Consider the following 144,179-nt stretch of genomic DNA (forward strand, 5'->3'; position numbering starts at 1 on the left):
CTTACTGTCAACATAAAGAACAGTTCTATTAATCCCAATAATTCCCTAGTGCTACTCCTATATAAACCTAACCCTAAACTCCTTGCAACCACTGGTCTGTTTTCCAGTCCTATAATTTTACCTTTTCCAAATGTCATATCAAAGGATCATAGTTTATGTAACATGGCTTTGTGCAGTTCATTTAATATATTTGAGATTCATCCCTGATGTTGCATATATCAATTGTTTGCTATTTTTAATTGTGGTGTGCTAGTCTAAGGTTTGTTTATCCATTCCTGAGTGTAAGAACATTTGGGTGTTTCTAATATTGTTACTGCTTTCTTTTTTTTTTTTTTTTCAATCCACTTCTTCTATTGATTAGAGAGAGAGGGATGTTTATGTCTCCAATTATGGTTATAGCTTTATCTATTTTTTCCGTTTCATTTCTTTCATTTGCATCAGTTTTTCTTAATGGAAAAGGATTTTGAAATTCTTTTATTAAGTGTATATATATCTAAGAATGTTATTTCTTCCTGATCAATCACCCCTCTATCATAATATAATGTCTATCTTTATTTTTCATATTTCTTGTCCCGAAGTCTATTTTTCTGATATTAATATAGCCACTCCAGCTTTTTTTTCTCTTCTCTCTCACTCTTTCTTTAGTGTTTGCATAGTATGTTTTTCCATTTTTTCTATAGTTTTATTTTTATTTATTTATTTATTTTGAGGTACTGGGGGTCAGAGATTGAACCCAGGACCTCGTATGTGGGAAGCTGGCACTCAACCACTGAGCCACATAAGCTACCATAAGTTGGCTTTTTCATTCATTTTACCTGTTGTTTGTGAGGTGTTTTTTTTTTAAGGAGGCATGGGCAACAGAATTTGGGATCTTCCACATGGGAAATAAACACTTAACCATTTGAGCCATATCTGCTCCCCCATAGTTTTACTTTTAACCTATTTTTTTAATCTTTGCTTTTTAGCAGTTTAATTATTATATGACCACATGTGGTTTTCTATGAGTTTATTCTATTTTAAGTATTTACAGATTTATTTTTCACTAAATATGGGATGATTTTAGCCCTTATTACTTCCAATATTTTTCTCAACAGTCTTTTTCTCCTTGGCTTCTGCAGCTCCTGGGACATGACTCTTAACCCTCTATTGGTCCCAGAGGCACTACTCATTGTTTTTCCGTCTTTTTTCTTTCTGTTCTTCTAATTTCTATTGCTCTACATTCAATTTCACTGCCTCTTTACTCTGTACAGTTTGTTACTGAGGACATCAGTAATTTTCTAAAATTTCAGGTATTATATATTTCAGTTGTAAAAATTTCCCTTTGAAAATATGAAAACTTTAGTTTCTGTGTGTCTTCTGAGAACTTTCAACTTCCATTTCCTTTATGTGTGTTTACCTTTCTTTTGTGGAGCACTATTGTAATAGCTGCTTTAAATCATAGTCCGATAATTCTAACTTCTGGGTCATGTTGTGGTTGACACATGTTGATTGTCTGTTCTCTTCCTTGAATGTTGTGTAACATTAGATTTTAGATGGTATATAGTGTAAACTCTGGGTCCTGTTAAAATCTTCTGGAGAATGCTGATTTTTTTTGCTACTTTAACAGGATATCAACCTCTTTAGGTTCATACTGTAAGTTTTGTCTTACCTTATGTGGATAGTGGTTCTAGTATCACTACAGTTTTAACCCTTTGCTATGGCACTTTGTGTGTCTCCCACACATGCTCACTGAGGGATGAGCTTGGGGCCTGTACAGTTTTATACACAGAATTCAGGAATCCTCTTTTCTACTTCTATTCTTTCCAGGATTTTCTCCTACAGGGCCCCTTTTCTCAGTCCTTGGCTAGAATGATAGGGCAAAGTTGGGAGAGAAAGAGGAAGCAAACAATACACATGGACTTCTCTTTAAACTCTTCAGACCCCAAAGGCTCATTTCCCAGTTATCCTGGTCAGAGATGAGGTTTCTAATTGGAATTTTTGCCTCTCAGGCCACTGTCTTGATCTTATATGACATGGGCCTGTTCAAATCAAAGCCATGAGACCATATAGCAGAAAAAAAAAGGAAACTCATTCCCATCAGGATCACTTTTCCGAATTTTGGTCTCCCTCCTCAATCTACCTGATTTGTTACATTTCAGAGACCTCAGGTGGTTACTTTTAAAATGTATTCAGAGTCTTTAGTAGATAGGCTGTAGTTCATTTATCTCATCTTGATTTGAACTGGAAATCACTTCAAAACTTTAAAAATGGCTTTTTAAAAATACAGTGTTAACACCCATTTATTTCACAGATTGTGGGAAATGCATAGGTGCATAAAGGAAGTATGCAAATCATAATCCTACCACACAGAGATAATCATTATTCACATTAACATTTAGATGAATTGTCTTTCAGACATTTTGTTATAAAGAGAAATTTTGCATTTGTTTTGATTTACAATAATTTAGGTCATACTGAGCATGTTGTTTGGAAAACTGCTTTTTCACTTAATGCATCATAAGTACTTTCCAAAGTCATTTAATAGTCTCCCAAATTATGACTCTACAGGATTTTAATATTTCATCATATTTTATTTTCAGTCTTTTTTTGCTATTTTACATAACAATGTTACCAACATCCTTACAAATAACTCTACATACGTTTTCAGGAGTTTCATAAACCATCCTTCTATAAATAGAATTACTGGGTCACAAGGAATAGAATGCAGTGAGTTCTTTTATTGCTCCTATCAGCAGTGTATGAAGACCCTGTTTCCCAGCACTCTTGTCAGCTTTGGTTGTACCATTTATAACAGCTTTACCAATTGGAAAAGAAAAGAAAATGACATCTCATTTTGACACATTAAGGTAATTTGCACTTCACATATGTTGTGATTTTTTCCACTTTATTTATTTTTTAATTTTAAAATATACAGAGATTTTTAATATTTAGATAGTAAAACTACCAGATTTTTTCCTTTGCTGTGTTTTCCTTTGGTCTTATTTAGAATGATCTCTCACACTCCAAGGGTAGAAAAATATTCATCTAAATTTTCTTTTGACTCTTTGTGTTTAGTTTTTTATTTTTTTTTAATTTAGCACTTTTCTCTATTTACAGCTAATTTTAGTAAATATATGTTTAGTAATATTTATTAAGCTGTGTATTTTCTCCTTGTTTGAAATTCTTAATTTGTCAAGTTTTGAATACTTTTACATAGTTGTGTCCTTTTCTTAGTTTTTAATTCTATTATATCAATTTATCAATATTGTAACATGTGACACTTTTTAAATCATAGTTTTACTGAATCTGCAATATTTAGCAAATGAAAATACCAGATGCCCAGTTAAATTTGAGTTTCATATTCTCATGAGATATTTGGAACACACACTAAAAAGTTATATTTGTTTATATGAAACTCAAATTTAACTGGGCACCTGTATTTTATCTGACAATTCTCTATTAAAATCTGGCCATATAATTTGCCCTTAATCTTCTTTTTCATTTAAAAAAAGTCTAACTGAGGTTCCAGGATTTTGGCATCAGATTGGTCAGGCAAGTCGCAGCTGTCTTACAAAACAGGGCAGAAAGAGCAGAAGTTGTGCAGGAGACCTGTTTTGGGGATATGCAGACCAGGAGAGTGCCTCATGAATTGTTCAACCAGGGGCTGGGGACAGACCAAAGAATTAGTGAATTGGAGGATAGAGCATTTGAACTTGAAAAGACAGAAGAACAGAAAGAGAAAAGAATGGAAAAAAATTTTGAACAGGGTCGCAGGGAATTGAATGACAGTGTGAAATGCAGAAACATACATGTTATAAGTGTCCCAGAAAGAAAAGAAAATGGAAAAGGGGCAGAAAGAATAACTGAGGAAATGATGCAGAAATTTTCCTAACCCTTATGAAGTACTTGAATATCAATATTCAAGAAGGATAACAGATCTCAAACAGAATAAGTATAATAGATCCACTCCAAGATGCATACTAGTTTGAATATCAAATTTCAGAGAAAAATAATTGATTATAAAAGCAACAAGAGAATTGCAATGTGTGTGTAACAATTGTCGACCTCTCTTCAGAAGCCATGGAGGCGAGAAGACAGTGGTGTGATATATTTGAGGTACTGAAAGAGAAAAACTGCCAGCCAAGAATTCTTTATCTTGCAAAACTGTCTTCAGAAATGAAGGTGAGTTTTATGTCTTCACAGACAAAGAAAGATTGAGTTTGTCACCAGAAGACCAGATTTACAAGAGATACTAAAGGTAATCCATGCTTAGTGGCAATGCTCCAAAATGTGTTCATCAATTGCAGTGAATGTACTTCACTAATAAAGGATGTTGTTAATGTGGGATCATGTGGGAGGTATGGGGGGGCAGGGCATAGGGAGTCCCCTATATTTTTTATGTGACATTTGTATAATCTAAGTATCTTTAAAATTTTTTAAATAAAAAATGTTTTTAAAAAGATATTAAATGGTTTGCTGCAGCATGAAAGGAAAGACAAAGGCAAGAAGCTTGGAGAAGAATGTAGAAATGAAGATTATATGTAAGGGTAACTAAAAGGGTTAAAAAATAGATTATGGTAAGATATGATAACAGAAAGCCAAGGGATAAATTGATTAACTAAGTAATGCCTGTCAGTAAGAAAATTCAATGTTAACAGACTGAGCTTCTTGATCAAAAGACAGACTGAGAGAATGGATTAAAAAAATATGAGTGATCTATCTGTTGTCTACAAGAGACACAAGGACACAATCAGGCTGATATTTAAAGGTTGAAAAAAACATATTCCATACAAATAGTAACCATAAAGCACTGGAGTAGTGATAACTAATATCAGAGAAAATAATTTTTTTTAGGAAGTACCAGGGCTTGAACCTGAAACCTTATACATGGGAAGCAGGCACTCAACCACTGAACCATACCTGCTCCCAGACATAATAGATTTTAAATGCAAAACTGTTATAAGAGATAAAGAAGGTCACTATACATTAATAAAAGTGACAATTCACCAAGAAGAAAAAACAATAATAAATATTTACACACCTAATATAGGTGCCCCAAAATACATGAGGCACACAAAAGTAAAATTGCAGGCAGAAAGAGATGTCTCTTCTATAATAGCTAGAGACTTCAACATACCACCCTCAGCTTTGGATAGAACATTTGGATAGAGAATACATAAGGAAACTGAGGGCTTGAATAATATGACAAATGAACTAGACCTAACAGACATTTATAGAACGTTATATCCAAAACAGCAGGATATACATTCGTTTTAAGTGATCATGGATGTTTCTCCAGGATAGACCGTATGATGGGTTATAAGTCAGATCTCAAAGAATTTAAAAAGACTTCCATTGCTAGAGTCACAATAATTCTATAGTAGAATACCAGTAAGTCCACACTAGTCCATATTTTATTCCACAATCCTGAGGACCCTGGGTGGCCTCTGGAATTGCTGAAGGCAGGGAGAGGGAAAAGGAGGTGTGTTACGGGGCCACTTTCAGGACTTGGTGTTGTTTTGAACGATATTGCAGGGACAGAGGCAGGACATTATATATCCTGCCATAACCCAGTGAATGGACTGGGGGAGAGTATAAACTCTCAATGTGAACTATAATTCATGCTGTGTAGCAGTGCTCCAAAGTGTATTCACGAAATGCAAAGAATGTACCACACTAATGAAAGAAGTTGTTATGTGGGAAAAGAGGGGGTTGGGGCATATGGGAATCTCCTATATTTTTTAATGTAACATTTTGTGTACTCTATGTATCTTTTAAAAATAAATAAAAATATATTTTAAAATATATAATGATAATGAATTTTCAATACAATAAAATAAAAAGACTGAAATTTTATTAAGCACTTTTTTATCATAATGGGATGAACTGAAAATCAATAACAGGTGGAAAAACAGAAAATTCTAAACTATACGGAGGTTATTTTTTTTAATACATTCTAAATAATCAGTGGGTCAAAGAAGAAATTGCAAGAAAATCAGTAAATATCTTGAGACAAATGAAAATGAGAACACAACATATCAAATCTTATGGAGTACAGTAAAGGCACTGCTGAAAGGGTAATTTATAGCCCTCAATGCTTACATTAAAGAAGAAAAACGAGCTAAAATCAATGACCTTATGCACAACTGAAGGAATTAGAAAAAGAACAGCAAACTAATCCCAAAGCAAGCAGAAGGATTGAAATAAAGATTAGAGCATATAGCAGAAATGCCTTACAGGAAATATTAAAGGAAGTTCTTCAGTTGAAAAGCAAGTGACAGTATTTCAAATCCACATGAAAAATGTAGAGTGCCAGTAAAGATAATTATGTAGGCAATTATAAAGACATTATAACAACTTATTTCTTGCCTTAACTTCCCTTAGTACATTAAAAAGCAGCTACATTAAAAAAAAAAAGATTAGAGCATAAATAAATGAAATTGAGAACAAAAAAAAAAGAATCAACAAATCAAAATTTGGTTATTTGGAAAGCTAAACAAAAGTGACAAATCTTTAGCTAGAGTAACAAAGGAAGAGAGAAGATGTAAATAAATAAAATCAGAAATGAGAGAGGGCCAACTGAACCTATAAAAAATAAGAAAGATCATAAGAGGATCCTATGAACAACTGTACACCAACAAACTGGACAACATAGATAAATGGAAAAATTCCTAGAAACACATGAACACTCCATACTGACCCTAGAAGAAATAGAAGAGCTTAGCAAACTGGCCAAAAGGAAAGAGATTGAAATGTGCTATGGGGGCATTTTGGGGATTTTGAGTTGTCCTAAATGATATGGCAGGGTCAGATGCTGGACTTTATATATCCTGCCATAACCCACTGAATGTACTGAGGGAGCGTGCAAACTACAGGGTAAATTAAACTATTATATATGTAGTGCAGCAGTGCTCCAAAATGTATTCACCGAGTGTGATGAGTGTGCCACAATGATGGGGGAGGTTGTTGGTGTGGGAGGAGTGGGGTGGGGGGTGGGGAATATACGAGAACCTCGTATATATACATTTTTTAACTTTATTTTATTGAGGTATATCACTCATACATAAACATACATAAACAATAAATGTATAATAGTTGTGAACTTACAAAACAAATATATAACATCAAACAAACATATATAACATCTCACCCTACCATCAATAGCCTGCATTGTTTTTAAACCTTTTTAAATAATGATTAAAAAGCATTGTCAAAATATTACTACTAAACAAAGTATTTTCCCCTAACCAATCCGATTATTATCTTTACATCATTTATAAATGATACATGTATGTATATATGTATGTATGTATATATCATATATACATACATATATGTATGTATACATACATCAACAATTAATGTATAGTAAAAGTTGTGAACTCACAAAGCAAACATGCATAACATCATATAGGTGTCCCATACATCAACCCTCCACCAACACCTTGCATTGTCATGAGACGTTCATTACAAACTATGAAAGAACACTGTCAAAATCTTACTACTAGTCATAGTTCTTATCTTACATTTGGTGTGTTTTTCCTCCAGCCCACTCTATTATTATTTTTTAAATCTGTTTTTTTATGACAGAAGTCATAAACTTATAAAACAATCATGCACATGTGCAGAATTCCCAAACAACACCCCTCCATCAACACACCACAATGTGGTGTGTTATTTGCTACACAGAAAATAATATCAAAATCTGATTATTGCCATGTCTATAGCATACATTTGCCTCATTTTCCCATACTGCCTCAGTATCAACACAGTACATCTTTTGCATAGATGCAAGAATATTATATTATTACTACTAACCATAGTTCATAGGTCACTCCAGCTGTATTTTTCCCATGCTTCTCCACATTCCCAACACCCTGCAGTAGTGATATACACTTGTTCTAGCTCACAAAGGACACACTTGCATCTACCATCAACCACAATTCTCACCCACCTCTTGGTTTACTGTGCTCAACCATTGACTCAACCATTCTGTCAATTCGCATTTACATAACTAGACTACCATTTTCAGCAACATCTCCATTTATAAACTAGCTGTTAATCACTGTATGTTACCATCCACTGTATACATTTCCACAATTTTACAGTAAAGCTAATTAAAACTTTTATATACATTAAACATCAGTAGTCCACTCAGTCCTTCTCTTATCTCCTTTAAGAATCCACCACCTACCACCAGGTCTTGAAGATATTTTCCAATAATTTCTTCTAGAAATTTTATGATTCTTGCTTTCTTCCAGGCCTCTCTCTCCTGTCTATTATTTTCAGGCTCTAGTACACCCTTTAGTATTTCCTGAAATTCTGGTCTCTTGCTTGGAAATTCTCTCAGTTTCTGTTTATCTGTGAATATTCTAATTTAGCCATAATTTTTGAAAGACAGTCTTGCCGGATATAAGATTCTTGGCTGGAAGTTTTCTCTTGTAGTATCTTAAATATATCAGCCCACTGTGTTCTTGCCTCCATGTTTTCTGGTGAGAAATCAGCACTTAATCGTATTGCATATCCCTTACATGTTATGCATTGCTTTTCTCTTGCTGCTCTCAGAATTCTCTCTTTGTCTTTGGCCTTTGACATTCTGAAGAGTATGTGTCTTGGAGTTGGTTTATTTGGATTTTTTTTGGATGGGAGTATGTTGTGCTTCTTGGACAGGAATATCTATGTCCTTCAATAGGGCTGGGAAATTTTCTACCATTATTTCTTTAAATATTCCTTCTGCCCCTTTTCCCTTCTCTTCTCCTTCTGGGACACCCATGATACGTATGTTTGCATGCTTTTGCTGTCATGTAGTTCCCTGATACCTTGTTCAATTTTTTCCATTCTTTTCTTCATCTCTTCTTTTGTATGTTCACTTTCAGAGGCCATTTCTTCAAGCTCAGCAATCCTTTCTTCTGCCTCCTCAAATCTGCTCTTATATAATTCCAATGTTTTCATAATTTCATTTATTGCACCTTTCATTCCCATAAGATCTGCTATTTTTCTATGTATGCTTTCAAATTCTTCTTTGTGCTCATCCAATGTCTTCTTAATATCCTTAATCTCTTTAGCCATCTCATTGAATTTGAGATTTGTTTGAACATCTATGATTAGTTGTCTCAACTCCTTTATGTCATCTGGAGGCTTATCTTGTTCCTTTAACTGGACCATAAATTCCTGTTTCTTGGTATGGATTGTAATTTTTTGTTGGTGTCTTCGCATCTGGCTTGCTAGAGTATTTTTTCTGGGTGTGGTTTTCTCTTTACTTTAGGGCTTCCTATCATTTCTCCCTTGCTGGTTGGGCAGTAGGAGCCAAGCATATAGTTGGTTCTGTAAGCTGTGGAGGCTCAAACTGCCCTCAATTGCACCAGGGACCAATGAAGTTTCTTCCAACTTTCTCCTTTGCCTGGGGTAGGGACTTCGTCACAGCTATGTGGAATAATCCACATGCAGGTCTAGACTGTAGTTGCCCAGAGAGACTCATGAAGCTTCACATCCCTTTCTCCCCTACCTGGGCTAGGGATGGAACTGCAGGTGTGTACAGCAATCTATGAAGTGCAGGTCCAAGATGACCACAGTTGCCCTGGTAGACTTCTGATTTTCAGTCAATGCCAGCCAAGTTCTCTGCAGGTAATTGTATAGGCTGGTGCAGGTCTCCTCAGCCTCCTCCCTGCCAGAGGCAGGGCTGAAGCTTAGGCAGGCTGCAGGCTGATCTACATGAACGAAACTGTCAGTCCAGCTTCCCCTCAGGCTGGGGACGGAATCAGAATGGTGGCTACTGGCCTCTTTCTGACTTGGGCTGGTTCACACCCCAGCTGTTCCCATGGTTGTCTCTTAGCCAGCCGAATCTCCCAATCAGTTGCCGAAATCGGCAGCCAACTGTCTCCTCCTCCCTGTTTCTGGGAAATGGAGCTTCCAATTTCTGTCACAGAGCAGCCTCTGGGGTGGCTTATGCCACCAGAGTAAGACAATCACTGGCCTCTGCAGCTTGACTGGTAATTTCCTGGAGAGGCTGGTGTAGATCCCTGAAGCTTCCTCTCCTGCTGGAGGTGTCACTGGGGCCTAGGCTAGAGGGCAATGTGATCTGGATGGGAAGAAGCCGGTCCCCACCAGCACTGCGATTTTCAGACCTTCAGTCCACCCCGTTTCCCCTCATTCCAGGTGTGGAGTTAAGATGGCGGCTCCCAGCCTCTTTCTAACCTGAACAGGCTCAAACCTTAGCTGTTCTCAGCATCATACTGTAGCCCACTGAATTTCTTCATCATAGCTGAAATGGGTACCCAACTGTCTCTTCCTCCCCCATTTTGGGGAAGTAAAGCTTTCAATTTGAGCTGCGGAACAGCTCCCGAGGCGGCTTGTGCCTCCAGTGGAGGATGGACACCAGCCATCTTCTCTGCAGATGGGCAGTCTCCTCCTTCCACTCCCCCAAGTATATTGCATGATGCTCTTTTGGCCTCTTGGAGCCCCCAAACAGGTGCTTCAGCTAGCTCCAGAGAGCTCTGGGTGTTTACTAACTGTCCTGTAGCAGGAGCTGGCTCTAGAAGCTCCTTACTCTGCCACCATCTTGCTAGTTCTCTCTTGTATATTTTTTAATGTAACAATTTTTATGTGATGTATATATTTTCAAAAAATATAATTTACAAAAATGATGTGGTGGGGGGTGGGGAGTGGGTTATATAAGAAAAAAGGAAAAAAAAGGGAAGGAGGGAGGGAGGGAGGGAGGGAGGGAGGGAGGAAGGAAGGAAGGAAGGAAGGAAGGAAGGAAGGAAGGAAGGAAGGAAGGAAGGAAGGAAGGAAGGAAGGAAGGAAGGAAGGAAGGAAGGAAACTTCCTAAAAATGAAAAGCCTAGAACCAGATGGCTTCACAGGTGAATTCCATCAATCATTTAAAGAAGATACAACCCAGAGAGAACCAAAGTAGATACAATCCTAGGTGCTGGTTCTCCTGAAGGTTACGGAGATCCACAGGGTATATGGTCATGGCAGATGGATTTGGAGGGATATACAGAAACCTCATATTTTTTAATGTAACTTTTTTTTGTGATGTATATATCTTCAAAAAAATACCATTTACAAAAATGATGGGGTCAGGGGATGGGGAGTGGAGTATATGGGAACCTCTTATTTTTTTAATGTTTTTTAATGTAACATTCTTTGTGATCTATTAACTTTAATAAAAAGAGTGTAAAAAATATTTTAAAAATAAAGTGTATACCTATTGAAAATGATAAGTTTTTTAAAAATACAGAAGATACAATACCAATCTTGCTCAAACTCTTCCCAAAAATTGAACAGGAAGGAACACTATCACACTCATTTTAGGAAGCCAGTGTTACCCTAAATACCAAGCCAAACATATTATTATATTATTATATTTTATATTATATTATATTATATATTATATTATGAAAAAGAATTACAGACCAATTTCTCAATTCTATTTCTTAAAATAATATAGGGACTGTATAGCATAGTGAACTCGATGGTGGATGAGGACTGTGGTTAACAGTACAATGCAAGAATGTTCTGTGAACTAGAACAAATGTACATCACTATTGCAAGATGGTAAGCATATAGAGAAGCAGGGGGGAAAAGGTAATTAATGTAACCTTTGCACTATAATTAACAGCAATACGGTAATATTCTTACATCAATGCCAAGGATGTACTATATTAATAATATGGAAGTATGGAAAAGTATCCCAAAGTATGCTATATACCATAGTTAGTATTAATAGTGTGATGATATTATGTCATAATGTGTCACAAATGTTCCACAATACTCTAATGTGGTGGTGAAGGGATGTTGTAGGGAATTTCATACATGTACATAACTGTTTTGTAAGTTCACAACTTCTCCAGTAAAAATACATATTTAAAAAAAAAAACAAAATAAATGGAAGAGCATTCCAGGTTCATGGATTGGAAGACTAAATATTATTAACATGTCAATTCTACCCAAATTGATATACAGATTCAATGCAATGCCAATGAAAATTCCACTAGCATTTTTTAAAGAAATGGAAAACACAATTATCAAATTTATTTGGAAGGGTAAGAGGTCCCAAATAGCAAGAAACATCTTAAAAATGAAGAGTGAAGATATACAACTCTCACTTCTGGACTTTAAATCATATGACCTAACTACAGTGGTAAAAACAGCATGATACTAGCATAAAGACAGACACATAGACCAATGGAACCAAACTGGTTTTTCACAAACAGACCCTCATTGTGTATGGTGAAGTGATCTTTGATAAGGTGGTCAAACCACCCAGCTAGGGCAGAACAGCTTATTCAACAAATGGTTCTGGGAGAACTGGATAGCTATATCTAAAAGAAAGAAAGAGAACCTCTATCTTACACTTTATACAAAATTTAACTTTAAAATGGATCAAGGACCTAAATATAAAACCAACAACCATAAAACTCTGAGAAGAAAATGTAGAGAAACATCTTCAATATCTTGCGCTTGGTGGTGGTTTATTGGACCTTACACCCAAAGCACAAACACCAAGAAAAAAAATAGATATATTGGACCTCCTCAAAAAGTAAAATACTTTGAAGTTTCAAATGACTTGGTTAAGGTGAACAGAGAGCCTTTTCAATGGGAGAAATTTTTCAGAAGCCATATATCTGATAAGATTTATCTCCATGTTATATAAAGAAACCACAGGACTCAACCATAAAAAGGCAAGCAACCCAATTTAAGAATGGGCAAATGGGCAAATGACTTGAATAGAGGTTTTTCCGAAGATGAAATACAAATGACCAAAAAAACCACATGAATAGACACTAAACATCACTAGTGCATAGGAAAATGCAGACCAAAACTACAATGAGATATCACTTAACACTTTACAGAATGGTTATTATTTAAAAAATAGAAAACTACAAGTGCTGGAGAGGATGCAGAGAAATAGGAACACTCCTTCCGTGTTGATGGGCTTGTAAAATGGTGCAGCTTCTGTGGAAGACAGTTTGGTGGTGCCTCAGGAAGTTGAATATAGAACTGCTGTGTGATCCATCAATCCCATTACTAGGAATATATCCAGTGGAACTGAAAGCAAGGATGTGAACAGGTATCTGTGCACCTATGTTCATAGCAGCATTATTCACAATTGCTAAAAGATGGAAACAAGTTAAATGCCTGTCAACCGATGAATAGATCAACAAAACATGATGTTTACATATGATGGAATACTATTCAGCTGGAAGAAGAAATAAACTTGGGATGCATATGACTACATGGATGAACCTTGAAGGTTTTAAAGGGACAAATATTGTATGGTCTCAAGATATGAACTAAATATGAATAATAAACACATGGCGTTAAAATCTCGAGTATAGGTTACTAGGAGACAGGATGAAGGCTAACAAGTGGTACTGGTGTTTAATGTATGTAGAAGTTTTAATTGGCTTGACTGTAAAAGTATGGAAATCAATAGAGGTAATGTTACTACATTATAGTGAGTATAACTTACAGGGATTGTTTATAAATGTGATTGTGGCTGAAAGGGATAGTCTAGGGAGGTAAATGTCAAATGAAAGAAATCTAGAGAATAATCTAGGGACTAATGGTGAATCTGGTGGTGGATGAGGATTGTGATGGATGGTACAAACACAAGAATGTTCTATGAACTAGAACAAATGTATGTCACTATTACAAGGTGGTAAGAATATGCTGATGTAAAGGAATATACCATTAATATAACTTATGGACTACAGTTAAGAGCAATCTTGCATATTCTTGCATCCATGTGAGAAGGTACTAGAACAGTGTTAAGGGTCATTAATAGCAGGTATGGGATTTTTTCTTTTGGAATAAGGAAAACATTCAAAAATTTAATGAGGCAGTGACTACACAACTTTGTGATGAAAAAGCCACTGAGTGTACACTTTGGATGGATTGTACAATGTATGGGACTGTACGACACAGTGAACCATGTAGTAGAAGTTGGACTGTGGATAACAGTATAAATATAAGACTATAACAAATATACAAAACTAATAGATGGTTTTAAAAATAGGGGGTGTATGAAAATGTATACCAAATATAAGCTATAGACCATAGTTAGTAATCTTTTATGATGTCCTTTCATAATCTGTAACAAATGTTCCACAATAACACAAGATGTTGGTGGAGAGGTGAAGTATGGGAATTCTGTACATTAGGCATGAAATATTTGTAAATTCACAACTTCTCTCATAAAAAATGTATTGGAAGTAGATGTGGCTCATGCTCTTGAGCTCCTGCTTCCCACATTGGAAGATCTGGGTTCAGTTCCTAGGGCCTCCTAAAAAAACAAAAATGAACAAGAAGCAAACAAGCGGAAAAGCCACCTCTGGGAGGTGATCTGGCTCAGTGGTTGAGCACCAGCTCCCCACATATGAGGTTCCAGTTCCAATCCCTGGTCCTAGGTACCTCAAAGAAAAAAAAAAGTGTATATGAAATGGTAAAATAATACTTCAAGATGTAGAAATAAAATTTTCTAGGACTCATTGTTTTAAAAACACATGGTTTCTTTCCTATTTCTGTTCATGTCAAAAAGCAGGTAGTCTTTACACAGTCTCTGTAGCTTCAAGAAATTTCATTTCTACGTCAGTGTTTGGCCGTTGGGAAGAGTTCCCATTCTTTTGGAATACTGCTGCAATTTCTTCGAAGGACTTTCCTTTAATTTCTGGAACTTTAAAGAATGTAAACAAGGCAAAGAGCAGCACCATTCCAGCAAAGACGAGAAATAGATAAGGTCCACAGAAGTCCTGACAGAGAAAAAACAGTGTTCAATCAGCAGCTGTTTGACCCTATCTATGTTCAGTAAATTTGTACAATATATGGCTACTTACTGCGATGTATGGCAAAGACAGGGCTACGATGAAATTGCAGGTCCAGTTGCTGAATGCAGCTACTGCTAAAGCAGCAGGATGTGCTCCTTGACTGAAAATCTCAGCAACTATGAACCAGGGGATGGGGCCTGGCCCAATTTCAAAGAAACTGACAAAGAGGAAGATGGCCGTCATGGTCACATAGCTCATCCATGCAAACTTATCCTGAGGAGAAAAAAAGAAAGTTGGAACTTGGATAATTGGCTGGGTCTTCCTTTAGGTAATTAGCCTCCCACCAAGTTTAGAGGTGACCAGCTCTCTTCCTGATGTGTTTATGTACAATCGAGTATAATTATTCTAGTCTGAGTCATGCTTATATCTTTTGAGCACCATTAGAGCAAATCCCCTGGATGGAGACTTTATATGATGCTTAACCATTTTCCTGTGAAAAAGGTGAGGCAAGACTCCACTGGTCTTTGTTCTTGCCCATACCAGGTTTCTGGACTGGATGCATGACCATCCTGTGAAATAGCAGAGGAAGGCGCTGGGCTCAGGAGAGGTTCAGGTACTCGCCTGAGGTGAATCGGGCAGCCACGTGGCAGATCTGGGATTAGAACACGCTTGGGGCTGACCCCAGAGCTGGGCTTTAACCATGCTGTACACTGCCTCTCTGGGCAACAAGCACAAATTGTGCTGATGTCCAGTCTTCAAACCTGAGAAACAAGCTGCCCCCCCCTTAATTTACATAGCTCCTTTGTGTGATATGCCAGTTCTCTGACTTCATTTCATAAGTCAATTTCAAATACTTTTGACATACCAAGTACTTTAACCTTGACAGAGGTGCTGTCATCTGGTCACCAAAAACTCAGTGCAAATACCAAACTTACCAGTAGCACAAGTCCCAGTGACATGAAGATAGCACAGAAAAACATCCCACTCATTCCAATTAGAAACAGAAAACGTCTCCCTGCCTTCTCCAAAAGGAATACCTAGGGACGTTAAAAAAATATTTTCTTAGTTTTATACGTCACCAAATACTGACTTTAGACTTAAATAGTTCTTTTCTTCCAAAGAACCTGGAAGGAATCAGTTCTATGATTTCTTTTCACAGAGAGAGATCTAAGGAAGGTTAGTGACTCTTTCCCAGAGTTCTCCATAAACAGAGGTAATCAACAAATATCTGCTTAGCTGAGCCACATTGGTTGGATTAGGCTTTTCTAGAGATAGAACCGTAGCTGTACTGCCACTCTAGCGTTATCACCTTGGTTACAAAGTTCAGATGCTATACATCTTGGGTCACTCCCAATAGATTTCCTGTACATTTAAAATGTGAAGGTTCAGCATAAAAATGTCATAAATTTCTCTTCTGATAATTATCCTGTTATAATTAACTACAGAAACCTGAAACAATACAATTAGTTATTAGCTGTTTCCATCCAATATTCTGACTACTAACAAAGTCAATTCAAGACCATTCCCCTGCCATCATGCTTAATTTAATCCTTTTACCACAATCCTCAGGTTTGTGCTTTAATGGTGTGGCTAAATGTACCTGTTGCTGGATGTGAACTATTAGTTTGAATAGAGAGCCTTTAGCAAAGGATTAAAGACTTTCTTATCCTATTTCAGGGGCTATGTCATTGATTCGTTTGGGTCTCTGGACCTTTACATTAATGGATAAAATTTACACTTAGCTGAGACCAGAGTTTGTTGACAGATCTCTTGCTTGCTCAGGGTTGGTGAGTCACAAAAAGGATTACCTGTGACAGTTTCTCACTTTGCAGAGTAAATTGACTAGCTGCATCCATCTATCAGTATAGCAATGATACCCATAGCATTTTGAGCTTTGGCTCTGAAAAATATCTGGGAAACATTTATTTTCACCTACAGTGAAAGCGCCTTTCATCTCAGAGGTACATTCATACTTCAGAATCCATGAGAAACAAATACCAACATTTCATTGTTGAGAAAGAAGTGGGAAAAAACAAATTATACATTAAAATATCTCTGTACATTGTGACTTTCAATGTTGACTTGATGACTCTGTCAAGCTGCCAAGAAAACAGAAATATTTCTTCAGGATCAAGAGCTTTTAGTATGTATCAATTTCTTCAGTTTCTGAAAAATTACTTGCTATTCATTGTTCATTGGGAAGAGTTTTATTTCCATAATAAACTCTAAAACTACATGACTTGAAAATTGAGTTGGAGTCTCTCCTTCAAGCAGGCGAGATCAGCATTGTAGGGTGGGGGTGAGATTTGTTGCTTGTCAGTGTCTAGAGTTGTCTGCCCAACCATAACCCTAATCTTTGCCCCAGAGAGTATGTGTAACCTGGATTCTGGGTGACAAGATAGACTTTGGTGGATACTGCTTCTCCCCCAGGTCTATCTTGCATACAGTTTTCTTCATATTTCTTTCCATGTTTTTTCTCTGAAGATTACAGGATCTCTTCTACAGACCCATTAATTGGAAGAAAATATAGAATGGAGACCATAATTCAGCATGGAATTAGGCAAGTCTTTCTCTTTTCCTGAATTTTCATTTAGTTTGTTCCTTCCGGATTGGTGAAATATCAATATATTATCAAGATTTATTTCTATTTGCATACATTTATTAAGAAGGATATTCAGAATTTCTTAATGTTGTTTAACTTCGAAGAAGGTGACAGGGTAAATGAAGGACTGTCCTTGCATGTTTTGAACTTTAAAGCAACTGTTCAAAATCAAATGTAATTTTATGTTAAAAGAATAAAAATTTTTAAAACCACAGAACTGTTAAACACAAAGAATATACAATACTAATATAAACTATGGGCTATATTTACTAATATAACTATATTATTTCATTTATTTTAACAAAGGTAATACACTAAGGCAAAATCCTGGTAATAGGGAAAGTTGTGTATGTGAGGGAGGGATATGGGGAGGGGACTCTGTACATTCTGCATGATTTTTATGTAAAACAACTTCTCTAATAAAAAAGAAAGAGAAAAGCCACAAGTGTTATTTGTAGTCCTGAAAAGTTAGAGAATTGACTACGGCTGATTTTTTTAAAAGTTACTTCACCCCCTGCTTGAAAGTTGTCACAGAAGAAAAAGGATGTACTCTTAAAACATATATTTAAAATAATCAAAACACTGTTTTAAATAAAATAACTCCTCCTCCATACACAGGTAGAGTAGGGGGAGGGAGGCAAAAAGAAAATTCTGCAGGTGTCCCCTGCAGTTGTTTTCAAATATTGGGTTTTCCAATCTTGATGCTTTATATATCAAATCCTATTACAAAAAAAGTACTGTAATTACAATCTGCCTATCAGAAAAATATGTTGCATAGATGGCAGAATTTGTAAAAACTATTATCCCAGGAGGCAAAAGGATACAAATAGTCCCTTGAATTGTATCCCAAATAACAAGCCTTCATGCATTTAGAGTAGCCTTTTGGCTTGAAAAGAAATTGTCTCTAAAGGAATATCTGCAGAACCACTGGGATTCTGTTGTTATCTGTTTATCCTTCTCTTTCTAAGGTCCAGCTCTGTTTAATTTGGTTAGACAAACCTGCTTTTTGACTAGGAAACCAGGATGTAATTTACTGGCCACCCTAAAGGTGGTTAAAAGTCTGTGCAGAGAGGAGATGATGTAGCTCAAGTGGTTGAGTGCCTGCTTACCCTGTATGAGGTCTCGGGTTCAATCTCCAGTACCTTCTAAAAACAAACAAACAAACGAAAAAACTTATTCTAATTGGGGAACAGGTGTAGCAAAGTAGTTGAATGCCTGCTTAGGCCCTGAGCCTCAACAGACTTGCAATTCCTACCCTCTGGTTTATTGAACTTACCCCAGCTAGCTAAAAGGGAGGTAAAGAAGGTCAACCACCATACCAGGGAGCCAAGAGTGCCTACAACTGCAAGCAGGAGAATTACATCCATCATCCCTGTGGAATCTCAGCCCCCTCTTGATATAGAGGTGGAGTGGGCATAACCATCCCAGGATCCACAGAATGAAGGAATAAAGTATGGATTAGAGTGGACTTATTGATAGTCTATTAAGGAACTATTGTGATTAGTAATGGAAGAAAATGTAGCATTGATGTGAAGAAAGTGGCCACAGTAGCTGCTGAGGTTAGGGAGAGGGAAGAAGTGATATGATATGGGGGCATTTTCAGGACTTGGAGTTGTCCTGAGTTGTACTGCAGGGACAGTTGCTGGACATTGTATGTCCTGCCATGGCCCACTGGGTGGCCGGGGGAAAGTGTAAACTATAATGTAAACCATTATTCGTGTGGTGCAGCAGTGCTCAAAAATGTATTCACCAAATGCAATAACTGTCCCATGATAAAGAAAGAGGTTGTTGCAATGGAAGGAGTGGGGTGTGAGGAGTGGTGGGTTTATGGGGACCTCTTATTATTTTAATGTAACATTAAAAAAAATAATAAAGACAAAAAAACACTTCTGTGCAGAGAAGGAAAAACACCATTGTCCATTGTCCATTCACCTGTTGTTAAACACTAGGGCTGCTTCCACCTTTTGGCTATTGTGAATAATGCTGAAATAAACATTGATGTTCATTATCTTTCCAAGTCTTTCTCTTTTCCTGAATTTCCAAGTCCCTGCTTCAATTCTTTTGGGTAGTACCTAGGAGTAGGATTGCAGGTCACATGGCACTTCTGTATTTAACTTTCTGAGGAACCACCAAAATGTTTTCCATAGTGGCTACCATTTTACATTGAGATTAACATGTTTGAGGGTTCCTATATCTCTGAATCCTCAACAAAACTTATTTTAAATTTTTTTAAAAAACAATAGCCATACTAGTTGGCATGAATGTTATCTCATTGTAGTTTTAAAATGTGTATTTCTTTTTTTTTATTGGTTTATTTTTTGTTTTTGGCTTTATTTTGTACACTTAATAATTAAAAATATAAGCAATATTAAAAATAAGAAAACACAGTTGAATGAAAACATACATTTCTCAATTAAAGGTACTGGATACGTATAAATATTTTGAATCATACATATGTTACACAAATTATTTGCTTCATAATAATGCAATGATACAATATTTGTCCTTTTCTGTCAGGCATGCTTCCTCAACATAATGTCTTCCAGGTTCATGCATGTATTCAAATGATTTATGATTTACAGTTGCATAATATTCCATTATTTGAATATATCAGAGTTTGTTTCTCCATTCATTAATTGATGGGCACCTGAATTGTTTTCAACTTTGGGTAATTATAAATAATACTGCTGTGAACATTGGAGTATAGATGTCTGTTCACGTTACTACTTTCAGTTCTTCTGATAAAATACCCGGTAGTGGTATTGCAAGGTCATGTGGCTTGTCTATATTCAACTACTTTAGGAACTGCTAAACCATCGTGCACAGTGGCTGTACCATTCTGCATTCCCATCATCGTTAAAAAGGGTTCCTATCTCTTCACATTCTTTCCAACACTTGTAGTTCTCTATCTTTTTATTAAAGGCCATTCTGGTAGGTGTTTTCTTTAATGGCTAATGATGTTGATCATGTTTTCATATACTTATTGGCCATTTTAACATCTTTTTTGGAGAAATGTCTATCTAAATCTTTAATCTTTTCAAAAATTGAATTGTCTTTTTGTTGTTGAGTTGTAGTTCTTTGTATATTCTGGATATTAAACCTTAATCAGATATAAGGTTTCCAAATAGTTTCACCCATTCTGTAGGTTGTCTGTTTACTTTCTTGATAATGTCCTTGATGCACAAATTTTTTAATTTTGATGAAGTCCATTTTATCTATTTTTTCTATGTTCCCTATGTTTTTGGCATAAAATCAAAATATTTATTGCCTACTATAAGGTCCTGAAGGTATTTCCCTGTTTTTCTGTAAGAGATTTATAGTATTAGCTTTTATATTTAGGTTGTTGATACACTTAGAATTAATTTTTCTATGTGTTGAGAGATATGGGTCCACATTCTTTTTTTTTTTTTTTTTTTTTTGCCTCTGGATTTTCAGTTGTCCCAGCACCATTTATTGTAGAGACTATTCTTTTGCTCATTGAATGGACTTGGCATCCTGTTGAAAGTCAAATAGCCATAGATGTGTGTATTTATTTCTGGAGTCTTGATTCTATTTCATCAGTGTAATATCTATTTTATTACAGAACCACACTATTTTACTTTCTGTAGCTTTGTAGTAAGTTTTGAAATCACAAGTCCTCCAATTTGTTCTTTTTCAAGTTTCTTTTGTCTATGCAGAGCCTTTGCAATTCCATTTGAATTTGAGGACCAGGTTTTCCGATTCTACAAAAAAAGGGGGCAGGGGAGGAAGGGGCTGCTGGAGTTTTCATAGGGTTTGCATTGGATTCGTAGATTGCAGATTGCTTTAGGTAGTATTGGCATCTTAACCATATTAGATCTTCCAATGCATGAACGTGGGATGACTTTCCATTTATTCAGGTCTTCTTCAGTTTCTTTCAAGAATGGTTTATAGGCATCAGTGCATAAGTCATTTACTTCCTCGGTTAAATTTATTCTGGGATATTCTCTTATGTTGTAAATGAAATTGTTTTCTTATCTCCTTTTCAGATTGTTCATTACTGGTGTATAGAAATTGAACTGACATCTGTTAGTTTATCTTGTATCCTGCAACTGAGCTGAAATCATTTATTAGTTCTAGGAACTTTCTTATGGATTCTTTTTTTTAAATATTTTTCATTTACTTTTAAAACATATTTAGATTACATAAAAAAATACAAAGGATTCCCATATGCCCCACTCCTCACACCTCCTACTTTTCCCCACATTAACAACTTCTTTCATTAGTGTGGTATATTCATTGCAATTGATGAACATATTTTGGAGCACTGACACACAGCATGGATTACAATTTACATTGCAGTTTATACTGTCTCCCACTCCATTCTGTAAGTTATGGCAGGATATATAATGTCCTGTTTCTGTCTTTACAATGTCATTTGGGACAATTCCAAGTCCCTGAGAATGCCCCCATATTACACCCCTTTTTCCCTCTCCATGCCTTCAGCAACTCCAATGGACACTGTCTCCACATCAATGATATAATTTCTTCCATTGACAGAACCACAGTAAGTTATAGTAGGATACCAGTGAGTCTAGGATTTTATTCCCCAGTCCTGAGGATTCTGGGATGGTGATGTCCACTCCACCTCTAAGTGAGAGGGGGCTTTAATCCCATGTGGCTGATGGATGGGACTCTCTTGCTTGCAGTTGTATACTCTCTCAGTTTCTTGATGTGGTAGTTGTCTGACCTCACCTCCTTGCCAGTTGTCATGGGTGAGTCCATTGAACTGCATAGTACATATTGCAACTCTGCTGAGGCTCAGGCCCAGCTGGGACACAGATAGCCCAGAGATTCAAGTTTCTTGGTTACAAACTCCAGCACCAACGATAGGTTCAATAAAAGGGACAAAAGAGGCATGTGTAGATAAGTCACATCTGAGTCAAACTCTGTCACATTCAGGAGCACAAACTCAAAAGTAGGTCCCACTGGTAAGCACCAAACTCCAGAGCTATCTGCCATAAATGTAGGACCTGGGTGTTTTTGGAAACCTCAGGAGACCCACTATTTAGAGTAGTAACTACTTTGGCTATCTATGAGATCCTGCTGAGATGTGCATAAGCATTACCTCATTCATGACTTCCCAATTTTGAAGTCTCTTAGCCAGATGAATTCATTTGTCTTTACCATTTCCCCCTTTTACTCAAGGTCTTTTCCAAGTTGTATCACCAGCCAGTACTTGGTAGTAATCCCTCAGTGTCAGGAAGGTTCATCCCCAGGAATCATGTCCCACACTGGGAGGATGGTAATGCACTTACATGCTGAATTTGGCTTAGAGAGTGGCCACTGTTGAGCAACAAGAGGGTTCTCAGGAGGTAACGCTTAGGCACCATACAACACTAGGCAAAGTTACAATTTCAAGAGCAAAAGGTTCATAAGCATAGTTGTCAATATCAAGGGCCCATCAATCCTTCACTGGTCATTGCCCCTGTACTTGGGGGATTCTTATGGATTCTTTGAGATTTTCAATATAGAAAATCAAGTCATCTGTGAATAAGGATAATTAGACTTCATAGAAAGGACCTTGTTTATTTTCCTCTAGTTATTTCAGCAAAAAACACATTAAATTTGGAGAAAAAAAAAGTTTTCCCCAAGAACCATCAGGATAGAAAATCACTGGAATCATGGAATGAGAGGAACCTAGGTAGAAGAGCCAATATTGATAGAAACGACAAGCCATGGGCTGATTCCCAGGGACTTAAATATAGAGTGGAGGAGAAGAAACCCAGGGATTTCTGTGTCCCACAGTGAATTGTTAATTCAGAAGACAGTTACTAAATGGGATCCCAACAGATAGAGAGAAAGAATGTCCATCTTCTTAGTTATGCCTAATCATACATATCGTGATAATCGCAAAGAGGACCTCTTCCCCTGGCCCTCTTGGCTGTATATACCCACTGCACATGGACAAGTCATTGATTCCTCTTGACATCACAAGTTTAACCCCACCCCCACACACACCCCTCTCTGGACTGGGGGAAAATTAAAGTATTTACTTACAAAGAGAACAGTGAAAACTGTGTTGAAAATACCAACTCCAACTGTTGCATAATCAGGTTGGCTAATTCCAGCCGTCTGAAAAAGTCTGGTTGAATAGTAAAAGATCTGAAAAGTGAAAACAATTCAGCCTTAATCAAAGAACCTACTACATAGGGCTTTAAATAAAAAAAATATTTTAGTACCTAGAACGTCAAAGAGATTTTGTATACCCTCTCCTTCCAGGAAAGGAGAAACCATAATCTTCCTTTTATGTTCAACACTTTCTGATTACTTAAAAGTCTCTCCATATATTTAGCAGAAAACTCTACTGCTACATTTTCTTTCTTTTAAATTTTTAACTTTTTAAAAATTTTTGTTAAAGTCTAATATACATGTAAAAGAGCAAATATCAGAAGTGTAAATCTCAATTAATTTTCTTAAACTGAACACGACTGTGTAATCAGCACCAAGTGAAGAAATAATTTCCATCCCTACAGAAAGCCCTTACATGTCTTCTGACCCAGACGGTGGCACAAAATACATTCCTACTCCTAACCCCATAGATAATTTTGCTTAGTCTTATACTTTATACTGGTGAAACCCCATATGTTCTATTTTGTGTCTGGCTTCTTTTGTTGAACATTACTTTTGTGAGAGTCATCCATATCATTGTATTTATAGTTTGTTCAATATCATTGCTATACTGTCTTGTATGGTATTGATATAGCATAATTTATCTACCAATTCTATTTATGCACATTAGGGTAACTGCCATTGAGGGTGATTAAGAATAGTGTTGCTATGGACATTTAGAACAATTCTTTTGGTGAGTAAAAACATATTTATATCTAGGAACAAAATTGATGGGCCACAGTGTATGTATGTGTTCATGTTTGGTAGATACTCTCAAACAATTTTCCCAAGAACTTGTGTCAACTTCATGTTCTCACTAACATATGTAAGAGTTCTGGTGCTATCACATTTAATCCAGAGTTTTCCACTAGTCTCAATGGAGATAGAGAAACCTGGTTCACATGGTCCCTACTTGCCTGTTATTATTTTGTTATTTTAAAATAGAATTTTAGGTCATTCTGTCATTCTCTCATCCTCTGTCTTCCTTTCCCATATAACATATCCTGTTGCTGGCACCTTTTCCAGCAGACAGGGCTGGTACAGGAGGACTGCATAGAATACGTGTTCAGTGAGTAGTGGTTGAAAGCATGCACTGAATATCCCACCATTATTAGGCTGTCCATCAACCTCAGAGGGAACATTTCCTGGATGCCTCTCTAAGTCAGGCACTGTGCTGGAACAGGTAGAGAGTTTTGGAGGGACTAAATGTCATGCCATTAGATGTATGGGCAGAGTGGAGACAGAAGACACCATTTTGGGCTCTGAATCCCAAAGTTATAGAGAGTATTATGAAATGAAATTTCATAATGAATGAAAATTATCCCATTTAGGGGACAGAGGTCATGGCAGAGCAGTATCTGGATCGTAGAGTTTTGTGTCTCTTTTTTCTTCAAGTGATGGGACTTACTTCCTTTACCTCCCCCAAATCTTGGCCCATCTGTCATTCTCCCTCAGTGTGGATCTGCTTTTGGCAGAAGCCCAGTCCTATTTTTAATGTCAATGTAAAGGGATAAGTGTTATTCTTTATCTAGTTTCCTAACAATGCTTATGGTTTTTCCTGTTCCTAATAGTAGATACACTCTAGTCTATATAATACACGGGTTTCAATTCAAAACCTGAAAGCTAGCTACTTTATTTTTTAGTATGTTTTTCAATCATGCCTTAGCTACCCTTCCTCACCATCAGTTCACTCGGTTGTGTATTTCATGTGCTGCCTCTTCAAATGGTATGAAAATCTGTAGGATGGCGGAGACTGAGCTTTGCACCTGGCTAACTAGTAAATTGCCTTTAGGGTATAGGGAGGCATAGAATTCTTTTTGCCCTGGTTATCAGAAGTCCTAAATTTGATACTCAAGTTTAGAAGACCCTTATAATTTAGAGATTTTGGTATAATTATTCTCCTTTTCCCTCTTTTTATTCATATGACTCTTACCTCTTTTCCCCTTCATCTTAATATATATATAATACCATGAGTTTAGACAATTTTTAAAAGTTAAAGTTAGTTTTAGAAAGTAGTTAAGGTATATCAAAGAAAATTAATGCACACTCAAGACGTATTTTTTTAGTAAGACATGTGAGTTCAACATTTTAAAATATCTGTTAACTATTTAAACTTATACCCCTTACACTCTCTGCCTAATTTTACTTTGCTCTGAAGAGTTGGAGGGAGTTCTTAAACCTACTACATTGATTCCAGAGAATTGCTGAGCCATGTGGAGCATCAGTGCTACTAGAATGGGCTTTCGGTAGCTGGACTTTTTGAAGAGTTTAATTATGGAGTCGTCCTGCTCACGTGATGCTTCTTCCTTTTCTCTTCTCATCTCAGTGATGTCTTTGGTGATATCATCAGATCCTCTGAGTCTTCTCAAGCCTGTCCACCAAAATGATCACAGTCAATCTAATATAGCCTGTGCATAAATTCAAACTTATTTTATATCCAAATATGCCTAGAAAGCCAATTGAGAAGTATAAACTCCATGGGCTTTGGATATTCAGGAAGGATGCAAGCCAAATGTGTCAAGCTTATCTGGAATGTGGGGGGTTCATGCTAAAAGCTTACCTGGAATGTAGGGAGTATATGTTAACTCAAGCTTACCTGGAATGTGGGGGAATATATGTTAAGTTGAGCTTACCTGGAGGAAATAACCTATCTAATACTCAGATAAAACACTTGAAGAAACTAACAAAAAGTCCTTTTCAATACAAGCACCATTTAACTCCCCACTCTTATTTTCTCTGTATAAAAGAAACCCAAAAATTCTATTTGGACTCAGTTTTTATCAGGACAAGAGTCTGCTGAGTCCAGCTGGTTGAAATAAATCATCTTCCTTCTCAGAATTCTCACGTCCTGACCTTTGATACTGCATATACCCAACTTCTCTCTGGTACTACAAATCAACTCAGGTTAAAACAAAAGTAAATTTAGTTTTATTTTGTTAACAAAAGAGCTAGAGTTCCCTTGTCCCTTTTGATTACTTAATAACATGGGTGTTGGAAATTATTTTTTGTTCATTTTAACTGCTCTTTGATTAACATTTGTAAACAATATATGGTTTCATTTCATGACAAAGAACACTATGATTCTTAGTCCCTTAGAAGCATAAAGCTGGAAGTTCTTCTAGAAAACTCTGATTAAGTTCCAAATCTTCCATGTGGGCTTCTGGTTTGGGCTGGAGTGAATGCTTATGAGTGTGAAATGACAAGGAGCAAACACACTGAAGTGATTTTGCCTGCTCTTCATGTAACCACTACCTTCATTTGAAAGGTATTGCCTCGCTGGTCCCAGAAGCTCAGGTTGCAGGAGCAGCGGCAGCAGCCAGCAGCCAGGCCTCGTGAGGGACCTCGGAACCCCTTTTGCCGCAGCATGGCCTGGATGCCCCAGAGGGAGGTCAACTCGGCCAGAGCCCCGGGAAGGAGTAACCCAAAGGGAGGGCGGCGAAGCTAAACGCTCTCCTGTGAATGTGGAAGCGAAGCCAAAAAAGGCGCAGGAAAGGATAAACCTTCAGACAAAAAAGTGCAACGAAAAGGGAAAAGAAGCAAAGTGAAAACAAACTGAAGTGACTAATCAAGAAACTAAAGATTTACCTACAGAATACAGAGAAACTGAAGATGGTGGAATAGCAACCCCAAAGGTTTAGTAACGGGTCTCGGTCCAACTTCGGTTCCTGCCTCTGCAGCAGCAGCAGCGATCTCTGAGCAGAGTTCCCAGGGTACCAGGCCAAGATTCCGAATATCAAAATCTTCAGTGGCAGCTCCCACCAGGACTTATCCCAGAAAATTGCCGACCGCCTGGGCCTGGAGCTAGGCAAGGTGATGACTAAGAATTTCAACTAGGAAACCTGTGTGGAAATTGGAGGGAGTGTATGTGGAAAGGATGTCTACGTTGTTCAGAGTGGTTCTAGTGAAATCAGCGACAGTCATGAAGCTTTGGATTATGATTAATGCCTGCAAGATCGCTTCAGCCAGCGGTTACTGCAGTCATCCCATGCTTCCCTTATGCGCAGCAGGATAAGGATAAGAGCCAGCCCCCATCTCAGCCAAGCTTGTCGCAAATAAGTTATCTGTAGCAGGCGAGGATCATATCATCACCATGGACCTACATGCTTCTCCAATTCAGGGCTTTATTGATATCCCAGTGGACAATCTGCATGCAGAGCCAGCTGTCCTGAAGTGGAGAATATCTCTGAATGGAGGAACTACACCACTGTCTCACCAGATGCTGGTGGAGCCAAGAGAGTGGCCCCCATTGCAGACCAGTTGAATGTGGACTTTGCCTTGATTCACAAAGAAGGGAAAAAGGTCGATGAAGTGAATCGCGTGGTGCTGGTGGGAGATGTGAAGGATCGAGGGGCTAATCTTGTGGATGATATGGTTGACACATGTGGCACAATCTGTCATGCAGCTGACAAACTTCTGTCAGCTGGAGCCACTGGAGCTTTTGGTATCTTCACGCCTGGAATCTTTTATGGCCCAGCTGTTTCTCAAATGTCAGTGCATGTTTTGAAGCAGTAGTAGCCACCAATACCATACCTCAGCAGGATACGATGAAGCATTGCTCCAAAATCCAGGTGATCGACATCTCCATGATCCTTGCAAAAACCATCAGGAGAACTCACAATGGGGAATCTGTGTCCCTCCTGTTCAGTCATGTCCCTTTATAATAGAATAACTTCTGAGGCTTTTTAAAAATAAAATCAACCTCACCCCTTGTTTTCCTTTGCTTTTGATTTAAAAGTTAAGCAGAACATCTAGCTTGCTCCAGTGTAGCTTTCTACATCCCGCTTCAGGTTTATTAGAGTTTTTCCTAAATTGAGGAAAGACTGACTGAGCTTAATTGCTGGAATTTCCTACCCACATTGGCTCATTCTGACTACTTTAATTTTGTGAGCCTTGCAGCTTTAACTACAGCTCAGATGTAGCAAGATTTCATATTTTTGAGGGTGTCCTATAGGGGTGTTTGAATGTGCCTAGGGAAACTTAGATGACTTTGCATGTAAATGCTTCAGGGTTTTCTTTGGTCAGAACAATTAGCGACCTTGCCAGCCCTGTTCCCCCTCTTCCCAAAGTGTCACATCTCCAAGGTCTCTGCTAAATTACTGCTGGAGCCCTAGGGAACCCCAAACCTATAAGGTAGGGGCAGGCAGCTGTCAGTTTGAGCAGCCATTGGGTGGAGTCCTGAGGGGAGGCAGCGTGAAGCAGCAAACGCGTCTTGAAGGAAAAAGACTGATCACCATCACCTTGGGGTCGATGTATTCTGGATTCTCCTTTGTTCCTTTTCCTTTTGATTTGGCTTTACCTTCAGCCATCTTGACCTTGTCCCAGCCAAGTATCCTCTTGGGGCCAAATGATCGGGATACCATAGTCTTATGGAAAGATGTGTAATCTAACTAGATGGTCTTGCTGTAGCTTAATCTTAGCCTGCTGCCACCATGGTAGTAGATCTTGGGTGGTGGTGTGGTTAATGCCTTTCGATTAATTTAATATATTTCATTTTCTTCTTCCTTCCTTTCATCTGTTCAGCCTCTCAAATGACCTGAGATTTTTGTTAAAAAGCATGGTCTTATTGTCTCTTGTAAAGGAAACTAATAAAGTGCATTTAGGTAAAAAGAAAGAAAATAGAGAAACTAAAAACAAGGAGAGTCCAGACGCAGATGAAGGAGGAGAGAAAGAAGACCAGTCTGGTTAGTACGTACACCATGTCTTATCAGTTGTCCCTGTTTCTCCCTTCTTGTACAATCCAAAGGAATATTTTTATCAGCTATTTTGTAAATGAAAGATTTTTAGTAGCTCTAGAAGAAACATTTTTAAAAGGAGATTGGAATCCCACCTCATCCCATTTTTTTTAAGTGTAAATTTTTTCTAAAGAGGAAAATCATTTGCTGGTTGTTTATTTTGGGATAAAACCAGAAAATAGTGGGGTATTGAATTATGGGAGGCTTTGACTATCTAGGTTGTCAATTTAACATTCCACTGGGGGCTGGCAGTTTTTACACCCTATAACACAGCACACACTAAATGGTGATTTGGAATCACAGTCATGCATTCAGTGTGTTGAACATTTTAAATTACTTCTATTCCCATGTTTTTTAGTATACATATTTCTTAAAACCACTCTCTGATCTTGGCTCTCCCTGTTAGAACTCTGTAACATTTTTGGTTATGTTCATCCAGTTTTTCTAATAATTTTATGTGCTGTAAAAGATTAGAAATGTGACTATATAGTATGCATGATATTTGTGTGTGTGTATGGTATTGTAAATTGGTGGGAAGTAAAGATGTAACAGCTTACAAACATTTGAAGATTATGGTACTTGATAGCCTCTTAAGGAAAACTTGCCTCCAAATTTTAAGCTCAAAAGTCATCAGAACATCCTTAGAAAAACAATTACATGGCTTTTTAGGCTTTGAGTACATACATTAAGAATGTGAACAAACTGTTAGTAATGTCTGGCTGATCTTCAAAACAACCCATAAAACCTCAATTATAAAGAAAAAAAAGAAAGGCATTGCTACCAATTTCATGAACAACTATTCATGCACACTGTTTTGCATGCGCTGATAATTCCAAAGCAACAGGAAAAAGAAAAACAACCCTCATACTTACTATCCTTTGCTTTGACTTCCTGATCCACCTTGATATAAAGATATCTGGGGCTTTCTGGACAGAAGAAGAGCAGAAGAGACTGTAGGACAGTTGGCACAGCAGACAGGCCAAGCAGGACGTGCCACAGATCTTGATTGCCAAGGATAAAGTGGAGGCTAAAAATCTGAAACAGTAGGTAAGAAGCATATCAACTGCAAAACACTTTGGGCTTGCCTTTTGCAATAATTTGTTGAAGAAGCACTTAGGCTATTTAATTATATTTCCAAACAACTTTGGTTCAGTTACACACAAGGTGAAAACTATATTACTAGTGTGCCTAAACGTAACTAAATTAGATTTCTGTGTTTTGCAAACAATTCACTAATTAATGAAAACAATTTTACCAATTCCAACTGGGAAATTTAAGTTGGAACTCAACCAAACTTTTAAAAACATAGTTGATATTGAAAGAAAGCTATTTGATATCAAAAGAAACACACAGCTCTGTTCTCCAGGCAATGAGATGAAATAATGCTATATTAAAATCATGAATAACTTTAGACCTTTGTTTAAGAATTCTTTCTGTGAACTTAGAATGGGATTCACTCAAAGGACAATGACTCTGCTGAGAACCAGCCTTGTGGTCCCTACTCCGTGGCTCACAGACTGCCTCTGAAGAGCCCAGGGTTGAGTTCCATGGAGTCCCTGTGAGACCAGGGGCTAGGAGGGTGCAGGCCCCCAGCAGCTGAAGAGCTGCTCTGGCCATATGTATATATTAGATTTCCATTATGATTCTTAAAACAAAGGATATCCTGGCTGCCAAATATCTGAAATTTCCTATTCCCTGAAATCAGACTAGAATAATTTCATTCTAGAATAAATAGCTCCAGAACTTCAAGACTGGCTGGAGGCTCATCAGGTCACCTCCAGCACCCACTCCACAACTCCAAGGAGAAGAGTGCGGAGTAGTAATAACGTGGCTTTGAGATCAAAAGGCTGTGTCTCCACATCACTTTCACCACCACTGTGGACTTGGTTTTTCTTTTTGTGCTGATCTACAGTGAGAGCAGACAGAGAGGGAGGGGACAGATAAAGTAGGGGATGGGGTATTTTTACCTGACTAGTAAGAATGCCTGTGACGATGCCCAGCTGGTGGCAGGTGCCAAGAGTGCCCCTGAGAGAGGTGGGAGTAATTTCACTAATGTACATAGGAACCAGGCCTGAAATGAGCCCTGCATGAAACAAGAACATGAGTTAAAGCACTGCCAGCATCATCGCAGTAATAATGATTTGTTATAAATACAGTCAATATCCTGGCTGCATATCCCCCTTGAGAACAATGGAAAGAGGGTCTTTTGTCCCCAGTCACATAAATAATTTATGCAAAAAGTATCTTTTTTCCCTCTTGCCCATATTTTTTTAGAGAAGTTGAGAGTTTACAGAACAATCACGCAGAAAATACGGGATTCCCATATTCTACCTGCTTAGTATCTTGCACTGGTGTGGAGCATTTGCTACAATTAATGACAACACATTTTATAATTGTACTATTAAATATAGTGCATGGTTTAACTTAGAGTTCACTTTGTAGTACAAATCCATGGAGTCTTTTATAAATTTTTCTTCTATTATCTTACATACAATTTAGCATATCTTGTTATAACACATTCAGATAAGTATATTTTGCTGCTGTTAATTGCATTCACAAAGTTTGTGCTAACATCACTACCATCCCTTTCCAAAATATTTCCTTCATTCAAATAGAAACCATGTACATTTTATTCCTAACTTTCCATTCCCTAACCTCGCCCTCTCCCCTGGTAAACTATATTTTAGATTCTGACTCTATGAGCTTGCTTATTCTAATTATTTCATATCAATGATGGTACAATATTTATCCTTTTGTTTCAGGCTTATTTCACTCAATGTGATATCTTCAAGGTTCACCCATTTTATCACATGTATATGGATGTCATTCTTTTTTATGGCTCAATAATATTCCACTGTGTGTATATACCACATCTTATTTTACCATTCATCAGTTCACGGACACTTGGGTTGCTTCCATCTTTTGACAATTTTGAATAATACTACTATAAACATCACTGTACATATATCTTTTCAATCCCCTGCTTTCAATTCTTTGGGGGCATACACCTAGTAGTGAGATTGCTGGGTCATACAGTAGTTACATATTTGTTTAGTTTATTGAAGTATATCGCTCATACATAAACATACATAAACAATAAGTGTATAGTAATAATTGTAAACTTACAAAACAAACCAGCATAACATCATACAGGGTTCTCATATCTCACCTACCTCCAATACCTTGCATTACTGTGAAACATTTTTACGTAATGATGAAAAAACATCCTCAAAATTTTATTACTAACCAAAGTATCTTACATTTGGTGTGTGTTCCCCCCAAACCACCCTATTATTATTATTATATTATTTATACATAAGCCTATAGAAACAAAGTATGTACTAAAAGTTGTGAACTTACAAAGCAAGCAAGCATAACATCGAAAAGGGGTCACATACATCAACCCACCACCAACACAATGCATTGTTGTGAGACATTTGTTACAAATTATGAAAGAATATCATCAAAATCTTACTACTAACTCTAGTCCATATCTTACATTTGGTGTATTTTTAATCCAACCGACCCTGTTGTTATTATTTTAAATTTATTTTTATTATAGAAGTTATGAACTTACAAAACAATTATGCACATGTGCAGAATTCCCATACAACACTCCTCCATCAGCACACACTCTGTGGTGGAACATTTATTACAGATTATGATAATATCATCAGACGATTACCACTAACCATGGTGCATAGCATATATTTGACACACTTTTTCCATACTCCCACATTATCAACACAGTACATTTTTGGCATAGATGCATGAACATTATAGAATTGCTGTTAACCACAGTCCATAGGTCACTCCCTTTGTATTTTCCCCATGCTTCTTCACACTCCCACCACCCTGTAATAGTGATGTACATCAGCTCTAGCTCAAAAAGGACACTCTTGCATCTGTACCATCAAGCACAATTCTCATCCACCTCTTGGTTTACTGTGTTATTCATTCCCTAGATTATTCTCTAGCTTTCTTTCAACTGACATTTACATCTCTGGACTACCCTTTCCAGCCACATTCCCATTTATAAACTAGCTATAATGTGTTACCATCAATCCTATACATTTCTATACTTTTACAGTAAAGTTAATTAAAACTTCTACATATATTAGATGTTAGTAGTCCATCTCAATCCTCTTCTTATCTCCTTTAAGAATCCATCACTTCCCACCAAGTCTTGAAGATGTTTTCCTACATTTTCTTCTAGCAGCTTTATGGTTCTTGCTTTATATTTAGGTTTCTGATCCATTTTGAGTTGATTCTTGTATAGGGAAGAAAATAGGGGTCCTCTTTGTTTCTTTTGGCTATGGATATCCAATTTTCCCAGCACCATTTATTGAATGGAGTATTCTGCCCGAGGTGGGTGGATTTGACCAACTTGTCAAAAATCACTTGACCATAGATATAAGGGTCTGTTTCTGAACCATCAGTTCAGTTCCATTGGTCTAGGTTTCTATCTTTATACCAGTACCACACTGTTTTTACCACTGTAGCTATGTAATATGATTTAAAGTCTGGAGGTGATATTCCTCCAAATTCACTTTTCCTTTCTAAGTTGTTTCTGGCTATTCTGGACAACTTACCTTTCCAAATAAATTTGCTAATAGTGTTTTCCATTTATTTTTAAAATTTTAAAGTTTTATTGGGGTTGCATTGATTTTGTATATCAATTTGGGTAGAATTGACATCTTAATGATATTTACTCTTTCAATCCATGAGCATGGACTTTTCTACCAATTATTTAGGTCTTTTTTCCCAATTATTTAGGTCCTTTTTAAAATTTCTTGTAACAATGCCTTGTGGTTTTCTGAATACAAATGCTTCACATCCTTGGTTAAATTTATTCCTAAATATTTGATTCTTTCAGTTGCTATTGCAAATAGAATCTTTTTCTAGACTTCCTCTCTAAATTGCACATTGCTAATGTCTTTTAAAGTCTATTTCATCTGATATAAGTATGTTACTTCAACTTTTTCATTGTTGTTGTTACTGCGTGCATGGGATATCTTTCTGGCTTTCACTTTCAATCTTTTGGTATCCGTGTGTTTACTATGAGTCTCTTGCAGACCACATATAGATGGCTCATATTTTCTTATCCATTCTGCAGTCTATGTCTTTTGATTGGGGAGTTTAACCCATTAACATTCAATGATATTACTGTAAAGGTAGTCCTTATTTCACCCATTTTGACCTTTGGGTTTTATCTGTCTTATTTTATTCTCACCACTCTTTTAAGACTTTTAGTTACTTTTACTTATATAATCTTCATTTCTAGACTCTCTTCCAAGCCCCTCTCTCATGTCTTTTCTTTTCAGATTGTAGCACACCCTAGATATTTCCTGCAAGGCTGGTCTCTTTGTTATAAACTCTCTCAGATTCTGTTTATCTGTGACTGTTCTAAACTCACCCTCATTTTTTAAAGTCTTGCTGGATATAAGATTCTTGGTTGGAAGTTTTTCTCTTGCAATATCTTAAATATATCATACCATTCTCTTCTTGCCTCCACATTTTCTGATGAGAAATCAGCACGTAATCTTATTGGATATCCCTTATATATTATGCATTTCTTTTCTCTTGCTGGCTTCAGAATTCTCTTTTTGTCTTTGGCATTTGACATTTTGATTAGTATGTTTCTCGGAGTTAGTCTATTCAGATTTTTTGGATGGTAGTACATTGTGCTTCTTGGACATGGATATCTATATCCTTCAACAAAATTGGAAAATTTTCAATCATTATTTCTTGAAATATTCCTTCTGCACCTTTTTCAATCTCGTCTCCCTCTGGGACACCCATGACACATATGTTTGCACATCTCTTGCTGTCATTTAGTTCCCCGAGACCTATTCAATTTTTCCATTCTTTTCTTCATCTGTTATTTTGTATGCCCACTTTCCATTTATTTTTAAAATGTTGTTGGAAGATTTATTGGGATTGCATTCTATCTGTGTATCAATTTAGGTAGACTTGACATCTTAATCATATTTAGCCTTCTAATACATTAGCCATGTCTTCAAACTCAACGATCCTTTCTTCTGCCTCTTCAAATCTGCTTTTATATGATTCCAGTGTATTTTTTATTTCAATTAATGTGCCTTTCATTCCCATAAGATCTGCTCTTTTTCTATGTATGCTTTCAAATTAGTCTTTGTGCTCATCCAATATCTTCTTTTTTTTCCAAATTTTACTCAAATTATTCATTTTTTTAAAAGATATTACATTCAAAAAATATGAGGTCCCCATTCACCCCCACTGCCCCCACCCCACCACTCCCCCCATAGTAACACTCTCCCCATCATCATGTCACATCTATTGCATCTGGTGAGTACATCTCTGGGCATCGCTGCACCCCATGTCCCGTGTTCCACACCATAGCCCACACTTTCCATGTTCTATCCAGTGGGCCATGGGAGGACATACAACATCCGGCAATTGGCCCTGAAGCACCACCCAGGACAAATCCAAGTCCCAAGAATGCCTCCACATCTCTTCTCTTCCTCCCATTCCCCACACCCAGCAGCCACCATGGCCACTTTTTCCACATCAATGCCACATTTTCTCAATTATTAACCACAATAGTTGATGAATAGGATATCATTAAGTCCACTCTGATCCTTACTGTATTCCTCCTTCCTGTGGACCTTGACTTGGTTGTGTCCATTCCAGATCTATGTCAAGAGGGGGTTTAGATTCCACATGCATATTGGATGCAATCCTCCTGCTTTCAGTTGTAGGCACTCTAGGCTCCATGGTTTCCAATTTGAATGCCTTTTGTAACTGGTTCTTGCCTCAGTGCTCGAGCAAGTACTTCTAAGACAATGTTAAATAGAAGGGGAGACAGTGGGCATCCCTGTCTTGTTCCTGACTTTAGAGGGAAGGATTTTAGGATTTCTCCATTGTAAACAATGTTGGCTGTAGGTTTTTCATATATACTCTTTATCATGTTCAAAAAATTCCTTGTATTCCAATCTTTTGGAGTGTTTTTATCAAGAAAGGGTGCTGTATTTTGTCAAATGCTTTTTCTGCATCTATAGATATAATCGTGTGATTTTTTTCCTTCAATCTGTTTATATGGTGCATTCCATTGATTGATTTTCTTATGTTGAACCATCCTTGCATACCTGGAATGAATCCCCCTGGGTCGTGGTGTATAATTCATTTAATATGTTGTTGAATACGATTAGCAAGTATTTTGTTAAGTATTTTTGCGTCTAGGTTCATTAGAGAAATTGGTCTGTAACTTTCCTTTCTTGTGGTGTCTTTGTTTGGCTTTGGTACTAGGGTAATGTTGGCATCATAGAAGGAGTTAGACAATGTTCCTTCTGTTTCGATTTTTTGGAATAGTTTCAGCAGGATTGGTGTTAGTTCTTTCCGGAACGTTTTGTAGAATTCACCTGTGAAACTGTCTGGCCCTGGGCTCTTCTTAGTTGGGAGGTTTTTAATGACTGATTCTATCTCTTTACTTGTGATTGGTTTGTTGAGATCATCAATTTCTTCTTTTGTCAATATAGCCTGCTTATATGTTTCTAGGAATTTGTCCTTTTCCTCTGAATTGTCATTTTTGTTGAAATATAGTTTTTCAAAGTATCCTCTTATGATAGTCTTTATTTCTGTGGGGCCAGTTGTGATATCTCCTTTCTCATTTCTTATTTTGTGTATTTGCATCTTCCCTCTTTTTTTCTTGGTTAGTCTCGCTAAAGGTTTGTCAATTTTATTGATCTTCTCAAAAAACCAGCTCTTGGTCTTGTTTATCTTTTCAAGTGCTTTCTTATTTTCTACTTCATTTAGTTCTTCTCTTATCTTTGTTATTTCCTTCCTTCTTCTTCCTGTTAGATTACTTTGTTGTTTTTTTTCTAATTCCTCCAAATGTGCAGTTAGTTCTTCAATTTTTGCTCTTTCTTCTTTTTTGATGTATGTATTTATGGCTATAAATTTCCCTCTCAGTACTGCTTTTGCTGCATCCCATAATTTTGGTATGTTGTGTTATCATTATATTTGTTTCAAAGTAGTCATTGATTTCTTTTGAGATTTCCTCTTTGACCCACTGTTTTTCTAAGAATGTGCTGTTTAATTTCCAAATCTTGGTGTGAAATCTGGGCCTCTGGCCCTTGTAAATTTCCAGCTTCACCCCACTGTGGTCAGAGATATTATTTTGTATGATTTCAATCTTCTGAATTCATTAAGCCTTTCTTTGTGGCCTAGCATATGGTCTATCTTGGAGAATGATCCATTTGCACTTGAGAAAAATGTATATCCTGCTGTGTTTGGGTGTAATGATCTGTATATGTCTATTAGATCCACCTCTTCTACTATACTGTTCAAATATTTTGTTTCTTTAGTGATTCTCTTTTGAGATGTTCTGTCCAGAGTTGATAGTGGTGTATTAAAATCCCCCACTATAATTGTAGATGCATCTATTCTTTCACTTAGTTTTTCCAGCTTTTGCCTCATGTATTTAGAGGAGCCCTTGTTAGGAACATAAATATTTATGATTGTTCATTCTTCTTGAGAGATTGTCCCTTTCACTAATATGTAGTATCCTTCTTTGTCTCTCACAATTGTTTTGCATTTAAAGTCTATTTTGTCTGATATTAATATAGCTACTCCTGCCTTTTTTTGGTTATTGTTTGCTTGTAAGATTGTTTTCCAACCAATCACTTTCAGCCTCCATGAGTCTCTGGGTCTAAGATGTGTCTCTTGTAGACAGCATATAGATGGGTCATATTTCCTTATCCAATATCCCAGTCTGAATCTTTTGATAGGTGAGGTTAATCCATTGACACTCAGTGTTATTACTTTCAAGGAATTATTTATGTTAGCCATATTTTGATTGGACTTGTGTTTGTCATATTTTGTTTGTTTTTTTCCCTTCTCTTTTTGTCTTTTTTGTTGCTCTTACACTCTCCTCCAACTCTGCCTGTCCTGTTTTTTCCTTTCTTCCTGCAGAGTTCCCTTTAGAATTTCTTGAAGGGAAGTTTCTTGTTGGCATACTCTTTCAGTTTCTGTTTATCTGTGAGTATTTTGAACTCTCCATCATTTTTGAATGCTAGTTTAGCTGGATAGAGTATTCTTGATTGGAAAGTTTTTTTCTTTTAGTACCTTGACTATATGATACCACTGCCTTCTTGCTTCCATGGTTTCAGATGAGAAATCAGCACTTAATCTTATGGAGCTTCCCTTGTATGTGATAGTTTTCTTTTCTCTTGCTGCTTTTAGAATTTTCTCTTTGTCTTGAGTGGTGGATAATTTGACAAGTGTATGTCTTGGGGTGGGCCTGTTGGGGTTTATGATGATTGGGGTGCGCTGTGCTTCTTAGATATGTACATCTGTCTCTTTCAGTAGATTTGGGAATTTTTCAGCCATTATTTCCTGCAACACTCCTTCTGACCCCTTTCCCTTCTCTTCTTCTTCTGGCATGCCTATAATACATATGTTTGAGCATTTTGCATTGTCATTCAGGTCCCTAAGTCCTAGCTGGATTTTTTTCTATCTTTTTATTGATCAATTCTACTATCTGTTTGATTTCCGATGTACTGTCATCCACATCACTAATTCTCTGCTCTGCCTCTTCTAGTCGTAGATATTTGCTGCAAGTGTATTTTTGATTTCTTGAACTGCGGTGTTCATTCACATCATATCTGTTATCTTTTTGCCTATGTCTGCAATTTCCCCTCCAAGTGTTGTCTTCATGTTGTTAACCTCTTCCTTTACTTCATTAAATTTGTCAATGATATATGTTCTGAGATCTTTAATTACTTGTGCGAAGTTCTGCTACCCTTCCTGGTTTTTAGTTTTTTCATTGGATTCAGCCATGTTTTCCTGATTACTGGTTTGGTTTGTAGATTTTTGTTACTGTCTGGTCATCATTTTATCTTGATGGGTTTAATCAGTTCCTTAGCTTCTTTGTCTAGTCTTGGGGATTAATTAGCTGCTGTTTTTGTGTAAGGGTTATATCTTCTCTTTGTCACTTTGTTCTTCTTATTCTAATTTCTTATTGTTGGTTGAGTTCACTTTAAAGGAAAGTATTAGGGCCAGGGAAAGGAATTGTGTAAGCAAGGAAAAAGTGTAAAGTAGTATTGGTGATAAATGGTAACAGAGCAACAATATGAGATCTGGGAGGATGGATATTAGATTCATGTAAGTAGTGTAGAGTTATAGCAGTAGATAGAGTACCTATAATGAGGTAGTTGACTGAATATGGGAGTAATATGGTATGAATTTAAAAACTAGTATTTTCGTGAGAGAGCGAAAGAGAAAAGAAAGGCAATAGTTTCAAGAGTGGATAAAAGACATTAAACAAAACAAAGGTATTAGAAATTAAGAGTTAGACACTTTGGGGATCAAAGAAAGGGAGGTGGAATATAGGAGAGACAGTAGATGATGGAGGATATCAAGATGTAGGGGAAAGGGGATAGTGTTGGTAACTAAACTCAATTCACACAGAAATGAGGAAACGGAGGATGAGGAAACCCAACAAATGTGAGGTGGGCCCTGCAGCACCTATTGTATAATTAAGATAAAATAAAATAAGAAGAAAATGAGGGACTAGAGAGAAAAAAAAAAAGAGAGAAAAGAAAGAAAGAAAGAAAGAAAGAAAGAAAGAAAGAAAGAAAGAAAGAAAGAAAGAAAGAAAGAAAGAAAGAAAGAAAGAAAGAAAGAAAGAAAAAAGAAAGAAAGAAAGAAAAAGGGGGTAGGTAAAGGGAGGGGAACAAGTAGGGAAAAGAAAAAAGATATAAAACAACCACAACAGCAACAACAACAAAAAAACCCTAAATAACTGAAAAAAAAAAAGACTTTGGGGGATAAGCTGGGAGAAGAGACTAGGAGATAATGCAATGTTAGCAATCAGGACATTAAAAAATCAAAAAATCAAATAAAAATAAAAACAAAATTAAACAAAACAAAAAAGAAAAAACGCAAATGTTGAGGGCTAGGACATTCAAGGACCTCAGATGGACCTCAGGGCGTGATGGATTCAGGGATGGAAAGTCCGTGATATTGAAGACTCAAGAGGTATGAGTCTCTGGGGTGTGGGCCACCAGGATTTAGGGGACTCAGACCTGGCAACCTCAAATCTGGTTAACAGGGAGCCTGGGAGCACCGTAGTGCAACACAGCCTTCAGGGATCCCCACAGCTGGGTGCCAGCCCTATGGAAGAGGTCACATCCGCAAACTCTAACCTATGTGTCTGAACCCCACAATTCACTCACTCACTCGGGTCTCTTCTGTGGCTGTATCACCAATTCGACTTCAGGACACCTCCCACCCTGTAAGCCCCCGGAAAGGCCACCTGGGAGCGCCTCTACACTGCAGGCAATTTAATGACACAGATCAGTAGCCAGGCCCGGGGTTGGGGCTCCAGCCAGAAACACCGATAACAGAGTCCAAAACCAAAATTCCCGCGCTTCACAAAATATTCCCTAATCAGCTTCCAGACGTCTCCCACCCTGCAGGCCCTGAAACAGTCTCCTGGTGATGTCTCTTTATTGTGAACAATTTAAGGCTGCTGCAGATCTGCAGCCAGCCTTGGGGGGCGGGGCTCTAGGCGGAAGCACTATTATTTGTTCCTGCAATCAAAAATTCCCCGCCTCACAATAAAACTCCCATTTGTCTCCCCAAATCGGTCTGCGAAGGCCTCCTGCCCTGTTAGCCCCCCAATAACCCGCTCAGGGCTTAGGAATTCCCCAGTCCAGCAGAGCCTCCAGACATCCCCACCGCAGCGCCGGTGCTACGGCTCTGCCCACCCCAGGAGGGAGCGTCCCGCGTGCAACTCCCACCTTCGTGTAATAGAGTCTCAATTATATCTTATAGACGAATTTTCTCTGTTACCTTCCCACCAAATCGATGTCCAGACACCTCCTGCCCTGCAAAATCCCAAAACAGCCTGGTCCCAAAGAATTTGCTACGCTGCCCAGCTGCTTCTTTGCAGGAGAGAATATCAGGTGCGCTCACTCAGCCACCATCTTGTCCCGCCCCTCCCAATATTTTCTTAATATCCTTAATCTCTTTAGCCATCTCATTGAATTTATAAAGGAAATTTGTTTGAACATCTGTGATTAGTTGTCTCAGTTCCTTTATGTCATCTGGAGGTTTATCTTGTTCCCTTAACTGGGCCAAAGCTTCCTGTTTCTTGGTGTGGATTGTAATTTTTTGTTGGTGTCTTGGCATCTGGCTTACTAGATTATGTATTTTGGGCAGTTTCTCTCTTTAGGGTTTTCTTACCCTTGATGGTTGTGCAGTAGGAGACAAGGATATAGTTAGTGCTTTAAGCTGAGGAGGATTAAGCTGCCCACATTTCCCCAGTGTCCAATGAAGCTTCTCCCAACTTTTTCCTTTGTCAAGGGTAGGGACAGAGCCACAGCTCTGTGTAATAATCCAAGTCATGCAGGCCTAGAGTATAGTTGCCTAGAAAGACTGATGAAACTTCACACCCTTTCCTACCCTGCTTGGGGCAGAGATGGAACTGCAGTCATGGGTAGCAATCTATGCCATGCGGGACCAAAATGACCACAGTTGCCCTGGTAGATTTCCAACTCTTCAGTCTATGCCCGCCGATGTGCCTGCAGTTACCAGGAGAGTCTGCTACAGGTCCTACCAGCTTCCTCCCCACCAGAGGTGGGGCTGAAGCCTAGGCAAGGAGGCTAGGGCTGCAGTCCAATCTGTGTGGAAGGAAGCAGGTCCCACTGTCACTGTGATTTTTAATTTACCCTGCTTTCCCTCATGCCAGGGGCAGAATATAAAATGGCAGCTATTGGCCTCTTTCCAACTTGGACAGGTTCAAACTTCAGATGGCCTTAGAGTTACACTTTAGCCCACTGAATTTACTAATTAGTAACTGAAGTCGGTGACCAACAGTCTTCTTCCTCTGTTTTTGGAAGTGGGGCTTCCAAATCCAGGCACAGAATAGCTCCCAAGGGAGATTGTGCCACCAGTGGAGAATAGGCACTGGCCTCAAGCATGTGGAGTGCTCCACTTATGAATCTTCCCTTGAGACGTGCAGTCTCATCCTCCTGTTCTTTCAAGGATGTTTCTGGATGCTCTTCTGGTCTCCTGGAGCCCCCAAACAGGCACTTTAGATTGCTCTGGGTGATTACTAACTGTGCTTAGGATGAGCTGACCCTAGTAGCTCCTTACTCTGCCACCATCTTGCTGGTTGTCCCACAAAGAATATTTTTTATAAGACCCCAATTGAAGTTGTATTTAGAAATACAAATAGAAAGAAATCATTAGGCAAGTATTTGGCAATTCTTCATAGCCATATCTTAATTAGTTAATTAGTTAAAAGTCTCTGTTATTTAATTTAGTTCATAGTACCTTAGATCATCTTCAGAAAATACATCAAAAAATGCTTTGATAATATTCTTAATCTAGACTATTGAGATTAAAGGGAATTAGAACATAGGTTGATTAAACTTTTTACCTGATAGAAGTGGGAAATGATTTGTCCAAGGTCACAGGAAATAGAGCCTTGGCATGAGAACTACAGGCTCTATTTGAGTTTACACAATGTGGTGGTGCCTCAAGACCAGGGGGCAGTGGGGGTGTGGATAGATGGGGAGAGGTTAAGGAACTCAGGGAGTCTGGAGATCCCTTTCCATATCACTCCACCCCAGAGCAACCCAGCTTCTTATTCTTTCCATATATTAGGCTTCAGAATAGGTTTTATTTGAAGAAGGTCTTTTGCTGTTTAAAGGAATACAAAAAAAAAAAAAAATTCAGTAGGCAGTTCTGCCTTCTTTAGCTTTCTTAAATGCAGATGTAATCAGTCATGATGGAAATGGTGGAGTCTCAGCCATTTGCTGATTGCATAGAAAGGTCAGAGACTATCAATAAGTCCAGGGTAAATTCAATATTTGGCATTATTTAAAAGAATTTTAAAATAAGTTTTTTGGAGCCTTCCCCTTAGAGAGACTGCCTATCAAATGAAATTGATGGTCTTTACATAAAAGATTCTCTTGGGAAATGTTTTCAATATTTTAAAAATCTTCAAATTGTTCTCAATATCTCACATGAACCTTTACACTCATGCCTTGGCATCTATATTTCTGCTGAATTTCACATGGACTCTAACACATGGCCTGTTGAAATTAAACATGGAAAAAAACCAGCCTACATTTTTTGGTCCTCTTCTAGTATCTACTATCTTTGTGTACTACCCACTAATATACTTTAAGAACAATAGTGTGGAAAAGCTCATAGGTCTGAAGTTGCATGGGCCTGAAGCCAAATTTTGTATCATATAATTTTTAGCAATTTTAATGCTCAAAACCAAATATAATTTTAAAAGGTTGTACAAGAATACAAGTAACTTGGATATGCTAGTGATAGCCTGCTCCACAATATTTTTATTGTATTTATTTTTAAATTTGCCCCCAAAATTGCATGACTTTTTACATCATCCTTTTTTCAAATGGAAAGAAAAGAAAGAAGAATCATGATTTAGGCCTCTGTAATAGGTTTATTATCTACATTTTACAGGACATAAAACTGAGTTTAATTAATTAATTAATGTATCAAAGGCAGGACAGAAAGAGACAGTGGTAAGATTTATTCACTCTGAATTCAAAAGTCCTTTCTATTGTGTGTACTGATTTTTCACCTATTAAAGCTTCCTGACCTTCAATTATTTGTATTAACTCTCAAAATCAGAAGCGACATTCAATTAAGTTATTAACTTAAGGGTATTTTGGACTTGTGCTTCAACTGATCACTTATAGCACTTTTCTCTTCTATAAATAAGTGTTATAAATAATTTTTGCAAAATTTTGTGTTCTCACCTCTAACCCTACCCCCCCAAAAAGCCATACACACATGCGTGTGAAACCAGAGGTCACATCTATTTGTAAATAAGACTGCAGAAAATTGTGTGTGTGTGTTGAGTGTGTGTGTGCTTGTTGGGGGAGATTGGGCACTGAGCATGGCCCATGGATATTAGTACTTTGAAAGGCCACTACAATTTAGGACAATGGGTTAAAACCTCAACCCAGAGGTGATTCATTGCCTTGAGAAGTTTGAAAACCTGTTTCTACAAATGAATGATTCCTGCTATTCCGATGTGAAATTCACAGAGGAGTCATCTTCCCCCACTCTGAGCTCCTGGTCAGTAATTATCTATCTCCTTCTGCCTGATTCTCTCTCCCTACAGTCACCACGACTTTACCACTTCACCCAGCCACGTGTGAAATCAGACAGGGCTACGGAAGATGGACTGACAGATGGGTCTGTGGTGTCAAGAAAAAGAAGCTCAAGTAGCCTGGTTGTCCTGAAAGTCAGAGTTCTGGATGTACCAGTCTTCTACCACTCACTGCCAAACACAAGTCATGCCAGGGACAAGAACATAGCATCACAGTTCCCATTTACTGGTCCCTACACGCCCTGATCCAGACTTCGACTTTGTTCTCTTACCTTTGGCTTTTGTGACACCACCTTAGCTCAAAAAAATCCTTGCATGTTACCACATCTGCCTTTAGAATACTTTCAGACAAAAGTGTGTGTGTGTGTGTGTGAAAGAGAGAGAGAGAGAGAGAGACTTACCGCAATAGAGTCCTGATATGCCTCTTCCTGAAATGATAAGAATGTCAGATGGTCCAAATTTCAAAAGCCCCATCAAGAGTAGTTCAAGTAGCACAAGACAGTTAGTTACCCACAAAGCTTTGATTCTGAAATTTTAAAAAGCAAGGTTTATAAATTCAGCACCAAAATCTTGATAAATGGATTTTCTTTCAGAGCATGCTAAGATATTTAGCTAAGAGTGGTTATTTTAATTTTGCTGTAAAAGCTAGTTAGGGAACCTTAAACCAAGAGTCCTACTTTGGCTTAATTATGGGCAAAACATTAACAATAAGTAATATTGATGATGGGAGAATTTTGGTTGCACATGCCTACTTTTCAACATTCCAAATTCAATTGTGGCAATGACTAGAGTAACACTTCAGACACTATTTCAAACAGTTACATAATTAAATTTCTTACAAGTTGATTGTTTTAGATAATACTTAGTGAAAGCTAAATTAAATTCTGTAGTTATAATCTGTGATTCCTCACTTCTTTGTTTTTTTAATGATACAGGTTTTTAGTAGATATAGATAATGAAAGGCACTTTCAATGTTAATTTTCTTTTCTTATGAATTATTTGGTAGTAAATTAAAACATACTTTTATTTTCAGCCTTACCATAGAGAATTATTATTATTGTTATGTTATATGCCAGCATTTTTCCAGGATCTATGGATTAATGTCAACCAATGTGAGCTATATATTAAAGCAGACATTAGCAAGAAAAACATTCCCCAAGGATTATGGCTGTTAAGGTTAGCACCCCGCAGGCCTGTGTGGGGTGGACCTGTCCCCCAAAGGTTAAGGACGGCAAGATGGTCAACCCATTGCTCTGAGAGGGTTGAGCCTGATGCCAAATGTTAGGGGGAATGTTGTCTTCACATCTCTGTACTAGGGGGTTAAGACAATAACCCAAAGATTGGGTGAAGTGTGACAATCACCCCAGCAGTCTTGGAGGGAAATGTCTGGAGCTTCATGGACACCTAGATGCTTGATAAGGGTGGAACCAAAAAAAAAAAAAATGGCTGTTGTGCAAGCCAATGGAAAGGGTGGGTCCCATATGGCCCCAAGGAGAAGAAACCATCTTCTTAAGAATGACTCTAAGTCAAATGGAGGATACCCTGCAGGTTTACTGAACTGTAGAGGACCCATGACTCATATTTCCCTCCCAAATTCTCCTTATTGTAATGAAAATGTTTATCCTCTGTCTGTTCATTTGTGTATTGGTAACAGATCAATTGTTTTGTAAGTTTCAGAGGTCTATAGGAGACAGGACTTTGCCCCAACACAAACTGTATTTCTTTAAATTGATTGTAATATGATTTAGTATTTGCATTGTTACTGATTTAATGGTTTTTTTTAAAAATATTATAATGTCTTTTTGGAATTCAGAGGTGGAGTGTAGCAGCTTGATATGGTTATGAATTCCAAAAATCGATATTGGATTATGCTTGTAATCTGATCTGTACCTGGGCATGATTGAGTTATGATTAGGGTGTTGGCAAGGGCATGGCAAAGAACAGAGTTGAGGGTTTCTGATGTTGGAGTATTGATATTGGAGTTTGATGCTAAGACTTAAGCTGGAGCTCTGGGAAGCAAGCATGCAGAGGAAAGAAAAACCAGCCCCAGGAAGAAAGGAAATTTGAACCCAGAGAAAAGCAAGCCCCAGTAACAGAGGAACCCAGGAAGCCTGAACCCTCACAGACATTGGCAGCCATCTTGCTCCAAATAGACTTTGGTAAGGGAAGTAAGCTTCTACCCCAAATAAATACCCTTTATTAAAAAACAGCCAATTTCTGGCGTTTTGCATCAGCACCCCTTTGGCTGACTAATACAAAAGGTGTGGAAATGCTTATTTCATGAATAAATGAAAACACCTTGCTGTGGTCTTGTTGGGATTGAATCATGTTCCCCAAAAGTCAAGTTCGGTTCCCAACCTCTGGTTTTGTGGAGATGAACCCATTTGTAAATAGGACCATTTAAGATGTTATTAGCTATTACGTAATAGTAACACGAATTGGTATTCAGTTTGTGTGCAGACTGAATGAGAATGGACCTTAATCCAACATGGTTGAGCCCATGTTGGATTAAGCAAAGCAATTGGACACAGATTAGGAGCCACAGGGAGCAGCCAGAAGCTAAAGTTAATAGAACCCAGAGAAGAAAGAAGACTCCACCATGAGCATTGCCATGTGGTGGAAAAGCCAAGGAGCCCCAAAGTTTGTCACCCAGCCAGCAGATGCAAACCCAGGAGGATGAAAGCCGCCTGGCCTCTGAAACCACAGGACAATAAATTCCTGTTGTTATTCTAGCCCATTGTGTGGTATTTGTTTTAGCAGTTTGAAAACAAATGCAGTTCTATTTCAATGTTTCAACTTTGATGGGTGGACTTTTTCCAAGCAAGTATATTTCATACCAGATTTTTTTAATGGAGAATAAAATTATATAATCTTATACCACAATGATTGCCCAAAAACCGTGAGGTAGGCTGAATAACACCCTTCTAAGATTTCATACCCCAATTCACAGACTCTGTGAATATATTACTCATGTGGCAAAAGGGATTTTGCTGATATGATTAAGTTAAGGATAGTAGATAAAGAGACTAGCTAGATTGTCCAAGTGAACGCAATGGTATAAGCACAAGTGTCCTTTTAGGAGAGGGGCAGAGGGAGATACTACTGCACAAGAGGAGAAGGTGACATGATGACAGAAGCAGAGATTGGAGTGATGCATTTAGAAGATGGAAGGGACCACGAAACAAGTACAGGTGCCCACAAGAAACTAGAAAAAGGCAAGGAATGATGACAGGCATTCTCCTCTCAGAGCTTCCAGAAGGGTCCAGCCTTACTGACACCATAACAGTAGCCTGATTTTAACTTCTGACCTCCAGAACTATAAGACATTAACTTGTGATGTTCTGAGCCATTGAATTGTGGTCATTTGTTAAAGCAGCAATAAGAAACCAATACAAACCATTTGATGAAAATGAACTGTAAACAATTATCAACTACCTTAAGGCAGGAGAAATAGACTGCTTTAGAAGCCGGCGGGACCCAGATTAGATTAGAAAAGAGAGTTAAGGGATGTCTCTCCCTTTTGACTTCTGTAAAGTTCTTTTTCTGTATACAAGAATAGAAGGCAGGCAAATTCAGTAAATTATCCTAAGAAGTTGTTAGCAGCTAGCTAATACTCTGTTCTAATGGGGAAAGAGGGTTCAAAAGTCTAAAAGTCTTCAAAGAAAGAAATAGCCTGAAAAGGTTTTTTATGCCAGATAGCTCTAAAGTCCATCATCTTTACCCCCAAAACTCAATGCTGGAGCTCTTCATACAAATTAAAGGACTTCTCACTTCTGTTCAAACACAAGAAATGGCCAAGATAAGTAATCTAAAAATATATGCAAGTAGTTGAATCAAGGAGCAAGAAACTTACTTCTACCTAAACATATTTCTTTAAGTGTTGTTCATAATATTCATATTACCATAAGCTTCATCATCATGGTTATCATTGTCATCATCAGCATCCAAAAAAGCCCACATTTGTTGCTTGCTTGCTGTGTTCCAGGCATTGTGTTAAATACTTTGTTTGTTCTCATTTAATCCTCACAATAATGCCATATGTAGGTATTATTTTTTTTCTCACATTAGAGATGGGGGAAAATGTTTGAGAGACTCCAAGCAACTTGTTAATTTTCACAGAGTAAGTGACAGCACTACGATGTGTTCTGTGTAAAACCAATACTTAATGCCTTATTTTAATGAGTTCTATTAAATTTCTCCCATTTTTGATAGAAAAGGGTGCAACATGCATTCAAAGGCAAGCTACATATGCCTTCCTTGACTCATGGTAGTGTGGGTTGCCCAGACCATGGTCTGCCCCCAGCATACGTGGTTATTAAATGTTAAGTGCACAGCCCCTGTTAAAATTGACCTTGCAAACCCAAAATTATTAAATAGTGCCTATAGACACCTATCTACTACTGCATAAGTGCAAGCAAAACTTCCTTCAGCAATAATGGAAGGAATACATTTTTACTTATTTTTTAAAAATATATTTCACAAGCTTTATAATTTTACATTTTAATTGTACAATTCAATGTTTTTTACAATTTTTGCTCATTGTCTCAGCATTTTTCTTTATGAGGTCCAGAAACCAAACCCAGGATGTCCCATGTGAGACGTGGGCACTCAAATGCTTCAGCCACATCTGTTCCCTGCTCATTTGTTTTCGCTCCTTGTCTGCTCATGGTCTTTAGGAGGCACTGGGCACTGAACCCAGGACTACCCATGTGGGAGGTGGGCACTCAACTGCTTGAGCCACATCCACTCCCCTTTACTTATTTATTTTTGGCTAGTAGAGAAATTACCCTTGGCAATATAGAAAAATCACATTATCTTCCAGTGATTCTCCCCAGAAAAAAAAATAATTTAATGAGAGAGATTGAACTCTGTCTTAAATTTGAAGTTGAAATTATGAATTTTATGGCTGTTTTTCAAGGAGGATCATTTTTCTACTGACAACTGGAAGAAGCCAGTTGTCTATAGAGTTTACCATAGACCACTTGAGGAATGGTCATTTGGGATTATTTTGATTATTATTGATGCTAAATCTTAAGGCTTAAGAGAACCTGCATCCTGGTTCCAAATCTAGGACACTAAGGAAATATTCTAGTGTAAATTACTGCACCTGTCAGAATTTCACCTCTAAGTGAGGGAAAACAATATTTCACTTTTTCTTCAGGGATGGGAAGAAGTATTAAACATCAATAACTACTAAAAGAATTGATTTGTACATATTTTTAAATTTAATTTTGCTTAATTTAGATTTCTTTAGTAATAATCTAGAAAATTACCCGTTCACTGCTTATGCCTAATTGGTACAAATTGAAATGATGTTCATGATCTCTGTATTTTCGGAATTCTGATTTAAATCTGACTGACCACCAGTAGGCTGGTAAAAATGTAAGAAATTACCATTTTCATTTACAATAGAGGACAGTCCTTTCAAATAAGGATAAGAATAAAGTTTGGGTTATCATGCTGTCTTTTAATTAAGAAAACTTCTTATAGTCTTATATAAAAGCACTGGTAAGAAAGGAAGAAATTATCACAATTTTAATAAGTCGAGAGATAAAACTTATAATCTGTATGTTGAATTGCTAAGTGAATTGTAATCCAGAATTATTAAACTAGTTTCCAAGATATTAACATCTTTAAAGGTTTTCTGTTTTTCTAAAATTTCCATATTTGGTACATGCTATTTTTATAATTGAAAAAAAATGATAACACATAAAAGTTGAGCTCAATGACTAGAAAATAAATGTAAAGAAATAAATCATCATTTTATATTCTGATTTTATTTCTTCTCTATCTAGCGGGAAATCACAAAAGCAGTATGTCACATGATTAAATTAAATTTGAGGATAAAGAAGTTCCACTGATGCTTTTAATTCAAAACATCTAATAGACCAGAATTGAGAAATGGAGACACAGCTTGTTTCATCTGTCCTAGCAGCAACAGCTAGAAGCTCCATGCTAAGTACACTGAGCAATTGAGAGTTTGAGATATTGACATGACCATAGGACTTGCTGATCCAGACGCTAAATTCTAAATTGAAAATGACTACTGGATAGCTAAATGGATATTTTGGTAAAGCAAATAGCAGAGTCCCAAGTTAAAAATTCCAATTTTGTGTCTTCTGTAGAGTTCCTGACTTAACCATTTGTGCAGTGGTTGCTAACATATTTTATAAGGTACAAAGTCAGCGAATCAAAGCACTTATCTAGAAATACACACTAACCCACTTTTGCTATGCTCCCACTCCCGCCTCAGATAACTATTAAAAGATTGTTGCAACAGTTTTCTCCATTGACTTGGTCTAACATGGACCTGCATTATGGGGTCCTGAATTGGATAAAACAACTCTAAAAATATTCCACAAAAGGAAAAATCATTCTAAACAAACTCTGACAAAACCAATATACCAAAGTTTCTATGTTTGATGCTTATTTGTAAAATTTGCTTACCTTCCGATCTTGTCCCCAAGCCACCCACCAAAGAATGAGGTGATGATTCCTCCCATTGTAAAGGTGCATGCAGTCAGGGTCCAGCGCATGGTGATCAGGAGAACAGATGCCATACTCTCTTCCTCGGCCCAAAGCTTTGGGATTGGGTTAATTTGGTCTGGAATTGTGGGCAGGGCCTCTGTGCTGTTGACAGTAATGCTGTGGGTGGCCTTTTGTTCATCCAATGGAACATCCAACACATATCCATGAGATTCTATTATCTGAGGATATAAAATAAGGAAAATAATTCTAATATTTCAAACCTGCTAGCTGTTTTGTTTTTGTTTGTCTTTTCTTTAAAAAATGTATTTTGAGGTGTTTCAACAGGATCAAACTAATTATGTGTATTAGAGACATACAAACATGGGAAGATTTATTTACAACTGGCCATATCTTATAAAACAGTGGTCACAATTTCAGCGCCAACGGGAACCAGGCCAGAACAAGCAAGTGAAGGAGGCAAGGAGGACCTCGAAGGCTGGAGGGAAGAACTGGGGATTAAGAGGGAGTGACCAGGATTGTGGAGCAGAAGAGCATTAATGCCATCTAAAAACAGAAGGTGCAAATACGAGGCTCGTGTTGCATGATCTTTAATTTTTTACCAGTAGCCAGAAACTGGATTTTTATGTAAAATTCTCCAATTTTTACATGTTGGCAACTATTCAAATTGAAAATATTCTGCAGGTTAAAAAAGACACATGTTCACACTAGTGAAACTTCTGCACAGTTTGACTTAAATTGGTTATGTAAATATTTTAAAAGCACAAAAATGAAAAGAACAAAAAGATTGGGAAATTTAAGATGAGAACAAGAATAAAGTTGGTATACAAAATTCAGTTGTGCCTTATTCTTGCTCAAAGTGAGCCAAAAAATTCAGTACTGAATTTCCTAGCAATCAGTGCAAAGATGGGAAAAAAATCAGTGACATGAGTGATGAATTCCAAAGATTTAAATAGCTCAGTGGTCCTTCAGGTCCTTCCTCCTTCAGGTCTCAGAAAGTCCAGTGTGTAAAAGGAAGAACAATTTTGAAAACTAAATTTCATGGAGCTTTATTTTACAATGTGCTCATAGAGGCTCATATCATACCAAAGTATAATTGAGAGAAAGCATGTCCTTCAGGCCATCTTCCTACTGTGTCATTCCTGTCGGGGATGATTTGGTCACTACTCAGTGACAGCGACCTGGACTGGTACTGTCCCAAAGTATCTCTAGGCTGTGCAAAGTCATATGTGCTAAGGTCAGCTGAATGAGGGGGAGATTTTGACATCCTCTTATGATGAAGACATTCACCTCATTAGAAGGATGCCCTACAGGATAATATGCATAAAATAAACAAGGGCTAGAAGAAATTCTCCTAAGTGTTCTCAGCAGTTCTTCTTTGTGCTAGAATTATGGTTGATTTTTTCTTATAATTTATGCAATAGGCTTTTTTTTTTGTAATCGTAAAAAAGTGTTGGGAGAGATCAGGGAAAGATGGACAGGCAAAACCTGTCTGAAATTAATGGGCCTGGGCTTCAGGGGCCGGGGACTTTGAAGCACTGAGGAAGAGCAGGATGGTGAGTCTGAGAAGCTGCTGCAGGGACAGTGAGTGAATCGCCTCCACAGCAGGGACTGGTGCTGTTTCCCCACACTCAAGGGTTGCTTCGGGAACAGCCTTCTCTCCTGGAACAGAAGGGGGACATGGCTGAGTGTGTTTTCTGGTTGGCGAGTTTGGACTGCTGGATCCTGCTCTGAGTCATAGTTCGGACCTGCTGGGAAGAGGAATTCCACAGGCCATTGTCTCACTACTGCGCTGAAGCGGTTAAAAAATATATTCCCTCACTTTAGGGAAAGGCTTGCCGAAGAGCACCACCTGCCGGGAAGGCCATAGAAGTGCACCGAGAAAGAGAAGCTAGTTGTATTTGCTGTCGCTCCTAAGACCATTTGGAGCTGGTCTGTCTGTGCCTCATCCAAGGGTCCCTGGCCCTGTTTTGATCAGTTAAAAGGTGCATCTCTAATGACCTAGGATAACTTGAATCAAGAATCAAAGAAGTGTTGAAGCACAAATCTAATCTGCCATAACACCCTAGGCAAGGGAGAGAAACTGAGTATCAGATTAAACACATCAAGATAATCAGATGCCTAGATTCAGCAAAAAATAATAAGCCATGTTAAAAACAGGGAGATATGATCCATCAAGGGAACAAATCAAACAGACGAGACTCAGAATTTCAAACAAATATTCAACGATGTTCAAACAAATCTCTTAATTCAAGGAGATTAAGAAAAATAAGGCTAAAGAGACTGGAGATATAAGACACTGAGTGAACATAAAAAAGAATTGAAAGCATGCAAAGAAAAATAACAGAACTGAACTTATGGGACTGAAAGACATAGTAGATGTGATTAAAATACATTAGAGGCAAGACAATCAGCAAGACGGCAGCGGAGTAAGGAGCTCCTAGAGTCATCTCCTGCTACAGGGCAGTTAGTAAACACCCAGAGCTCTCTGGAGCTAGTGAAGCACTTGTTTGGGGGCTCCAGGAGACCAGAAGAGCATCCTGCCACATCCTTGAAGGAATGTAAGGAGGAGACAGCCTGTTTGCAGAAAACTTTTGTAATTAGAGCACTCCAAGCCACAGAGGCCAGGGTCCATCCTCCACTGGAGGCACAAGCCACCTCAGGAGCTGTTCTGTGTCTGGAATTGGAAGCTCCACTTCCCAAAAAATGGGGATGAAGTCTACCAGGACAACTGCAGTCATCTTGGACCCACACTGCATAAATTGCTGCCCAAACCTGCAGCTCCATCCCTGCCCCGGGTGGGGAAATAAAGCTTCATCACTCTCTCTGGACAACTATATTCTAGGCCTGCATGACTTGAATTATTCCACATAGCTGTGACTCTGTCCCTACTCCTGGCAAAGGAGAACATTGAGAGAAGCTTCATCAGTCCCTGGGGCAATCAAGACAGCTTGAGCCTCCACAGTTTATAGCACCAGCTACAACCTTGGCTCCTACTGCACAACCAGCAAGGGAGAAAGGGCAGGAAGCTCTAAACTAAAGAGAAAAACTATACCCAAAATAAGTACTCTAGTAAGCCAGATGTCAAGACACCAACAAACAATTACAATCCATACAAAGAAAAGGGAAGCTATGGCCCAGTAAAGGAACAAGATAATCCTCTGGAGACATAAAAGAGTTGAGGCAACTAATCACAGATGTTCAAACAAATTTTATCAATAAATTCAATGAAATAGCTAAAGATATTAAGGATGGATGCACACAAAGAAGAATTTGGAAGCATACATAGAAAGTTAGTGAACCTTATGGGAATGAATGGCATAATAAAAGAAATGAAAAATACACTGGAATCATATAAAACCAGAATAGACGGGGCAGTAGGAAGGATTGGTGCGTTTGAAGAAATGGCCTCTGAAACTGAACATACAAAAAAACAGACGAAAAGAAGAATGGGAAAAAATTGAACAAGTCTCAGGGAACTAAATGATAGCAAAAGATGTGCAAACATATATGTCATGGGTGTCCCAGAAGAAGAGAAGGGAAAAGGGGCAGAAGGAATATTTGAAGAAATAATGACTGAAAATTTCCCATGTCCAAGAAGCATAAAGTACTCCCATCTGAAAAAAATCCAAATAGACCAACACTGAGACACATACCAACCAGAATGTCAATTGCCAAACACAAAAAGAGAAATCTGAAAACAGCAAGAGAAAAGCAGCACATAATGTATAAGGGATACCCAGTAAAATTAAATGTGATTTCTCACCAGAAACCATGGAGGCAGGAAGATAGTGGTATTATATTTTTAAGATACTACAAGAGAAAAACTTCCAGCCAAGAATCTTATATCCAGCAATATTTTCTTTCAAAAATGAGGGCAAGATTAAAATATTCACAGATAAACAGAAACTGAGAAAACTTCTAACCAAGAGACAGGAGTTTCAGGAAATACTAAAGGAGTGTGCTAGAGCCTGAAAGAAAAGACAGGAGAGAAAGGCCTGGAAGAGAGTTGGGAAATGAAGAGTATATCAATAAAAGTAACTAAAAGTGTCAAAAGAGTGGTGAAAATAAAATATGGCAGATAAAACTCAGATAGTCAGGAATAAACTTAACCAATGATAAAATGCACTTGTATTCAGAAAATGGCAACTCAATGTTAAAAGAAACCAAAAAAGTCCTAAATAACTGGAAGAACATTCCATGCTCATGGATTGGAAGACTAAATATCATTAAGATATCATTGTTACTCAAATCGATATTCACTTTCAATGCAATCTCAATAGAAATTCCACCAGCATTTTTTATTTAATTTGAAGACACGAGTTTCAAATTCATTTGGAAGGCAAGGGGTCCCAAATAGCCAGAAACATCTTAAAAAGGAAAGCAAAACCTCATCTCCAAAATTTAAATCTTATTACTTAGTTAGAGCGATTAAAAAAAAAAAAATAGCATGGTTCTGGCATAAAGACAGGCATACAGACCAGTGAAACCTAACCAATGGATCAGAAACAGACCTTCACATATATGGTCAAGTGATTTTTGACTAGCCTGTCAAACCCACACAGCTAGGGCAGAACAGTCCATTCAACAAATGGTGTTGGAAGTTTTGGATCACAGAGTGGTTCAACAATGGCAGTGGAGGAACACTGGTATGGGATGTTATTGATAGGTGATATATGGTTGACAGGGAGTTATACAGGGCATATGTCCAAGGTGCATGGTAATGTTTGGATATATGCATAGTGGCAAAAATTAAAAACAACAGCTGGGGGGGTACTGGATTCCTGGCTGGGGGTGCTCTCTCGTGGTCCCTAGGGGAGCAGTGGCAGTCCCCCAAGTGCAACGGTAAGGACCATGGAGGAATGAGGGTCCAACAGTGAGCCCCTGAGACTAATGACTATGCTTGTGAGCCTATCTGCCTGAAATAAGAACAAGGCCTAGATCAGCACTGTGCCTGGGAGTTTCCTCCTGACAGCCTTCATGTTACTCAAATGTGGCCAGTCTGGAAGCCAAACTCAGCATGTAAATGCAATGCATTCCCCCTAGCGTGGGACATGACACCCGGGGATGAGCCTCCCTGGCACTGAGGGATCACTACCAAGTACCAGCTGATGATGCAACTACAAAATGACCTTGAATTAAAGGTTCAACGTGGACCAGCAGAATATCCCTGTCTACATATAATAACAGGAGTTTAAAATGCTGTTTGACCTAATGTAAGGGGGAAATGGAAAGGAGAAATGAGTTTATATGGCTATGAGTCTCTAAAAAAGAGTGGAGGTTGTCAGAAGGATTGCCCTTATGCACACCTGAGCAGAGTCTCAGAGACAGATAAAGTAGATACAACCCCAGGTATTGGTTCTTTTGAGGGCTAAAGAGACCCACAGGTTCTATGGTCATGGCAGATGGGGTTCACTGCCATGTCAGTTGGCCCTTCTTTGGAGCTGGTGTTTCTGCATGATGGAGCTGGACACAGATAGAATCTCTTTTCACAAGACTTTCATGCTACTTTACTGGAATTGTAGTTGGTGCTAGGGTTTAAGATACATCTAGGGGATTTGAATCTCTGCACTGACAATATGATAGCCAGGCCCTGAGCCTAAACAGAGTTCAACTCCTACACTCTGATTTATTGAACTTACCCCACTCAGCTAACATGGAATTGAAGAATGTCAACCACCACACCATGGAACCTAGAGTACCTACAACTGAAAGCAGGAGGATTGCATCCAGTATCCATGTGGAATCTAAGCCTCCTCTTGACATAGATGTGCAATGGACACAACCAATCCAATGTCCACAGAGAAAATGTGGCATTGGTGTGGGAAAAGTGGCCATGGTGGCTGCTGGGTGCAGGGAATGGGAGGAAGAGATAAGATGTGGAGGCGTTTTCAGGGCTTGGAGCTGCCCTGGGTGGTGCTTCAGGGACAATTACCGGACATTGTAGATCCTCCCAGGGCCTACTGGATGGAACGTGGGAGAGTATGGGCTATGATGTGGACCATTGACCATGAAGTGCAGCGATGCCCAGAGATGCACTTACCAAATGCAATGGATGTGTCATGATGATGGAAGAGAGTGTTGCTGTGGGGGGAGTGGTGGGGTGGGGGCGGTGGGGTTGAATGGGACCTCATATTTTTTTAATGTAATATTTTTTAAAAATGAATTTAAAAAAATTTTTTTAAAGGCAAATAAAAAAATTAAAAAATAAAAAAAAGAACTGGATATCCATAGACAAAAGAAGGAAAGAGGACCCCTATCTCACACCTTATCCATAAATTAACTCAAAATGGATCAAAAATCTAAAAATAAAAGCAAGAACCATAAAGCTTCCAGAAGAAATTGTAGGAAAATATCTTCAAGACCTGGTGATAGGTGGTGGATTCTTAAAGGAGGTAAGAGGAGGGCTGAGATGGAGTACTGATGTTTAATGTATGTAGAAGTTTTAATTAGCTTTACTGTAAAAGTGTGGAAATGTATAGAGTGGATGGTAACACATAGTGAGTAACAGCTAGTTTATAAATGGAGATGTGGCTGAAAATGGTAGTCTAGGTATGTGAATGCCAATTGACAGAATGCTAAAGAATAATCTAGGAACTGAATAGCACAGTAAACCAAGAAGTAGATGAGAACTGTGGTTGATTGTACAGATGCAAGGGTGTCCCTGATGAGCTACAGCAAATATACATCCCTACTGCAGGGTGGGATTGTGGAGATTGTACTATGTTGAAAATGGGGCAGTTGGAAAATGTGCACCACATGTACACTATGGATCTGGTAACAATCAGATGATATTATCTTATCTGTAAAAAATGTTCCACCCCAGTGTGGTGTGTTGATAGAGGAGTGTTTTTTGGGAATTCTGCAAATATGCATGATTGTTTTGTAAGTTTACAACTTCTGTCATAAAAAAAAATATATTTAAAAAATAATTATAGGATGGGTTGGGGAAAAAATACACCAAATGTAAGATAAACATTATAATTAGTAGTAAGATTTTGACAATATTCTTTCATAATTTGTAACCAATATCTCACAGGAATGCAAGGTATTCATGGAGGGTTGATGTATGGGACCCTTCTATGATATTATGCATGTTTCCTTTGTAAGTTCACAACTTTACTATACACTTATTGCTTATGTATGTTCATATACAAATGATATAAAGAAAATAATAATAATAGGTGGTTTGGGGGAAAATACTTTGGTTCTTAGTAAAATTTTGACAATGTTTTTTAATCATTAGTTAAAAATGTTTAACAACAATGCAAGGTATTGGTGGTAGGGTGAGTTATGAGAGTCCTGTATGATGTTATATATGTTCGTGTTGTAAGTTCACAATTATTATTATACACCTATTGTTTATATATGTTCGTATGAGTGATATACTTCAATAAATTTTTAAAAATACAGTAGAGGCATATGACAGCACACTTGAACAGGCAAAAGAAAGGATCAGTGACTTAGAAGACAGGGCATATGAAACTGAACAGGCAGAAGAACAGATAGACAAAGAATGGGGAAAAAATCAGCAGGGTCTCAGGGAATTGAATGCTGGCATGAAGCACATAAACATATGCATCATAAGTGTACCAGAAGGAGAAGAGAAGGGAAAAGGCACATAAAAAATATTTGAGGAAATAATGGCCAACAATTTCCTAATCCTTCTGAAAGATATAGATATCTGTGTTCAAGAACTGCAACATACTAAAATGAGAACAAATCCAAATAGACCTAATCCAAGAAATTTACTATTTAGAATGTCAAATGCCAAAAATAGAGAATCTGGAAGGCCGAAAGAGAAAAGCAATTTGTGTTATACAAGTGGGCAGAAATAAAATTAAGTGCCAATTTCTCAGCAGAGATCATGGAGGCAAGAAGACAGAGGTATGAGATATTTAAGGTACTGAAAGACAAAATGTGCCAGCTACAAATTCTTTGGCAAAACTGTCCTCCAAAAATGAGGGAGAGTTTAAAATATTCACAGATGAACAGAAACTGAGAGAGTTCCTTAATAATAGTCCTGCCCTGTAAAAGAGTTCTATACTCTGAAAGGAAAAGACAGGAGAGAGAGGCTTGGAGGAGAGTGTAGAAGTGAAGATTACCAGTAAGGGTAACCAAAACAGTAAAAAGAGAGACAAAAATAAGATATGATATATGAAAGCAAAAAGACAAAATGATTGAAGTAAATACTGCATTTACAGTAATAACATTGATAGCTAATGGATTAAACTCCCCAATCAAGAGATACAGACTAGCAGAATGGATTTAAAAAACCTAAACCACTTAAATGCTCTTTATCAGAGATTTACCTTAAACCCAAGAATACAAATAGGCTGAAATTGGAAGACTAGAAAAAGATATTGCATGCAAACAGGAACCACAAAAGAGCTGGGGTAGTTGTAGTAATATAGGATAAAACAGATTTTATGAAAAACAGTTACAGGAGAAAAAAATGGCATTATATATAAATAAAAGGGGCAATCCACCAAGAAAAAGAATAACAATCATAAATATTTATCCGCCAAACTAGGGTGCCCCAGAATATGAGGCAAACACTGGCAAAATCGAAGGGAGAAATACACATCTCTATAATAATAATTGGAGGCTTCAATACACCACTCTCATTAATAGAAAGAACATCTAGACAGAGGATCAATTAGGAAGCAGAGAACTTGAATATTATGATAACTGATCTAGATCTAACAGACTTACACAGAACATTGCATACAAAGCAGAAGGATATGCATTCTTCTCAAGTGCTGATGGATCATTCTCCAGGATAGACCACAGGTTGGCTCACAAAACAAGGCTCAATAAATTTGAAAAGATTGAAATCATACAATGTTCTTTCTCTGATCATAATGTAGTGAAGCTGGAAATTAATAACAGGCAGAGAACTAGAAATTTCACAAAATATGTAGAGATTTTTAAAAGCACACTTTTAAACAATCAGTGTGTCAAGGAAGAAATTGCAAAAGAAATCAATAAATATCTTGAAACAAATGAAAACAAGAATGCAGCCTATCAAAACTTACGGGATATAGCAAAGGCAGTGCTGAGAAGAAATTTATAACCCTGAATGCCTACATTGAAAAGGAAGAAAGAGGGAAGTGGATGTGACTCAAGCAGTTGAGTACCTCCATCCCACATGGGAGGTCCCAGTTTCAGTTCCTGGTGCCCCCTAAAAAGAAGATGAGCAGACGCAGAGAGCAGACAGTGAGCACAAACAATGGTGGAGGGGGGGGGGGGGTGGGATAAATAAATAAAATCTTAAAAAAAAAAAAGGAAGTATGAGCTCAAATCAAAGACCTAACTCCCACTCTAACTGCACACTTGGAGAAAATAGAAAAAAGGACAGCAAACTAATCCCAAAGCAAGCAGAAGGAAAGAAATTTTAAAATGTTATAGAGAAATAAATGAAATTGAGAACAACAAAAAAAACTATAAGGAGAATGAACAAAACCAAGAGATGGTTCTTTGAGAAGATCAATAAAATTAACAAACCTTAGCTAGCTTAACAGAGGAAGAGAGAAGATGCAAATAAGTAAAATCAGAAATGAGAGGGGTATATGGCTACTAACCCCACAAAAATGAAAAAGGATCATAAGATAATACTATGAAGAAATGTATGCCAACAAACTAGACAACTTAGATGAAATGGACAGTTTCCTAGAAACACACAAACAACCTCCATTTAGTCTAGAAGGATTAGAAGACCTCAGTAAACCAATTACAAGTAAAGAGATGAAACATTCATCAAAAACCTTCCAAAAAAGAAGTTGGCTTTACAGGTGAATTCTATAAATCATTCTTAGAAGAATTAACACCAAGCTTGCTCAAACTCCTCCAAAAATTGAAGAGGAGGACACACTACCTCCTTCTATGAAGCCAACACCATGCTAATACCGAAGTCAGGTAAAGATACTAGTAGAAAAGAAAATTCCAGACCAATCTCTCTAATGAATATAAGTGCAAATATCCTTCAAAAATACTTGCAAATTGATTCCAACAGAACATTAAAGGAAATATACACAATGATCAAGAAGATGTTATCCTGGGTATGCAAGGGTATTTAAACACAGGAAAACCAATTAATGTAATACACCCCCTTAGCAACCCAAAGGGGAAAAAGCACATGATCATCTTGATTGACACGTAACAGACATTTGATAAAATCCAGCATTCTTTCTTGATAAAAATGCTTTGAAGGATAGGTATGGAAGGAGACTTCCTCAAAATAATAAAAAGTATGTATCAAAAACCAACAGCTAACATTGTACTCGATGTTGAAAGGCTCAAAGCTTTCCCTCTAAGATCAAGAGCAAGACTAGGATGCTGTGCCAGTTTGAAGTTCTTTTATGAATTCCCATAAAGAAAAGATTATGTTTTAACTAATCCATCCTTTTGGATGAGAGGCCCATTTGATTGGACTACATCAGTGAAGCTCTCGGGTTGAATCTCTACCCTCTTGTTGGGTCAGATATAAACGGAGGCACACGTGAAAATGAAGCCACCATATAGATCATGTAATGTGAGAGAAAGGACTCCAGGTTTGCCCATAGCTGAGCTCAAGAAGAGAAGCCCATGAGAGATTCAAAGAGCTGAGACCCAGGGAGAAATGAGCCATATACATGATAGCTTTCAGCTAAACTCAGGAATAAAGCAGAGCAGGCAAAGCTGATAGAGGAGGGCCTGAAAGAGATTGGCCTTATTCTTGATTGACCACATCTGAACTCTGGAAGATGGTAGATTTTGGAGAGGAAGGCAGAGATCAGTGACTATTTATGCTTTGCCACATGGCCAGAAAACAGGATCAATAGCAACTGACTTTGGTGTAAAAGCACCTCTTATGGTGCCTTGATTTGGATATTTCATGGCCCTGAAAATGTAAACCTTTACCCTCAATAAATCTCCTTTATAAAAGCCAACCAATTTCTAGTATTTGCTTCGGTAGCCCTTTGGCAAACTAATACTGTTACCACTGTTATTCAACTAAGTCCTTTGGCAAATTAATAACTGTTACCACTGTTAATCAACATTGTGCTAGAAATTCTGGCTAGAGCATTTAAACAAGAAAAAAAAAATAAAAGACAACCAAATTGGAAAGGAAGAAGGAAAACTTTCAGTATTTGCAGATGACATGATCCTACATTTAGATAGTGCCTAAAAATCAATGACAAAGCTTCAAAAGCTAATAAATGAATTGAACAAAGTGGCAGGATACAAGATCAACACGCAAATTTCAGTAGTGTTTCTATACACTGGCAATGAACAATCTAAGGAGAAAATAAAGAAAATAATTCCACCTGAAATAGCAACTAAAAGAATTAATTATCTAGGAATAAATTTAACCAGGGATGTAAAGGACGTGTACTCAGAGAACTACAAAATATTGCTAAAAGAAATAAAGACCTAAATAAATGGAAGGACATTTTATGTTCATGAGTTGGGAGAATAAATATCATTAAGATGTCAAATTTACCCAAATTGATTTACAGACTCAATGTTATCCCAGTCAAAATTCCAGAAGCCTAATTTGTAAAAATAGAAAAGACAATTATCAAATTTATTTGGAAGGGTAATGGACCCTGAATAGCCAAAAACATTTTTTTTTAAGATTTATTTTTTTTTATTTCTCTCCCCTTCCCCCCTCACACCCCAGTTGTCTATTCTCTGTGTCTATTTTGCTGTGTGTACTTCTTTGTCCACTTCTGTTGTTGTCAGCAGCATGGGAATCTGTATTTCTTTTTGTTGCATCATCTTGTTGTGTCAGCTCTCTGTGTGTGCGGTGCCATCTTGGGCAGGCTGCACTTTCTTTTGCGCTGGGTGGCTATCCTTGCAGGGCACACTCCTTGTGCGTGAGGCTCCCCTATGCGGGGGACACCCCTGTGTGGCAGGGCACTCCTTGCATGCATCAGCACTGCACATGGATCAGCTCCACACAGGTCAAGTAGGCCCGGGGTTTGAACTGTGGACCTCCCATGTGGTAGACAGACACCCTAACCACTGGGCCAGGTCTGCTTCCCTCAAAAACATCCTGAAAAAGAAGAAAGTCGGAGTTCTCACACTACCTAAATTTTAAACTGCTATTGTGGTCATCATATTGGCATAATATTGTCATAAAGACAGACACACTGATCACTGGAATGAAATTGAGATTCCAGAAATCGATCCTCACATCTATGGTCAATTGATTTTTTTTATTTTAGGAGGTACTGGGGATTGAACCTGGGACCTCGTACATGCAAGGAGGGGCTCAACCACTGAGCTCCACTAGCTCCACTATGTCAATTAATTTTTGACAAAGCTATCAATTCCATTCAACTGGGACAGAATAGTCTTTCACAAATGGTGGTGAGAGAACTTAATTTCTATATTCAAAAGAGTGAAAGAAGATCCCTCTCTCACACCTTATATGAAACTTAACTAAAAATGTATCAAATACCTAACTACAAGAGCTGGAACCATTAAACTTCTAGAAGAAATTGGACAGAAGCACCTTAAACATCATGGAATAGGCAATGGTTTCTTAGGTTTATCACGTGACATACAAACAATGACAGAAAATATAGATAAATAGGGATTTCTCAAAACTGAATACTTTTGTGCTTCAAAGGACTTTGTCAAGAAGATGAAAAGGCAACCTATACAATTTGAGAAAATATTTGGTAGCCACATATCTGCCAATGGCTTAATATCCTGAATACATAATGAAATCATATAAATCAATAAAAGACAATCAAATTAAAACATGGGCAAAAGACTTGAATAGACATTTCTTCAAAGAAGAAATGCAAATTGCTAAAAAGCACATGAAAAGATGCTCAACAACACTAGGGAAATGCAAATTAAAACCACAGTGAGATATTGATTTTATATGTACTAGAATTGCCACTAATAAAAAAAAAAATCTAATTGTGTTGGAGAGGATGTGGAGAAATAGGAACACTGATTCACTACTGGAGATGATAATGGTACAGTTCCTCAGGAAGCTAAGTATAGAACTGCCACATGACCTGGCGATCCCACTGCTAGGTATATACTCAGAAGAACTGAAAGCAGGGATGTGAACAGACATTTGCATACTGATGTTCACAGCAGCAGTATTCACAGTTGCCAAAAGATGGAAACAACCTCGGTGTCCATCAAGAGATGAATGGATAAACAAAATGTAGTATAGACAATTGATGGAATATTATTCATCTGTAAGAATAAATGAAATCCTGACACAAGTGACAACATGAATGAACCTTGAGGACATTGTACTGAGTGAAATAAGTCAGACACAAGAGGGCAAATGTTGTATCTGACTAATACGAGCTAAGTATAATGAGCAAACTCATGGAATTAAAATGTGGAATATAGTTTACTGGGAGGTAGAATGATGACAGAGAATTAGGAGCTGATGCTTAATACGTGTCGAATTTTCAAGAAGGCTGATTATAAATTTTTCAAACTGGATAGAGGTAGTCGTAGTACATTATCATGAATGTAATTAACAAAGCTGAATTGTGCATGTGATTATGGTTGAAGGTGAAGTTTGGGGTCATGTATGTACCTAGAATGAAAGCTAGAGGATGGAATATGAGACTTCATAACACGTGAACAGTGTTGTGAAAAACGAATGTGGTTAATAGAACAAAGATAAGAATTTCTTACATGAACTAGAACAGTTGTACATCGAAGTTTACAAGATGTTATTAATACAGTGGTATATGGGAAATGCAAATTATGGAATATAATTATCAGTAATATATTTAATTTCTGTCATCAATTGAAACAAATTGCTAAGTGGTGATATTTGTAGATTATAAGGAGGATGGTTTTTTTTTTGAGCAGTGAATATGTTCTAAAATTGATTGTGTTGATGAATTCACAGCTCTGTGACTATACTGAGAACCATGATTGTAAACTTTGGATGGATTGTATGGTATGTAGGGAAAAAAACTTATTTTAAAATACCTTAAAATGATTCCAATGTCATTCAACTAATCAAAAATAAAGTGTCTGAATGACCATTCTTACATAATCATATTTAAGCAGCTCTTGAAACATGCAAAAGGAAGGGACCTAAGAAAGCACTGATCTGATGCGAGTGGGGGCATCTCTGTTTTCAACTGTGACTCTGGGCTTTGGATGAAAGGAACAGGGAGCCCTTAGCCTAGTTTTTCCTCTGGGACAGGAGAGGATAGTTTAGCTAAGGATGCGAAAACAACTTCCACCAAAAGAGAAGGGACTCTACCAATTCCAGTTCATGGTGAAGTTGAACCACACTTCAGGTAGCCTACACCATCAGGAAATATTCATCATCACCCACAGAAAAAAAGCACACAGTCCAGGTCTCCTGATCCTCCAGCTCTATTCTCCTCTCTTCTCAGCCATGGTAAGTTCTGCTACACTCATGATGAAAACAGAGGCAGAGGTTTTGGCCCAAAAAAGCAACCCTTTTCAGGTGAGGAACAGCACACATTTCACACATTCATACACTGCAGGATAGTACATCTTCCTTGGAGTCTAATGGTGTAAGAGAAGCAAGTGGAGCAATGACAGATTAATAAGAATGCACCCAAGTGCTCCTACCCTTATCCTTCCCTAACCACTTTATGAAGTCCCTTCTATTTGCCAGTCATTGTGTGTGGCACTGGTGATAGGAAAAGAAACAAGATACCAGTCCTGCCCTCAAGGATCTGATTGAATTAGAGCACAGGGGAATGAAATCCCCGTTCCCTTTGCTTGCAGATGTAGGAGCTGGGAAAAATCACATCCCTCTCCTGTCTATCCACTGGACATTGGAGGAGGGGGACAGAAAATAAAAATGAGAACAATTTTATAAATTATTTGATATATTTAAAAATAATAACCATCCAAATAGTTATCATGAAGAAAACCTAAACTTTGTTGGGTTTCTTGAATGTTATTCTTAAGTTTTGTATTATGTTGCTTTGAATTTCCTGTAGGAGACAGAAAAAAAAACTGATCTTTTTAGTGCTTAGTGCTCCCAAAGGTTTTCATCTGGCCTGGAAACAGGAATTGTAACATTGTGGAAAGGATAGAACTGGAGGCAGTGTATGTTAGAGCACTGGTGCATAGTAGGTAGGGGTCTAATAAATGTTTGTGCACTGAAGGAAATACATCTTTCTCTCACTTCCCCTTATTTCCTGGAGTTTTTCATCCATATGTGCTTGGAATCATTGAATATTTTGAATGCTGTAATGAACTCTTCTTTAAACATCCCAGATGTGTGGTATATTGTGACTGGAGTTTCCTGCGAGCTCAACAGATAGCAGAATCAGCTCAAGAATAACAATTCCCTTCTCCTCCTGTGAGAATTGTTGACTAAGAAGTCAAGGCCAAGTTATCAGCTCTGGAAACATGCACCTCGATACCTAACAGAAGGCCAAGATTACCTGGTGTCCCCCACATAAACTTTTACCCCTTCTCCAAAAAACAGGATGATATCTTTTTGTCACTGACAGCAGTTGCCAGAAAGAATTTCTGTGTTTCACTTGCCTGTTGAGATGTATTGATCACACCAATGTCATATCCACACTTGAAGGAACTCAGCACTGTGGTGAAAACAGTGAAAGCCAAGGTCCTGGTTATCTGTTGGGATTGGAACACAAGGCAGAGAATCACCCAGGCAATTTCAGTTGCCCATTATGTTTTGATCTGCACTTTGCACTTTTTACAGGTTTCACAAGCTGGTTCTGTATCCTCACTACTCATTTACAGCATGCCCTGTGCTTCCAGCAGGTGAGAGCCATCACATGAGTACTTGAGAGCCATCCATCATTTCCCCTACATTACTAATGCCGGAAAAAATTGTCAACAGCTTGTTCCAGAAATGTTCATAAACCATACAATTTATGGTTTAAATATAAGCACTCAAAATCAGGCCTGAGAACTAGAATTGATGCTGACCAACAGAAACTTCCAACATAAAAACAGTCAGTTATATCACTGGGAGAGGTTAACTGGGATTTCAGTTAACAAAGAGGCAGGAAGCTATCCCATGGGCAATGCTATGTTACAAAAATGCTTCAGTAGTTGGAAAATATGCACCAGCCACCATTTATACAACCTACGACAACACCTAGGGAAGGATGTGTTTCAGGATTTGCAACTAAAATTTTAGCAGGTTGAACCTACATTTCTGGGTTTAGGATATTAAATCTGCCCAAACCCAGTTCCATGTAGCTAGAGTAAAGCATTGTAGAAAAGGGCAGAACACTCATCCCCTTCAACTCAACAAAGACCCTTCTAACCAACCTAGAGAAATCCTATCATGCCTTCAGAGAGGCACATAAAAGGATATTCAGTGCAGCATATTCTTTTCCATTTAAAAGATTTTTATGGAATTTTATCTTTCATACACGAACATACATAAAAAATAAATGTATAGTAAAAGCTGTGTGAAATTACAAAACAAACATGCAAACAAGGCTCCCATACTTCACCCAACCAATACCATGCATTTTCTGAAACATTTGTTAGAAATTATGAAGGAGCATCATCAAAGTAGTACTACCAATTATAGCCCATATCTTGTATTTGGTGAATTTTACCCCAACCCACTCTATTTTGTTGTTATTGTTCATAAACCATGCAGTTTATCTAAAGTGTACAATCAATGACATTTTGTATTATAACAGAGTTGTTCATTCATTGCTTCAATCATTATTAGAGCATTTTCATTTCTCAAAAAAACAAAAACAAAAACAAAAAAGAAACCACTATCATACCCACTTTGTAGTAGTGCGACTAACTACAAATCACATGATATGTTTTCACATTTTCTTTCCATTTCCAAACATTTATAAACAAGATTTTTCCAATTCTGCACAGATTAAACCTCAGCTTTCCATTCTTTAACCACATTCTTTTTCTGGTGACATATTCTAGTTATTAACTTCATGAGTTTTCACATTATATTTAGATCCTAATAGAGAAATCTTACAATATTTGTCCTTTTGTGCCTTGCTTGCTTCACTCAACATAATGTCCTCCAGGTTCATCCATGTTGTCATCTGCTTCACGACTTCATTTCTTCTTACAGTTGAATAATATTCCATCATGTGTATATATTCCAGTTTGCTTATCCATTCACCATTTGATGGGCACCTGGATCAGTTCCATCTTTTGACAATTGTAAATAATGTCCCTACTGAACATTGGTCAACATTGCCTGTTCATGTACCAGCTCTCAGATCTTCTGTGTATATACCTAGTAGGTGTATTGCTGGGTCACCGAGAGATCTATATCTGACTTCTTTAGGAACTGCCAAACAAAATTCCACAGTGACTATACCATTCTACATTACCACTAACAGTAAATAAGCATTCTTATCTCTCTCCATGCCCTCCAACACTTGTAGTTTTATGTTTTATTAATAATGGCCATTCTAATAGGGTGAAATGTTATCTTATTGTAGGTTTAATTTGCATTTCCTTAATAGCCAGTGATGTTGAACATTTTTTCATGTGTTTTTTCACCATTTATATTTCTTCTTTAGAAAAGTGTATATTCAGGTCTTTTGCACATTTTTAAATTTGGTCATTTGTCTTTTTATTGTTGAGTTGTAGGAACTCTTTATATATCATGAAGATTAGAACCTTGATGTATGTGTGATTTCCAAATATTTTATCCCACTGAATAGGCTGAACTTTTTAACCCTATTCACAAAGTCCTTTGAGGTGCCAAAGTGTTTAAATTTGAGGAGGCCCCAGTTATCTATTTTTACTTTTGTTGCTCATGCTTTGGTAAAAGATGTAAGAGACCACCAACTACTACAAGGTCTTGAAGATGTTTCCCTATATTATCTTCTAGGAGTTTTATGGTCCTGGCTTTTATATTTAGGTCTTTCATTCATTTTGAGTTGATTCTTGTATAAGGAGAAGTTAGGGGCCCTCTTTCATTCTTCTGGATATTGATATCACGTTCTCCCAGCACTATTTGTTGAAGACTTTTTTGTCCCCGTTGGGTGAACTTGATGGGCTTATCAAAAATCAATTGATCTGAGAGGTACGGGTATATTTCTGAACTCTAAATTTTGATCCATTGATTAATGTGACTATCTTTATGCCAATAGCATACTGTTTTGACCAGTGAAACTTCATAATATACTTCAAGTTCAGGAAGCAAGAGTCCTCCAAGTTTGCTCTTCTTTTTAGGATACTTTTGGCCATTCAGTACCACTTTCCCTTCCAAATAAGTTTGGTAATTGACTTTTCTATTTCTGTAATACAGGCTGTGGGAATTTTAAAAAATATGTATGTTTATGACAGAAGTTGTAAACTTACAAAGCAATCATACACATGTGCAGAATATCCAAAAACACCCTTCTATCAAGACACCATACTGTGGTAGAACATTTGTTACAGATTATGAGATAATATCATCTGATTATTAGAACGTCCATAGTGTACATTTGGCACACATTTTCCATATTGACCTGTTATCACCTCAGTACATCTTTGGCTTAGGTGAAAGAATATTACATTACTCCTGCTAACCACAGTCCATAGGTCGACTGTTAGAATTTTTATTGGAGTTGCTTTGAATCTATAGATCAATTTGGAAAGAATTGACATTTTCATGATGTTTAGTCTTCCGATCCATAAACATGGAATGTCCTTCCATTTGTTTAGGTTGTATTTTATTTCTTTAGCAGTGTTTCATAGTTTTCTGAATTCAGATCCTTTATATTCTGGTTAAATTAATTTCTAGATATTTGAGTTTTTTTGTCGCTACTGTAAAGGGAATTTTTTCTTGATTTCCTCCTCAGCTTGCTCATTACTAATGTATGGGAACACTACTGATTTTTGCATGTTGATCTTGTATCCTACCACTTTGTTAAACTAATTTATTAGCTCTAATAGCTTTGTTGTAGATATTTCAGAATTTTCTAAATATAAGATGATGTTATAATGAGAATTTTACTTCCCCTTTTCCAATTTGGAGGACTTTTATTTCATTTTCTTGCCTAAATGCTCTAGCTAGGACTTCTAGCAAAATGTTGAATAACAGTGGTGACAGTAGGCATATTTGTCTTTTTCCTGATCTTAGAGGAAATGCTTTCAACTTCTCCCCATTGAGTACAATTTTGGCTGTGGCATTTTCATATAAACCCTTTATTATGTTGAGGAACTTTCCTTCTCTACCTATCTTTTGAAGTTCTTCTTTTTTCTCTCTGTTTTTTTTTTAATCAAGAAAGGATCCACAACCAGCAAGATGGCGGCAGAGTAAGGAGCTCCGAGAATCACCTTCTGCTACAGGGCAGTTAGTAATCACCCAGAGCTATCTAAAATACTTGTTTGGGGGCTCGAGGAGACCAGAAATGCAACATACAACATCCTTGAAAGAATGGAGGAGGACACTGCTCATCTGCAGAGAAAATTCATAAGTAGAGCACTCCATACCACAGAAGCCAGTGCCCATCCTCCCCAGGAGGCACAAGCAGACCTGGGAGCTATTCTGAGGCTGAAATTGGAAGCTCCACTTCCCCAAAAAGGGAGAGGAAGAGACTGTTGGACACCAACTTCAACTACTGATTAGTAAATTTTGTGGACTAAAGTATAATCCTAAGAACAGCTAAAGTTTGAACCTATCTAAGTCAGAAAGAGGTTGGTAGCCACCATCGTAACTCCATACCTGGCATGAGGGGAAGTGCGGTAGACTGAAAATCCCAATGCTGGTAGGGACTGGCCTCTTTCCATACAGATCAATTTGCAGTTCTAGCATAAGCCCCAGATCAGCCTCTGGGAGGGAGGAAACTTGGGGACTTGCACCAGCTTTTCCAGGAAACTACAGGCCATGCCATGGAGGCCAGCAATCATCCTACTTTGGCAGCACAGGTCACCCCAGGAGCTACTCTGTGGCAGGAATTAGAAGCTCCATTTCCCAAGAAGGGGGAGTAAGAGATGGTTGGCCACTGATTTCAGCTACTGATTAGTAAATTCAGCTGGCTAAAGTTTAACCCTAAGAACAGTTAAAGTTTGAACCTGTCCAAGTTGGAAAGAGGCCAGGGGCTGCCATTTTGACTCCTCGCCCAGCATGAGGGGAAGCCTGGCTGACTGAAAATCACAGTGAGAGTAGAGACCAGTTACTTTCACCCAGACTGGTTGCATCTCTTGCCTAGGTTTCAGCCCCACCTCTAGCAAGGAGAAAGCTGCTGGGCCTGCAACAACCTATCCAGGTAACTGAAGGTACATTTGACTGGCACAGACTGAATACTCAGAAGCCTACTGGGCCAACTGTGGTCATCTTGGACCCACACTGCATAGATTGCTGCCCACACCTGTAGCTCCATCGTACCCCTCTGCCCCCATTCAGGGGAGAAAGAGGCATGAAGCTTCATCCATCTCTCTGGGCAACTATAGTCTAGGCCTGCATGACTTGGATTATTCCACACAGCTTTGACTCTGTCCCTAACTCTGGCAAAGGAGAAAGTTGGGAGACACTTTTTTGGTCCCTGGGGCAATGAAGGCAGCTTGAGCCTCCACACCTTATAACACCAACTATATTCTTGGCTCCTACTACACAACTAGCAAGGGAGAAAGGGCAGGAAGCCCTAAACTGAAGAGAAAACTGCGCTCAGAATAAATACTCTAGTAAGCCAGATGCCAAGACACCAACAAAAAAATTACAATCCACACCAAGAAACAGGAAACTATGGCACAGTTAAAAAAACAAGATAAGCCTCTGGATGACATAAAGGAGTTGAGATAACTAATCATAGGTGCTGAAACAAAACTCCTTAATTAATTCAATGAGATGGCTAAAGAGATTAAAGATATTAAGAAGACATTGGGAGAAGTGGATGTGGCTCAAGTGGTAGAACCTCCACCTACTATATGGGAGGAACCAGTTCAATCTGGGGCATCTCCTGGTGAAAAAAAAAGAAAAAGAGACAGCATTCCCATGCGATGAGACAGTGCCCAGGTGAGTGCCTGTGTGGTGAGCCAGTGCCTGTGCAAGTGAGTCACATAGCAAGATGACGACACATCAAGAGAGACAAGGGGAGAGTCAAGGTGAAGCACAGCAGAAACCAGGAACTGAGGTGGCACAATTGACAGGGAAGGTCTCTCCACATCAGAGGTCTCCAGGATTGAATCCCAGTGAATCCTAGAGGAGAGAAAATGAGAAGAGAAGAAAACACAGACAGCAAAAACAGCTTCGTGGGAGAAGGCAAGGGGGAAAAATAATTCAGTGTGTTTTTTTTAAAAAAAGAAGACATTGAATGAGCAAAAGAAGAATTTGAAAGCATAAGTAGAAAAATAACAGATCTTATACGTATAAAATTTGCCATAAATGACTTTAAAAGTACACTGGACTCATAATAGCAGATTTGAGGGGGCAGAAGAAAGATTGGTGAACTTGAAGAAATGGCCTCTGAAAGTCAGCATACAAAAAACAAATGAAGAAAAAAATTGAACAAGGTCTCAGGGAACTAAAGGACAGCAATAGAAGTGCAAACATACATGTCGTGGGTGTCCCAGAAGGAGAAGCAAGGGATAGGGGCAGAAGGGATATTTGAAGAAATAATGGTAGAAAATTTCCCAATCCTATCGAAGAGCATAAGATATCCATGTCCAAGAAACACAGTGTACTCCCATCTGAAAAAATCCCAATAGTGGTCTATCTGAGGCACATATTAATCAGAATATCAAATGCCAAAGAAAAAGAGAGAATTCTGAGAGCAGTAGGAGAAAAGCAATGCATAACATATAAGGGATACCCAATAAAATTAAGTGATTTCTCACCAGAAACCATGGAGGCAGGAAGACAATGGTATGATTTATTTAAGATACTGCAAGAGAAACACTTCCAGCCAAGAATCTTATATCCAACATGACTGTCTTTCAAAATGAGAGTGAGTTTAGAATATTCAAAGAAAAACAAATCTGAGAGAGTTTGTAACCAAAAGACCTGCCTTAAAGAAAATAGTAAGGGTGCACTACAACCTGAAAAGAAAAGACAGGAGAGAGGCCTGGATGAGAGCCTAGAAATGAAGATTATATCAATAAAAGTAACTAAAAGTGTCAAAAGAGTGATGAAAATAAAATATGACAGATAAAATGCAAATATTCAGGAATAAACTTAACCAACAATGTAAGGCACTTATATTCAGAAAACTACAACTCAATGTCAAAAGAAATCAAAAAAGTCCTAAAAATTTGGACGAACATTCCACACTCATGGATTGGAAGATTAAATATCATTAAGATGTTGATTCTACTAAAATTGATATAGAGATTTAATGCATTCCCAATAAACATTCCACCAGCAATTTTTACATAAGTGGAAAACATGATTATCAAATTTGTTTGGAAAGGTAAGATATCCTGAATAGGGAGAAACATCTTAAAAAGGAAAAGCAAAGTTGGAGGATTCTCATTTCCAGACTTTAAATCTTATTACTTAACTACAGTGGTAAAAACAGCATGCTCGGCTGTGGACTTGGCCCAGTGGTTAGGGCGTCCGTCTACCACATGGGAGGTCCGCAGTTCAAACCTCGGGCTTCCTTGACCCATGTGGAGCTGGCCCATGTGCAGGGCTGATGCGCGCAAAGAGTGCCGTGCCACGCAGGGGTGTCCCCCACATAGGGGAGCCCCACGCTCAAGGAGTGCGCCCCATAAGGAGAGTCGCCCAGTGCAAAAGAAAGTGCAGCATGCCCAGGAATGATGCCATACACATGGAGAGCTGACACAACAAGATGACGCAACAAAAAGAAACACAGATTCCCGTGCCGCTGACGACAACAGAAGCGGACAAAGAAACAAGACGCAGCAAATAGACACCAAGAACAGACAACCGGGGAAAGGGGGGGGGGGGAATTAAATAAATAAATAAATCTTTAAAAAAATAATAATAATAAGCAAGTGGCTGAACCTTAAAATAAAACAAAATGTGGTATTTAATTTGTGGCTTGGAAGTCAGATAGGGTTTGTTTGGGGAAAAAAGAAAGAAAGCCTAGGTGAGTTACAGATAGGCCCCTAACTTTCCTGAGCCTCAGTTTCTTGGCCTATAAATTCTGTATTATAATAGTTAACAAACGGAATTAATGTAAAAGCTAAAGAAAATAAAATATGTAACACAACAATAAACAATAAAAGGACTATGAAACAAATACGTCTTTAGTTACATCATTATCATCTCATTATTGCTGGTGCCAAATAATGGTTACTACAGCTATTGATGTCTACCACTTCAACCTTTCACACATCACCAGTAATCATCACAATAACACTGTGAAGTACATGAAATTATCTTCATTTTTACAGGTGAGGAAACCAGGGCTCAGAAAGGATTAAGTGGTGTTCCCAATACCATACAGCTAGTAAACTGCAGATACTCTAGTGAAGCAGGCCAGTAAGACAAGGAATTAACAGATGGATCTGGAACCTGGCAGGGAGTCCATGTGGACATCAATAACCCCCAAGATGGCTGCTGGAAGACCCCCACCCCCAAGATTCTGCTATCCAGAACAAAGACTTCTTCTGGAAGCAAGGAAAAGCCCCAGATATTCCCCAGGTACTTTATTACTGGATCTTCACTGGGGGATTGATAGGTGGGGTAATCAATCAAAACAGCAAACAGCTGGAACCCCTCCCCTGTCATTAGCAAAGGGGGAGAATAATTAATAGTTTATAAAGCAGACCGCAAGGCCTGAACAATCTCTGAAGCATTCTCTCGCCTCTGGACCCATCCTGTCCTCAGCACACCGCTCTCAACATTTTTCCTCTGCCATGTGGCCACACAAATAAACCTGGGCACTTATAACTTATAATGGGGAATTGTAGCCTATAAATCAGCCCTCTTTATCCCTTTTTAGCCCCTTCCTCTCTACCTGGGGCCCCTACTCTGTTATTTTCTATTATTTTCTCCCATTTCTCTTCCCTCCCCACCTGAATTAATTACTGGCCTAACTCACCCAGCATGCTCTTGAAATTCATTTCCACAGCATAGCCAAGAAGCTAAATAAAATCCAGTAACACTAGTACTGGAGCCCAGAGTGGATGATCTTAAACCCCCACTGCTAAATACAAGAGCAGATTTTCAGCAGCCACTGATTAACCAGGTAGGGGAAGCTTATACCCTTCTTCTCTAAACCTGTGCCCAAAAAAAACCAAACCACAGATGATCTTGCAGCCAACTTTGGAAAAGACCAGTGGCAGAGTTTTCAAGCTTAAAGGGACCTTAGAGAGCTGTTCTTAGTACAATCCCTTCAATTTTCAGTTGAAGAAACTGAGGTTCCAACAGGCAAGTTGCCTCTCTCCATTACAAAGATATTATTTGACATGTCCAGAATGAGAACCCAGTTCCTGCCCCTCAGTCCTGTGCTTAGCCCACTCCTTTCACAGTCTGGGTAGATTCACAAAGCTGAGAAGTACTGCACTTCACGTCAGTTCTCATTCGTTGTGGGTTCCACTATTAGACAATTCCTTGTTTCTCTAGAAAAGTCCTACCACACAACCAACAATTTCTAAAGCAGCATAAGGGACTCATGATATTTGTAGATGACTATAACACTGATACAATAGCATTATCTAATATAGAGCCCATATTCAAAATTTCCCAACTCTCCCAACACTGTCCTTCCAGCTGTTTACTTCCTCCTTCCATGTTCCAGTTCAAGATCATTCATTGCATTTAGTTGTCAGGTCTTCTTAGTCTCCTTGAATCTAGAACAGTCCTTCTATCTCCTTTGTCTTTCATATATTGACATCTTTGAAGAATATAGATCATTGTCATAAGTTAGATTCAGGCTTATCTACCTTTTTTTTTTTTTTTTTTTTTTTTTTAATATATACACACCTTCAGTAGTATGGTCACCCAGAATCACTTAAGAAAAAGTTGTGGATTCTAGTCAGAAAACAGAGCAAATATCCTCAAAACCCAAACTGTTATCAGCCAAGTGACTATCAATTAGCTAGACAAAGAAAAGTAGCTTGGGTTTTTGGTGGCTACATATATAATTGTCTATTATATTCATTGGCATAAAGAATTTCCATATTCATTTTTTCAAAGCCAGTTTCAAACTTAACACAATTCTGCTTTACCTTATCTCCCATTGTTTAATGAGCTGGGGGTCCTCCTTTCATTCCAGGTCCTTCAGAGTGTGGCGCATGCAGCTGTCCAGCCCTAGCTTGTCTGAATCCAGCACTGCAGAACTAGTTAGTTACACATTAGAAAAGGAGGAGCAAGGTGAGAGAGGTGTGGGGCCAACCCCACCCCTTAAAGTCAAAGTCTAATCTTTCTAGCAGAGAAGCTAAATATGGATGAGAATCTAACTAATACGCACTTCACCTCAGCAACCAGTGGCTTCAATGCCTTTGTTCTCTCAGGAAAGAGAATGGGACCAGTTCCCTTAGGTGTCAGTTACAAACCAGAGGCTACTACATTTTAAGGCATTAGTCAAATGTGGCAGCAAGGGGGCCAGGCGAGAAGAGAAATCTTTGGGATTTTTATAGAAGATGAGTTATGTTGGGCTGCCATGCCTTTTTATGGCATGGGCAAAGAAAGGTGCAGGGAAAGCCCACTGTACACTGCTTCATAGAGAAGCACTGCTATGTGTGCTTCAGAGCCAGTGGAGAGTGCAGTTTGGAAGGCATGAGTGGCTACCTTCAAGAGCTTTGGGATATGATGGACTTTTGGGTTTGAAGTTCAACATTTTACTTGCATTGTGACCTTAGGCAAGCGGCTTACTGTGGTTTTTCTGTGCCTTAGTTTTTCCACCTCGATAAAAGGAAATAACAGAACATAATGATTGTTTCGTTGGGAAGATTAAATCAGATAATATGTGAAAGTTCTTAGTATAGTCATGAGATGAAAGTGTCCTACAAATGCTAGTTATTATTATTTTACTATTATTTTTGGTTCAGTGTATGTCAAGAGCCTCATATAACTTGAGCCTTTGCCTTTCTGTGTGGAGTCCCAGGTGAGATCAAAATTGATCCACTAAGGCTCAAATGGATCCAGTTCCCAGCAGAGGAAATGTAAGGGGCAGTAGAAAAAAGGAGTGGTACTTTGAAGAAACACAGCATGGAAGAGTGAAGGGATAGAGGAGACTCAGGTTTCATTTGCCTTTTCACCACTCTTCATTCCTATCACCTCTGCAAGGTGATGCACCTGAGATGTTTGCTTTGAGAAGGTAAATATTTCAATTTAAACCATAAACTTTTATTGAGCACAGCAAAGTCCAAGGGTCTGGGATACATGAGATATGTAAGAGAGTCTCTTCCTGCTAGGAGCTCATGATATATAAAGACAGATGTATGTTGGGAAACGGACTTTGCCCAGTAGTTAGGGCATCGGTCTACCACATGGGAGGCCCGCAGTTCAAACCCTGGGCCTCCTTGAGCCGTGTGCAGCTGGCCCATGCGCAGTGCTGATGCGCACAAGGAGTGCCCTGCCACACAGGGGTGTCCCCCGCGTAGGGGACCCCCACGTGCAAGGAGTGTGCCCCGTAAGGAGAGCCACCCAACGTGAAAGGAATTGCAGCCTGCCCGGGAATGGGGCCCACACATGGAGAGCCGACACAACAAGATAAGTCAACAAAAAGAGACACAGATTCCCGTGCCGCTAACAACCACAGAAGTGGGCAAAGAAACAAGACGCAGCAAACAAACAGAGAACAGATAACTGGGGTGGGGGGGAGGGGAGAGAAACAAATAAATAAATAAATCTTAAAAGAAAAAAAAAAAGGGAAACGGACTTGGCCCAGTGGTTAGGGCGTCCGTCTACCACATGGGAGGTCCGTGGTTCAAACCCCGGGCCTCCTTGACCGGTGTGGAGCTGGCCCATGCACAGTGCTGATGCGCGCAAGGAGTGCCCTGCCACGCAGGGGTGTCCCTCACGGAGGGGAGCCCCAGGCGCAAGGAGTGCATCCGTAAGGAGAGCCGCCCAGGGAGAAAGAAAGTGCAGCCTGCCCAGGAATGGTGCCGCCCACACTTCCCAAGCCGGTGACGACAACAGAGGCGGACAAAGAAACAAGATGCAGCAAATAGACACAGAAAACAGACAACCGGGGGAGGGGAGGGAATTAAATAAATAAATAAATCTTAAAAAAAAAAAAAGACAGATATATGTAAACACATACAGGCATACAGTGATTCCTCAGAGGAAACCCATAAATGAATGTTAACAGTCGCTATAGCTAGTCTTTTTTTTTTTATTGACTTTGTAATAATATTACATTAAAAATATATATATGAGGTCCCATTCAACCCCACCCCCCCATCCCACCTCTCCCCACCCCAGCAACACTCGTTCCCATCATCATGACACATCCATTGCATTTGGTAAGTACATCTTTGGGCACCTCTGCACCTCATGGTCAATGGTCCACATCATGGCCCATACTCTCCCCCATTCCATCCAGTGGGCCCTGTGAGGATTTACAATGTCCGGTGATTGCCCCTGAAGCACCATCCAGGGCAGCTCCATTGAGGTCTTGCTCAGTGCCAGGTGCTGCTGATGTAGGCTATGGGCGGAGGGCTGTTCATCTCTTCATAGATAAACTGAGCTGTGTATGTCCTGAGCTGTGTGTTTGGGACAGTGAGAATTGCAGCCCTGCCCTTGGTAACCATGACAACAACTCCAGTCCCTGAGAAACAGTTTAATAATGCAAACTCTATGAACTTTAAATATTCAGGGAAAATGTAGACCAAATGTGCTAAAAGCTTATCTAGAATGTATGAAGTCCATGCTAAAAGCTTACCTAGGATGTGGAAGATATATGTTAGTTCAAACTTATTGAGCACTGAAACAAAGAACAATTTGGCCCTTCCTCTGTATAAAAAGAACTGAAAAATCTTGTTCAGGGCTCGGATTTTGAATGAGAAGCTCTGAGCCCAGCCAGTCATAAATAAATTACTTTTTCCTTCCCTAAATTATTCCTGAGTCCTGGCCCTTCTATATACAAATAATTGAACCTCTCTCAATTTCTACAACATCACTACATGGAATATTCATCCACTCAAATCCTGAGGTACGCTATGTTGTAGAGCCAAGCATCGGGGATCAGCTTTTTTAAAATATATATGTATCTAATTTTATTGAAGTATATCATTCATATATGAACATAAATAAACTAATTGTATAGTAAAAGTTGTGAAGTTACAAAACAAACAGGGATATCATCTTATATCACCCCATCACCAACACTGCATTGTTGTGTGGGGAGCAGTTTTGAAAGCAGAGTTGAAAGTGCCCAAGTAGCCACATTGACTTTCTTGCATAGCTGTCTCACAAATTTCTGCTCACCTCTCATTTCTGGCAGGGGATGCACATGCCCAATTGTCACAGCAATCAGTATTCAAGAGAGGATTGCTTAGCAATCATTTTCCAAAGACATGGCATTCTGTGGGAAAGGGTGTTTCTACTGCTGTCATAAACACTACAGTGAATCTCTGCTATTTCACAACCTTGGGTTTTTTAAAAATATGTTTTTAATTTATTTTTAAAAGATACATAGATCACACAAAATATTACATTAAAAAATATAGGAGATTCCCATATGTTCCACTCCCCACACCCCCCACTTTTCCCACATCAACTTCATTCATTCGTGTGGTACATTCATTGCATTTGATGAATACATTTAGAAGCATTGCTACACAGCATGGATTATAGTTTATATTGTAGTTTATGCTCTCTCCCTGTCCATTCAGTGGCTTATGGCAAGATATATAATGTCCTGTATCTGTCCCTGCAGTATTATTCAGGACCATTCTGAATCCCAAAAATGCCCCCATATCAAACCACTTTTCCCTCTCCCTGCCTTCAACAACTCCAGTGGCCACTGTCACCACATCAATGATATAATTTCTTCCATTGCTAAAGTCACAATAATTCTATAGTAGAATACCAGCTAACCCACTCTAGTCCATATTTTATTCCCCAATCCTGAGGACCCTGGAATGGCAATGCTCTCTCCAACACTCAATTGGGCTTTGGTCCCACATGGGCTGATGGATGGGACTCTCCTACCTGCAGCTGTAGACTCTCGGTTCCTTGGTGTGGTGGTTGTCTATCTTCACCTCCCTGTCAGCTGCCCTGGGTAAGGCCAATGAACTGGAGAATAGATACTTCAACTCCACTGGAGCTCAAGACTCAGCTGGCATATGGACAGCCCAGAGACTCAAGTCTCCTGGGCATACACCAACCCCAGCAACAACCATAGCCTCAATAAAAGGGACAGAAGAGGCATGTGTAGAGAAGTCATATCTGAGTCCAACTCTGTCACACTCACAAGCACAAATTCCGAAGTAGGGCCCATGGGCAAAGCACCAAACTCTGGAGCCATCTGCAATGGCCATAGGACCTAGGTGTCTCTATAGCCCTCAGGAGCATCACTACCTGGGATAGTATCTACTTTAGCTGTCTATGAGATCTTGCTGAGATGTGCATAAGAATGACCCCTCTGATGACCTCCCAATGCATTTTGAAGTCTCTTAGCCATATAAACTCATTTGTCTTTACCATTTTCTCCTTTTATTCAAAGTCTTTTTCCAGTTGCATCATCAGTCAGTGCTTGGTAGCAATCTCTCAGCGCCAGGGACATTCATCCCTGGGAGTCATGTCCCAAACTGGGAGGAAGGTAATGCATTTATATGCTGAGTTTGGCTTGGAGAGTGGCCACTTTTGAGCAACATGGAGGCTCTCAGGAGGTAACTTTTTTTGTCTTTATTTGTTTTTTTTAATGTTACATTCAAAAAATATGAGGTCCCCATATACCGCCCACCCCCCTTACCCCACTCCTCCCCCCATAACAACAACCTCCTCCATCATCATGAGACATTCACTGCACTCAGTGAATACATCTCTGAGCACTGCTGCACCTCATGGTCAATGGTCCACGCCATAGCTCACACTCTCCCACAGTCCACTCAGTGGGCCATGGGAGGACATACAGTGTCCAGTAACTGTCCCTGCAGCACCACCCAGGACAACTCCAGCCCCCAAAAATGCCCCCACATCACATCTCTTCCTTCCACTCCCTAGCCCTGGCAGCCACCATGGCCACTTTCTCCACACCAATGCCACATTTTCTTCAATTACTACTAATCACAATAGTTCATGAATAGAATACCAGTAAGTCCACCCTAAACCATACTCTATTCCTCCATCCTGTGGACCTTAGAATGGTTGTGTCCACTTCACATCTATATCAAGAGTGGGATTAAATTCCACGTGGATGCTGGATGCAATTCTTCTACTTTCAGTTGTAGGCACTCTTGGCTCCCTGGTGTGGTGGTTGGCCTTCTTCATCTCCATGTTAGCTGAGTGGGGTAAGTCCAATAAACCAGAGGGTAGGAGTTGCAAGTCTGTTGAGGCTCAGAGCCTGGCTATCACATGGTCAGTCCAGAGATTCAGGTCCCCTAGGTATACATTAAATCCCAGCACCAGCTACAGTTCTGGTAAAAGTAACAGGAGAGGCTTGTGGACAAAGATCACATCTGAGTCCAGCTCCATCACACAGAAACACAAACTCCAAAGTTGGGGCAACTGACATGGCACTGAACTCCATCTGCCATGGCCATAGAACCTGTGGGTCTCTGTAGCCCTCAGTAGAACCAATACCTGGGGTTGTATCTACTTTATCTGTCTCTGGGACTCAGCTAAGGTGTGCATAAGGGCAACCCCTCTGATAACCTCCTGGCTCTTTTTGGAGACCCATAGCCATATAAACTCACTTATCCTTTCCATTTTCCCCTTTTATTCAGGTCAAAAAGCTTTTTTAACACCTGGTATTATACGCAGATGGAGATATTCTGCTGGTCCGAGTTGACCCTTTTATTCAAGGTCATTTTCTAGTTACATCGTCAGCTGCTACTTGGTAGTAATCCCTCAGTGCCAGGGAGGCTCATCCCCAGGAGTCATGTCCCACGCTGGGGGGAAGGCAACATATTTACATGCTGAGTTTGACTTTGAGACTGGCCACATTTGAGCAACATGGAGGCTCTCAGGAGGTAACTCTTAGGCACCCTGCAGCTCTAGGCCTTGTTTTTATTTCTGGTGCACAGGCTTACAGGCATAGTCATTAGTATCAAGGGCTCATTTTTGGGTCTTCCTTCTTTTTTGGTCTTTGCTGTTGCACTTGGGAGATTGTTGCTGTTTCAGGAGGTAACTCTTAAGCAGCCTACAACAGTAGGCCAAATTGAAATTTCAAGTGCATCAGGCTCAGAAGAATTGTCATCAGTATCAAGGGCCCATCATTGGAGCATCCTTCTTCACTGGTCATTGCCCCTGCACTTGGGGAATTGTTGCTATTCCATTGGGGAATGCCACAGAACTCCCTTGGGTGGAACCCAGCACTCCTTAGTTGTCGTGTGAATTTCTACCCACTATGTCAATATCCAATGAACATCCAAACATATATATAAATATATAATATATATAAGTATATATTATATATATATATTTTTATATAACCTATATGCATGCCCAGGTGAACTCCCTCCCTTGCTTCCCCCATCAATGACACCCCACACCAATGCAGTGGAATTTGCCTTAAGAGTGGCATGGAGCGGATGAGTCTTTAATTTCTGATGTTTGGTCCGAACCTGCTGCAGCGTGGCCATAGGGAGCAGTTCTCCTCTCCCACCTGTCCCTAACTAATGGGAGAGGGCGGGACTTTGAGGCACTGGAACCAGCTTCCCCGGTTTAGTTAAGTTTGCCCCGGTGCTGCTCTTGCTGATAAGTGGGTGATCTGTGCATTATTTAGGGATGGGCTGAAACTTTTTCTCCCCTAAGTGGAGGGGAGCTGACTGAACTGACTGATTTAGGCCTCGGAAAACTGATGTTCAATTTCAGCATCGCGCGAGAGTGTGCATCAGCGCCCACCCAAGGAACTGCAGGTCCTGCTTGCACGTAGGTATCTCGGCGTTTCCTGGCGGTGGGACTCTGCCAGGCCTTTCCCGCTTTGCTGCTGGGGTGGGGTGAGGGTGGGGGTGGGGGACCTCGGGAGGTGCGTCAGCGCCCAGATCGCCCAGAGACCAGCGCTGAACGTGATGGAACCACCTCTGTGCTTGTTCTTTTGGTTTCATACTTTAAACTCTTCAGGTCACATTCTGTTTATCATTGATTAATCTTTTTTTCTTTTCATTGCCTTTTTTTTTTAAAGATACATAAATCACAAAAAAATGTTACATCAAAAAATAGAAGAGGTTCCCATATACCCCACCCTGCCACTCCTCCCACATCAACAACTTCTTTCATTAGTGTGGCACATTCATTGCATTTGGTGAATACATTTTGGAGCATTGCTACACAGCGTGGATTTTAGTTTACACTATAGTTTACACTCTCCCCCAGTCCATTCATTAGTTAGTGGAGGCCAACAGCTCTAGTGGCCAGAGCTTCTCAGAGCAGAAAAGACTCCCTCCCCTGTTTTAAAAATTCATTTCTGTTGGAGAAAATACAGCACTTACTGGGACACGGAAACTGAAATGACGATAGACAAAGAAAGATTTACTGAGAAGCTCTCCCAACAGAGAGGGAGGGGGTCTGCAGAACAGACTTCAGCCCCGCCCCACCAGCGTGGTGGAGGTCTGAAGAGAGACTTCAGCCCCCTCCTGGATGGGGGGGAATTGAATTTATACAGAACTTTCCTAGGTGGAGAAATAATAGTTGGTAGGAGGGGGTTGAGGGTCCAAGTGAAGTGCAGGGATCAATAGGAAGCCCTAGAGATGAAAACTTTCCCTAATAGTGACTAGAAGATTGTGGGTTAGGGAGTCATGGTTTCCTGGAATGCTGCAGGAGCAGATGTTTCTTTGTTCTGTAGGAATTTTATCTCCCTCTGATATGTAGGTGGGGAAGTTTTCCATTTGCCTTTACTCCCGTCTCTATGTGGTTTCTTTATTTAACCTGTGGGGAAGTGCCATGCCCTTGGACATGTAGGCTTATGGGAGATGGGGTTAGCCTTTCCCCAGTGAATAAAAGGGGAAACTGAGCTACAGCTTGTTAATTATAGCAAACCTCTAACAATTTCCTTCACTAAAATGGGGGTGAGAGTAGGGCAGGATGGGGAACCTAGCCACCTCAGCACAACACATTCCTCTCTGACTGGGTCAGATGTGGGTAAAGTGCAAAAGCGTCCCTGAAGGACCAAGTCAAATGACATCAAACCGGCCTCACCCAAGAGTGCAAGAGAATATCAGTAGGTCCCAGCCCCTGAAGAAGGCCATTATATTTTAAGATTTTTGTGCCAAATTTACCCATTGCCCTCCTATAGCCTGCCAAAGAGAGATGGTGAATTCTTGACATTCCATTCTTTGCATCTACCTCTCTGGTCCAAGCTACCAGCATCTCTTAGTATCTCTCAATCTCTTAGCACACCATCAGTATGGCTGCATAGCCTCCTACTTGGCCCCCTTACTCCCCATGGGGCCTAGAGTCCCTTATTTATTTATTTATTTATTTATTTATTTATTTATTTAGGTCATAGCAGCGATTGCAGTGGGGAAATGCACAGGTGCTCAGCCATTGAGCTACATTGACACCCCATGGTACATTACCAGTGAAATACTAGGCAATTATATAAAGGTACCTATAAACAGACATGGAAAGAGCTCTAAGATGTATAAGTGAAAAGAAAAGAACAATGTATATTGTATAACACCTTTATGTAAGAAAAGGGGTAAGAATATATATATTTATACATATAAGTATATTATTTATATAATTATATTCATATTTGTCTAAATAAAAACTGTAAGGACATAATAAACAAGCAAAAGTGGTGAGTAGTAAGAGTAGTAAGAGGTGAGGAGGGAGGGAAGACTGGTTAAAGCAGTACTTCTCAATGCATATTTTACAATTATTTTGACTTTTAAACCATTTCAATGTATTATGTAGGTGTTTTTAATCAGGTCATGCTGTGCATATATTTTTTTAACTTAAAAAATTATTTTATATCAATATTACAAATTACTCAGTTAATGCAAGGTAATTACAGTAACAGTGAATCTACTTTGAATGCATTTATATCCCATAGAAGTATATATCTACATATCTTTTAAGATGTTCTATATGTCCTTTCTATCAGGACACCTGACTATATCCCATTTTTACCTTCTTCCCAGGGTGCATTAGTAAGTCAAAGGGATGCTGATGCAAAATACCAGAAACCTATTGGCTTTTATAAAGGGTATTTATTTGGGTAGGAGCTTACAGATACCAGGCCATAAAGCATAGGTTACTTCGCTCACCAAAGTCTATTTCCACATATTGGAGCAAGATGGCTGCCAAAGTCTGCCAGGGTTCAGACTTCCTGGGTTCCTCCCTTCTAGAGTCTTGCTTCTCTCTGGGTTCAAGGTTTCTTTCTTCCCAGGCCTTGTTTCTCTCAGGGCTCAGGGTTCCTCTCTTCCTGGAACTTGCTTCTCTTTCCTCTGTGTGCTTACTTCCCAGGGTTCCAGCTTAAGACTTTAGCATCAAACTCCAGCATCAAAACTTCAATATTAAAAACCCTCCAACTCTGTCCTTTGCCATGCCTTTTATCTGTCACCCTACTGACATGGCCCAATCAAAGTCCTAATCACAATTTAAGCATGCCCAGGTACAGACCAGTTTACAAACATAATCCAATATCTATTTTTGGAATTCATAACTATATCAAACTGCTACACAGGGTTATGTTAATTGACAGGTAAAACATAAATTATATACTTGCCTGGCCTCTTGTGTAAAGTTCTCCTTCTCCCTCTCCTTCTCCCTCTCCCCTTTACCTTCCCCTCCCTTTCCCCTTCCATCTTCTAGTTTCTACCTCAATGAGTTTGCTTATTATACTTAGTAAAATAACACAAATGCTCAGTAAAATAACACAAAATTTATCTCAATAAGAATTTCAACAGCCCTTTTTTTCAGAAATGGAAAAGCTAACTATCAAATTTGTTTGGAAGGGTAAGAGCCCCAGAATAGCTACAAACATCTTGAAAAAGAAGAATGAAGTTGGAGGGCTCACATCACCTATCTTTAATAAGAGAAAACTACAAGTGTTACAGTGAATGTAGAGAAATAGGGGCATTCATAAACTGCTGGTGGGAATGTAGAATGGTGCAGCTGCTGTGGAAGACAGTTTAGTAGTTCTTCAGGAAGCTAATTATAGAAATGCCATTTGACCCAGCAATCCTGCTACTGCTAGGTATATATCCAAAAGAACTGAAAGCAGGGACACAATCAGATGTATGCACACAAATGTTCATAGTGAAGTTATTCACAACTGCCAAAAGACAGAAGCCACCCAAGTGTCCATCAATTGATGAATGGATAAGAAAAATGTGGTATATGTCTATAATGATGGGATATTATGATATTATTCAGCTATAAGAAGGAATGAGCTACTGATGCATGCAACAACATGGATGAACCTTGAGTTCTTTATGTTGACTGAAATAATTATCTGTTTAATAAACAAAATACAAAATGGTTGCCTTATCCTTTCTTGAGGTGTGGGTAGAAGAAGGGTGTCAGAGACTGGTGTTGGGACATTCCTTCATTCAACATTCAATAAATGTATTACTGAGCATTTATATAGGTACCAGTTATAAGTGAACTGAACAGGTAGGGTTCCTGTACACACTGGGTTTACATTCTCTGAAAGAAACTAAGAGGGTACTGAGGAAGAGAACAACAAGGGCACCCACTTTAGAAATGGTGCTCAGGAAAGCATTCTCTGAAGAGAGACCTGTAGAAAGGGCAGACAGGATGGAGGGGCAAAGCTTGAGGAAGGAAAGATCTTGGGTTGAAGAACTAAAGAACTTTGCCTAAAGCAACAGGAGCAAGAGAAAGTGGCAAGAGATGGTATCAGAGGACAGGCATGGCCATGCAGAGCCTTGTAGTCCACAGGTAAGAGTTTGTACTTCATGTGACAGGCAATGGGAAGCCACTGGAAGGGTTTAAACATGGGACTGATATGATCTGTTATGTATGTTTTAAGATTACTCAAGGTAAGTGGGGGTGGTTTTGCATGTGGCCAACATGAAACAGGAGAGACACAATTGCAAGGCTGTCACAAGAGTTCACACTTGCTGTTGGTTATCAGAAATTATGGTGATAGCAGGAAGGGAGAAGCAGGCAGATTCAAAATATATTTTGGTGGTATGCCAGTATTTTCTCCCACTCTATAGTTTGTCTTTTCATTCTCTTAACAGGGCCTTTCACACAGCAAAGGATTTTAATTTTGTTGAGGTTCAGTTTATTAAGATTTCCTTTATGGATTGTATTTTTTGGTTTCAAATCTATAAGGAACTTTCTCCATAGCTCTAAATCCCAAAGGTTTCCTCCTATTTTTCCTAAAATGTTATAATTTTATGGTTTACATTTAGGTCTGTGATCCATTTTAAGTTCATTTTTGTACAAAAGTGTAAAGTTTAGGTTGAGGTTCATTTTGGATGTCCATATGCTGCAACATCATTTGTTCAAAAGGCTACCTTTCCTCCACTGAATTGACTTTGCACCTTTGTCAAAATGATATTGCAGGGACAGATATAAGGCATTATATATCCTGCCATATCCCACTGAATGGACTGGGGGAGAGTGTAAATTACAACTAAACTATAATCCATGCTGTGTAGTGTAGCAGTGCTCCAAAATGTATACACCAAATGCAATGAATGTGCCACACTGATAAAAGAAGTTGTTGATGTGGGTGGAGTGGGGTATATGGGAACCTCATATATTTTAATGTAACATTTTGTGTGATCTATGTATCTTTTAAAAAAGACAATAAAAATACATATTAAAAAAAATTTTTTAAGACAAAAAAAAAATCAGTTGTGGGGAGTGGATGTGGCCCAAGCAGTTGGGCACCCACCTCCTACATGAGAGGTCCCAAGTTCAGTCCTTGATGCTTCCTAAAGAAGATGAGACAACAATAAGACACAATGAGCGGACAATGAGCAGACATAATGAGCAGACACAACGAGCAAATAGATGAGGGAGCCATCTTGGGGGAGGGGGAAGGTCAAAAACTTTTTTAAAAATCAGTTGGGCATATTTGGATGTGTCTATTTCTGAGCTTTCTGTTCTGTTCCATTCCTCTATGTGTCTTTCTCTCTGCCAATACAATGCAGTCATGTTTATTATGGCTATATAATAAGTTTTAAAGTCAGGTAGACTGATCCCTCCTACTTTATTCTTCTTTCTCAAAACAGTTTTAGCTATTCTAGTTTCTTTGCATTTCCATATAAAATTTGGGATAATATTGTATATATCTACAAAAATATCTTGCTGGGATTTTGATAGAAATTGCATTAAACCTGTATATTAATTTGGAGAAAATTGACATCTTTACCATGTTGAATCTTCTAATCCATTAAATGCATTATTTTTCTTCATTTATTTAGATCTTCTTTCATTTCTTTCATCATTTAAAAATATAATATACTTTACTTTTAAAGAGGTTTTAGATAGTAAAAAAAGTTACACCAAAAGTATAAGGGATTCCCATATATCCCACTCTCTCCCCCATCCACATCTTCCCCTATTAGTAACATCTAACAATTATATGGTACATTTGTTACCATTGATTGCTACTTACCAAGGTCTATAGTTTACATTGAGGTTTACACTTAATTCCAATGCCCTAAAAATGCCCTATGTTCCCACCTATTATTCTCTCTCTCTCCCTTCAGAACCTTTTGTAACCACTATCTTTATATCAATGCTATATGTTCTTTCATTACTACAATATTAATAAGTTTACTTTGTTCATGGTTGCATTCCCCCCTTATGTTTCTTCATTCCTCAACCTTGAGGATTTGAGGATGGTAATGCCTGCTCTGCCTCAGATTGAGAGGGTGCTTAGATCTTATGGGGCAGATGAAAGGAATCTTTTTGCTTGCAGTTCTTGATACTCTCTGTTTTGGGATGGGGATTGTCCATCATCATCATTTTGCTAGTTATCCTGGGCAAATCTGATGAACTAGAGAGTAGGTGTTGTCTGCAACTCTTCTGCGATTCAGAGCTCAACCAGCATATGAGCAGACCAAAGATTTAAGTTTCTGAGGCATATATTTAACTGGTATAGTGCTCATTATGGACTCAAATAAAAGGTGTAAAAGAATCATGTGTAGGGAAATTATAAATGAGTCTGTTATATTGGGAAATAGGTTGCCACATATTCCAACGTTAGACTGACTGATGGAGTGCTGATTTCAAGGGACTGTATGCCTTGCCTATAGTTTCTGGCTGACCTTAGAACCCTCAGGAGCACCCCTTATTTGAGGCTTTGTTGACAGTGGCAGTTAGTGAGAGCTGCTTGAGACATGCATAAGTACAACCTCTGGAAAGAACTCCCAACTCACTTTGAAATTTCTTAGCCATAAAAACTCTTTTGTATTTGATGTTTCCCTCGGTTCCACCATGTTGTCAAGGGTTCCCCAATTGATTCCTCCTTACAGCGGAGTGATATTTCATGCTATTAACATCTTGTTAATCTATTCATTGGTTTACAGACACTTAGGTTGTTTACATCTTTTAGCAATTGTGAATAATGCCACTATGAACATCAGTGTGCAAATATCTGTTTGCATCCTTGCTTTCAGTTCTTCTGAATATATTCCTAGTAGCAGGATTGTGCCATCACATTTAAACATGATGAATCTAGATTTAGTTTCCTGAGGAACTGCCAGATCATCTTCCACAGAGGTTTCACATTTCACAATAGTGAAAGAGTGTTCCTACTTCTCCACAACTTCTCTCCAAAACTTAAAGTTTTCTACTCTTTTAATAATGCCCATTCTGTATGGTATATGGTATCTCATAGTACTTTTGATCTGAATTTCTCTAATAGCTAGTGAAGTTGAATATCTTTCATGTATCTTTTGGTCATTTGTATTTCCACTTTGGAAAAATGCCTGTTCAATTCTTTTGTTCATTTTTTAATAGGGTTGCTTGTCATTTTGTTGTTAAGTTGTGCAATCTCTTTATATAACATGGAGATCAATCTCTTATCAGATATATGGTTTCCAAAGATTTTTTCCCATTGAGTAGACTACCTTTTCACTTTCTTGGCAAAGTCTTTTGAAGAACAAAAATATTTAACTTTAAGGCAGTTCATTTATCGATTTTTTCTTTGTTTCATGTTCTTTGGGTGTAAAGTCCAATAAACCACCACCAAGCACAAGATCTTGAAGATGTTACCCTATATTTTAATTCTTTAATTGAAATATATCAGTCATACATGAACACACACAAGCAATAAGTGTATAGTAAAGATTGAAAACTTACAAAATAAACATTCATAGCATCACACAGGGGTCTCATACATCACTCCTCCACCAACTCTTTGCATAGGTGTGAAACATTTGTTACAAACTATGCAAGAGCATTGTCAAAATATTACTACCTTATCACACATTTGTTGTATTTTTCCCCAAACCCATACTATTTTTTTAATGTATTTTTGTTACAGATATTGTGAACTTGCAAAACAATCATATAGATGGGTAGATTTCCCATACAACTCCACACCCTGGTGAACAATTGCTACAGATTATGAGATAATATCATCAGACTATTACCACCGATCATGGTCCATAGCATACATTTGGCACACTTTTTCCATACACCTCTATAATCAACACAGTACAGCTTGGCATTGATGCAAGAATATTATAGTATTGCTGTTAATCCCAGTCTATAAGCCACGCCAGTCACAGTTTTCCCATGTTTCTCCATATTCCCATCACCCTGCAGTAGTAATGTACATCTTCTCTAGCTCACAGAAGGACTCTCTTGCATTTGTACCCTTAACCACAATTCTCAACCATCTCTGGGTTCACTGTGTGATTCAGTCCCTAGATTATTCTTTAGCTTACTTTCTATTGACATTTACTTCCCAGACTACCTTTTTCAGTCACAATCCCATTTATAAACCAGTTGTTACTCACTATAATGTGTTACCATCAACTCTATCCATCTCTACACTTTCACAGTCAAGTTAATTAAAACCTCTATGTACAGGAAACGGACTTTGGCCCAGTGGTTAGGGCGTCCGTCTACCATATGGGAGGTCCGCGGTTCAAACCCTGGGCCTCCTTGACCCGTGTGGAGCTGGCCATGCGCAGTGCTGATGCGTGCAAAGAGTGCCGTGCCACGCAAGGGTGTCCCCCGCGTGATAGCCCCACGCGCAAGGAGTGCGCCCGTGAGGAAAGCCGCCCAGCGTGAAAAGAAAGTGCAGCCTGCCCAGGAATGGCGCCGCCCACACTTCCCGTGCCGCTGACGACAACAGAAGCGGACAAAGAAACAAGAGCGGACAAAGAAACAAGACGCAGCAAATAGACACCAAGAACAGACAACCAGGGGAGGGGGGGGGGGGGGGATTAAATAAAATAATAAATCTTTAAAAAAAAAAAAATCACTTGAAAAAAAAAAAAACCTCTATGTACATAAAAGCATCCATTCTTCTTCTCATCCCTCCTCTTATCTCCTTATAACCTATACCCTAGGTTTTAATTCCATGTGTTTATTCTTTGTATTTAGTTCATATTAATGAGACCGTGCAATATTTGTCCTTTTGTGTCTGGCTTACTTCGCTTAGTATAATGTCTTCAAGACTCCTCCATGTTACCACATATGCCCCAGTTTCATTTCTTCTTATTGCAGCAGAGTATTCCATCATACATATATACCACATTTTATTGATCCATTCATTGGTGGATGAACACTTGGGTTGTTTCCATCTTTTGGCAATTGTGAACAAGGCCACTATGAACATTGGTGTGCAGATGTCTGTTAATGTCATATTTTTTGGTCCTTCTGGATATATTCCTAGTAGAGGAATTGCTGGATCATATCGCAGTTCTATATTTAGCTTCCTGAGGAACTGTCAAACTGTCTTCCACACAGGCTGCACCATTTTACACTACCACCAACAGTGAAGGAGTGTTCCTATTTCTCCACATCCTCTCCAGCACTTATTGTTATCTGTTTTTTTAATAATGGCCATTCTATGTGGTGTTAGGTGATATCTCATAAGATTTACTTTGCATTTCCCTAATAGGTAGTGGCCATAGAGGTGAGGGTCTGTTTCTGAACCATCAATTTGGTTCCATTGATCTATGTGTCTATTTTTATACCAATACCAAGCTGTTTTTACCACTGTAGCTAAGTAATATGATTTAAAGTCTGAAAGTGAGAGTCTTCCAAGTTCACTTTTCCTTTTTAATATGTTTCTGGCTATTTGGGGTCTCTTACCTTTCCAGATAAATTTGATGATTGCATTTTCCATTTGCTTAAAAAATACAGGTGGAATTTTTATTGGGATTGCTTTGAATCTGTATATCAATTTGAGTAGAATTGATATCTTAATGATATTTAGTCTTTTAATCCATGAGCATGGAATGTTTTTCCAATTATTCAGGTCTTTTTTGATTTCTTTTAGCAACGCATTACAGTTTTCTGAATACAAGTGCTTTGCATCCTTGTATTTATTTTATTTAGTTTATTCCTAAATATTTGATTCTTTTAGTTGCTATTATAAATGGAATTTTTTTCCTGGCTTCCTCCTCAGACAGTGCATTATTAGTGTATAGAAACACCATTGATTTTTGTGTATTGATCTTGTATCCTGATACTCTACTGAAATCATTTATTAGCTCTAGCAGCTTTATTGTAGATTTGGGGGGATTTTCTAGATATACAATCATATCATCTGTGAATAGTGAAAGTTTTAATTCTTCCTTTCCAATTTGAATGCCTTTTATTTCTTTTTCTTGCCTGACTGCTCTAGCTAGAACCTCTAGCTCTATATTGAACAACAGTGGTGACAGTGGGTATCCTTGTCTTGTCCCTGATCTCAACAGAAAAGCTTTTAGTTTTTCACCATTTGAGTACAATATTAGCTGTGGGTTTTTCATATATGAAATTGAGAAAATTTCCTTCATTTCTTATTTTTGTAGTATTTTTACCAAGAAAGGATACTGTATTTTGTCAAATGCCTTTTCTTCATCAATTGATAAGATCATGTGGTTTTTCTTCTTTGATTTATTAATGTGGTGTATTATGCTGATTGATTTTCTTGTGTTGAACCAGCCTTGCATGCCTGGTATAAAACCCACTTGATCATGATGGATAATTCTTTTAATGTGTTTTTGGATTTGATTAGCAAGTATTTTATTGAGGATTTTTGCATCTGTATTCATTAGAGAAATGGGTTGGAAATTACCTTTTTTTTTTTGTAATATCTTTATCTGGCTTTGGTATTAGGGTGATATTGACTTTATAGAATGTGTTTGATAGTGTTCCTTCTTGTTGAATTTTTTGGAAGAGCTTGAGTAAGACTGGTATTAAATCTTTTTTGAATGCTTGGTAGAACTCACCTGTGAAACCGTCTGGTCCTGGGCTTTTCATTTTGGGGAGCTGTTTGATGACTGTTTCAATTTCTTTCCTTGTGATTGGCTTGTTGAGGTCTTCTATTTATTCTAGTATCAGTGTAGGTTGTTTGTACATTCCTAGGAATTTTTCCATTTCATCTACATTGTCTAGTTTTTTAGCATAAAGCTGTTCATAGTATCCTTTTATGATCTCCCTTACTTCTGTGGGGTCAGTAGTAAGGTTCCCTTTTTCATTTTTTATTTCATTTATTTGCATCTTCTCTTTTTTTCTTAGTCAGTCTAGCTAAAGGTTTGTCAATTATGTTAATCTTCTTGAAGAACCAACTTTTGGTTTTGTTAATTTTCTGTAATGATTTTTGTTCTTAATTTCATTTATTTCTGCTCTGATCTTTATTTCATTCCTTTTACTTGCTTTAGGATTAGTTTGCTGTTCTTTTTTTAGTTCCTCCAGCTGTGTAGTTAAGTCATTGATTTTAGCTCTTTCTTCTTTTTTAATGTAAGCATTGGGGGCTATAAATTTTCCTCTCAACATTGCCTTTGCAGCATCCCACAGGTTCTGATATGTTGTATTCTCATTGTCATTTGTCTCGAGTTATTTATTTATTTCTCTTGAAATTTCTTCTTTGACCCACTGATTATTTAAAAGTGTGTTGTTTAATCTCCATATGTATGTGAATTTTCCCTTTATTTGCCACTTATCGATTTCCAGCTTTACTCCATTATGATCAGAGAAAGTGCTTTGAATAATTTCAATTTTGTTGAATTTCTTGAGATGTGCTTTGTGTCCCAACATATGGTCTATCCTGGAGAAAGATCAATGAGCACTTGAAAAGAATGTTATTTCCTGCTGTTTAGGGGTGCAATGTTCTGTATATGTCTATTAGGTTTAGTCCATTTATCATATTATTCAAACTCTCTGTTTCTTTATTGATCATCTGCCCAGATGTTCTTTCCAAAGCCGAGAGTGGTGTATTGAAGTCTCCAACTATTATTGTAGAGAATGTCTATTTCTCCCTTCAGGTTTGCCAGTGTTTGCCTCATGTATCTTGGGACATCCTGGTTAGATGCATATATATTTATGATTATTATTTCTTCCTGGTGAATCATCCCTTTTATTAATATGTAATGTCCTTCCTTGTCTCTAATAAAACAGGTTTGCTTTTATTTATTTATTATTTTAAAGATTTATTTTTATTTATTTAATTCCCCTCCCCTCCCCCAGTTGTCTGTTCTCTGTGTCTATTTGCTGCGTCTTGTTTCTTTGTCTGCTTCTGTTGTCGTCAGCGGCACGGAAAGTGTGGACGGCACCATTCCTGGGCAGGCTGCACTTTCTTTCATGCTGGGTGGCTCTCCTTACGGGTGTACTCCTTGCACGTGGGGCTCCCCTTCACGGGGGACACCCCTGCGTGGCACAGCACTCCTTGCGTGCATCAGCACTGCACATGGGCCAGCTCCACACGGGTCAAGGAGGCCCGGGGTTTGAACCGCGGACCTCCCATGTGGTAGAAGGATGCCCTAACCACTGGGCCAAAGTCCGTTTCCCCAGGTTTGCTTTTAAAGTCTGTGTCATCTGATATAAGTATAGCTACACCAGTTTTTTGTTTTGTTTTTTTGGTTACTGCATGCATGGAATATCTTTTTCCAACCTTTCACTTTCAATTAATTGGTATCCTTGGGTCTAAGGTTAGTCTCTTGCAGACAACATATAAATGGTTTATATTTTCTTATCCATTCTGCCAGTCTGTGTCTTTTGATTGGGGAGCTTAATCCATTAACATTCAATGTTATTACTGTAAAGGAAGTTCTTATTTCATCCATTTTGATCTTTGCATTTTGTCTGTCATTCTATTTGACAATTTTAGTTACTGTTACTGATACAGTTGTCATTTCTAGACTCTCTTCCAGGCCTCTCTCTCCTGCCTTTTTTTTCAGGTTGTAACACTTCCTTTAGTATTTCTTGCAAAGCTGGTCTTTTTGTTATAAACTCTCTCAGTTTCTGTTTATCTGTAAATATTCTAACCTCACCCTCATTTTTAAAAGATAATCTTGCTGGGTATAAAATCTTTGGCTAGCATTTTTTCTCCTGCAGTATCTTAAATATATCATACCACTGCCTTCTTGCCTCCATGGTTTCTGATGAGAAATCGGCACTTAATCTTATTAGGTATCCCTTATATGTGATGCATTGCTTTTCTCTTGCTGCTCTCAGAATTCTTTCTTGGTCTCTGGCATTTTACATTCTAATTAGTGTGTGTCTTGGAGTTGGTCTATTTGAATTTATTCAGGTGGGAGTACCTTGTGCTTCTTGGACATGTATAGCTATGTCCTTCAATAGGGTTGGGAAATTTTCTACCATTATTTCTTCAAATATTCTTTCTGCCCCTTTTCCCTTCTCTTCTCCTTCTGGGACACTCTTGACATGTATATTTGCATGTCTCTTACTTTCATTTAGTTCCCTGAGACCCTATTCAATTTTTTCCATTCTTTTCTTCATCTGTTCTTTCATTTGTTCACTTTCAGAGGCCATGTCTTCAAGCTCACTGATCCTTTCTTCTGCTTCCTCAAATCTGCTGTTATATGTCTCCAGTGTATTTTTTTTTCCTCTCCCCTCCTTCCACATTGTCTGCTCTGTGTCCATTCACTGTGTGCTCCTCTGCGACTGCTTCCATTCCTACCAGTAGCTCTGGGAATCAGTGTTTCTTTTTGTTGCGTCATCTTGCTGCACCAGCTCTCCATGTGCACAGTGCCATTCCTGGGCAGGCTGTTTTGTGCAGGGCAGCTCTCTCCACAGGGCACACTCCCTGAGCATGGGGCTCCCCTACACAGGAGACACCCCAGCATGGCACGGCACTCCCTGCGCACATCAGCACTGTGCATGAACCAGTGCCACATGGGTCAAGGAGGCCCGGGGTTTGAACCGTGGGCCCCCATATGGTAGGTGGACACCCCATCCATTGGGCCAAGTCTGCTTCCCTCCAGTGTATTTTTAATTTCATTTATTGCACCTTTCATTCCCATAAGGTCTGCTATTTTTCTATGTATGCTTTCAAATTCTTCTTTGTGCTCATCCAATGTCTTCTTAATATCCTTAATCTCTTTAGCCATCTCATTGAATTTATTAAGGAGATTTGCTTGAACATCTAAGATTAGTTGTCTCAACTCCTTTATGTCATCTGCAGGCTTATCTTATTCCTTTAATTGGGCCATCTCTTCCTGTTTCTTGGTATGGATTGTAATTTTTTGTTGGTGTTTCTGCATCTGGCTTGCTAGCTGTATTTATTCTGGGTGCAGTTTCTCCCTTTAGTTTAGGGATTTCTTATCTTTTCTCCCTTGTTGGTTGTGTAGCAAAAGCCAAGGATATAGTTGGTACTGTAAGCTATTGAAGCTGAAGCTGCCCACATTGCCCCAGGAATTGATGAGGTTTCTCCCACCTTTCTCTTCTGTTATGGGTAGGGACAGAGCTGTAGCTGTGTATAATAATCCCAGTTGGGCACAAGACTGTAGTCACCCAGAGACACTGGTGAAGCTTCACACCCATTCCTATCCTACCTTAGGCAGGGATGGAGCTATAGTTTTGGTCAGCAATCTATGCTGTGTGGGTCCAAAATGACCACAGTTCCCTAAGTAAACTGATGTATCACCAGACCCTCTTTCTACTGGGAGTGGGAATGGACCTTCTGGAATGCCCAACAATCTAATCTCTGTGGGCCAAATATGCCTTCAGTTGCCCTGAGAGGCTTAGGGAGTATTGTCCCTTCTGCCCTTTAGGGAATGGGAGCAGAACCACAAATGCTCAACAATTCAGTTCTGTAAGCTGAAAGTGCCCACCATTGCCTGAAAAGGCTGAGTAAGCACCAGCTCCTTTTTATCTTATTGGGTGGTGGAAGTGGATCTATGGTTGCTCAACAGTTCAGTCCCTTTAGGCCAAGAATACCAGCTGTTGCCTGGAGAGGTTGAGGAAACACCAACCCCCTTCTATCCTCTTAAGGCATGGGGTTGAATCCACAGAGACCCAGCTGTTCAGTCCCTTTTGGCTGAAAGTACCCACCATTTTCCAGAGAGGCTGTAGAGACACCAAAACCCTCCTATCCTTTTGGGGGTGGGGGTGGATTCATAGGCATCCAATAGTCCAGTCCATACAGGTTGAAGGTCTCCTGTTGCCCAAAAAGACTGTGGAAAGATCAGTCCCCTTCTTTCCTATTGGGGGGTGAGGGTGCATCTACAAGTACTCACCAGACCAGGCTGTGTGGTTCAAAAGAATTTGCAGTTACCCAAAGAGGCTGGGCAAACACAGTCTGTCTCTTGTCCTATTGGGGATGGAGGTGGAGCCACAGGTGCCCAACAGTCAGACTTGTGCAGCCCAAAACTGTCGCCCTGAGAGGCTGACGCAACACCAGCCCCCACTTATCCTCTGGGGGATAGAGGTGGAGATGGGCTCAAAGGCACTCAGTAAATCTGCATGGGCTGAAAACTCCTGCCATTGCCTGGAAAGGTTGGGAATACCCAGCTCCTCTCCTATTCTCTTGGGGTGTAGGGATGCAGCCCCAGGTGTCCGACTATTCAGTCTCTGCCAGCAGAGAGCCCTTGCACTTCCCTGGAGAGCCTGGCACAGGTCCCACCCTCTACCTCTCTGCTGGAGGTGGGGCTGGAGCCTAGGCTAGGGCTGCAGTCTGATGTTGGTGGAAAGAAGCCTATCCCTAACTTCACTGGATTTCAGTCTGCCAGGCTCCCCTTCATGCCAGGGGGCAGAGTCAACATGGCTGCTACTGGACTTTCCAGCGTTGGAAAAGTCTAAGATTATACTTGAGCCAGCTGCATCCACTAATCAGTAGCTGAGGTCAGTGGACATCTGTCTCTTCCTCCACCATTTATGGGAAATGGAGCTTTTAAATCCCGCCACAGAACATCTCCTGAGGTGGCTTGCACCCCTAGAGTAGGATGGGCACCAGCATCTGTAGCGTGGCTTGCAGCTTCCCAGAGAGGTAGTGCAGGTCCCCCCAGCTTCCTCACTGCCAGAGGTGGGACTACGGTTTAGGCTAGACCTGCAATCCAACCTGGGTGGGAAGAAGCCAGTCCTTATAAGCACTGATTTTCAGTCAGCACTGCTTCCCCTTGTGCCAGGGGTAGAGTCAGAATGGCGGCCACTGGCTTCCCTCTGACCTGGACAGGCTCAAAGTTTAGTTGTTCCTAGGATTCTACTTCAGCCTGCCAGATCAACTAATCAGTAGCTGAAGTCGGTGCCACACCATATTTCCCTCCCGTTTTTATTGAGGGAGATGGAACTTCAACCACAGAATAGTTCCCGAGGTGGCTTGCATGCCATGGGCACCAACCTGTGCAGCATACAGGGCTCTACTCATGATTCCTCTGTGCAGATAGGCAGTCTCCTCCTTCCACACTGTCAAGGATGGTGCAGGATACTCCTCTGGTCTCCCTGGTCCTCCAAAAAGTGCTTTAGGTAGCTCTGGGTGACCACCAACTGCCCTGTTTCAGGAGCTGACTCCAGGAGCTCCTCACTCTGACACCATCCTGGCTCCACCTGTCCCTATATTTTCTTTTAGTGGTTTTATGGTTCTAGCTTTTATATTTAGATCCTTGATCCATTTTGAATTTTTATAAAAGGTGTGAGATAAGGGTCCTCTTTCTTTATTTTAGATATGGATATCTATTTTGACCAGCACCATTTTTTGAATAGGCTATTCTGACCCAGCTCAGTGGGTTTCAGTCTTTGCCAAAAATCACTTGGGAAGCAGACGACCCAGTGGGTAGGGCATCTGTCTACCACATGGGAGGTCCACAGTTCAAACCCTGGGCCTTCTTGACCTGTGTGGAGCTGGCCCATGCACAGTGCTGATGTGCACAAGGAGTGCCCTGCCACACATGGGTGCCCCCCACATAGGGGTGCCCCACGCGCAAGGAGTGTGCCCCATAAGGAGAGCTGCCCATTGTGAAAGAAAGTGCAGCCTATCCAAGAATGGCGCTGCACACACAGAGAGCTGATGCAGCAAGATGACACAACAACAACAACAAAAAGAAACACAGATTTCCATGCCACTGACAAAAACAGAAGAGGACAAAAAGAAGAACATGCAACAAATGGACACAGAGAACAGACAGCAGGGGTGGGGGGAAGGGGAGAGAAATAAATTTTTTTTAAAATCACTTGACCATAGATGTGAGGGTCTATCTGTGAACTCTGTTTAATTCCATTGTTCAATCTGTATATCTTTATGCCACTACCATGCTGTTTTATCATTGTGCCTAAATAATATGCTCTAAAGTCTGAAAGTAAGAGTCCTCCAACTTCATTCTTCTTTTTTAAGGTATTTTTGGTCAGAGGAATTTGATCATTGGCTTTTCCAATTCTACAAAGAAGGATATTGGGATTTTTATCAAGATTGCATTAACTCTGTAGACCAGTTTGGATAGAATTGATATCTGAATGATATTTAGTCTTCCAACTCATGAACGTGGAATATTCCTCCATTTATTTAGATCACCACTTTCTTTTAGCAATATTTTATTGCTAAAATATTTTATAGTTTTCTGAATACATTTCCTTTATGTCCTCGGTTAAGTTTATTCCTAAATATTTGATTCTTTTAGTTGCTGTTGGAAATGGAATTTTTTCCCTGACTTCCTCCTCAGATTGCTCATTAATAGTGTATAGAATTGCTATTGACTTTTGTGCATTAATCTTGTACCCCATGACATTGCTGAAATTGTCTATATGTTCTAATTGTTTTGCTGTGGATTTTTTTTTTCTTAGTATTATATCATCAGTGAATAATGAAAGTTTTATTTCTTCCTTTCCTCTTTGTGTGGCTTTTATTTCTATTTCTTGCCAAATTGCTCTAGCTAGAATTTTTAGCACAACATTGAATAACATTGGGGAGAGTGGGCATCCTTGTCTTGTTCCTGATCTCAGTGGGAAAGCCTTCAGTCTTTCACCATTAAGTACAATGTCAGCTGTGGGTTTTTCATATATGCACTTTATCATATTGAGAAAGTTTCCCTTTTTTCCTGTCTTTTGGAGTGTTTTTATGAAGAAAGGATATTGTATTTTGTTACACGCCTTTTTTGCATCAATTGAAATGATTGTGTGATTTTTTTCTTCAATTTCTTAATGTGATGTATTACACAGATTGATTTCTTATGTTGATCCGCACTTGCATACCTGGTATAAAGACTTCTTGATCATCACGTATAATTTTTTATGTGTTTTTGAACTGGAATAGCAAGTATTTTGTAGAGGATTTTTGCATCCATATTCATTTAAAAAATTGGTCTGTAATTTTCTTTGTTTGTAATATCTTTACTTGGTATTAAGGTGATGTTAATGTAATAGAATGAGTGTTGTAGTATTCCTCCCTGTTTAAATTTTTGAAAGAGTTTGATTGGTTATAGATTTTCATTAAATGATTAGTAGAATTCACCTGTGAAGCCATTTGGTCCTGGACTTTTCATTTGAGGAGGTTTTTGATGACTATTTCAATTTCTTTACTTGTGATTGGTTTGTTGAGATCTTCTCTTTCTTCTACGGTCAGTGTGGTTTGTCCATGTGTTTACAGAAATTTGTCCATTTCATCAATGTTGTCTAATTTGTTGGCATACAGTGGTTCATTGTATCCTCTTATGACCTCTTTTATTCCTGCTGGGTTAGTGGAAATATACCTTTCTCATTTCTGATTTTATTTGCATCTTCTCTCTTTTTTTCTTTGTTAATCTAAGAGTTTATCAATTTTGTTGATCTCAAAGAAACAACTTTTAGTTCTGTTGATTTTCTCTATTGTTTTTTCCTCCCTTTCATTTATATCTGTTCTAATCTTTATTATTTATTTATTTCTGCTTGCTTTGGGATTGATTTACTGTTCTTTTTTAATTCCTCCAAGTGTGTATTTTAGTTCTTTCCTCTTTTATCCTCCTCATCCTCCTTCTCTTGGTAACATACTCTATCAGTTTCTGTTGTTTGTCTGTAAAGACTTTAAACCACGTTCATTTATGAAAGATAGTTTATCTGGATAAAAAGGTCTTAACTGGCAGTTTTTCTCTTTCAGTACCTTAAATATATCATACCACTGCCTCTCACCTCCATGGTTTCTGAAGAGAGATCAGCACTTTGTTTATTAAGACTCACTTGTAAGTAATACATTGCTTTTCTCTTGCTGCTCTCAGAATCCTCTGGCTTTGGCCTTTGACAATCTGAATAGTAGGGGTCTCAGAATAGGTCTATTGGGATTTATTCTTTTTGGGGTACTTTGTACTTCTTGAATATTGATATTCATGTCCTTCATAAAGGTTGGAAAATTTTCAATTAGTATATCCTCATATATTCTTTGTATTTCTTTTCCATTCTCTTCTCCTTCTGGTATATCTTAATGCGTAAGTGTGTGCATTTCACATTGTCATTCATTTCTCTGAGACCATGTTTAATTTCTTGCATTCTTGTCTCTGTCTCTTCTCTTATCTTTTCCATTTCAAATATCCTGTCTTTGAATTCACTTAGTCATTCAAACATTTTGAATCTGCTGTTTTATGCCTCTAATGCATTTTTAATATCATACATGTGTCTTTCATTCCCATAAGTTTTGTTACTTTTTTTTGAAGGCTTTCAAATTGTTCTTTTTGCTTTGGTTTGGTTTTTATTGTCTTTTTTAGAAAAGATAAATAAATCATATAAAATTTTACATTAAAAAACATAAGAGGGAAGTGGATTTAGCTCAATGGATAGAGCGTCTACCTACCATATGGGAGGTCCAGGGTTCAAACCCAGGGCCTCCTGACCCATGTGATGAGCTGGCCCACATGCAGTGCTGATGCATGCAAGGACTGCCATGCCACACAGGGGTGTCCCCCACATAGGGGAGCCCCATGTGCAAGGAGTGCACCCCATAAAGAGAGCTGCCCCACATAAAAAAGTGCAGCCCATCCAGGAGAGGTGCCCACACACATGGAGAGCTGACACAGCAAGATGACACAACAAAGAGAGACACAGATTCCCGGTGCCGCTGGCTGACAAGAATATAAGTGGACACAGAAGAACACGCAGCAAAAGGACACAAAGAGCAGACAACTGGGGGCCAGGGAAGGGGAGAGAAATAAATAAAAATTAATCTTAAGAAAAAAAGAGGTCCCTATATAACTCACTTCCCACCCTGCGCCAATCCTTCCACATCAACATTCCCTTTCATCAATAAAGCAAATTCATTGCATTTGGTGAATGTACTCTGGAGCACTGCCACACCACATGGACTATAGTTTACAATGTAATTCACACTCTCCTCCAGTCCATCCAGTGAGTTATGGCAAGATATACAATGTCCTGGCATGCGTCCCTGCAGTATCATTCAGGATAACTCCAAGTCCCGCAAATGCCCCATATCACACCTCTTCCTCCCTCTCCCTGCCCTCAGCAACTCCCATGACCACCATCTCTATATCAGTGATATAATTTCTTCCATTGCTAGAGTCGCAAAAGTTCTCTAATAGAATACCAGCAAGTCAACTCCAATCCATATTATATTCCTCCATCCTGTGGACCATGGAATGGTGATGTTCACTCCACCTCTAAATTGAGAAGGGGCTTCTTAGATCTCACATGGCTGATGGATGCTATTCTCCTGCTTCCAGTTGTAGACACTCTCAGTCCCCTTGGGTTGTGGTTGACCATTCTCACCATCCTGTCAATTGACCTGGGTAAGTCCAACGAACTGGAGAGTCGGTGGTACAACTCTGCTGAGGCTCAGAACCCAGCTGGCACATGGACAGTCCAGAAATTCAAGTCTCCTGATCAGACACAAACCTCAGCACCAATCACAGGTTCAATAAAAGTGACAGAAGAGGCATGTATAGAGAGGTCACATCTGAGTCCAACTCCATCACAATCAAGAGCACAAATTTCAAAGTAGGACCCACTGGCAAGGCAATGAACTCCAGAGCCATCTGTCATGACTGTAAAACCTATGTGTCTCCATAGCCCATAGGAACAAGTACCTGGGGTTGTATCTACCTTGGCTATCTCTGGGATCCGCTGAGACATGCATAAGTGCGAACCTCTGATGACCTCCTGACTGATTTTGAAGTCTCTTATCCATATAAACTCATTTGTCTTTACCATTTCCCCCTTTTATTCAAGGTCTTTTTCTAGTTGCATCATCACCTGGTGAGAGTAGTAATCCCTCAGTGCCAGGGAGGCTCATCCCCGGGAGTCATGTCTCATGCTGAGGGGAAGGTAATGCACTTACATGCTGAGTTTGGCTTAAAGAGTGGCCACATTTGAGCAACACGGAGGCTCTCAGGAGGTAACTCTTAGGTACCCTGCAGCTCTAGGCCTAGTTGAAATTTCAAGCACATAGGCTCATAAGCATGGTCGTCAGTATCAAGGGCTCAAATTGTTCTTTAAGCTTACACATTTTCACCTTAATATCCTTTATCTCTTTAGTCACATTTTCCTTCATCTCCTTAAATTGATTAAGGAGGTTTGTTTGAACATCATTTATTAGTTGTCTTAAATCCTGAGTCTCATCTATGTTCTTGGCTTGTTCCTTTGAGTGGACCATACTTTCCTGTTTCTTAGTGTGGGTTGTTATCTTTTTTATGCTACCCAGGCATCTGCTTATGTTGATGATTTTGCTCTATTGATCAATTTCTTTCTCTTGCCTAGTGATTTTATTTCACAGCTATTCTTTGATTTCTAGTTTAATTTTTTTCTAAAACTTTAATATTGCCCTGTAGTCAAATGTGTGTCAGGGAGCCACCCGTGGAGCCCAACCTGGTCTACTGTGCCTGGGAAAGACTCAGGAGAGTCCAGACTGTCCTCCTCCATTTTCCCAGCTGGCCAGCAAGTGACACTCCTCAACAAAACCCTCCCACAGAGATAAATCCTTCATTTTCCACCATCTCTTCTGAGCTAGCCAATTACAGTTGTTACATTTCTGAAGAGAAACCACAGTCAACCCTCTGCTACACCCTTCCTTTTTCCTGGGAGGCATTGGCCCTTTCCTCTCTCCATCAGCCGCTTGGTGGCAGGTTGTACTGAAGCTTTTCACCTTGGGTGGGGTGGGGTGCATTCCCAGCCATAGGGGTATCAACTCACAGTTTTCCCTTTGGTCTCTTTGTCTCTGTGTACCCAGTCCCTCATGAATGACGTGTGTGGCACTTTCCTGGTCTGCAGGGTCCCCCAAATTGCTCCCTCAGAGCAATTTCCCTACTTCTATGCCTTCTTTCCCAGTTTGCAAGAGAGCTGCACTCTGCCTGAGCTACTTGATGACATCGTGTATCATCTCTTAATCTGGTATTGTATTTTTAACTTCAGTGCCTATGTGTTCACTGCTAATATATAGAAGTACAATTGACTTTTGGGTGTTCAAAGAGTTTTTAGTTCTAGGAGTTTTTCATAAAATCCTTGAAATTTTCTATGCAGACAATCATGCCAGTTGAGAATAGGAACAGTGTTATTTGTCCTTTGCTGATCTTTATGCCTTTTATTCTGCCCCTCCAGCCCCCCCCCCTTTTTTTTTTTTTTTGCCTTCTGGCCCTGCTACAATCCTAGTAGTATGTTGACTAAGAGTGATGAGAGTGGACATCTTTGCCTTGTTTCCACTCTTGAGGGGAAGCATTAAGTCTTTCATAATTAAGTATAATATTACTCAATATTTTTGAGAGGAATTTCCCCTATCTAATCCTCTTTTTCTAAGATTTTTTCAAAAATCAAGAATGAGTGTTGATTTTTGCAAATCTTTCATGTATCAGCTGATATGATTGTGTGATTTTTCTACTTTATCTTATTAAATGGTGGATTATATTGATTTATTTCCAAACATTGAGCCAGCCTTCCATTCCTGGAATAAACCCCATTTGATCATGTTAGATAGTTCTTTTTTATAGATTGATTGATTCTATCTGCTAATTCATTGATAAAGATTTGTGTCTTTGTTTATGAGAGACTCTGCGTATGATCGCCTGTTGCTCCAGTTGTAGTATCATTGCTTGAGCAAATCCCATGGTACCTGGCATGTAACTAATGAACTGGCAAATGTTTTTTCTCCATACCTGTTAGTAAAGAGTTCACTTCCAGTTGTAAAGGCCAGCAGTACCCCTCTATTCTCTTATCCCAAGGTGTATATCAGCTTTCTAGCTCTATGTCATAATCTGATCCACAGAAGACCTGATCTTCTTTCCCTTCCACAAGACAGCACACTTGTCTACCACATTGATGACAATATACTGATTAGTCTTAATGAGCAAGAGGTAGCAACTACTCTAGACTTTTTGACATTTGCATATCAGAAGGTGGGAGACAAAGTTTTAAAAATTCACAGGACTTCCATTTCAGTGAAATTTCTAGATGCCCAGTGGCGTGAGTCATGTTGAGATATCCCTTCCAGGGAAATAAGTTGTTGCATCTGGCCCTTTGTACAACCAAAAAAGGAGACAAAACAAATGAGTAGGCAGTATATTCCTCATTTGAGTGTGCTGCTTTGGCCTATTTACTGAGTGACCCCAAAAGTGTTAGTTTTAAATGGGGACTGGAACAAGAGGAGGCTCTGCAACAGGTCCAAGCTGTTGTGCAAGCTACTTTACCACTTGGGCCATATAACAGGACAGATTCAATGGTGCTGGAAATGTTGGTGGCAAAAAGAAGCTATTTGGAGCCTCCAGCAGGTCCCTATAGGATAGTCACAGCACAGACCCTTGGGATTTTGGAGCAAAGGTCTGCCATACTCTGCAGAGAAATACTCCCCTTTTGAGAAACAGCTTTTTGTCTGCCACTGGGTTTTAGTAGAAACCAAACACTTAACCATGGGCCACCAAGTTACCAAGAGCCCTGCATTGGGTGTTTTATGATCCACCAAAACATAAAGCTGGGCATGCACAGCAGCACTTCATATTCAAATGGAAAGGGAATATACAAGATTGAGCTTGTGCAGGCCCTGAAGGGACAAGTACGTTATGTGAGGGAGTGGCCCAAATGCCCAAGGCCCCCCTTCCTGACATATTACCTTCTCTTTCCCAGCTCACATTTATGGCCCCTTGGGGAGTTCCCTACATTCAGGTGGCTGAGGAAGAGAAATCTCAGGCCTGGTTTACAGAAAGGTCTGCACAATATGCAGGTACTACCTTAAAGTATATAGCTGCAGCACAACAGCCCATTTCTGGGACATCCCTGAAGATCAGTAGGGAAAGGGGTTCCTTCCAGTGGGCAGAAGTTCAAGCAGTGCACCTGGTTGTTCATTTTTCTTGGAAAGAGAAATGGCTGGAGGTGCATTTATATATTTGTTCATGGGCTGTGACCAGTGGTGTGGCTGGTGGTTAGGTGGTCAAGTACTTGGAAGGAAAATGATTAGGAAATTGATAATAAAGAAGTCTGGAGGAAAGGTATGTTGACAGAATTTTCTGAATGGGCAAAAATTATAAAGATATTTGTATCCCATGTGAATGCTCACCTGTGGGTGACCTCAGCAGAGGAAAATTTTAATAATTAAGTGGATAGAATGACCCCTTCTATAGATATCAGTCAGCCTCTTTCCCCAGGCATCCTGCCATTGCCCAATGGTTTTATGAACAAAATGGTCATGGTAGTGGTGAAGGTTTGCAAGGGCTCACCAACATGAACTTCCACTTTCCAAGGCTGACCTGGCTACACCTGCTGTTCAGAACCCCATTTGCTAACAGCAGAGACAAACATTCAGTGCCCTATGTGGCAACATTTCCCAGGTTGATCAGCCAGCTACCTAGTGGCAGGTTGACATATTGGACTACTTTCATTATGGAAGGGGCAACATTTTGTTCTTACTGGAAAAGACACTGACTAAGGATATGCCTTCCCTGAATGCATGTTTTTGCTAAGACTACCACATATGGAGTTACAGAATGCCATATTTACCATTATGGTACTGCATATAGCACTGTTTCTGATCAAGTAATCTACTACACACAGAAAATGAAATGTGGGGATGGGCCCATGTTCATGGAATTCCCTGGGCTTATCATGTCCCCATTATCCTGAAGTCATTGTATTAATGGAATAATGGAGTAGCCCTTAAAGGCTCAATTACAATGCCAACTGGGCAGCAATACCTTCCAAGTCTGGGACACTGTTCTCCAGGAGGCTACATTATCTCTAAATCATTGGCCAATCTATAGTGCTGTTACTCCCATAGCCAAGAATCCCATGTCCAGGAATGAAGGGATGGAAATGGATGTGACACCACTCACTATTACCCTCAATGATCCACTAGAAAATTTTTTGCTTCCTGTCCCTGAAATCTTATACTTCTTTGAAGTATACCAAAAGGAGGTATCCTTCCATGAAGAGACACAACAATGAAGCCATTAACTAGAAGTTATGGCTGCCATCTGGCTACTTTGGATTTCTCATGCTGCTGAATCAACAGGCAAAGAAGGGAGTAACCGTACTGGCTGGATTATTGACTCTAATTATTAAGGGGAAATAGGACTGCTACCACACAGTGGAGGTAAAAAAAAAAAAAAAATGTATGCCTAGATTGCAGATCTCTTAGGGTATCTCTTAGTACTACCATAGCCTGTGATTAAAGTCAATGGAAGCTAGAGCATTCCATTCCAGGCAGGACTACTAATGGTCCAGACACTTCAGGAATGAATATTTGGGAACCCCCCAGGCAAAGAACCATGACCAGCTTAGGTGGTTGTTGGGGGAAAGGGACTATGGAATGGTTAGCAGAAGAAGGTAGTTATAAGTATGATCATGTGATCAATTGCTGATATAGGGACCATATTTATGAGTATTTCCTTTTTGTTAGGAATATGTTTGTGTATATACATTAAACAAATATCTTTGTTATCTTCCCTCTCTTATTTCCTTAGATAACATAAGTTGCATTAACTTTATGTAATAATATTTAAGTTACAGGATATCAAGTCTAAGAGTGAACACTACTCAATGTCTTAAATCCTCTTTTGTAAAAAGCATTAGTGTATTTCCAGTTGTATGCAGTGCAGCTGAATTCTGCTAGGTGAAAATATGAGTGTGTTATTACCTTTATTTAGAGGTTAAGATGGTTTAAGGTGTAATGGTCAATTTCATGTGTCAGCTTGGCTAGCATATGGTGTTCAGTTTATTTAAGCAAGCCCCAGCCCGATTGTTATATGATGGAATTTTCTATATAGATTTCAATCTTTTGTCAGTTGATTGCATCTATGTCTGATTGCATACACAATCATCAAAGGAGATTGTCTTAAGCAATGAGAGGATTCTTCTCATCTAATCAGTTAGAGGCCTTAAAGAAAGAACTGAGACTTTTAGCAGGCAGAAAGAAGAGTTTCAATCTCTACTTCAGCCAGCCAGCCAGCTTATGGAGAATTCAACTTCACTTTCATTGAGTTTCCAACTAGTGGCCTGAGCTATGGAATTCAGACCTTCCAATCCCCATAGCCGTTGTAGTCGATTTCTATATAAATCTCTTAATATATAGTTTTATACACACACACATATCCTGTCAGTGTTGTTTTACTCATACAGGTTTTTTTTTTCGCCTGTGCTTATGACATTTCTGTGATGCTGGCTTCTTCAACTCCAAATCTGTGATACATGACACAAAACATAAAACCCAGGGAATACCACACTGTATTATTCCTTGGGTCATACAGTCCCTGGTCAGGTTGCCTTTTTCTCCACCTTTCAGAGTTTTCTTATGTTTATTTTATATATTTTTCTAGGGTTTTTAGTTATATTTAGCAGGAGAAATAGGGAAAAGTATGGCTACCTAACCTTCTCAACAGCTGAAGACTCATTCTAAGACCATTTTAAAGACTCTTGGAGAAAGAAACCCAATTAATTACAAAGAAACATACAAACAAAAGATCAAATCAAACTAAACTAAAACAGAAGATTTTATGGCATTTAACCTAAGATTTCCCTGCTTCAAGTTTAAGTTTGCCCACTCTTTTTGATTTTCTTGATTTCTTGACAATAGAGGAGTTGGGAAGTTATTACTTTCTATCTTCTGTACCTTGGTCCTTAATGTATAACACTGAAGTATAGAGAAATCAAAATGGTTTAAGGAGCTAATATTGTGGGCTCAACGAGTCTCTCTCCAAGCTCCAAACAATTGATTAACTGCCTATCAATATCTTCATTTAAACGTCTAATAGATTCAGTCTCAATGTTGTCATCTGCGAACAGAAATCTTGATCTCCCCATTCTCTTCGTTCAAATCTGGCACTTCCTGCTAACGTGACTTTGGGCTTCAATAACCATTTCTGTAAAACTGATACAGTAAGCTTTATTTCTTGGTGTCTTTATAACCTTTAGAAAATATATAGAGGGAAGCAGACTTGGCCCAGTGGGTAGGGCATCTGTCTACCATATGGGAGGTCTGCGGTTCAAACCCTGGCCCTCCTTGACCAGTGTGGAGCTGGCCCACGTGCAGTGCTGATGCACGCAAGGAGTGCTGTGCCACGCAGGGGGCCCCCCCGCGTAGGAAAGCCCCATGTGCAAGGAGTGAGCCCCATAAGGAGAGCCGCCCAGTGCAAAAGAAAGTACAGCTTGTCCAGGCATGGTACCACACACATGGAGAGTTGATGCAGCAAGATGACATAACAAAAAGAAACACAGATTCCCATGCCGCAGACAACAACAGAAGCGGACAAAAACAAGAACACGCAGCAAAAGGACATGGAGAACATACATCTGGAGGGGGGGGAGGGGGAAAGAAGGGGAGAGAAATAAATAAAATAATAAAAAAAAGAAAATATATAGAGAGAGCAAGTATTGTTTGTTCAATAATGGTAGTGATTATTATTGTTATAGATGCATCTGGATCTTTTCCTCAAGTTTAAAATTTCATCATGCACTACCTCATCTTCATATCACTCATTCTAATGATCTGCTTGTATTGACACCTATATACTTTGCCCTGCTGCTGCACTGGAAGACTCTCCTTGCTCCTCTCCAAGGCTAACACCTACACTTCCGGTCCCTCTTACCGTCTCAAGGACTTCATTCCTGCGGTTATCTACTTTCTTTCCTGCATCATCAATTTCTCCGTCTCTACAGAATCTTTTTTTTTTTTTTTCATTGTAAAAGATGCATTAACATTAACTCCTGGGGAGAAAAACTCTATTAATTACTAGATGCTGTTGTATTTCTGTTTCTCTTCACAGTAAAACCAATTCAAAGAATCGTTAACACTATTTTCACTACTCTCCATCCTTTTTTTCCTTAATCCACTCCAATTAGGCAGTTGTTTCTCATTAGCCTCTGAAATAACTCTTTATGAGTTTCCCAACAACCTACATCTCACCAAGACTCAGGGATAATTCGGTCTGTTTGAATGCCTTCTTTCTCTGCAATTTATTCTGTCTGTTTGAATGCCTTCTTTCTCTGCACTTTATTCTGTGAGGCCACCAATCTCATACCAAAGCCAGATAAAGACGCTGCAAGAAAAGATTATTACAGACCAACTTTTCTTCTGAGTATAGATGCAATATCTTCAGCATGATACTGGCAAATTGAATCCAACAGTTCATTGAAAGAATTATACACCATGTTCAAGTGGGTTTTATTCCAGATATGCAAGGGTGGTTCAACATAAGAAAGTCAATTTATGTAATACAACTTGTTAACAAAACTAAGGGAAAAATAAATCATCATCTAAATTGAGGCATAAAAGGTATTTGACAAAATCTAGCATCCTTTCTGATAAAAAAAAAACTTAGAAAAATAAGAACAGAAGGAAATTTCCTCAACATGATAAAGGGCAATATAAAAAACACACATATGACATCATACTTAATGGTGAAGGACCAAAAGTTTTCCCTCTAACATCTGGACAAGATCTGTGGCCACTGTGAGCACTGTGAGTACTGTTACTCAACATTTTACTGGAAGTTCTAACCAAAGTAGTTAGGCAAGAAAAAGAAATAAAAGGCATCCAAACTGGAAAAGAAGTAAACTTTCACTATTTGTAGATGACATGATCCTATATATAGATAGCCTTGGAAAAGCTATAACAAAGCTACTAGAGTTAATAAATTCAGGAAAGTGTCAGGGTACAAGATCAATACCTAAAAATCAGTAGTGTTTCTATACACTACTAATGAGCAATCGGAGGAGAAAACAAAAGAAAAATTCCATTTTCAATAGCAACTGAAAGAATAAAATATCTGGGACTAAATTTAACTAGGGATGTAAAGGACGTTACATGGATTGGAAGACTAAATATGTTAAGATGACAATTCTACCCAAAATGATTTACAGAATCTTTAGTATCTTGTCTTAGACTTTATCCCCAAAGCACATGTAAAAAAGAAAAAAATAGATAAATGGAGCCTCACTAAAATTTTAAAACTTTGTATATAAAGGACTTTAACACAAAAGTTAAAAGAGAATCTACTCAATGAAAGAAAATATGTGGAAACCATATATCTGATAAGGGTTTAAAATTCAGAATATATAAAGAATTCCTACAACTCAACAATAAAAAACACAAATAACTGAATTTAAAATTGGGCAAAAGACTCTGTGGCAGATTGAGATTATTTTATGACTCACCAAAAAAGAAAGGTTATGTTTGTAAACTAATTTGTTCCTTTGGGTGTTATACCTTTTGATTGTATTAAATTCAGTTGAGGGACCTTTGATTAGGTTACATGTTAAGATTGCTGTAGGACTTTTTATTGGACTACATCAGTGAGGCAGGACTCAGGTTGAGTCCCTGCCAACTTGCTGGTTCTGATATAAACAGACACTCACTCAGACACAGGAAGAGAGAGCTCTGCCTTTTTTTTCCTTTTTTTTCCTTTTTTTTTTTTTTGGTACCAGCTCTGGGGGTTGAACCCTGGACATCCTAGTGGGAAGCCAGTATTCAGCCACTGGGCTACACCAGCTCCCAGCTCTGCCATTTTTTATCCTGCCATGTGATGAGGCTCAAACAGCTGAGAACCTGTGGAGAGATTAGTCATTTTCCTGATAGTTTACAGGTGGCATTGGAAAGGAAGCAGAACAGCCAAGACTGATACAGGAGGCCTGGAAAGAGAAAAGCCCTGTGCTAGGAGAGAGAGGACTACAGGATCACATAAAAATGAAGCCTCAAGAGGCTGGGCCCAGGAAGCTCTAGAGGAAAGGGTGAGCCAGGAGGGGAAAACTGAAACCTGGGCAGAGATCGGCAGTCACCTTGCTTCATTACATGGCAATACACCAGGATCAACAGTAGCTGACTTTGGTGAGAAAGCATCTCTGCTGATGCCTTGGTTCGGACTTTTCATGGCCTTGAAACTATACCTTAAATAAATCTCTTTTATTTACCTTAAATAAATCTCTTTTATAAAAGCCAACAGATTTCTGGTACTTGCATTGGCAACCCTTTGGCCAACTAAAACAGATTTCAATAGACATTTCTCCAAAGAGGATATACAAATGGCTAGAGAGCACATAAAAAGATGCTCAACATCACTAGCTATTTGGTAAATGAAAATCAAAACCACAATGAGATATCATTGCACACCTACTAGATGGCCACTATTAAAAAAAGAAAATTACAAGTGTTGGAAAGGATGCAGAGAAATAGGAACCCTCATTCACTACTGGTGGGAATGTAAAAGGTACCGCTGCTGTGGAAGACAGTTTGGCAGTTCCTCAAAAAGCTAAATACAGACTTATACTATGACATGGCAATCCCTCTACTAGGTATATACCCCAAATAATTGGAAGCAGGGACTCAAAAACAGATACTTGCACACTGATGTTCATAGCAGCATTATTCAAAATTGCCTAAAAATGGAAACAACCCAAGTGCCCATCAGTCAATGAATGTGGTATATACATACAATGGAAAATTATTCAGCCATAAAAAGGAATGAAGTCCTGTTACATGAGACATCGTGGATGAATGTTGAAAACATGAAGAGTGAAATAAGCCAGACACAAAAGGATAAATATTGTATGATATCACTGATTTGAAATAATTAGAATAAGAATTAAAATCTAAAATATAGGTTACTAGGAGCTGGGTTGGAGGTAGGGAAGGGGGAGCCAATGCTTAACTGGCACAGAATTTCCATTTGGATTTGGTTATAAAGTTTTGGAAACGGATGGTGGTGATGGTAGCACAATATTTTGAGTGTAATTAACATCACCGAATTATATAGGTGAATGTGTTTCGAAGGGGAAATTTTAGATCATATATATGTCATTAGATTAAAAATTATAGGATAAAACTAGAACTGTACAACACAGGGAACTGTATTGTAAAAAATGGGCTATAGTTAATAGTAAAATTATAAAAGTGTTCTTTCATGAATTATAACAAATATACCCTACTAATGCAAGATGCTAATAATAGGATGGTTTATAGAAAAAAAATACATACCCCAGTTTAAAGTATGGACTATAGTTAATAGTACAATTGTAATATTTTTTTATCAGTTGTTACAAAGGTACCACACTAATTCAAAGTGTTAATAATAGGAAGGAATATGGGAACATTATGATTTTTACAGGATTTTTTGGTAAACCTACAGCTTCTCTAATTAAAAAATTTTAAAGTCAGAGAAAGAAGAGCAAAGTAAACCCAAAATAAGTAGAGGGAAGGAAATAATATAGGAATAGAAATAAATAAAACCAGAAAATAGACAAACAATAGAGAAATTTACTGAAGCCTAAAGTTGGTTCTTTGGAAAGATAAAATTAGTAGACCCCTTTCTAAATGATGAAGAAAAAGAGACCACAAATTACCAGTATTGGAATATATGAGAAATTATCACTACAGTCCCTTAAAAATTATAAGGATAGTATATTAGTCAGCCAAAGGAGTGCTGATGCAAAGTACCAGAAATCTGTTGGCTTTTATAAAAGGTATTTATTTGGGGTAGAAGCTTACAGTCACAAGGCCATAAAGCACAAATTACCTCCCTCACCAAGTCTGTTGCCACATGTTGGAGCAAGATGGCTTCCAGTCTCTGGGAGGGTTAAGCCTTCCTCTTCCTCCTAAGGCTTCCATTCTCAGCTGTAGGTTAGGGGGCTCATCTCTCTCCCAGGGCTTATTTCTCTCCTGGCTCAGCTGCTCTGCTCTCTCCACAAGGCCAGCTGTAAACTGTCAGACAAATAGCTTGTCTCTCTTCCCAGGGCCTTTGCAGTGACTAATGAGAGTTCTTTATTTCCTCACATACCTGCTTCTCTGTGTATTTACTTCCCGGGGCTCCAGCATCAAAACTTAAGCTCTCTCTTCTGCTGGGTCATTTTCTCTGTGAGTCTCCACCCACCAAGGGGGCAGGGACGCAACATCCTACTGTCATGGCCGAATGAAAGCCTTAATCATAATTTAATCAAGTAAAGTGAAACCTCTGAATCTAATACATTCAGAGGAACAGATCTGCTTAAAAAACACAATCAAATATCTATTTTAGGAATTCATAACAATGCCAAACTACAATAGATAGTAAGGGAATATTTTTTCACTACTTCATGGCAATGAATTTGACAACTAAATATAAATGGAAAAATTAATTGCAAAGGAAAACTTACACAAACTAACTCAAGATGAACTAGCCCTCCCCTCCAAAAAAAGAACTAAAAATAAAATAATTTTTTAAAAAGATGAACAAGCCCTGTATCTATGAAGGAAATTGAATTAGTTATCAAAAACTCCCAGCCCAGATTGTTTCACTGTTACATTCATCAGACACTTAAGGAAGATATAAAATCAACCTTCCACAAGCCTAGAGGAGGAATAAATACTTCCCAAGTCATTTTATGAGGATAGCAAAAACCTAACACAACAGCTGAAAGTTAAAAATCAATGTCCCATCAACATAGACTCAAAAATGCTTAACAAAACATTAGCAACTCAAATCCAGGAATATATTAAAAAGCATTATATATCTTGACAAGTAGATTTTATTCCAGAAATATAATATTGGTTGAACATTTGGAAATCAATTGCTGTAACTCACTACATTAACAAAAAAGGAGAAAAACCATATGATCATTTCAATAGATGCAGAAAAGCATTTGACAAAAATACAACACTCATTTTTTTTATTAAAAACTCTCAGAAACTAAGAATACAGGGAATCCCCTAATCTGAGAAATGGTATCTACAAAAATCACACAACTAACAATCGTGCTTAATGGTGCTATATTGAATGTTTTCCCTAAAATCAGGATCCAGGCAAATATACCCACTCTCACCCATTACTACTGTTAATTCTATCCAAGAGTCTTCCCATTACAATAAGCCAAGAAAAATAAGTAAAAGGCATGGAGCAGGAAGCAAACTTGTCTCTTTTGCAAGTGTCATGATTGTTTTTATAAAAATATTAAAGAATCTACAAAATAACTATTGAAGGTTCAGGAAATGATGTTAATGTCTGAATATCCATTGTATTTTTATATGTTATACCTAACCTCATGGAAAATAAAATTAAAAGTTAATCCCACTTAAAATAGTGTCAAAAGCACACAAAATACTTAGGAATAAATTTAATAAAGGCGTGCAAGAGATTTGCATTGATAACTAAAAAATGCTGCTGAGAGAAACCAAAGAATATCTTTATATGAAAATATATATCATGTTCAGAAAACTCAGTATTTTTAAAATGTCATTTCTTCCCAAACTGGTTATAGATTCAACACAATCCCAATCACAGTCTCATCACATATTTTGTAGAATTGTGAAGCTTGTTCTAAAATTTATTTGGAAATGCAAAGGATTTAGAATGTCCAAAGCATCTTGAAAAAGAGCAAAGTTGGAAGACTACTACCTAACTTCAAAACTACTATAGAAATACAGAGTGAAAACACTATGGTACTGGCATTAGGTTTGACAAATAGATCTGTAGACCAGATGGAGAAAAGCAGACCCACAGTTTTACAGTCTTTATATTTACAACAAAGAACCAAAGCAATTTCACAGGGAAAGGAAAGTCTTTTCAACAAATGAGGCTGGAATAACTGGGCTTCTATGTAGAAAAAAAAATTGAACATTAACCCCTAATACAACATATATTGAAGGTTAATTTTAGAAAAATCATAGACACATATAAAAAATAAAATTATAAAACTTCTAGAAGAAAACATAAGACTTTGTGACTTGTGATAGGCAAAGGTTTGTTGGTCATTTTTGAGTAGGACACAGAAAAGCAGTAATCAAAAAGAAAATATATTGAACTTCATCATAATTTAAAACTTCTGCTCATCATAAGATACTATTAAGAAAATAAATAGTATAGCAACAGAATGGGAGGAAATATTCCTGAAAAAGGTATCTGATAATCAATAGTATTCAGATTATAAATACCATATAAAGAACTCCTACAATTCAATAATAAGAAAGATAAACAACCCAACAAAAACTGGCAAAAGTTTTCAATAGGCACTTCACAAAGGAAGATAGGCAAATGATAGTAAGCAAAGGAGAAACTAACATCTGGGTGTCAGATGTGCTCTTTCTACTGGGATGTCATTGCTTTTATGTCCTTTTAATGGACAAAGGTAAGGAATATTTTTTTTTCTTAAATCATGAGGTCATATTGATATTTCCAATTCAAATGTGATATTACAGCATTTTTCCTTACATGGTCTAATTTTATGTTTCTCTTTTCTCTTACAGTGAAAATCTTGATGCCTGATTTCATGGAAATATTTACTTACTTGCTTTATTCTCCTATGTACAAAATATAGTTTCACAATTATAATACCTATATGATTCCTAATAATAGTAAATTTGACTTTTTTTTGCAATTCTTTTTGTTTGTAGAATATATCTCACTAAGATTATGCAAAGTATTTTTTCAAAATCTACTTGAATCAATTAGTTTCTCTTTGGTTGATTGATATGTTCATTTGTTTCAGTTTATATTTAATAATAAATGTCAAAGGAATATAGAAATGGAAAATTATTTTGCAGTTCCCAATGTAATAATTGTTTTAAGTAAAGATCTTCAAAATATGCTAAAGTTTTTTGGGTGAAAATTTGTTGGAGAATAAAACATTCACTTTTTCTCAAAGTAACATCTTGGTCATGACTTATTTATAATATAGGAAATTTTGCTGTCACCATCATAACCAAACTTACCAACACCAATAGGGGATCGGTGTGATATTGAGTGTCTCCTGAAGTGAAGCAATGAAAAGCACGTAAAGTCACCTATGTAATGGTCTTACCAAAATATTTAACATGAATCTGATCAGGGAGTAACAAGATAACTGGCTTGGATGCTTCAAAAGTGTCAATGTCAGGAAGTGGATGTGGCTCAACCAGTTGGGGGCGAGCCTACCACATGGGATGTCCTGGTTTGGATCCAGTGCCTCCTTAAAGAAGACTCGCAGATACTGCCTCCCACAGCAACTGAGCTAGACTCCATCCCCGCCACAACAAGCAGAGACCACAAGCCAGCAGATGCCACAGCCCACTGGGAGCAGGTGTGGCCCAGTCCGTTGGGCACTCCCTTCTCATGTGGGATGTCTTAGGTTTGGTTTCTGGTGCCTCCTGGAGAAGGTGAGCAACAGACAAGTGAACCATCTGGGGGAAGCAAGGACTAGATAAAGAAAAACTTTTAAAAAATAAATAAAATAAAATAAAAAAGGTGTCACTGTCATGGGAGGTAAAAAAAAGAAAAACGTGAGACTTGTTCTAGATTAAAAGAAGCCTCAGAGAAATAACAAACAAATGAAAAGCAAAAGTTTTGTTTATATACTGGATTTTTATATATATATATATATATATATATATATATATATATATATATATATATATATATTTGTGACAATTAAAGAAACTTGAATATACATAGCATTTTAGTAATGTAAATTATTGTCAAGTTTTTAAGTGAGGTGATAGTATTATGGTTATTTAGGAGAATATCCTTTTTCTTAGGAAGGTCATGCGGAGAATTTTGGAGGTGAAGTGTTTTAGCGATGGCAATTTACTCTCAAATGGATCAGCCTAGATACACATATAAAGATAAAGAGATGAATAAAATGTAGCAGAACATTAACCATGGTAAACAGAGCTGAAGGACTTAGGGGTGTTCACCATGATAATCTTTTAACTCCTTTGCGTATATGGAATTTTGACAAAGTAAAAAGTTGGAAGGAAAAAAGTTGAAGTATAGGACTGTTGGGGCCTATTTAAGTTTTTGTCACAAGGTGGTGCTAGTGCTTTTCAAATAAAGCTAAATTAACAGGCAAACACTACATTTTGACAATGGAAAATTGGGGTGAAGTGAACAAAGCCTGTTAAGTCAGGCTTTTAAATTTGTACTAATTCCACTTGCTTACTTTATTACTTTCTACAAAGCTTGGAGCATTCCAACTTAATGTCTCAGTCTGCCTCTCCCTTTCCAGGACCTCATTTCCTTTTCACAAAGACTACCGTGATAATTCCTTATACCAGATGCCACTTTGATCCTCACTGATGATGGAATGACCTTCCTGCACATTTCTCTCTCCTTTTCAGAAACCTTCATCAGCTTCTAATTCCCTCCAAGTAGTTTCCACAACTTAGCAAGGTGTTTGAAGTTTGATACTAGTCTAATTCCCGCATTACCCTACATTAACCAATGCAGGAGATACTTCCATTGCTGACTAATTTGTTGTTGCTGTTGTTTTTTTTAATAAATGTCACATATTTTCTTGCCCTTGGGTAAGAAAAGGGCCTTCCTTCCACTAGCAGTCAAAATATGACCTTATCATCAAAGCACAGATTAAATTCCATTCCTTCATGAAATCTTTTCCAATGCCTACTCAGAAATATTATTCTTTCCACTGCACTTTGTAATTTTCTTATTGAACTTATCACATTTTATATTAACTAAGAGTGATGTATTAACACAAATTATAAGCTCCTTCAAGGTAGGCAGCATTTTAAATCTTTATAGTCTCCATAGTGTATTTAATACTATGAGGCTTTCACTCAAGGTCAATGGAATTGAATTTCAGGATTATTCAGAGCTAGTTTGCAGTAGTGGTAAATTGTTGACTAATAACCTCCATTTGTCAGCCTTACTCTGGCATTTCATTTCACAGACATGCAATAAGGGGCCACCACAGTGAGAAGTCAGCAGCTGGGTGAAAGATATCCATGGTTTCGCAACCCTCGCTTCCCCTGAAATACATCAATGGGAGGTAAAATTCTCATTTAATCTGATACTATGTATCAAAATCCTTAAACTTTTGTATATCATTTGATACATTTATTCTACATCTAGGAATTTATTATAAGAACATCAGGAATGCTCAAAGATTTTTTTAAAGAATGTTTGGCAGGACATGTATATAAATATTAAAAATTGGAAGCAGCCTAAATGTCCAATACTGGTAAAAATAATCTGATACAGCCATACAATGAATTACTATAGCACCATTAAGGATGGTACTACAGAATAATATTTAATGGCATAGAAAGAAGTCCCCAATGTATTATAATAGCCAAAAAAGTAAACAGTTATAGTGACTTTATAATTCTTTTTAATAGAAGTTAAAAATTTATGCATAGAGAAAAGACTGAAATGATGGCAGAGATTTTCTAGGGTTGGAGAGAATTTTAAATTTTACTTGTTGCTATCTATAACAATTTGATATTATTTATGAATCCCAAATATAGATATTGGATTATGTTTGTAAATTGGTCTGTTCCTCCAGGCATATTAGATTGTATTAGGGTCAGAGGTTTCTCTTTTACTTGATTAAATTTTGATCAAGGCTTTGATTTGGCCATGTTGTAGAACCAAGGGGCAGGGACTCACAGAGGAAATGGCACAGCAGAGGAGAGAGTTGAAGTTTTGATGCTGGAATCCCAAGAAGTAAATATACAGAGAAGCAGGTATGTGACAAAAGAGAAAAGTCATGGCAGAGGCCCCGGGAAGAGAATAGTCTAAAGCTAACCTTGTGAAGAGAGCAGAGCACCTGAGCCTGGAAAGAAACCAGTCCCAGGGAGAGAGATGAGACTGATCCCAGCCTTCAACTGAGAAAGGAAGAAGTTGGGACCACACAGCCTAAAGGGGAAGAGGAAGGCTAAACCCTAGCAGAGACCAGGAGCCATCTTGCTCCAACACATGGCAACAGACTTTGGTGACAAGAGTAATTTACTCCTTACGGCCTTGTGACTGTAAGCTTCTACTCCAAATAAAGACCATTTATAAAAGCCAAAATTGATAAAATTGAAGTTTATCATTCATACATGAACATACATAAACAATGAGTATATAGCAGAAGTGTGAACTTACAAAACAAACATACATGTCATGATACAGGAGTCCCATACATTATCCCACCACCAGCACCTTGAATTGTTTTGAAACAATTGTTAAAAACTATAAAAAAGCATCATCAAAATACTGCTATTAACTGCAGCCAATATCTTATATTTGGTGTACTTTTTCCCCAGTCCACTCAGTTATTAACACCGTTTATTAGTATTATATACTTGTCATAATTCATGAGAGAACGTTCTCATATTCTGTTAACCACAGTTCATCTTCTACCACAGGATTCATTGTGCTATACGATCCCATGCTTTGTATGATCCACTTAAAGTGTACACTCAGTGGCTCTCATTTTCATCAGAGTTGTGTTGTCATCACCTCAGTCAATTTTAGAATATTTTTATTACTCCAAATGGAAATACCATGCCCCTTATAACCCCTATTTTTGACCCTTAGAATTGATATATCTTCTTTGCCATTGCCACAGAAATATTACAATATTACTGTTAATATTAAATTAATAAGGAATCTTGAGTTAATAATAATAATAATAATGTAAATCCATAAATTACACTAGTTGTAATTTTCCTGTGCATCACCAGATTCTTAACACTTTGTAAAAGAACATTCTTATACTAGGGACTGTATAACATAGTAATTTCGGTGGTGGCTAATTTTTTTCAAATTTTAACTATGATCTATATTAAGAAAACAATAAAAGTACTATAATTTTGCCAAGTTTTCTGCCACTTTAAAACAAGGTTCACCTTTCTTCCAGTTTGTAATGATACATTCATCAGTTCTTTCTAAGTCTTCATCAGAAGTAATTGTAGGGTACATATTCCCACCAACAGTCTCTACAAAACAATGTAGGCCTTTTCTATCACGCATTTCAGAGTTCTTCCAGAATTTCCCCTTACCCACTTTAAAAGCCCTTTTTAACATTTTTGGTATTTGCATATGGGCTTCTCACTTCCCTAGTACCAATTTCTGTTTTCGTTTTCTGAAGGCTGCCTAGACAATATACCAGAAATGGGTTGGCTTTTACAATGGAGATTTATTAACTTATAAGCTTACAATTTTAAGGCTGGGAAAAATATCCAAGTAAAGGCATCAGGAAAGGCATCAGGACTGCAGGCAGTCCTGGACTTCTCTGCCACAAGGGAAAGCACAAGATGGCATCTGCTGGTCTCTTTCTTCTCCAGCTTCCTTTGCTTTCACCTTCTGGCTGCTCCTTCTGTGACTTTCTCTCTCCCAGATTCTGTTGATTTCAGCTTCTTGCTCTCATGGCTTCCTCTCTAAGCTCCTGGATCTTTTCTCTCTGAACCCACCCATTTATTAAGTTCTCCAGCAAAAGAACCAAGACTCACCCTGGGTCATGCCCAATGGAAGCAATCCAATCAAAGACCTTAACTGACATGAGCCAGTCAAGAGGTCCCACTCCCAGCTGGCTATAACCCACTAAAATGGATTACTTTAAGAACTTAATTTTCTGGGGTCCACATCATCCTCAAACTACAATGTATTGACATCATAATTACTGTTTTTTTTATTCCCTCCTTCCCCCGCCCTGTCTTGTGGCTTGCTTGCTATCTGCTCTCTGTGTCCATTTGCTGCGTGCTCTTCTGTGTTATTACTTGTCTCTCTTTTTGTTGCATCACCTTGCTGAATCAGCTCTCTGCGGCACTCAAGCCAGTGGCTCTCTACGGCATGGGGGCGAGCCTGCCTTCACAAGGAGGCCTCAGGACATGAACACAGGGCTTCCCATATGGTAGATGGGAGCCCAACTGATTGAGTCACAGCCACTTCCCCATAATGACTTTTAATTGAAGAAAAAATATATGTGTAAAGAAAAGACAAGAAAGTGCTGGCAGAGATTTTCTAGGGTTGGCAATTCTTTTAAATTTTCCTTCTTGCTATCTATTTTTTAAAAGTTTTTGCTGTGATCTATATTAAGAAAATGATAAGAGTAATACTTTTGTAAAAATAAATTATACACTTACTCTTATTCTAGAGTGCCCATAAAATTCTAAATAACATGTATGGAGGAACTTCAGGGGCTAACACTGGACTTTGGGTCTTCCATGGAAGCAGGGGACACGAAAGGCCAAAGAATAACACAAGGGAAGATAATATTAGAGGTCAGAGAAGGTGAGGAATTCCAGGAACAGAAATGAAGGTTAAGGAGTGCAGTTACCATACTCAGGAAAAGGAAGTGGCAGGAATACACAAAGAGTCACAGGAATTAAGTAGGGACTAGGATTGCAATGTAGTAAAAAGATAGATACACCTAAAATCTAGGTCCAGTAAATCATGTCCTCAGGATCACCTGCTTACTAAACAATAATACTAGAAAACATCATTTATATTTTCGAGAACCAGAAAATATCCTGAAGGTATTTTCAGTCTTATCTTACAGGTGAGAAAAGTAACGCTCAGAAAAATATGTACAACCTCGTTTATATTTTCTGAGGTCTTACATATGTAGGGAAGTGCTTCTTAGCCTTGACATTATTGACATTTTGAACCATATTCTTCTTTGTCATAAGGGGCTCTCCCATTGGAAGAGACACATTGATATGGGATAAGAAGTGGCAATGTCAATTTTGTAGAGAAAGAGGGACTTGCCCAGTGGGAAGGGAAGCAGGTGAGAAGCTTTCTGTTAATCAGAAACTAAGATATTTTATTTTACATAAAATTGCCCTACATACTGTTTAACCAAGGAGTGTTTTCCCATGATAGGGGGCTCTAGAGGACTACAATACCTACTTGGGAGGCATAGGCCCCAAGTTTATGCAAGTCAAGTCAGGCCACCTGCAAGTAGAGCATCTCATGTGAGTGATTTTCAGTTCAACCTTTGTCAGACGAGGGACTCCCTGCTTATGCAGAGACTAGTCCCCAGAATGGGTGACTCTGAGGGGACCCTAATACTTACAAAAGGGTGAGTCATTGTCCCTGACTTGGAGAAGGAATGAAAAGTGTTCTGACTCTGATGCTGGTGAAGGTATTTGGGGATAAGGAGAACTCAAAATATCTCTTCAAATCATGATGCCATACTAGATTTCCCAAATTTTGGTGTGTGTGTTGTTTGTATGATCACATTAATTTTTATGAAAGAGGATTGTCATTTATTACTTTTACAATTCACCTAAAATTTACTCCAAAATGGAGATACAAATTTAACTTAATGCTCATTAAAATTCCTTGAGGATTTCTTGTTTGAAATGCAATTTAAACATTTTCCTTTTTTAAAAAGGATTAGGAAAAATATAAACAAGATTAACAAAAAAAGAAAAAAGAATTCACTTGCAGTACTACCAGCCAGAGACCAAGTATTAATACTTTGCTGTATATCCTTTCAGACATCTTCATTCAATGGTTCTGAACCCTTCCTGCACATTAGATTCATCTGAGGAGCTTTTAAAATATAACCGTGACCGGTCTCATCCCAGAACACTTAAACCAGAATCTCTGGGGGAGGTGGGGAGTGTTTTGGTAGAGCCAATTGTTTTGTTTTGTTTTTTAACAAATCAATTTTATTGATACATATTAATAAAGCATACAATTCATCCAAAGTATAAAATCAATGGTATTTGCCGTAATCACATAGTTGTGCATTCATCACTTGCAATCATTATTAAGCATTTTCATTATTCCAGTCGTAATAATAATAAACAAAAAGTAGACAAACAAACAAGATCTCTCTATCCTTCCCCTGCTGTACATAAGCTACTATTTCTGGCTAATTTTGCACAACTATTTATTTATTCATTAAACAGTTTCATTGAGATATATTCACATACCATACAATTTATCTGAAGTGTGTACTTAATGGTTTCAAGTATAATCACAATGTTTGCATTCATTACCACAAAAAAATTTTAAAACAATTTCATTACTCCAAAAAGAAAAAGTCCACACCCCTTAGCAGTCCTTCCTCAACCCTACATAACCACCATTCTAATTTCATTTTTATAAATTGATTTATATTTATGTTTTATATAAATGAATCATACAATATGCAGTGCTTTGTGTCTGGTTTTTCACTTAGCATAGTGGGATTTTTCATTTGATTAACATCTTGTAGTATTAACATACACTTGTTTAGTTTCAAAGAAAGATGGTCTTATATATGCAATTTTACCCATATTCATATTTCACATGGCTTTACTATGCTACACAGTCACATGTTATATTTTTTAGCTTTCCTTTTAATAACATATGTGACCTTAGACTGTTCCTTTAAACCACTTTCATACCCACATAACTGTACTGTTAGTTACAAACACTATGCTAGGCTTTCACCTTTGCTATTCATTTCCAAGATTAACACACATCATTTTTACCAATTCTGCACAAGTAACTCTCAGCTTTCCATTTTCTAACCTGATTCTATTTTCTGGTGACATATATTCAAGTTATTCATTCCATGAGATTACACAATATATTAACTTCACAGTAGTGCAATCATACAGAATGTGTCCTTTTGTGTCTGGCCTGCTTCACTCAGCATAATGTCATCCAGGTTTATCCACGTTGTCATATGTTTCATGACTTCTTTTCTTCTTACAGCTGCATAATATTCCATTGTGTGAATACACCTGTTTGTTTATCCATTCACCCATTGATAGACACCTGGGTTGTCTCCAACTTTTGGCAATCATGAATAATGCAGCATTGAACATTGGTGTGCAGATGTCTGTTCATGTCACTGCTTTCAGTTCTTCTAGGTATATATCCAGTAGTCATATTGCTGGGTCACATGGCAAATCTATATTGAATTTCTTTAGGAACTGCCAAACAGTCCTCTACCATTCTACATTCACACCATAACTAAATAAGTGTTCCTATCCTCTGTATCCTCTCCAACCCTTGTAGCTCTCTTTTTTAAAGATTTATTTTTTACTTATTTCTCTCTCTTACCCTCCCCCCCAGTCATCTGCTCTCTGTCCATTTGCTATGTGTTCTTCTGTGACAGCTTCTATTCTTATCAGTAGCACCAGGAATTTGTGTTTCTTTTTGTTGCATCATCTTGTGTGCGCGGCACCATTCCAGCACCATTCCTGGGCAGGCTGCACTTTCTTTCACGCTGTGCGGCTCTCCTTACAGGGCACACTCCTTCTGCGTGGGGCTCCCCTACACCGGGGACACCCCTGCGTGACAGGGCACTCCTTACGCACATCAGCACTGTGCATGGGCCAGCTCCACACGGGTTAAGGAGGCCCGGGGTTTGAACCGCAGAACTCCCATGTGGTAGGCAGTTGCCCTATCCATTGGGCCAAGCCCGCTTCCCTCTCTGTCTTTTTAATAGTGACCATTCTAATAGTGTGAAATGATATCTCACCGTAGCTTAGATTTGCATTTCCCTAATTGCTAGTGAAGTTGAACATCTTTTCATGTATTTTTTGGCCATCTGTATTTCTTTTTAGACAAATGTCTATTCAAGTCTTTTGCCCATTTTTAATTGGGTCATTTATCTTTTTTATGGTTGCATTGTAACATCTCTTTATATATCATTGATATTAAATCCTTACCAGATGGTGACTTTCAAATATTTTTTCCCATTGAGTTGGCTGCCTTTTCACCCTTTTGACAAAGTCCTGTGAGGTGCAAAAGTGTTTATTTTGAGGAGGTCCCATTTATCTATTTTTTGTTTTGTTTCTCTGCTTTGGGTGTAAAGTCTAATAAACTACCACCTTCCACAAGGTCTTTAAGATGTTCCCCTACATTTTCTTCTCATAGTTTTATGACCCTGTATTTTGTATGTATTTAGGTCTCTGATTTATTTTGAGTTGATTCTTGTATAGGGAGAGAGATAGGGGTCCTCTTTCATTCTTTTGGTTATGGATATCCAGTTCTCCCAGCACCATTGATTGAAAAGACTGTTTTGTCCCATTAACATGCCATTGGTAGGTTTGTTGAAAACCAGTTGGCCATAGAGGCGAGGGTTTATTTCTGGACTCTCAATTCTATCCCCTTGAGAGATGTGTCTATCTTTATGCCAGTACCATGCTGTTTTGACCACCATAGCTTTATATGTTTCAAGATCAAGCAGTGTATTTTCTACCATATTGCTCTTCTTTTTTAGAATGTTCTTGCCTATTAGGGTGCACTTTTCCCTTACAAATGAATTTGGTAATTGTCTTTTCTATTTCTGTGAAGTAAGCTGTTGGAATTTTGTTTGGTATTACATTGAATCCATACATCAATTTGGGTAGGATTGACATCTTCATGATATTTAGTCTGCCAAATCATGAACACAGAATGTCTTTCCATTTGTTTAGATCTTCACTGATTTCCTTTAGCACTGTTTTGTAGTTGTCTGCATATAAATCCTATACTTTGGTTAAACTGAGTCTTAGGAATTTGAGTCTTTTTTTGCTATTGTAAATTGATTTTTCTCCTTGATTTCCTTCTCGGATTGATCAATACTAGTGTAAAGAAACAATACTGATTTTTGCATTTTGATTTTGTATCTGCCACTTTGCTAAATTCATTTATGAGCTCAAGTAACTTTGTCATAGACATTTCAAAATTTTCTAAAAAAAGAATCATGTCATCTGCAAAGAGCAAGAGTTTCACTTTCATTTTTCCTTTTTGGATGCTTTTTTTTCTTGTCTGATTGCTCTAACTAGAACTTCTAGACAATGTTGAATAACAGCAGTGATAGCGGGCATCCTTGTTTTTCTCCCATCTTAGAGGGAAAGCTTTTGGCTCTCCCCACTGAGTATGATGTTGACTGTGGGTTTTTCATATATGCCTTTTATCGTATTGAGGAATTTTCCTTCTATTCTTATCTTTCAAAGTTTTTTTTTTTTTATCCTGAAAGGATGCTGGATTTTGTTGAATGCCTGTTCTACATTGATTGAGATGATCTATGATTTTTTCCTTTCAATTTGTTAATGTGGCCTATTATGTTAATTGGTTTTCTTATGTTGAACCACCCTTGCATTCCAGGAATAAATCCCAGTTGGTCATGATGTGTAAGTCTTTTGATATGCTTTTGGATTCAATTTGCAAGTATTTTTTTTGAGAATTTTTGCGTCTATGTTCATTAGAGAGATTGATCTGTAATTTTATTTTGATTTATTATCTTTATCTGGTGTTGGTATCAGGGTGATGTTGACTTCATAAAATGTGTTCGGTAATTTTCCCTCCTCTTCAATCTTTTAGAAGAGTTTCAACAGGATAGGTATTAATTCTTTTTGGAAATGTTTGATAGAGTTCCTTTGTGAAGCCATCTGTTCCTAAACTTTTCTTTGTTTAAAAAGATGACTGATTCAATCTCGTTAAATGTGATTAGTTTGTTCAGTTCTTATATTTCTTGTAACATCAATTTCAATTGTTTGTGCATTTTTAGGAATCTGTTCATTTCATCTAAGTTGTCTAGGTAGTTGGCATATAGTTTCTTATAATATCCTCTTATGATCCTTTTTATATCTGTGGGGTCAGTCATAACTTCATTCCCTTCATTTCTGTATTTATTTGTATCTTCTCTCTTTTTTTCTTAGTCTAGCTAAGGGTTTGTCAATTTTATTCATCTTCTCAAAGAACCAGCTTTTGGTTTTATTGATTTTCTCTTTTTTTTTTTTTGCTCAGTTTCATTTACTTCTGCTCTAATCTTTATTATTTCTTTCATTCTGCTTGCTTTGGGAGGAGTGGTTTGCTCCTTTTTACTAGTTTCTCCAGTTGTTCAGTTAGATTTTTGAGTTTAGCTTTCTCTTTCTTTTTAATATAGGTGGTTAAGGCTATAAATTACACTCGCAGGACTGCCTTTACTGTATCCCATAAGTTTTGGTAAAATGTGTTCTTTTTCATTTGTCTCAATACATTTACTGATTTCACTTACAATTTCTTCTTTGACCCACTGATTATTATGAGTGTGCTGTTCAACCTCCACACATTTGTGAATTTACCTCTTTCCTGCCTATTATTGATTTCTAGTTTGATTCCATTATGATCTGAGAAGGTGCTTTGTATAATTTCATTCTTTTTATGTTTATTGAGACCTGTATTGTAGCCTAACATGTAGTCTATTCTGGAGAAAGATCTATGAGCACTTGAAAAGAATGTGTAACCCACTGAGTTTGGATGCAACATTCTGTATATGTCTGTTAGGTCTAACTTGTTTATTATATTGTTCAAGTTCTCTGTTTCCTTGTTGATGTTCTGCCTAGTTATTCTATCTAATGATGTGAGCAGCGTTTCGAATTATCCCAACGATTATTGCATAGATGTCTATTTCTCCGTTCAGTTTTGCCAGAATTTGCCTCATGTATTTTGGGGCACACAGATGTGGAGGCAGTGGCCACTGGAGGGTCTGAGCACAAGGAGAGGGAAAAACAGGTGCAATATGGGGACATTTTCGGGATTTGGGAATTGTCCTGAATGACATTGCAATGACAGATATAGGCCGTTATATATCTTCCCATAAGTACAGAACTGTGTGGGAGAGAATATAAACTATAATTTAAGCTTTAATCCATGCTTAGTGGCAATGCTCCAAAATGCATTTATCATTTGCAATGAATGTTCCACACTAATGAAGGATGTTATTTAAGTAGGGAAATGTGGGTGGTATGGGGAGCAGGGCATATGAGAATCCCTTTATTTTTTTATGTAACATTTATGTAATCTAAGTATCTTTAAAAATATAAAAAGTATGTATTAATTAAAAAACATTTTTTAAAAAGGTGGAAGTAAATAATGCATTAAACAGTAATATCATTGAATATGAATGGATTAAACTCCCAAATAAAAAGATATAGGTTGACAGAATGGAAAAAAAACCATGAGCCATCCATATGTTGCCTACAGGAAACTCACCTTAGACCCAGGGATACAAACTTGCTGAAAGTGAAAGATGGGGAAAAGATAGTCCACAAAAACAATAACCAAAAAAGAGCAGGAGTTGCTACACTACTATTGGACAAAACAGACTTTAAATGGAGAAAAGTTATAAGAGATACAGAAGGCTATTATATATTAATAAAAGGAACAATCCACCTGGATTGAGGTCTTGACACTCTGGTTTGTTCTCCCCTATTAGGAACTGCCCATGCCCTCGAATGACTCCCAGCCCTCTGTTTAAGAACATGTTGGGGGAAGAGGACTTGGCCCAGTGGTTAGGGCATCTGTCTGCCACATGGGAGGTCTGCAGTTCAAACCCTGGGCCTCCTTGACCTGTGTGGAGCTGGCCCATGTGCAGTGCTGATGCATGCGAGGAGTGCCGTGCCATGCAAGGGTGTCCCCTGCGTAGGAAAGTCCCATGTGCAAGGAGTGTGCCCCATATGGAGAGCTGCCCAGCGTGAAAGAAAGTTCAGCCTGCCCAGAAATGGCACCACACATGCGGAGAGCTGACACAACAAGATGGCACAACAAAAAAAAGGAAACAGATTCCTGTGCCACTGACAAAAACAGAAGCGGACAAAGAAGAACACACAGCAAATAGACACAGAGGACAGACAACTGGGGTGAGAAATAAATAAAATAAATCTTAAAAAAAAAAAAGCCGTATTGATCCTCCCCAGGATGGAAGTCCAACTCCTTCCCACTCATTATGTGGGTCTCCACAATGGCTAGACCATTCTACATTCCCACCAGCAATGGATGAGAGTTCCCATTCCTCCATATCTTCTCCAACACTTGCAGTCCTTGGTTTTTTTAATAGCCACCAGTCTAATGGGTGTAAGATGGTATCTCATTGTGGTTTTGACTAGCTAGTGATGATGAGGATCTTTTCAGTGCTTTTTAGCCATTTGTATTTCTTCCTTGGAGAAGTGTCTTTCCAGGTCACATGCCCATTTTTTAATGGGTTGTTTTTATTTTTATTTTCAAGGTGTAGGACTTCTCTGTATATTATGGATATTAGGCTCCTATCAGATATATGATTACCAAATATTTTCTCCCATTGGGTAGGCTGCATTTTTACTTTCTTAACAACCTCCTTTGAGGTGCAAAAGTTTTTAATTTTGAGGAGATTCCATTTATCTATTTTTTTTCCTTTGCCACTTATGCTTTGGATGTAAAGTCCATGAAACCATTTTCTATTACAAGGTCCTGTAGATGCTTCCTTACATTATCTTCCAAAGTCTTTATGCTTTGGCTCTTATATATTTAGAACTTTGATCCATCTTGAGTTGATTTTTGTATAAGGTGTGAAATGGTGTTCCTCTCTCATTCTTTTGGATATGGATATCCAGTTCTCCAGGCACCATTAGTTGAAGAGGCCATTCTCTCCCAGTTGAGTGGGCTTGGTTGCCTTGTTGAATATCATATGACTGTATATGCAAGGATCTATATCAGAACTCTCAACTCAGTTCAGTTGGTCAGTATGTCTATCCTCTTGCCAAACCATGCAGTTCTGACCACTGTAGCTTTGTAGTATCTTTTAAAAGGCAGGTAATGTGGTTCCTCGATTTCATTTTTCTTTTTCAATATGTCTTTGGCTATTCAGACCTCTTGCTTTTCCAAATAAATTTCATAGTTAGTTTTTCTAATTCAGTAAAAAAAATTGCTATGTTCATTTTTATATGGATTGCCTTAAATCTGTAGATAAGTTTGGGTAGTATATAAGTCAGCCAAAGTAGTGCTGATGCAAAATACCAGAAATTAGTTGGTTTTATAAAGGATATTTATTTGGGGTAGGAGCTTAGGGATACCAGGCCATAAAGGATAGATTACTTCCTTCACCAAAGTCTATTTTCACATGTTGGAGCAAGATGGCTGCCAATGTCTGCAAGGGTTCAGGCTTCCTGGGTTCCTCCCTTCCAGGGTCTTGCTTCTTTCTGGGTTCAGGGTTCCTATCTTCCTGGGGCTGACTTCTTCCTGGGTTTAGGGTTCCTCTCTTCCTGGGGTCGGCTTCTCTTTCCACTGTGAGCTTACCTCCTGGGGCTCCAGCTTAAGGCTTCAGCATCAAATTCCATCATGAAAATTCCAACATCAAAAAACCCTCAATGCTGTCCTTTGCCATGACTTTTATCTGTGCCCTAATGACATGGCCCAAAGCCCTAGTCATAACTTAAAATGCCCAGGTACAGACCAGGTTACAAACATAATCTAATATCTATTTTTGGAACTCATAACCATATCAAACTGCTACACTCCACCCTCTGAATTCCAAAAAGCTTACAATATTTGAAAAAAAATTAAATCAATAACAATGCAAGTACTAAATCATATCACAGTCAATTTAAAGAAATACAGTTTGTCTTGGGGCAAAGTCCTGTCTGCTATAGACCTCTGAAACCAGCAAAACAATTCGATCTGTTTCCAATACACAAATGGACAGACAAAGGATAAACATTTTCATTACAATAAGAAGAAATTGGGAGGGAAACATAAATCACAGGTCACTGGTTCAGTAAACCTGCAGGGCATCTTCCACTTGATTTCAGTCTGAGAGTCAGTCTTAAGATGATGATTTATTCTCTTTGGGGCCATACAGAGACCAACCCTCTCTGCTGGCTTGCCAAATGGCCATTTTCTTAGTTCCACCTCATCAAGCATCTGGGTGTCAACTGAGCTCCAGACCTCTCCCTCCAGGAGTGTTGGGGTGATTACCACACCATACCCAATCTTTGGGTTAGAGTCTTAAGCCCCCTTGTGCAGTAATTAGAAGACAACATTCCCCCTAACCTTTGGTATACAGGCTCAACCCTCTCAGAGCAATGAGTTGACCACCCAGTCTTCCCTAACTTTTGGGGGACAGGTTCACCTGGGGGGCGTTGACCTTAACCACCCTAATCTTTGGGGAATGTGCCCCCATCCTCTCTGTACCCTGGGGTAGCAAAACTCTATGAGAACATTGGACAGGAACATCCACCATCTTCAACTGCTGGGACAAACTCACCCTCCCTGTACACATGGGTAGGGTTCCTCTCTTGGCCCAAGATGATGTCCTTATTCCAGATCTCAGCTTTCATGGTTTTCCTCTTAAGCTGTTTCTCCTTCAATCTCTCCTTTCCATGTCCTTTTTATTCCAGGCTGGCAGTGGTTTTGTTCATACAGCTCTCTTAAAAATCTTGTTGGTTTAGCATGCAGGAAGCAGGGAGCCAAGCCATCAGACAGTAAGACTTTCCACAAGTATTTCCTAGATAACTGCATCTTCAATCTTGATTTACCAATTACAAGTTTAGTTAAGTCCTCCAATGGGGCACTTTCATCTGGGAGCTTGATTTCCAGAGGCTTGGAATTTCCAGAATCAGTTTCTGTTTCCTTTGTGCCCAACAGTTCAGTCTTCTGCTAATCTTTCTCATCTAGCATTTTGCTATAAGCTGCAAGGAGAACAAGCTGCATTCTTTAGGTTTACTTTGGAAAGCTAAATGCCCACACCCACCATTTTCAAATTCTTCCTTCCATAAAACACCAGGATTTAATCTTGCTAATTTTTCTGTGACTTTAATGCATGGATCACCATTCCTCCAGTTTCCAATAATAGTTTCATCATTTACTTCTAAGGCATCATAAAAAGTCTCTTTAGCATCCATACTGCTATCAACAGTCTCTTCAACATGATGTAGGCCTTTTCCACCAAGCATCTCACAATTCCTCCAAAAAATACCCCTAACCCATTTGTAAAACCTTTCCAGCATTTTGATAATTGCAAAAGTACTTCCCTACTCCTCAGTACAAAATTCTGTATTAGTCAGCCAAAGTAGTCCTGATGCAAAATACCAGATATTGGTTGGTATTTTTTTAAAAAAAAGATTTATTTTATTTATTTCTCTCCCCTCCCCCCTCCCCACTGCAGTTGTCTGTTCTCTGTGTCCATTGGCTGCGCGTTCTTGTTTTTGTCCGCTTCTGTTGTTGTCAGTGGTAAAGGAATCTCTGTTTCTTTTTTTGTTGCATCATCTTGCTGCATCAGCTCTCTGTATGTACGGCTCAATTCCTGGGCAGGCTGCACTTTCTTTCACGCTGGGTAGCTCTCCTTACAGGGCACACTTCTTGCGTGTGGGGCTCCCCTACATGGGGGACACCCCTGAGTGGCACAGCACTCCTTGTGTTCATCAGCTCTGCACATGGGCCAGCTCCACACAGGTCAAGGAGGCCCAGGGTTTGAACCGTGGACCTTCCATGCGGTAGATGGACGCCCTAACCACTGGGCCAAGTCTGCTTCCCTGGTTGGTTTTTAAAAAGGGTATTCATTTGGGGTAGGAGCTTACAGATACCAGGCCATAAAGCAAAAGTTACTTCTTTCACCAAAGTCTATTTTCATGTGTTGGAGCAAGATGGCTGCCGACGTCTGCAAGGGTTCAGGCTTCCTGGGTTCATCCCTCCCAGGGTCTTGCTTCTCTCTGGGTTCAGGGTTCCTCTCTTCCCAGGGTTTGCATCTTCCTGGCCTCAGCATTCCTTTCTTCCTGGGGTTTGCTTCTCTTTCCTCTGTGAGTTTATTTCCCAGGGTTCCAGCTTAAGGCTTTAGCATCAAACTCCAACATCAAGACTCCAATATTAAACCCCATGCCTTTTATCTATGCCCTAATGACGTGGCCCAATCAAAGCCCCAGTCATAACTTAATCAAGCCCAGGTTCAGACCAGATTACAAACATAATTCAATATCTATTTTTGGAATTCATAACCACATCAAACTACTACAGCTAGTATAGATATTTTAATGATGTTTGGTTTTCCTATCCCTGAACAGGGAATATTCTTCCATTTATTTAAGTCTTCTTTGATTTCCTTCAACAGTGTTGTGTCATTTTCTGTATATAAGTCATTTACATCTTTAATTTATTCCTAGATATTTCTTTTAGTGACTATTGTAAATGGTATGTTTTCTTAATTTCCTGCTCAGATTGCTCACTATTGGTGTACAGAAATGCTACTGACTTTTCCACATTGATCTGTAACCTGCGACTTTACCAAACTCATTTATAAGTTAAAGAAGCTTTGTTATAGATTTCTCAGGGCTTTCTCTGTATAGGATTATGCTGTCTGCCAATAGTGAAATTTTCACTTCTTCCTTTCCAATTTGGATGCCTTTTATATCTTTTTTTCTAAGACAATGTTAAATAGGAGTGGTGATAGTGGGCATCCTTGTCTTGTTCCCATTATTAGATAGAAAGCTTTTAGAATTTCACCATTTTATATGATGTTAGCTTTGGGTTTTTCATATATACCTTTTATCATGTTCAGAAAGTTTCCTTCTATTCCTATCTTTTGCAGTGTTTTTATCAGGAAAAGGTGCTGTATTTTGTTGAGCTTTTTCTGCATCTATAAAGATGATCATGTGTTTTTTTCTTTTGATCTGTTTATGTGGTATAGTACATTGATTGTTATTCTTACGTTGAAACATCCTTGCATACTGGAGATGAAACCCACTTGGTCATGGTGTATAATTCATTTGATGTGTTGCTGAATACGATTAGCACATATTTTGTTGAGGATTTTAACATCTAAGTTCATTAGAGAGATTGATTTGTAGTTTTCTTTCTTGTGGCATCTTTCTTTGGCTTTGGTATTAAGGTAATGTTGGCATCATAGATGAATTAGACAACATTTGTCCTACTTCTATTTTTTAAAAGAGTTTAAATAGGATTGGTGTTAGTTTTTCCTGAATGTTTGGTAGAATTATACTGTGAAGCCACCTGGTCCTGGGCTCTTCTTAGTTGGGAGGTTTTGATAATTGATTCTATCTCATTACTTGTGATTGGTCTGTTGAATTCATCAATTTCTTTCTTTTTTTTTTTTGTCAATGTTGGCTGCTTGTGTGTTTCTAGGAATTTACCCATTTCCTCTAAATTATCCTTCTTGTTGGCATATAATTTTTCAAAGTATCCTCTTATGATCCTTTTTATTTCTGTGAGGTCAGTGGTGATATCCCCTTCCTCATTTCTTATTTTGTGTATTTGCATCTTTTTTTATTCTTTGTTAGTCTAATTAAGGGCTTGTCAATTTTATTGATCTTCTCAAAGAACCAGCTTTTGGGTTCTTTAATTTTTTCTAGTGCTTTCTTATTTTCTATTTCATCTAGTTCTGCTCTAATCTTTATTATTTCCTTCTTTCTACTTCCTTAGGGGTTAGTTTGTTGTTCTTTTTCTAATTTCTCCAGGTGTGCAGTTAGATCTTTGGTTTTAGCTATTTCTTCTTTTTTGATATATGCATTTACGGCTATGAATTTTCCTCTCAGAACAGCTTTTGCTGCATTCCATAGGTTTTGATATGTTGTGTAACCATTTTCATTAATTTCAAGTAGTTACTGTTTTCTCTTGATATTCCCTCCTTAATCCACTGTTTGTCTAAGAGTGTGTTGTTTAACTTCCAAATCTTTGTGATTATTCTTGTTCTCTGGCCCTTACTGATTTCCAGCTTCATTCCATTGTGGTCAGAGAAATTACTTTGTATAATTTCAATCTTTCTGAATTTATGGAGAATTTTTCTGAGGCCTAGCATATGGTCTTTCTTGGAGAATGAGCCATGTGCACTCAAGAAGAATGTATATCCTGCTGCATTTGGGTGTAGTGGTGTGTATATGTCTACTAGGTCCAGATCCTCTAATGTATTATTCAAAATCTTTGTTTCATTATTGATCCTCTGTCAAGATATTCTGTCTAATGGTGATAATTGTGTAGTAAAGTCCCCAATTGTAATTGCAGAGGCATCTATTTCTCCACTTAGTTTTTCCAGTTTTTGCCTCATGTATTTGAGGTGCCCTGGTTAGGTGAATAAATGTTTATGATTGTTCTTTCTTCTTGAAAGAATAGCCCTATTAGTAATATATAGTGTCTGTCTTTGTCTCTTACAACAGTTTTGCATATAAAATCTATTTTTTCCAATACCAGTATAACTACTCCCACCCTCTTTTGGTTATTGTTTGCTTGTAAGATTGTTTTCCAGTCATTCACATTCAGCCTTCTTGAGCCCCTGGGTCTAAGGTGGGTTTCTTGTAGACAGCATATAGATGGATCATATTTCCTTATCCATTCTGCCAATCTGTGTCTCTTGACTGGTGAGTTTAATCCGCTAACATTCAGTGTTATTACTCTCAAGGTATTACTCATTAGCCATATTTTCTTTAGGTTTATGTATGTCATATGTTGTTTTTATTTCTCCTTTTGTCTTTTTAGTTTTTCTTACACTCTCTTCCAACTCCCTCTCTCCAGTTTTTTCCTTTCAACGTGCAGAATTCCCTTGAGTAATTATTGAAGGCAGATTTCTTATTTGTATATTCTCTTAAATTCTGTTTATCTGTGAATGTTTTTAACTCTCTTTCATTTTTAAATGCCACCTTTTCTGGATAGAGCATTTTTGGCCAGAAGTTTTTTCTTTTAGTACTTTGACCATGTCAAAGGAGGCCTTTTTGCCTCCATGGTTTCAGATAAGAAATCAGCACTTAATCTTATTGAGCTTCCCTTGTATGTGATGGTTCTCTTTTCTCTTGCTGCTTTCAATATTTTCTCTTTGTCTTGAGCATTGGACAGTTTGACAAGTATATGCCTTGAAGTAGGAACATTCAAATTTATACTTTTTGGGATGCACTGTACTTCCTGGACATGTACATCCAACTCCCTCAATAGAGTTAGGAAGTTTTCAGCCATTATTTCCTCCTGTCCTTCTGTCCCCTTTCTCTTTTCTTCTCTCTCTGGGATGCTTATAATGTATATGTTTGTGCATTTTGTGTTGTCATTCAAATCCCTAAGTTTCTGCTGGATATTTTCTATATTTTATCTATCTGTTCTCCTATCTGTTTGATTTCAGATGTGCTGCCTTCCACATCACTAATTCTTTCCTCTGCCTGTTCAACTCTGCTGTTATTTGCAGTACATTTTTTATTTCTTGGATTGTGCCACTCATCAGCATGACAGTCATTATCTTTTTATGTATGTTTACAATTTCTTCAGTATATTCTCCCAATTTCTTCTTAATATTCTTAATCTCTTCCTTCACTTCATTAAGTTGGTCCATGACACTTGTTTGGATATCTCTGATTAGTTGTTTGATGTTTGAAATCTCTTCCTGTGTTTTAGTTTTTTCATTGAACTGGGCCATGTATTCCTCTTTCTTAGTATGGTTCATAATTTTTTGTTGCTCTCTGGTCATCTTTTTATCTTAATGGGTTTATTCAATTGATTAGCTTCTCTCTATACTCTAGGGTTTTATTTTATTTAGTTGCTGTTTTGTGTGTGTTAAGTTTTCTCTTTCACACTTTGTTCCTCTTATTCTGTTACCTTCCTGTTGTCTATGTTCCCTTGAAAGAAAAGAAAAAGATTAGGGCCAGAAAAGCAAAAGAGGCAAGAAGAATAAAATTATAATAGTAATAATGATAATAAGAGTTAGAAGAGGAACTGTAGAAGACCTAGGAAAATGAATATTTAGCTCATGTAAGCAGTGTAGAGTAATAGGAATAAAAAAGTGGAGTACTAACAATGAAATTGGAAACTAAATAAAGAAAATTATATAGAATGAATTAAAAGACCAGAATAATGAAGGGAGAGGGAAAGAGAAAAGACAAAAAGAAAAAAAAAATTGATCAAAGAAAGAAAACAGTATAGATGAGATAGAAATAAAAACCAGAAAAATTGAGAACTAAACAAAGACTGGTGGAATGTAAGAACAGCAACAGAAAGTGGAAGATAGAAAGATGAAGGAAGGAAAAGAGATAGCATTGGTAGACAAAACTGGTATACACAGAAAAGAGGAAACCAAGGAAGAGGACAAGCAAACAAGAAAAACCAAGGAAGAGGACAGCAAACAAGAAAAAAGCAAGCAGCACCTAGTTAAAAAAAATATATTTAATATTTCCTGCAAAGTGGTTTCTTTTTTTATGAACTCTCTTATCTTCTGTTTGTTTGTGAATATTTTAAACTTACCTTCACGTTTATAGGAGTTTTGCTGGATAACAAATTTAGAGCTGGCTGTTTTTCTCAGTCTGTATCCTAATTGTATCATATCACTGTCTTCTTGCCACCATGGTTTCTAATGAGAAATCAGCACTAAGAGACAGGATGTCTCTTTATGTGATGGTTTTCTTCTCCATTGCTGCTCTCAGAATTTACTCTCTTTTTTAAAAAAAAAAAAAGATTTATTTATTTATTTATTTAATTCCTCCCCCTTCCCCGGTTGTCTGTTCTCTGTGTCTATTTGCTGCGTCTTGTTTCTTTGTCCGCTTCTGTTGTCGTCAGCGGCACGGGAAGTGTGGGCGGTGCCATTCCTGAGCAGGCTGCACTTTCTTTCACGCTGGGCGGCTCTCCTTATGGGTGCACTCCTTTGACTTTTTCTTCTCCTTCTGGAACTCCCATGATATGTATGTTGTTGCATTTCACGGTGTTATTCAACTCCCTGAACTCCTGCTCAACTTTTTCCATTCTTTTCTCTCTTCAATTTCAGCTGCTCTGTCTTTGATATCACTTATTCTTTCTTTGATCATTTCAAGTTTGCTGTTGTATGCCTCTAATGTGTGTGTTGTCTTTTGTTGTTGTTGTTTGTTGGGTTTTCTTTTTTTTTTTTCCTACTGGGGCCAGGGATTGAACCCCAGACTTCACATGTGGGAAGCTGGGCTTACCCACAGAGCCACATCAGCCTCCCTGAGTGGTTTTTTTCATTTGGTTGCTTGGTTTTTGTGTACTTTTTTGGTTTTAGGAGGCACTGGGGACCAAACCCAGCAACTCCCATGTGGGATGCATGCACTTAACTGCTTGAGCCACATCCACTAATCCCTCTAAATGTTTTTTATCTCACCTATTGTGTCTTTCATTTCCATTAGCTCTGTTACTTTTGTATTTCATTTTTCAAATTCTTTGTACTCATTCAGTATCTTCTTGATTTAATTTATCTCTTTAGCCATATTGTCTTTTAACTCATTAATTTGATTTTGGAAATTTGTGTGAATCTCATTGATTAGTTGTCTTATTCCTGCATCTCTTCTGGGCCATGTTTTCCATTTTCTTAGTATGATTCATAATTTTTTGCAGCTGTCTAGGCATCTGATTAGGATGGAGAGTTTACTCAGATTTTCAATTTCTCTTTTTCTTAGGGATTTAGTGGTGGGAAACTGTGTGTTATTGCTGTTGTTTCTTAGTTCAAGCTGTTCTGGGTCTTTTAGATTGTCCCTCAAAACTAGTCTCTGGGCCCAGCAGTGGGTTACAGACCTTCTTCCTAAGACCTTGGGGAGGGAGACTGTAAAGACCTGAAAAAGCCACTTTTACTCATTTACTTTTGATTTCCTCATGTGTACTTCTTTTCACCAGCAGATGGCACTCTTGGTAGCCCTCTCAGTTCAATGCCTGATCAGTGTAAGTTTGCTGCAACACACACCAGATCAATATGATAGAGGATCCTGCCTGGAGGCTAAGAGCCTAGTAATTCAAACTTTTCCAGAGGCTGTTCACCAAACTTTATGGCAACCCCCTCCCTTTTCCAAAGTAAGAAATAATTCTGTTCCCCTCTGCAACAACCAGTCCTGGTCAGTAGAGAGTGAGATTGAGAGGGACGATTTCTTATAGCCTCAAGCAGATAAATTGCTTGTATTTGATTAGATTATCCCCATCTGTAATCCAAAACAAAGGATACTACCCAACAGCCAGATTGGATGCCAAGTATATCTTATATCCATAACAACTAGATATTTAGGCACCATTTCTTAAGGTGGGCTTTCTTAAGGTGGGCAACATCTTCAGGTGGTTTATTTCACTCACTATGTGATGATTCTTAATGTGTTCACCCTCAATAGCTATTGGCTTCTTTCTACTGTGGTCTTTTCTTTACAGAAAAAGTGTTTTTACCACATATGTGAGAGAGAAGGTGTATTAGTCAGCCGAAGGGGTGATGATGCAAAAATATCAGAAATTGGTTGGTTTTATAAAGGGTATTTTTTTGGGAGTAGGAGCTTACAGATACCAGGCCATAAAGCATAAGCTACTTCCCTCACCAAAGTCTATTTTCACATGTTGGAGCAAGATGGCAGCCAACATCTGCAAGGGTTCAGGCTTCCTGGGTTTCTCTCTTCCAGGGTCTTGCTTCTGTTTGCTCTGTGAGTTTACTTCCCTGGGCTCCAACTTAAGGCTTCAGCATCAAACTTCAACATTAAAATTCCATCATCAAGGGACGAACCAGCAAGATGGCAACAGAGTAAGGAGCTCTTAGAGGCAGCTCCTGCTACAGGGCAGTTAGCAAACACCCAGACCTCTTTGAAACTAGCTGAAGCACCTGTTTGGGGGCTCCAGGAGGCCAGAAGAGCACCCTGCAATGACCTTTAAGGAGTAGGAGGAGAAGCCTGGCCATCTGCAGAGAAGACTCATAAGTAGAGTGCTACACGCCCAGAGGCTGGTGCCCATCCTCCACTGGAGGCACAAGCTGCCCCAGGAGCTGTTCCACAGCTGGTATTGAAAGCTCCACTTTCCCAAAATGGGGAAGGAAGAGATGGTTGGGCACCCATTGCAGTTATGATGAGGAAATTCAGTGGCCTACAGTATAATCATGAGCTAAAGTTTGTACCTGTCAAGGTCAGAAAGAAGTTGGGAGCCTCCATCTTAACTCTGCACCTGGCATGAGGGGAGGCAGGGTGGACAAGAAATCCCAGTGCTGGTGGGAACCAGCTTCTTCCCATCCAGATCATATTGCAGGTCTAGCCTAGGCCCCAGTGCCACCTCCAGCAGGGAAGAAGCTGTGGGGACCTGCGCTAGCCTTTCCGGGAAATTACCAGCCAAGGACGGAGGCTGGTGATTATCCTACTCTGGTGGCACAAGCCACCCCAGAAGCTGTTCTAGGATGGGAATTGGAAGCTCCATTTCCCAGAAACAGGGGAGGAGGAGACTGTTGGCTGGCAATTTCAGCTACTGATTGGGAGACTTGGCTGGCTAAGAGATAACCCTGATAACAGCTGGGGTGAGAATCAGCCTGATTCTGCCCCCAGCCTGAGGGGAAGCCAGGCTGACAGTTTCTTTCACACAGATCAGCTTGCAACCTGCCTAGGCTTCAACCCCACCTCTGGTGGAGAGGAGGCTGAGGAGTCCTGCACCAGCCTATACAGTAACTGCAGGAAACTTTGGCTAGCATAGACTTAAAATCAGAAGTCTGCATAGATTGCTGCCCATACCTGCAGCTCCATCCCTGCCCCAGGTAGGGGAGAAAGGGATGTGAAGCTTCATCAGTCTCTCTGGACAACTACAGTCTAGGCCTGCACATGGATTATTCCACATAGCTGTGACTCTGTCCCTACCCCTGCCAAAGGAGACTGTTGGAAGAAACATCATTGGTCTTAGGTGTGATGAGGGCAGCTTGAGCCTCCACAGCTTACAGCACCAACTATATGCTTGGCTCCTACTGCACAACCAGCAAGGGAGAAATGATAGGAAACCCTAAACTAAAGAGAAAAACTGCACCCAGAAAAAATACTCCAGCAAGCCAGATGCAAAGACACGAACAAAAAAATTACAATCCACACCAAGAAACAGGAAGCTATGGCCCAGTTAAAGGAACAAGATAAACCACCAGATGACAGAAAGGAGTTGAGACAACTAATTATGGATGTTCAAACAAATCTCCTTAATAAATTCAATGAGATGGCTAAAGAGATTAAGGATATTAAGAAGACATTAGATGAGCACAAAGTAGAATTTGAAAGCATACATAGAAAAAAAGCAGATCTTCTGAGAATGAAAGGTGCAATCAACGAAATTAAAAAACATTGGAATCATATAATAGCAAATTTGAGGAGGCAGAAGAAAGGATTGGTGGCTCGAAGAAATGGCCTCTGAAAGTGAACATACTAAAAAAGAGATGAAGAAAAGAATGGAAAAAATTGAACAAGGTATCAGGGAACTAAATGACAGCAAAATGCATGCAAATATATGTGTCATGGGTACCCCAGAAGGAGAAGAGAAGGGAAAAGGGGCAGAAGGAATATTTAAAGAAATAATGGTAGAGAATTTCCCAACCCTATTGAAGGACAGAGATATCCCTATTCAAGAAGCACAACATACTCCCATCCAAAAAAATCCAGATAGACCAACTCCAAGACAGATACTCATCACAATATCAAAGGCCAAAGACAGAGAATTCTGAGAGCAGCAAGAGAAAAGCAATGCATAACATATAAAGGATACCCAATAAGATTAAGTGCTGATTTTTCACCAGAAATCATGGAGACAAGAAGACAGTGGTCTGATATATTTAAGATACTACAAAAGAAAAAATTCTAGCCAAGAATCTTATATTCAGCAAGACTGTCTTTCAAAAATGAGGGCAAAATTAGAATATTCACAGATAAACAGAAAGTAAGAGAATTTCTAAGCAAGAGACCAGAATTTCAGGAAATACTAAAGGGTGTGCTAGAGCCTGGAAAGAAAAGACAGGAGGGAGGGGCCTGGAAGAGAGTCTAGAAATGAAGATTATATCAATAAAAGTAACTAAAAATGTGAAAAGAGTGGTGAAAATAAAATATGACAGATAAATCTCAAATGGTCAGGAATAAACTTAATCAATGATATAAAGCACTTGTATTCAGAAAACTGCAACTCAGTGTTAAAACAAATTTAAAAAGCACTAAATAACTGGAAGAACATTCCATGCTCATGGATTGGAAGACTAAATATCATTAAGATGTCAATTCTACTCAAGTTGATACGTAGATTTAATGCAATCCCGATAAAAATTCCACCAGCATTAAAGAAAAAAATGAAAACATGATGATTAAATTTATTTGGAAGGGTAAGATGTCCTGAATAGCCAGAAACATCATAAAAAGGAAAAGTGAACCCTTACCTCCAAACTTTAAATCGTAATACCTGCCTATAGTGGTAAAAACAACAGGGTACTGGCCTAAAGACAGGCACAATAGACCAATGGAACCAAATTTATGGTTCCGAAACAGACCCTCACAGGTATGGTCAAGTGATTTTTGACTAGCCTGTCAAGCTCACACAGCTCGGGCAGAACAATCCATTCAACAAATGGTGCTGAAAGAATTGGATATCCATAGCTGAAGGAAGGAAAGAGGACTCCTATATTACACCTTATCCAAAAATTAACTCAAAATAAATTAAAAAACTAAAAATAAAAGCAAGAACCTTAAAACTTCTGGAAGAAATTAATGGAAAATATCTTCAAGACCTGGTGGTAGGTGGTGGATTCTTAAGAGAAGGACTGAGTGGGCTACTGATGTTTAATGTATGTAGAAGTTTTAATTAGCTTTACTGTAAAAGTGTGGAAATGTATAGAATGGATGGTAACACAGTAACAGCTAATTTATAAATGGGGATGTGATTGAAAATGGTAATCTAGTTATGAAAATGCCAGTTGACAGAATGCTTGAGAATAATCTAGGAACAGGATGGCACAGTAAACCTAGAGATGGGTGAGAATTGTGGTTGATGATAGATGCAAGAGTGTCCTTTGTTGGCTAGAACAAATGTGTATCACTACTACAGGGTGTTGGGAGTATGGAGAAGCATGGGAAAAACACAGCTGGACTGCCGTATGAATTGTGTTAGTAGTAATAGTATAATATTCTTGCATCTATGCAAAAGATGTACTGCATTGATACTGAGGCAGTATGGAAGATGTGAGCCAAATGTACACTATGGACATGGCAATAATCATATGATATTATTTTATCTGTAGCAAATGATACACAACATCGTAGTGTGTTGATGGAGGGGTGTTGTTTGGGAATCCTGCACATGTGCATGATTGTTTTATAAGTTTACAACTTCTGTCATAAAAAAATATATTTAAAAAATAACAATTGGGTGGGTGAGGGAAAAACACCCCAAATGTAAGATATGAACTATGATTAGTAGTGAGATTTTGACAGTGTTCTTTCATAGTTTGTAACAAACGTCTCATGTCAATGCAAGGTGTTGTTGGAGGGT

General features: G+C 38.4%; 1 protein-coding gene and 1 pseudogene across 1 annotated transcript; one reads left to right on the top strand and one right to left on the bottom strand.

Annotated features, from left to right (window-relative positions):
• Window positions 1-11,435: 11,435 nt before the first annotated feature.
• LOC101435288 (solute carrier family 2, facilitated glucose transporter member 2-like) lies at window positions 11,436-75,990 on the bottom strand. The gene is made up of 10 exons (XM_058295279.1): window positions 75,903-75,990; window positions 50,799-51,058; window positions 44,753-44,877; window positions 31,180-31,295; window positions 30,085-30,247; window positions 25,664-25,851; window positions 23,370-23,474; window positions 15,685-15,786; window positions 14,819-15,022; window positions 11,436-14,734 (listed from the first exon to the last, which is right to left on the bottom strand). Exons 1-10 carry the CDS (start codon window positions 75,912-75,914, stop codon window positions 14,534-14,536), a joined length of 1,476 nt encoding a protein of 491 aa, XP_058151262.1. The 5' UTR covers window positions 75,915-75,990; the 3' UTR covers window positions 11,436-14,533.
• LOC139438761 (ribose-phosphate pyrophosphokinase 1 pseudogene) lies at window positions 26,845-28,141 on the top strand (annotated as a pseudogene).
• Window positions 75,991-144,179: the final 68,189 nt, after the last annotated feature.

The sequence above is a fragment of the Dasypus novemcinctus genome, chromosome 4 (assembly GCF_030445035.2).
Source record: "Dasypus novemcinctus isolate mDasNov1 chromosome 4, mDasNov1.1.hap2, whole genome shotgun sequence".
NCBI classification, from domain to species: Eukaryota; Metazoa; Chordata; class Mammalia; order Cingulata; family Dasypodidae; genus Dasypus; species Dasypus novemcinctus.

Excerpts from the sequence above, each read along its gene's own strand:
- LOC101435288 (XM_058295279.1), bottom strand. Across the intron at positions 23,475-25,663 it reads AATTCTCTGGAATCAATGTA|ATCTTTTACTATTCAACCAG; the intron begins GTAGGTTTAAGA and ends TTCACTTTTCAG. Across the intron at positions 15,023-15,684 it reads CACTGGGACTTGTGCTACTG|GATAAGTTTGCATGGATGAG; the intron begins GTAAGTTTGGTA and ends TTTTCTCCTCAG.